Here is a 123,630-nt window from a genome sequence, read left to right as displayed (position 1 = left end):
GCACCGCTGCAGTGCCTTCTCCTACCAAGTTAAAGACTCGGGACCACGGGCAGCCTTTCCCCCCATCCCTCTTTGCCCCAAGCCGTGGCCGGACGCGCTCTCCTCCTCCCGGCCCTGCCCGCTCCGCTCCGGGCACCCCCCGCACCCGCACCCCTTCTCACGGGGGGCGGGAGAGGCACAAAACAAAGGAACCCGCTGTCCGGCTACTGTTTATCTGTCACTGCCTGCGTAAGGCAAATAGAGCAGTGTTTACATTTCTTCAGCCAGTTTGACCCTTTGCTGCAATCCCGCGTCCTTTGTGTTATACAAGGGGGTGACTGACCAGCTTTCGTCATACTGATAGAGCGTTTGAGTCGTTCGTGAGGATTTTAGAGATACTGCCTTGGCCGGGGCAGGGAAACACCTCTGAAACCCCCAACAGGTGAGATGGACCCGGCTGTCCCGGGCACTGCTCCGCAGCCTCATCCAGCACTGCCCTGGGCTGCTCAGAGCCGAGCAGCTGAAGGAAGGGTTTTTGAGAGCACCGACACTGTGCTCCGCTTTTTTTAATTGCAGAAGTTGAGGTGCTTGAGGACAAGCCTTCGGAGCACAAACACTCAGTGGCACTGCCCGAAGTTTTAGGTGGTTGGTGCTGTTAGGAGGATTGGAAAATAAAGCAAGATACAAGATACTCTTAAGGGTCTGGGCCAAAATGTACTAAATAAGGCATCCAAATCAGTCAGTGCTTACGTTTTGTTCTTTGTATTTTTTTTTCATATTTCTTAAAACTTAGTATTTGAGAAAAAAAAAAACAACAAAAAACCTTAGTAATACAGACATGGCTTTTTGCTTCTACTGTTCAAACCACAGCTTCCCCTCCCAGCACAAGGACTCATTTTTGTTTTGAATAAAGCATCTGACAGTGTTACTTTTCTTTAATTTCAAATATTTTTCCCTGCCTTCACTACTTTAGAAAGTCTTGCTAATATGTTATTACAGGTACTGCAAGACTGTTTTGATCAGTACACGTAAAGTGCTTTGACAAAAAGGTGCCACAGGAATTCTAATTGTAAGAGATTATTTTAATTCTCTGGTCTTTGTGTTTTAAAACCCTTGTTTAAAAAGGCAAAACATATTTTTAGCTCACTGTAGTATATGCATCAATTATTTACATCTACTCAATAATTATTAAAGACAGCTTCTAAAAAAAAGGAATTTACTTAAGAACTTCAGAATGGTGATGGAGAATTAGTTTCAGAACATCTGTTTTTATTTTTCCCTTAAAACTTGTTTATAAAGGTGTCATTGTGTTTATGCAATGGGGTTTCCTAGTGGGTGCATTTTCCTGAGTATAAAATCTTCCAGTGTTCTCACCAAGTATGTTTGTTTTCAAGTTAATATCACAGGGCAGGAGGTATTACTTGACAAAACAAATATAAAATGATCTTCACAAACTCCTCCCTACTCCCCTGCTTACTCCAGTTACCAGCTGAGTCACTGACAAGAGAGACTGTGCACTTTTGAAAAAATATAGGAGTAAGTCATTGCCAATGGCTTATTAAAAGATTGTTATGTCAGTTTTGTGCCTACTTACATGGCATTTTCCATTTAAAAGTGTTTGTCTGGAACTAGTCTCATGGAATAGTGTTAGCCATTGACAGTGGCTACCAGCATTCCCAGGGGTGACTGTGCTCTAAGATGACTAAAGCAAACAAACCTCCCAGTTGGCAGGGAAAGAGGACAGAATTACTGCAAAAGTTGAGCCAGTGTATCTGCAGAAAACATTAATCAACTTAAGGAAGCAGCTGAAAGACTTTACTTCTTTCCAGACTTTTCAAGTTATTTATTCCTCTTTGCCCTTCTGTTAAAAAATACTGTTATTCCTTCTATTGTTTAACCAAGCTGTCTGCTAAAGTGTACAGCGTTGAGTAGTAACGAAATATTATAGGTTACCTAATTGCCTATTTGTGTGTGTGTGTGTGTGTCTGAAATTCAATTCTGTGAGATCACAGGTCAATGGCTCTTCTTTGTTTACTTTTGATTAAAACTGGACAGCTACTTTTTTCATCCCTCTCAGTCTTAGCTCCCAGAGTTAGGCCAGCCCCTGCCAGCAGAATTAACACTGCCAGATAGAGAGGCTGACGAGGTTGTCAGAGGAAGGTGATGCCCCCCAGCATCTCTAGATCCAAAACTGCTCTTCATTGACAGCAAAAGAGTTGCCCCATAGCAACTGTACCATGTTTGATGGGGAAGGAGCTTTGCCCAGCATGACATGGAAGTCCTGCACTGGCTGGGGCATCAAGAACAGGCAGAGTGAAGCAATGACAGCAAATCTGCATTTATCCTGTTCTGCTGAGATACCTTTAGTCTGAAGTAAAAGCACCTTAAAAGCAGCCATTGTCTCATCAGATGTGATAGAGGCTCTCCCTCTTTAAACTTGGTTCAATTCAGTTACACTTCATACTTGCATAACTTATATAGCTTGTTATGTAGACTATAAAATAGCTACTTGGAGCTGTTTGCACAGTGTAAGCTTTCATCTTCTTTTAGTTTTGTCCTGCTGTCTCAGATCCTGAATAGCAGTGCCTCTGTTATTCTATCTGGCACTTGCTGCTTTTGTATATTAACTCAAATGATTACAACAGGAGCTGTAACTCCACAGCACACACAGAAATAAGGACTAAAATGTTACTTGAGAAGTCCCTGACTAGGCAACTAGTCTAGGCTAGATCTTGAAAAAGTAAATAAAAGTGAGGCATTAGTTTTAGCTCGTGTGCTTGGGACTAAGCCATTGAAAGTGGCAAGAAGAATACTCTGTTAAAGCAGAATAAGATTGATTGCTCTGGAGTACAGGTGGGGCATGTTGTACCTGGACTTCATGAGTTTTGTTGGCTTGTGACCCGTATTCATCTAGGTGGAAAATCAATGTTTTGATCTACATTAAGTCTTTCAAGATAGAAATCTTTATGCAAAGTCGTTGACTTGAATTAACTCCCTGAATTTTTTTTAATAGTTTTGAAATTGTGTCATACTTCGAAAGTGAAAACATGTTTTTTCTTCCTCTTTGCTAATGGTAATATTTAGCTGATTCTGACTTACTAAGATGACACAGAAAGAACTGACTTCAACCAATTTCCTAGGTGTTTCTGGGGAACTTTTTAAAGCAAGCTGGAGCACAGACATATTTTAATAAATCATTACACTCTCAATAGAACACAAACAAGACCTTTTTTTCTATCCCCTTTGTGTAGACTTGCTAACAGATGACCACCATATCAAGTGTTGACTTTAATTGCATTGCAGACTAGAAAATTGATCCTGAACATGAATTCAATGCAAGAATAATGTAATCTTTGGACAGAGCCCTTCTCTTTACTTAATCATAATAACAAGCTAGCTTTATCTTTACCCAGGCTGCACACATACCTGATTTATTACTTTGCATTCATGCTAATTTTAACTGACCTTGTTATGAAAGTCCCTTCATATCTGTTACTCTGACATTTTTCTTCACTTACACTCTCCTTTTTTCTCACAGTTCCTGATTGGGTTTTACATAATGTCAAGTTCTATGTCAGGTTGAGTTGGATTGCATCTACTTGCAAAGCGTGTGCATATTAAACAGCATTTCAGGATCCACAAGTCAGCTCATGAAACATTGGAAGCAGTGCCTGGCTTCCTGTAAGTCACACAACACGAGGTTCTTCTTCAGAGTTTTCAAGTTACTGAAACAGAATTGTAGGGCAGAAGGGGGTAGAGGGATGGTGTACAAGTATGTATTGGTAGCATGTAGAAAGTTCCTTCAGACCAGCACAGGTGGTTACCTTATCCCACCCCTGGGCCTGGAACTGTTGGCCTTCAATGGCAATACACGGTCTCTACACTTTGGAGCCCTTATTTTTGTGAAAAGCCACAGTAGTCTGGCTTACTTTTACAGTAACAGTGTTTTACACTCATCTCCTGTGCCCACACTTTTCTTTTGCATAACTATTGCAAATAGGTTCCTGTTGCATGTTCATTCAAGTCACTGGTTCACTCCCTATATTTCTATTTAGATAATAAAACTACCAGAATCCTTCTGCTTGTGTAGGTGTAACCTCAGGCAGCTTCTGCTGAAGTCTTTTGATTAAAAGACTGTAGAGCTTTTCTTTTTTTCTTTTCTTTTTTCTTTTTTTTTTTAACTAATTCATCAGGCTTTTAAATTGAATAGAAAAAGTCTGACTTAGAATCCAGCCTTAATTGTAAATGTGAGTTGACTGTGTCTCTGGGAGTTGCGGAAAGATAAAACACAGTTTAGGCAATGACATGCAGAAATATAATTTGACATGCCAAGAAAAAGATACAAGATTGACTGGTACACCCAGTAATGAAAGATGTTAAGCTTAAATTACCATCCTCTAATTTTCTGCTTTGAATACGTGACTGTGTGCACACTAAGAAAGTGTCTTCCAGGCAAGAGCATTTGACCTCATTAAGACAGAATGGTTGTTCCTCAGTTGTCTGTACATGTTGCATACGTAAGTGAATCTGTAGTAAACCCCCTATTTTTTAACAGGATGAAAATTGCTGCAGATGAAGATGAAAAAAAATGAGTTTTAAGAGTATGATTACCAAAATCATATGTTCAGAAGCACACAGCACGCAAGATCCAGTTATTTGAAGTCTTCTTATTGAATACAGTAGCAAAATCTATTCCAAAATAGCTGTTTTTCAATAGGTCTTCAAGTTAAGAGGGTCCTAATGTCTAATCACTTTCTAATGAGCATTATTTCAATTCTGTCATTTGCAACGCCCTTGAAATCTAGGGCTTGATTCATATAGGCAAAATTTCTGAATGCAAATGCACTTTGACCAATGTGTAGGGCAACAGTAACTTGAGGACAAGTCCTGTTCTGTAATCTCTGTATCAGATCTGCCAGTTAATGGTCAGCCTCACGGGTTTGCTCATGTGATATGAGGGGGCATGCAAGCCATCACTGCCATTTCCAGTCAAAATCCAGAATTTGCCTTCTCCTTCCTTCCAAAACCAGCTCATGTCAGCTTGAATTACACAGGCATAATACAAACTGAAAGCTTTTCTCTGTGGTAAGCAGGTCAGGTTTATTTTTCTGCTGTGAGCTGTTTTAATAAAAAGATTGGATGCTAATACAGGTCTTTGGGTCCCTATTAGTTAAGGGCCTGTGGGCAGTGCTTTCTTGTCCCTTTGAGTGGAGGAGAAAAAAAAGCAAGCAAGCAACTTGGCTACTACAGCATAGATCTCAACTGTGCTGAAATGTTTGGATTTGCCAGCTCTCCTATTGTACAGCTTGTTTGTGCAAGTCACAGCAAAACCAGACTCAAGGAAATAGTACAATGTTTCATGGTGTGATGTTAGTGCCTGATAATCATCAAGAGGAGACACAAAGAAGTGGCAATGAAAGTGAAACAATTGAGAGCAGCTGAAATTCATAAATAATCGAAATAACGTCTTGCTCTTTTGGGATTAAAAGCAGCTCACATTTTGATGGCCTCCTCGAGGGAGCTCTTTTCAGTCCTTTCCTGTTGCCATTACCAAATCCACATGTGCTTCTCTCCAGACTGAGGGGTTTCCTTTGAAATTTGCTGAAGACTTAAGCAAGGACAGCGTTAGGTCAGCTTGCACCCTTCTTCGCCCTTTCTGGCCACAGCAATTCACCAGCATTTATGATTGTCATTTATTCTTAGATGGTACTATAGTGAAGGGAACATCCAGGCGTACTAAACCTCTTGAGAGACCAAACCAGCTCATGGCAGGGCACTGCCTTCATGCTAGTTCTGTGGGATAGTGTATGTTCTGGCATCATGTTGTTTCTTTGATCAGGTAATTCTCCCAACACCTCTTGGTGTTGGTGACTCTCCTTGAGAGACAGCTCATTGTTTCACGCTGTATTCCTTGCTTGCTGGGTGTCTTGAGGCTGTGGGAATGTCCAGGGGAAGAGGAGGCTTCCCCAAACCTGATTAAATTCTTGAAGATTTGTATTGACTCTGCACCAATGAATTCTGGTTCATGTACAAAAACCCCTTCTCCCAACTTCGTGTGGTATTTAGAACACTGACACAGTCGTTAGAATAATCCTGTCTGACCTGCTTCAGGTTTCAGATGTTTTTCATCTGGACTCTTAAGACAGCATTTCCTCTGAAAAGAGAGAGCAGTGTGACAGAAGTAACTAATTTCCAAAGAGTATATTCCAAATCCTGGAAGATTCCTTTATTCCATTAAAATACTTTCATTGTCAAGAAGAGAGCAACTGAAAAATGAATGAACACATTTTTTTATTTTCTGCTTTACATCAGAGAGTGAAAGATGGCTTCTGCAGCTTTAAAAATGGCTACTACAATTAGTCTGTCTGCCAACAATGACAAAAGAATGGCAGGAGACTGGCCTTGTTCCCCAGATGAAGCTGAATCACGTTGTAAGCACAGTGTGAGGTGCCGCCAGAGGCAGAAGGCTTTAACAGTGCTTGTTTTGTAGGTTTTTCTTCTTGATTCATGTGGTTCATACCCTCTTCAGTAGACATGAGTATCAATCTGGTACTTATGGCTCCCGAGTTTGTTATTAGAGCTCTTGTTATGCAAGCTGCACTTTTCCAAAGCTCTGCCAGCTCCAGTCCAGTCAGACTGTGTCTGGAACACACCTTGAGAGCCTGCCTGCACTCAGGGAGGGGGAGAGGTGTGATGGGGGGCTGCACTCTATCCCTAGAGGAAAGCAAACCAACTCCAATAACCCAGTGTCTGCTCCCCCTGTGTGTTCCTTGGCTTGCAGGGGCATAAATTGTCTCAGCACAGGTCTGTAGGTGACATGGTCAAAGGCTGCTTACCCTTCTGCAGTGAAATAAATCTAACTAACTAGGTCCTGCTGCAGCCCTTTTCCTGCTGTTCTGCAACCTGATGTTGAGGTTATCAACATCACATTCATATTTCCTCCTTTCATACAGATCTTTTCATAGACCTTCCCAAAAATATTTAGCATTACTCTTCCCTTGGATACCCCCACACACCAGTGCCATCACCACAGGAGGAACCTTGACACAAGTAAGCAGTGACTCATGCCACGCTTTCTTAGGGATCTGTGTAGAATTCTACCTTGCTCTCATCTGCAGAGTCATAGGCACTGGCTAGACTTCCCTTGATGCCAGCTTCTGATATCCTTGCTTTGGAACTTTGACCCATTAGCATTTGGGGCTTGTTACTATTTCCAGTTCCTCCTTTCTGAAATGCTAAGGTGGGACTTTTTGTTCTAAAGAACTTCATTAGAACTTTTTTAGAACTTCTTTAAGAACCTGTTTAGAACTTCTTGTTCTAAACTAAAATTAACAAGTTCTGATATTCCTTCTTTCCCTAGAGAGATTGGAAATCAGTAGAAAAATACTAAGTAGTCGTAGCATTTTTTGTATAGATTTCACTAGGAGGCATGTAGGGAATCTCTTGAATACAGTTCTAAACAATTGGTGATTGTTTAGAACTCATTGTCAGGCAAGGAAAAGGCCCAAGTTATTTAAAAGCATCTCTCTTTTGAAAGACAACAGCTCTTGTAGCTGAGGCCAAGAAGCACAAGTTAGTCAAGAGTACCATGGGCTTTTAATGTGGGAACTGTGTGTACAGCACAGAAAACCCAATGATTCCTTCTCTAGCAAGATTTTACAGTGAGATAACTGTAAAAAAACTTGTGTGTGTTTTGCTATTTTTTCCAGATCAATCATTTGAGTAGCAAAGATAGTATGGGGTTCATGGGGTTGGTGATGATTCTACACCTGCAGTGATGCCCACAGGCAGTGATGGCATAAACGCTGAGTTTGGCACTAGTAGTGATCTGGATGGTATCAGTGCTAATAAACTACAATAAACCTGACACAGACACTTAAAAGGTGATCTATTATCTTTGTCTGGCATCCCTATTCCTAATTTTTTATTTAGAGCTGAAATGCAGCTCTTAATTTAGGGACTCAGATCAACAAGCATAAAAGCAAATGACTTGATGGAGTCACTGTGTCACTTTAAATTATGTAAAGTGAACTTTTTTTTTTTCAATTGCTGCTGAATTTAAGGCCGTATAAAATTGACCCTTTTCAATCAGGATCATGTAAGTCCAGCTGTCTTGTTTTAATGCCATTTACAACTACCTATTCAATTTTAAAAGGAAAAAAACCCTATAGGCTATCAGTCATATGATGGACTGGATCTGTGGGGATTTGAACCCCACATGGTCCCATAACCTCTCAGGCACATCATGCAGCCTTAAACCTCCAAATCCTGGCATACCTGGGAATCTGTGTCCCTGATGACTACTTGTATTTTGGTCCTTGTTAGCTTTGCACGTCTGGGTTCTGGTCTATCAATCACTGAAATTCAACACATAATCCACTGTAGAAAAGCAAAAATTAGTTCAAGCTTGCCAGCCACATATTCCACGTAACAATTCTGTCACTTTTAGGAGGCCTCTCTACTGTCTCTCAAATATACACCAGAACAATTGTAAATTTATAATTGTCATTTATTCTTCTTGTAATGTTGGCCTTTACTTTCAGTTAATCTCTTTTTATTTAAACCAGTGGTGTTTTTTTCTACCAGTCAGCTCTTTGCCTTTTTTTTTCCTTATTTTATTTTACTTTTTAAAGGCCTGTGCTTGCTAATCAACATTCATTAACTGCATTCCCTGTCTTCTCATAATGTATTCGGTTTCTCACAGGAAAAATGGCTGTCTATTCAGATTTCAGAGACTGAGAAGCTTTTAAATATTCATGGTGATTATTTAGCACTTCTGCTGTTTTTCGTACAGAGCCTCACTATGATATATTTTGTAAAACATCTCTACACAGAAAAGTGGGGTCACGATACAATGAATATTTAATCTAAATAAAAATAAATAAGCCAGTAGTATGTTTACTGCTTTTACTCTAAAAGGGCTAAAGATCTCAAGGCTTGTTTTGTTGGTGGTTTCTCAAATGACCTCAAATCCTTTTAGCTTCCTGACTGATCCATCCCTCCCTTTAGGTGTCTCTAAAGTTGTCTAATATTGACAGTTCAAAGTGCCTTTTTTTCATCTTTTCTACTTCAGTATGTAGTTTTGAAGCAAGTCAGTCCCTTACTTGCAGCAAGCAGAAAAATAAAAGCCAGCCTATCCTTTAAAAATGTGTCAGAGCAACACAATTTCTGTAAACCATTTAAGATTTTCTGGCAGTATTGAATAAGAAATGCATTGAGCTTTACATTCAACACTGTATCTGTTCTGAGATCAGGCACTGTATAGTTACAGCTATATGACAGATACCAAGAAAGAATCACCTACTTCAGTCCTAACAAAATATTCTGCATTCTCCATTTTTAGGGAATCAAAAAACCTTTTACTGAAGTAATTAAAGCCAACATTGGAGATGCACATGCAATGGGACAGAGGCCAATCACCTTCCTCCGTCAGGTAAGACTATTATAAAATATTATTATTCATTTTTTACTAGAATGCCTTAAAAGCCATCTGATACGTGTATTGGTATAAATGATTCCCTAGATGCAATTAGACTTAAAATATTCTTTTGTAAAGAATTACAAATTTTCAGTTCTGAACCAAAGGTGTAGACCTTGCTTGCTGATTGTCCTCTTTTAACACAGTAGCTTTCCTTACTTTTTGTGTCATTCTCCATCCATACTTTCTTCTGCCATTTCTCCTGTGTTATCAGTCAGAACATTCATTATCAATAATGTACTTGAAGTGGTTGTCTTCAGAGAAAAAAAGCAAATGCCTTTCTTCACCTGACAGTATACTTTTTGATCTGCAACAGTTGGGTGCAGGAGTTGTACTGTTGCTCATTTTGCACATTTTACCTGTGGACAAGCTAATTGGTGGGTTAACTTTTAGGAAAGACCACAACAGACTTCATATTTGTATATTATTCCTAAAACACAAGTAAGGTTAAAACTAGTATTACAGTATTTACTGAGCATCCTTTACACACAGATGTAAAATCCTCAGGCTATAATAATGTAAATTCAGAGAGTTCTAGGACAAACTAAAGCTGTATCAAATGGGGGGTTATATTCCTTAATATATTCTGCTGGGTCATGTTTCTACTTTTACTATGTTCTATATCACCGCTTCTTTTTTTAATTAAATATTTTACACAACTTCAAATTAGTAAGAACTGTAAGTTATTTTTGGGAGGGATTATTAGAACATGCAACTGGGACTTCAAAATTTGATCATATTTCTCAGTTCTGCTCCATATTCAGACTCTTGACTTCTTGTCAATAAGGTGGACTGGGAATACACAAAGAGTGGAGGATAGAGCTGTTTAGAGATAACATATGAATAATTAACTGTGCTTTACTGTGTTTGCACTGTCCTAGGTCCCATGGACTCCAATCTTCACTGTCTGTAATACAAATAGTTAATAGTTCTAGAATTCTGTTTATCAGCACAACTCAGAACCTGATAAGATTTCTTCACTTCTGTAAGCCCTACCTTTAAAAAAAACAACTACAAACTCTTCATCAATAACCTGTGTTTTAAATTAGCCAGTATTTGTGACCTTCATTTCCAAGGAAAGTTAACAGTGATATTACCAACTTAAAATAACCATTGATAAAACGGCGAATTTACATTTTCTTGGCACTCTAGGTGGTGGCCCTGTGTACATACCCAAACCTGCTGGACAGCCCAAGTTTTCCAGAAGATGCCAAAAAGCGAGCCAGACGGATCTTGCAGGGCTGTGGAGGAAACAGCTTAGGTAAGACTCAGTTTGAGTTGCTCCTGTTGGTATTAGAAACAAAACAGGTCATTTCAATATCTGCAACAGTGAAATTTCTTTGTCACATTTTATATTATTGCAAGTCAAATGGGGAGGGCCTGGGACAGCCTGGTGGGGGAGGTTGGATAATCAGTGACAGAGAGTACTTGTGAGGCTTTATACTGTTGTTATGGCATCTGTAAATCCCAGGCTCTGACAGCTGGTCTCCTGCTAAGACTAGGTGGAGTTTTTTATAGTTCTCTCTTCTCTAGATGTTTCTCTGCCAAGGAATCTACCACTGTAGACATATACAGACACATACAGTGTGTGTCCACCCCAGCTGATCCAGTTCACAGTCCTGTATCTTTATTTTGAACCATCAGTCCAAGCGTGTTTGTCAGGTTATGAACTGGAGTATCAGCAGTTCAGGTACCTGGGTGATAATCCTCTGCAAAGGGAAAGCTACAGCACTGAAAGGTGGTGATTTTTTACCCAGCTGAGATAGTTTTAACTGAATATATCAGAGCACTATTTCTCCAGGGTAAAATAACTCTTGAAAGAACTACAGAGCTCTGTTCTTCAGCCATTGGTCCTACAAGACTACACCTGTAGTACCATATAACTAAGTACAAACTTTGCATATTCAGTAGAGAGGAAATTGAAGAGAATTTCTTTCTCCTCTGGCAGCTGTACTGCCTACTTGTACCTGGCAAACACCACTAGAATTTCTACTCTGCAGATACTGTTACCGCTGCTGGGTACAGCAAAGAGTCTGGCACACTTAATTACCTTATGTCAAGTAGGCAAACACTGACATTTCAGACCACATATTACAGTAATTGGCATATTTCTTAATCTTTGTAATTGCACTGCCTATTTGCACTGGCATATTTTGAGATTAGGTGCTTTGAAACTTAATAAAATAAACAAGACCTAACCAGTGGTTACATTAGCAGTATTTCAGCCTTGGACTATTCCTGACAACATAGGCTAGTACAGAATGTATTTTATCTTCACTTCTTTGTATCAGTTTTGTCTGTTAATGTAGAACATTAAAAATACTTTTATCAAAACTGAGAAGTTCCTCTAGCTCAGTGAATTCCTTTCCTGTCTTACTTTGGCAAAATAAATCCACATAGTACTGTTGTAAGAGTTAGTGGGGATACATTTGAGTTTTGACTCAATCTTTCTTTGTAGTAATTCTCAAATTCAGGGATGTGATGGGGTTTGAATTGTCAAAATGCTAAGTCTTGTCCCCTTGAGTGCTCCCTTCCCCTTAAGGGTGAGACCCCACAGCCTCATGCTGGAGTAAAATGAAAGGAATTCATCCTTGCATAATACTTCAGAAATAAGTTCCATTTTCAGCAGATCACGTATTTCCAACAATTTGTGTTAGCTCAGTAGATTCTGAGGAAGTAGACCTGGAACAGTTGCAATATTCAAATAAGATGATAATTCTGAACAAATCCTGTTAATTTCAGTGGATAAACTGAAATTCTGTAACTGGAGTCTAAATGTTTTTTTTTTTCATTAAACGATACGTGCCAAGAACAACTGTACCTCTGAATTCCTGAAAACTAAAACCACTGTGTACCTTACTGATCTGCTGTACTGTTTTCTGCCTCCTCTCCACTCTCCCTCGTCTCCAGTATCGTGTATCAGTCCCTCCTCCTGGCCCCTGTAGCTCACCAGCCTCTGCACAGCACTCCATAAGCACACAGTCTGAGGCAAGTGGACCTGCAGCTGAAAGGAAGTCACTGTGTTGGTAGTCTGACTACACACTGCTGTTGTCTTCTTGGCTGAGAAGAAGAGATTGGCTTTTTTGGGGAAAAATCAAAGGTCAAAACCTCATCCTTCTGTGTAGCTTTAAGTGCTGTGTTGTGTTCTAACAAAACCTTATTTTCAACGGATTTGTGAATCCAACACAAAAGTGGCTTCACTACATATGGTCATTTGAAGCCTTGCACCCACATCTAAACCAGCATTAATTGTAAAGTTAACATGAATGTCTTGACCTCTGGATATGAACTAGAATAACCTCACATCCAATGAATGTTCATTTGGCAAAACCCTGCTCTTGATATTGAGTCTTGCTACTCCCAGGCCATGTATGAAGGCTCAGTTATGTCCTCAACTTCTGTTGTGTCCAAACACTCTGGGATTCTATGGACATCACTTTGCATGTGGGTTAACTGGCATGTCTTCCCAGGCATTTGAGAAATTTACCCCTCTCCTCTGTACAAAAATACCTGTTATATGCATATGCAGCTTTTTGGGTTGGGTTTGTTTATTTGCATCCCACAGTGCAAACACACAGGTTCTAGTCAAAGCTATTAACTGAGCACAGCTAAGTGTAGAAGTACAGGACAATTAAGTGTTATATCCTCAGAGTCACTGCACTCAATAGGGCACAAGACAGAAGGACAGCTTGGCTTTGCTCTCCTGCTTTACCAGCAGCTTCTGAGCTGTGATCAAAGACCCATGTACAGAGCCAATAGAACTTTTAACCCTGTAAAAGTAAATGTTTAGGACATCAGGGAACTTTGTGCCCTGAGTTGCCACTTTGCCCCATGCAATTGTGCAGTACTTGCAAAGCTTCTTTGTCTTTATAAATCATGGTTTCACAGAAGTGTTACCAGGCAGACTACTAGCATATAACTGAGAGATGAGAGTTGAGTCAGGCACAATTATTCCACTCCACCCAACAAGCAAAGAAGATCCTGCAGCTTCCTGACAGTGTTCTAAAATAGATGTACACTTGTCACTTCATTGTCCATCAGTTTTAGGCTCCGTAGCTTGGATCCATTCCTCACCTTGGCCTAGGCTTATTTTTACTCTTTCCTTCTTGCACGTACTCAGCAATGATGCACACAGGTATCTAACATCTCATTTTATTTAAAATTATTAGCGGTGCTCTGTAAACTGCATGGTTTTGGGCTGATCCTAGGCATTTCTGCTCCAAGTGACTGAAAAGTGGTTGTGGGAGATGCTGTGGGGGAAGGAGAGAAGCAGTGCAGGATTTTTGGGGTTTCAGTTGTGGGAGATAATGGTATGATATTATTTTCATATTGCAAATAAGCCCCTTATATTTGTCATGGAATTGAAGAAGTCACTTTCCTTTCTGCTGCGCATACTACCTCTCTTCCTTGTTCCTGTTAGTTAAATAGGTGTTGGTTTATGTTCAGAAGTGATTTCAACATAAAAAAAGCAACTGAAAGACAGTAAACATGGGATTGCTGTCCCAATTTGCAAAGTAGCCTTTAAGTCATACTTTATACCAATTTTATTTTTGTATTTTAGTGATACTGTATTTGTCAAATTCCAAATTTGTTCTTTTGCTCTAAGAGCAAACCAATTCCCTTTCCTACTCCTTTGGAAAAAAAAGGGAAAATCAAACCCATCTTGGGGATCCAAAGTGCTGATATTTACAAACTATACCTTACAATACTAGCTCAGGAGTTTTGTTAGCAAGCAGAAAATGTGATGTACATTGTACTCAGTTCTCATGTCATTCTCTTTTTCTCACAGGATCCTACACTGCCAGTCAAGGTATAAATTGTATCCGTGAAGATGTTGCTTCATATATTGAAAGAAGAGATGGAGGGGTTCCTGCAGACCCAGATAACATTTATCTCACCACTGGAGCAAGTGATGGGATTTCTGTAAGTGTTAAAATTAAACCTGTCCCTTCTTGGTACAAACTATAATTTATCAGTTACCTTTGGAAATACAGGTCTCTGTTGAACATCAGGTCTCACAAGCTCCTGTGAGTTTGATCTGACAGATGCTGAAGTCACATTCAATGGACATCCACTATGTGGATGTCAGATGCCAGCTAAGAAGCAGGTGCAAAGTCTCTCAATATACATTAACTTGTTCCTTTTTGTAAAGGTACTACGAACTACACAGGTGCCTAAATATAAATTTAGAACATTCAGACCATTCACACTAAATAATGATTGTCTTCAGTGGTTAAGGTACATAAGCACTGGAGACTAGAGGGTATCAGTCAGTGGCAGAGAGAAGAGGGAATGACCTCAGATGTGAGAAGTCTCAGCAGCTCATTTTCCTGGTAAACTCTGCTAGTTCAGATCAATGCCAATGAAAATCCAAAGATCTATTTCTGTAATCAGCTTGTTTGGGAAAAAATTCAGGTCTTGGCTTCAACCAGGGTTCAAAGTTGGTCCTTGGTTAAGACAGGCATAAGTGTGTCTATTAGATTCTTCCTTTACGTGGACACATTTACTGATACCAGCAGTACCACCAGCAGTACCAGCAGCAGTTCTTTGCTTTTATTAAGGCAGCCTTTCTTTGCCTGTTGGTAAAAGTGTTTTTTTAAACGACATCTAGTGGCAGAGCTCAGAATGGCAATGTTCTGACGGGAACAGCTCTCCAGATGTTGGGAGCGACTTGGCTTTCCAGAGTTTATGATATTGGCAGCTTGTCAGGAATGGCAGCACAGCTCAACAAGTCTGTACCATGCTGATTTGATTTCACCAGTGATGAAAAATCAGCAGTAATATGAGTCTCGTTATTTGTCCCTTTCAAAAATAAAACAATTATTGTCTCATAGCCTGGGGGACAGAGGGTGTCCAGCAATTTTAAAATATGCATTTGGTCCTGATTGTATATTTTGAATGCTTGATATTTTTAAGCTAGTGGTGGGTAGAAAATTATGCTGATTATAAACCATTAGCCTGGCAGCTGAGCTAGTATGTGATGAGAGGTACAGAACAGCAGGTTTTGTACTAGAATCACTGAGAAACTAAAGGATATGCTGCTGTATCTGAAGAGATATTTTTGGGTTTACACTGTTGGTTACATGCTGATAAGGATGCTTGCTCTGATTGCACCTGCACTTCAGAGTTCTCCCTTGGTTATAAAAGCAAGAAATCTCTCTATTTCCTGCACCAAATGCACTCTTTTATTTAATTCACGTGTAAAAAGCCTCCACATAGACACACACGGGTAAATCCTCTGGACTTATCTTAGCACAAACACTACATTTCTGTCTGTATCTTCCAGGCATAAACTACATATGGTTATATTTCCATCCCAAGACATGCAGATTTTTGGTCTCTTCTGTTATTTGAAAATGGAAACATAATGTGACTGCAGTTTTGTTCCCAGCTAGCCACAATTCCTCCTAATCTAAAACAGGTCTCTGTTCCAGTGGAGAATCTGCACAGTACCCCAGTTCTAATTTCTGATTTTTTTATTGGTCTCTTGTGGTTAGTGAGATAAAATAAATGGAAGGCAACAAGCAAGAACTAGCTGAGGCTTCTTTGCTTACAACTGGGCACAGCAGAAAAATCATCATCTTGATATTCCTGTTTACAACTTTCCCTCTAGCACTGTGCTCAGAATGTTTTCCCTAAATTTTGCAATTGATCAGGCATGATCTTTGGAAGCCATGACATGCAGAGGAATTCCATTTAACTGAGACAGACTGTTCTCACTCAACCAGTAACAACCTGAAATAAATAAATGCCCTTTGATATGAGAAGATGACTGTATGCTTCTAGAACAGAAATCCCCCTTAACTCTGGCCTTTTTAGGAAGGAAGATCAGTAACTTTTTCCAGAGTATACTATTAACTCTGGTGTGTAATTTTTTTTTTATTATTTTTTCCTTTTTCCCCAGGCAATTTTAAAGATCCTGGTCTCAGGAGGTGGAAAATCTCGAACAGGAGTGATGATTCCTATACCACAGTATCCCTTATATTCAGCAGCCATATCTGAGCTAGATGCTATCCAGGTGAACTACTATTTGGATGAAGAAAATTGCTGGGCTCTAGATGTGAATGAACTTCGCCGTGCCTTGAATGAAGCCAAGGCATATTGCAACCCAAAAGTCCTCTGCATCATCAACCCTGGAAATCCCACAGGTCTGGGAATTTTGTTTGATGGATGGGTTTTAAGACCATTTTTTTTTTAATTTTTCATTCATTTGACATTGCAGGCAAATCCTAAATACACATCAAGTATGTAAAGCTGAATTTTAGAGTCAGTGCTCTAAGTTGGACAGTATGTCGTATTTTCAGAAATATTTTTTCAGTATCATGGAACTCCAGAGAGGAGGGAGCAGGTTCACTTCACTGGATCCCATTTGAGGCCACTGCTTCCACTGAACTTTTGCAGACTTATAGGATTACTTTCAGTCACTTCTGGTCTTTATGAAGGATCCTGTCTCTGGCATGGCCTGTAGCCTTTTGCTTCTGAGAGGCAATGACTGTAGATACTCTCTGAACTCCATGGCAACCACTGCCTCCCTCAGAATTTAGGTTTTTGAGTAGTTGAGGTTGATTAGTGAGAAACTAGATCCCACTTAACCCACATGTCTGTGAACATTTGAAATCATAAGTTATACACAGAGTACTCTTAATAAGCCATTGATTGATTACTGTATCTCACAATTCCTTTGCTCGAGATGGACTAAGTTACCTTAAACCATAATTCCTCCAAAAATACTCCTTAATTTCATACTTGGTGAACTGAATTCTGAAGTTCAATATCACTTTTCTGAGAAAGAGGGATATCTTGTTGAAAAGCTAGTAGACTTACCAGGTCTTACTATATATATATGCTCCACTAACTTTCCTCTTGCTCTAAAAATCAAACTACAGGACAGGTGCAAAACAGAAAGTGCATTGAAGATGTGATACACTTTGCCTGGGAAGAGAAACTTTTTCTTCTGGCTGATGAGGTAATGGAATATTCTGTTCTCTCAAAAGCACAGCTGAGAGTATGAGGTATAATTTTGTTCCATGAGTGGTTGTTGGTATTTTTTAAGTACAAGGAACAGATTTTCTGTTATCATACCATATCATAAGACATGAACAAACATGCAAGATTCTTGATATCAAAGGATCAATATAACAGGTGGTTTGATCTGGATTTGAACTAGAGAGAAAGTGTAGGGGACACAAGGAAGAACTTTGCTGGAACTGACCTAAAAACCTGTGTGAAGCTGAGACCACTTCAAATGAAAGAAATAGAAGGAAAATCAATTTAAACATGCAAGTAAAGGTTAAATTGTGTACAAAGAAGCTCAGTGTTCTTCCAAAGACGGAACCTTTAACTATAGTCACATGATATAAAATATATCATGGCAGTAACTATTACTTAACAAAGAACCTTGTGTCTTCTAACAGCTTTTAAGTTCTGAGTGTTACCACTGTTTCTTCAGTTCAGATCTGTCTCTCTAAAAGGCCATGTTTTATCCTTAGTTGGGGGAACAGAGCACATTAATGTCTTCTGACTGTTCAGGTTTACCAGGACAATGTGTACTCTGAAGGATGCCAGTTCCATTCTTTCAAAAAGATTCTGTATGAGATGGGACCCGAGTACTATAACAATGTTGAGCTGGCCTCTTTTCACTCCACCTCTAAGGGATACATGGGCGAGTAAGTCTGATTTAGTTTTTTTTTATTTCATCTTCCTCATTAATCTGGTTGGACAGCCCTTTCATGTTACTGACCTGAAGGTAATCCACCATCTTCTATTAATTTTAACTAAAAACTATCAAGAAAGGGGACAAAAAGCATTTAAAGCACAGAGTAATGGATTAGCTCTGTGGTTTTCAAAGTATGAAATAATAAGCACATTTATTTCAGACACTTAATGCCTCATTTCCACAGAGGTGAAATCCTACAGTCCCAATCTGGACCTGTGATAATGGAAAACTGGTCTCCAGCATTCAAGGAAACAGCTCAATAATTGCTGGGATGTTTGATATTGTAAATGTTTGGGTTTGGTTGTTTTGGGGAGGAAGAGATGAAAGAAAAAAGGACACATCATTTGTGATGAAATGTGTGCTGCTACAGCCATATGCTCCTGTTCTGGAGATTAAACAATCCGTGTTAATTGTTAACTTGCCTGACAGGGAAGCTCCATGTGCACCTTTAACTTTGTGTGGGATACTGGGAACTAATGACATCCCATGGAGTTCCATCTTAAACCAGTACCAGTATAGCAGCTGTTTCAACAGCCTTATGTTACATATTGTAAGATTCTCATTAATTGTCTTTCCTCTTCTGCAGACACTTTCATTGCTTTCCCAGTGTTTATCCACTTGAGGTTGACCAATCTTTTCTGTTCACTTTGTCACAGATGTGGCTACAGAGGAGGTTACATGGAGGTCATTAACTTGCACCCAGAAATCAAAGGACAGCTTGTTAAGCTGCTTTCTGTTCGCCTTTGTCCCCCAGTCTCAGGACAAGCAGCAATGGATATTGTAGTGAATCCTCCAGTACCTGGAGAAGAATCTTATGCACAGTTCATAAAGGTCAGCAGTAATGTTCTTTTGTGCATTTCCTAAACCTATCCTAAGTATTGGGAATTCAAAATATGCACAGGGACATATTTTCTTTCCTTTCTGCTCAGACAGTCCTGTAATAGAACCAATTTACAGAACCATGCAGTGTATTTAAAATTAACTCAATATGACTACCTTGAAAAATACTAAGAAGACATTATCAAATCAGCTTTCTTTCTGATAAATTCAACTTTTCTCCTGTGTTTAGTTTGACTAAATAAGATTTTTACTAAAATCCAAGTAGGAATGTAAGTTCAAACACAGTTATAAAATCAGCCTCGTTCTTCAGTGCATGCAGTGCCTTTGTATACTGAGCAACATGGTAATCTGTGTTAAAGTATACACAAAGTTTCTCACTTGTAAAAATGAAATGGTGTCTGTCTTAAGAAATTACATTATTGAGTCAGATCAAAAGTTCAGCTGATATGGTCTCTAAAAACAGCCAAGAGTGGATGCTCAGAAGGAAGAATGGAAGAAGGCACACAGATAGACTCCTGTAGGTTACTGTGTGTCTACAACACTTGGTAGTTGAATCCTGCCAATGCCTTTTTGTATTGCTGTTTTTAAGAGGAGGACTGGAATTTGGAACATTGTTTGCTCTAATAGCTCAGCAAAGCCCTAAAAGTGTTTAATTTGGGGAAGGCCTCTTGAAGCATCACAGTTTCCTCTGGAGTTTTTGTTGCCACTTCAAATATGTTCAACTGAACACCTTTCTTTTAAACAGGAGAAAGAGTCTGTTTTGAACAATCTTGCCAAAAAAGCCAAACTAACAGAAGATATGTTTAACAAGATACCAGGCATTCACTGCAATCCTCTTCAGGGAGCTATGTATGCTTTCCCACGGATCTTTATTCCTTCCAAAGCCATTGAGGAAGCAAAGGTCAGTCAGTTGCTTCTACCTCAATTAATTTTAACCTTCACTGGCCTGTGCCTGGCAGGATGGATTTTTATTCCAGAGACAGAGTAAGCTCACATAGTTACAAAAGCAGTACTTCATAGACTATGTATGATCTTAAATATAACATGACCTTTATTTTAAGAGAAGAAAACAAAGCAGAGCATTTCATCTCAGTGGTGAGGCTTTCAGGGTGAGAGTGTTCCCAAGGATGTTGGTGTTCAAGGCATACAAGTAGCTGGACCTGTGCAATTCCACTGCCTGGGTTAGGGAGGCAGTGGATTGGGAATGGCAGTGTGCTACTGAGCCTGCAAAAGAAGCCCCATTCAGCAAGTCTGGGAAAGAGGAAGGTTTCCTTACAAATTTTACCTTTTTGCATTTGGGTCAGTAACCTCTATTACTGAAGGGCAAGTCTTTCTGTTCCTGACTAGAGCTCTGATACCTGATGTGTAATACTTGTTTTTTAAAGGGAATTTTATCAGCACAGCTGAGAACAAAAATAGGGCTGTTTTTCAGCTGCTTATTTGATTAGGTTTATAACTTGCATGAATTTAAGAACTTTCTAATCAGCAGATAATTTGGGGGAAGGGGAAATAGTAGCTGCCAACGGAACTGGAACACGCAGTTCTCAAATTAATTTAATCTTATCAAATGTCAGTGCCTTAGATTTTTCTAAGTACAATTCTGAGACTTGTGACGAAAAGTTATAAGCAAGTCAAGGAGAATAACAAAATTACCTAAAATCTTTCTTTTGAAGTGAGTGTTTTGTGTAGGTTCCTCAGCCCTATTCCTCCATGAAGTATTGTTATTTAATTCACAGTGTGAATTTGTGAACTGTCCCTTTAGCAAATGTTCCTCACCTTCTTTAGTGAGCAGAATAAGAAACTAATAATGTAAGATAAGGTTTCAGGAAAAAAAAGGAATCGTGAAATTCTATATATTTTATATCTATATATTCTATAATAATTCCAAAGCATCCATTCCCTTAGGCTCATAAAATGGCACCTGATATGTTCTATTGCATGAAACTTTTGGAAGAGACTGGAATATGTGTTGTACCTGGAAGTGGATTTGGCCAAAGAGAAGGAACCCACCATTTCAGGTACAGTTTCTGTTTGTTTAAAATCAAATTAACAGTAATAAGCAAAATACCATCCCAGTACTTTCTCTTCTGATTAAATATAAGGATTTTTATTTCAATTTCTGTTATCTCACTTTAAACCGGACAGTTTCAGTGGACTGACAGCTAGGCCAGAGACCTGGTCTGCTAGATGAGCTGTCCAGGTTTTTGTGGTGTTTTCACAGCTTGCTGACATAATTTTATTCTATTTTTATGTGCTGGCATTTGAAATGCCTTCTCCAGGAATACAAACAATAATAATATCTTAGACTTTAATCTTAAAGTTGGCTACAGAATTACAAAAATTGCCCTGCATTCTTCTGGGATGAGGGGGCATTTAACAGTGTTTCTCTATGGAGAAACTGCATGAAAAATGCAATATGTCCCCTATAAATCTCCTCCTTTAGCATGCTGAATAACTCTTCACTTTACCAAAACAAGATGTTGAGCTAAATAATCTGACACCAGAACTGTGAACATAAACTCTGTTGCTTTTGCTTCCAATAAATAGCACTTTACTCCACCCAAGCCACTGATACTAGAATTTATCATGGAATTTAGTCTTATTCGGTCTGAAACAACATAACAGGGTATCTTTAGCTTTGGTAGTTCTGCAACACAGCTGGGTGAGGTATCTGGGTACATACAGCTCCAGGAAAAAGCCATTCCAGCACTGGTGTGGGAAAAACACTCTTGCTCACAGTCTGCCATAAATACTCCATGGGATTTTCATATTATGAAGAAGAAGGAAAAAAGGGACCAAAAACTGCAGAGTAGGATGTTACATTATTCTAATGTTTCTGAATTCTGTTTTCAGTTAAAGAAGAAATGTATATTTACTCATAACTGCCCGCTCCTAAAGCTCAAAAAGCTGGGTACAATTTGGCACTATTGTGCCAACTGTGGAAACCAAGTTGCTGTTGTTTCTTACTGATGACCTTCTTTAGGTTAACTCAGCAGAAAATAACAATTCTTGAATTCCTATGAACTAACCAATTGAAACAAATGGCTCTAGTTTAATAGTATAGTTCAATTAAAGTATAAATGCATAAAACAAGAGAATCACATCAAAACTGGTATTAACATGTTACTGTGCCCTGAGATGAATCAAGATCTGTGCAAAGATCACAGTTTAGTTTGTTCTGAAGATAATGTGGGTTGTTTTTTTTCTTTCTTTAAATATTATTTTTCAGAATGACCATTCTTCCTCCAGTAGAGAAGCTGAAGATCCTACTGGAGAAAGTGAAAGACTTCCACATAAAGTTTCTTGAAAAATATGCATGAAACTACTGTGGCTTTTTCCCCCTCATCCCCTCCCCTTCAAGGCAAATGAAGACTGAACAAAGATGTGCTGAGAATGTGCTGTTCATCTAATTTAACTAAGTTCAAAATAGATAGAACCAGTCTCAGATACTGCTGCAACTTATTGGACTATTAAAAAGTTAATGTCTGGTATAGAAGGCATTGTTACACCAACTTGTTTTTTAAGGGGAAGGGGAAGAATGTGAAGGAAGTGGTGAGAAGAAAGAGTCAGTAAATGTTTTTGTGCCTTGATTGGAAGTTACATTGTGAACTTTTGACTCAATAGGTTGGGAAAGGGAATTGCTCACTAAAATTATTACTGTTATGTGGGGTTTTTTACAGAACAGAAATGCAAAGATCAATTGTTTAGCTAGGAAAATGTCTCATCCTAAAATTCTACTAAACAAAAATTCAAACCCCAACATTTATAGGTATTGTTTGGTTTAATTTTTGTTGTTATTATTAAGTATGAAATGTCCTCCAGATCTGATTAAGCATGTAGGTACATCATGCTTATTAAAAAATCTTTGGCACATGTGTGCATATACCTTTGAAATTCTGCTAAAAAGAAATCTTGCCATCACAGCATAATTGGAATGGAATATACAGTTTTGATCAGAGGAGTGAATACAGTGTCTGCTTGGACCCTATTTTTGTGAAACTGAAAGATAATGAGGAATATTTTCTTCTTCTTCATGTGCTGTTCAACACAAAATCCCAGCACAGGAGTGCTGAACATTTCCTCTCATACCAACTCCACGAGTCTCCTGTTAATCTCATCTTTTGTACACATGGAACATAGTAAGGTACTGTTTCAAAGCAGATGTGAGCACAGTCAGTCCTTTCAAGTAGGGTAAGACACAACACACTTCCAGAACCACTCTGTCTATGGAGAACATTTGTTTGGAATCACATGACAGAGACCCACAATGTGGCCAAAATCCAGCTTGAACTGGCAAAGACTAACACATGTTGTTACCAGGGGAAATGCTGGGGGGGATTTCTAATGAAGGAAAAGGTATTTAAAGGAAAATGTCTTGCACCAAGCATAAAGAGAATGATAGTACAGCTGACACTTAAATCTTCCACTGGCTGAATGACCCTGAGTGCTTATTAAAGCCTGGCTCAACAAGGTTGCTATCCAGTACAGCTGTATGACTCCACTAATCTATGCCAGTTTTCCTGCAAAACAAAGGACAGCTTCTGTTTCTCTAGAGCTGGAAGCTGGACACCTCCTACTAGCTCTGACAAAGGGCTAAAGGAACAGAGCTTCCAGTATTCAGGCGTGAAAGCATTAACATTTGTCAGGCTTCGCCTCAGCATTTACAGAGTTTATTCATTAAGAATATCACATTTAATCCAGTCATTAATTTTAAGTTACTATATAGAAGTAAACTCATTTTCATGTCTATTAGCACTTTTTTAGTCTGCCTTTGTAGCTGGTTCAACATCCTCTGCTGATCCAAGTTACTAAAGCCAAGGGCTACAGAATCACTGTATGGATAAACCTGTGCCAATTTAGTATGTGTGGAGGACGAGAGGTGTTGCCAATAACTGTCCTTGCAACAGCAACCACCAGTCTAGGACACAGCATTAGCTGTACTCCTCACAGTCCCTTGCTGAAGTCTGTGAGAGGAATTTAGTCCTTCTCAATCACCTGCCAGTGGTCCCAGGTCCATGAATGAAAATGTCACGCTGCTACAGAGTCACTGTGGAGGCTTGGAGAGAAAAAAATCATACTATGAGAAATGCACTTGTGGGAGGACAGCAGACTGAGAATACTTATGCTGCTACTATCCATTGATAAATACAACCTTTTATCTGTTGGCATCCTTAATATGCACTAATAAAACAAATCCAGAAAGGAAAACTGTAGTAGGAGATCAGAATATTGATGTGAAAGTAAGACAAACAGCACTTTCCTATTCTGGGAATGTGCCCAAGTGAGATCTGGCTTTGGACTCGTAATGCAGTGTAGATTGAAGCTAAGATCTAACAATGGGAGTTAGAATATTTTTTTATATTTTTGTAACTACAGCTTTTTCATGGGGTAGTATTTGTAATCTAATAAGTCAATAGATTTTATATTTGCCTTGCATTTGCACCTGTTACTTCTGGAAAAAAATGTAAAGGTTTACAAGTTTCTAATGATAATTTACAGGTGTGAAAGGCTTTTTCTTTTCAGTCAGGACAGCAATTCTTACACTTTTAAATCAAAATATAATGACATAAACTGAGTTTTTTCTAAACATTCTATTATGGTGCCTTTTATGTTTGTGACATTATAAGGGATAACAATTTGTTCTTGATGCATCTCATGTGGAAATGTGGTGATTTCTATTGTCCATCCACAATATTTGTATGTATTGTGATAAGGTTAATGTGCATTTTTGTGGAACAATGCTGTAAAGCTAAGAAAAGAGGCTTATTTTCCATGTCTTTGAAATCTTTCATCAGTAACAGACAATCCTTACTTTCAAATGCATGCTTCTAGGTTTGATCTTCCTACAGGTGCTCCTTATAGCAGTACTTCAGATGTATGAGACTTCCAAATAATAAAGCACATATTAAAAAAAGGGTAATAATTCTCCGTTTCCTATGTCACTGAAACCACACCAGCTGGAATGCACTATGACACATTAACCCCCTGTTCAAACCAGTATTTACTAGTATTTAGTATGCATGTACCAGATCATTAATCTCTGCACCACTTCAATTTATGGACTTGAAATTTGTCCAACTTGTTACTGCAGAACTAATTCCTACCATTGCAGAACTGTAAACAGAGACAGTCTTGGGCAAGTTTATGCTCATAATTAATCATACAGTGTAAAGAGTTGTAACCAGGAGTTTGGCAAGCCAGACTTTTTTCTTCTAAGAGAGGATCAACCAGTCAGTTGAGGCTGATCAACTGTGTCATGAAAGCTTCTGTGAGGGGTTTGTTTGTCAGTGTTGGTTGCTCCCGTTTAAAAAAAACTTCTTACATGGTTTATATGAGATTAAACTTAATAATCTTTTTTTTCAGTGACACCACAGAATTACTTTATTGTGTTTTTTTTGGTTATTCCAAATAAAATGGCATTTAGGGAAAGGGAAGTTATTTCTGCTTCCCTAAACATACATGCTCCCAAAGCAGAATCTTCTCTTCTTTTTATCAGGTATTTGAGTGTTTTCTGGAACAGAAACTTTTCCTCCTTTTTTTGGTGGGAGGCTGGTGGAGGTATGTTATTTATTTTACAAACAAGATGGTCTGATATGAAATGCTTATATTATGAATTGTCAGATTTTTTTCAGCTTTTTTTTTCAGTGACATAGGCTGTCCCATCTGGCTCAGGAGATAAGGGTGCTGTACCAGATGCATATGATACAGAAAAAGCTACTACAGAGAGCTTACAGCATGAACTGTATACACTGTATGAAAACCACTAGCATTTTAAAATATTGTCTAAATTCCTTTTTATAATTTCCTTGGTCAAATTTGTACAAAACCCAAGAGACTCATACCTCAGGTATGATTTTTTATTTGGATGCATGTAAGATAATAAGTTTCTTCAAGGAATTCCACTTTTAAGGATACGGATTTGAATATTCAATATTAGTTGTAGTCATGCCTTTCTAATGTTCCACTTTATTACATGTTTATTAAATCCTGTGTTCATGTGATTAGAATTTACACAACCTGTAACAATTTGCATGAGGCAGAACAGGTTATTCACTTTGCTAGCTTGGAAGCTTTGAAGCTTTGAAGCCCTGCATATCTGCACGCTGAACAGCAGTAAAGTAGCTAACCCCAAACCTCAGCTCTTAAATAGGACAGAAAGGTTTCCCTATGGGGCAGAAAGGTTTCCCAGTACCTGTCCAAGCCCTGGAAGTGTTCACTCCTTGTGTGCTCAGTTTTGCAGTGGCTGCTCCAAACAAGTAATGAAACAGCACAATTAATTTGTTCAGGACCAAGTTGTGTGTGTGTGTGTGTGTGTGTGTGTGGTGTGAGCCTGCCCAGCTCCTGTCAGGGCACGAGGGTCATAAAATCATAGAAAACTGCTGAGGGGTTAGAAGGGACCTTGAAGACCATCTAGTCTCAGCCCCCAGCTGTGGGCAGGACACCTTCCACTAGATCCAGCTTGGCCTTGAGCAGTGTCAGGATTGGGGCATCCACAGCCTCCCTGGGCAACCTCTGCCAGCACCTCACCACCTTCACAGTGAAAAATTTCTTTGTAATATCTAACCTAAATTTCAAATTGTACCCATTACTCTTTGTCCTATCGCTACAGGATGGGATAGGGTAGGGTAGGGTAGGGTAGGGTAGGATAGGCTAGGCTAGGCTAGGCTAGGCTGGGCTTTGAGTCTCATTGCCCATCCCTCGGGCACCCCCGAGACGAGGCACCCGCAGATCCCCACCCTTCTCTGCCCTCCCTTCTGACAGGAGCCGGGGAAACCCCAGGGTACCCTCGGCCCCCGCCCCGGCGCTTCCCAGGCCGCCCCATCCCCTCCCCGAGGTGTGTCCGCCCGTCCTCCCCGAGGTGTGTCCGCCCGGCCCGCGGGCGGGGCGGAGGGAGGGAATATCCCCCGCTTTCCCGCGGTCCCGGGGCTCGGTTCCCGGCGGGACGGTCGCCAAGCCCTTGCCGAAGCCCCCGGGCAAGCGGCAGAGCTCGGACTCGGGCGTGGAGCCGGACCGCGGGGCGCTGCCCCAGGAGCGGGACCAGCGCCCCGGGCTGCCCCAGGAGAAGAAGGATCAGCACATCGCGCTCTTCCTCAGCGACTGCGACCAGCAGGGTATGGCGGGGGGCGGCGGGGTGCCCGGGGCGAGGCGGTGGTGCCCGCCCGCCGGCACTTCCCTGCCGGATTGGGTGGAGGGAGCAGCGGCTCCCGGCGGGAAGAGCCCCCGGGCCGGGAACGCGCCCTCGGGCAGCGCCGCCGGCACCGCGGGCTTCGCCCCGAAGGAGAGGCTGGTAGCAGGCGCTCCGGCTGCCAAGCGGGATTTCTCCGGATAAAGCGTTGTTTTAATTTCCTTTTATAATGCGATCTTCCGACGTTTATACTTGGAAACACGTAACACGCATGGCAATAAAACCTGTTTTGTTTTAAAGACAAGGAGCGCGTCCAGGAGACGAAGGAAGAGCTCGATTCGCCCTTGCAAACAGCTGAGAAGGCGTTTGCAGTGGAGCTGCTGACGATGCCGGCTGCCAGCAGGAAAATGAAAAGGAAAGACCTGCTCAGTAAGTGTGCGTGGCCCTGTCCTTGCGAGGGGTGCGGACAGGGTTAGGGCAGGATGTGTCTGGGAGAAAATCTGTAAACTGGGGGACTTTTATGAACAAGTTTGCTTTGTCTGGTGTGTATTTTAAGCTAATCAGCAGAGCTGTTACCCTGCAGATGGTCAGTAAGCACTCTTGTTCAGGTAGGCTGGTCTGTGTAATTAAGGGTAGAGAATTAGTAGGTAAAAATGTATAGTCTGGAGCTTTTTCTATGTATGCTCTAAAGTCTTATTTAAAGTCTGAAAATACAAAGAATAATTACAAACCTAGTGCTTTCTCTGCATAGAAACATAAGCACTTCTGTCCATCTGAATCTCTTCATCCCAGCCATAGAGATTTTTTTTAGTTTTTGTCAATTTGAAGCCTTTTACTTCTGAGCCTTTCTCAATTAGTCGTTTACCTGTGATGATGAGCAAATAAGTTTAATTTTAACTCACATGTGTGCAGCAGTTTAAGATGTGGTGTATGCTCAGCCTCAGATGTACATTTGGGTGAGAACTGATGTTTTTGGAAGCTACCTTGCAGCTGGAAATTGCAGGGGCCACACAAATATCAGACCTAAGACTTGTGAAGAACTTACGTTTACTGTAAGCCTGAGTATGTATTTTGGTGTTTTTGTTGAGAAACTTCTACCTAAAAGATTTCTGCAATAAAATGTATCTGTGTGATTCTTCTTTGAATTTAAGTTATATACTGTGTGACTACACTCAGTATCCTTTCAAAGATTAAACATACTGAAATTTCATTGTTTTGTAGGATGACTACAAAAAAATGCAACATATATGCTAGCTAAGGTTAACTATTTAAGCCACTGTAATCCTGAATTACTTGGTCAGCTTCAAGGCCTTAAGATAAGAACTTGAACATAAAAATTATGCAAGTAATAGTATCTAAACAAGTTACACTTTCTTGAACTACAGATTTGCAAGGAGGGGAGGAAGTGGCTCTTACTGCTGCAGTGGTGTGTTTTCAAATTTTATCACAGTTTACAGAACAGAATTCTCCTCTCCTTGCTGTAAATATTTCAGACAAAATATTTTGTTTGGCTGCGTGTTTACATAGAAGATGATATTAAAAGACTAGAGAGCCAGCCAGTGCAGTTATGAACATTACCTAAACTTTTAGGGTCATCTGCTGGCAGAAATCCAGATGTTCATGCCAAAATAAACTGGTGTTTAGCCAATCCCACTTCTGTCACTTGCTTCCACCTGCTTTTGTGACATAATATTTATTTACTGGGCAAAATCTGTTGACCTCCCCTTGTTGGATAAACACTATCTTTTAGACTGGAAGGTGTATATATGAGACAGGTGGTTGGTTGCACAGAACTTCATTATGAACATGTTTTGACAGCATGAAACTCCTTTTAGAATGCATATTTGCCATTTTAGATATATGTAGAACTGTATGTGTGTGTGTATGTATATATACACACACACACACGTATATATATAGTAGGGCTTAACTGCTCTTTTTCAACTGGGAATTCTTACAGTATTGTTTCCTGCAAATACCTATCATTTTGCTTTCAAATGCCACTTCTTTTAACTGCAGTCTTGCATATACATTTTCAGATTTCCAAAACCAAGCCATTGGTTTCACTGGCCTCTGGTTTAAATGGCAAATGGAACACTCTTTCCAGGTAAGACTGACCTTTGATAGCTTATTTAACTCACCTGAACTTGTGAATGCTGAAGAAAATTATTTTCAAATAAAGTAGCTGAGATTTGAGCCCAGCAGGAATACATCTGATAAGGATGTCCTCCCTGACTGAGTGAGATGCACTGTGGTTATGTGAAACCTGGGCTAAAAAGCACCTCTAGATGATGAAGGTATGGAGTTGTATTTCTCAGTGAATGGTGCATAGTTCTGAACTTAGGGAATCAGTATAGATTTCCAAACAATACTTAAGGGAAGAGAATACATAAGGGAAGCATCTTTGCTCTGTTAGGACTAGTAAATTGTTCTGTAATAAACACTCAATTTGGTTATTACAGCCCTCTCTTACCTACTAACATGAATTAATTCTTTTGTTCCTGTATGTTGTTAGGTCCCAGGATATCATGTTTACCTCAGGAGGGCTTTTTCATGTGTGTATACAGTAGATGTCTGTCCTGGAGCACTCCCTAATCCATTCTCTAATCCACTGTCTGTCTATCTTCATCTCAGCTAAAACTCCACATTAGAAGTAGAGGAGGAGGAATAAATAAAAATAATAATAAAACAAGAACAAACAAAAAAATCCCAAACAAAAAACCTGATAAGTATTTTTTTTTTTTGAGCAATTTAAAATCCTTCTGCAAGTCACACTCACAGAAGAGTAAAGTCTCTTACTTCTTATTGCAGTGCCACAAATCTCAGAGCCACTCCAAAGATACCTAACAGGTAAGGGGTTATAATGGGCTAATTAAAAGATAGAGTCTGCTTCACCATTGCCTCGAGCATGGAGCTAAAAAGCTTGATGTGCCAGCTGAGCTGCTTGCAAAACCACCTAGCAAGTGCCCAGGTAGCTGAGCCATTCTTAGGAAAAAGGAAGGTCCTGGGATAAGAAGTGTCACAATCAAGAACACAGCAGAGACTTACTCTCCCAAATAAGGTATACCAGGCAGATCTTGCTTGGATACTGGGGCACCAGCCAATGGACGCTCAGGCCCATCTTGGTCCCAGGCAAACTTTGCTTGGATACTGGTGAGCTGGCCAGTGGGCACTCAGGGTCTGCCACAGGGAGGGTATTTAAGTTGGTGTGTCAGTGGCCTTTGTGGTGGTTGTAAACTCCTGTCCTGTGCTTTTAACAGTCACCCCCAGCTTTTCCTGCTTTTCTGTCCCACTTCTTTCTCTCTTCTCTTTTGTGTAACAAAATAAAGTTGAGTTATCCTTTTTGGAATCAAGCATCTGGCCTCATTTGTGCCTTAATCCCGCTTATGGGAAGTTTTTAGAACCTGGTTCCCCTCCTTGTCTAAGCAGATCAGAACAGCGGTTTTTGGCTTGTTCTTAATAAATAATTTTGTTAAATACCACATGATTTCATGGAATATTCTGAGTTGGAAGGGACCCACAGGGATCATTGAGTCCAACTCTTAAGTGTGAGTCAAAGGAGCAACATCTCTACCTCAATTAGCTTAGGAATTCAGTGGTCTCTGACTTAGAAGAGGAGCTGTACCTTAATCAACAAAAATGCATGTTTTCCTGAACTTTGCCATTTTGGCTGTTTTTCTCTTAAACCTATAATCAGTTTAGCATCATAAAATAAGGGTAAAGGAAGCTGAGATAATTGAAAACAGCTGACTAGTCCACCTGAAGGACATTAACCAAATGCATCATATACTTCAAAAGGCACAATCAATAGACGTTGTTTTACTGGGAATTGAATTCAAATAAAGGATTGTTGAAGTAGAAAAATAACACGAGGCTATCTTTTAACTAGTGATAGGTGTGTCTTGTAGTGGGTAAAGACAATCAGATGAGATTGTCCACAGCCCCAAATTCCTGCCACGAAAGAGACACTAGATGGCAGAGTTGCTCCACGAAAGAGAAGTCAGGTGAGATTTGGGTATAGTCTCATGCCGTAATGAGGTGGGTAGTTTTCTGGGAAGCAACTTTGAATGTTACAATGTATACACAGCCGAAGGAACTGTACTTCGGAGAGGATGTGTGGCGAATGATTCCCCCGTGCTCCCGTCCCGACGAATTAAAGGAATGTTTCATCCCAACGACACCGTGTCCGTGTCGGTTGGTGCTGTAACTCAGATCCCTCTGTTCCTGTGAGACCCCTTGGTGAGACAGACGCTTTCAGGGCGCCCCTGGAGATTTCTCCGGCAAAGCCTCCCTCAGCCACGGGATCATTGCAGGAGCAGACAAGGTCCTGGCCACAGGTAAGGACATTCCTTTTCTGGTATGGTTAAAAGACCAGACTCTGGGTTATTGCCCATAAGTTGTTACATATAAAGTGTTGGACGAAGTGTATTGGGCTGTGCCTTATAGATACTCATGGGGCACTTTATATACGGTTCTGTCTGTCATCTGGTCTCCTGATTCGGGGTTGATATTTGTCAGCTTACACACTTGGTTTTGGACTTGGTATTGTGTGTATTGTAATTTCTGTTTGGGTATATTGCTATCCTGTCCCTTGATTCCCTTTGTAGAAGGTGCCAGCCAGTTACAATTGCTCAGTGCCAATGGGAAGGTTGTCTGGACCTTGTCCAGACAGGTTGTCAGGACAGACTAAAGCTGAGGGTCCGAGTGGCAGTGTAATCTCACTATTTGCAAGCACCTTCAGACTTGGGGCTGGGGGGACAATACAGTAAAGCCCAAATTCACCCTTGTAAGTGGTACAGCGAGTTAGTAAAGCTCTGGGGATAGATTGGCAGTTGCATTGCATAGTCCCTACTGTCCCCAGGCCAGTGGGCAGGTGGAAAAGATGAATCATTTGATCAAACAGCAGTTGGCAAAGATTGGTCAAGAGGCTAATTTGGGGTCAGATCAGGCATTATCACTTGCCCTGCTTAGGATCAGAATTGAACCACAATTAAGTAAGGCCTAAGCCTGTTAGAAATATTATGTGGAAGGCCTTATCAAATCCAGTGCAAGGGAATAGACATGAGTTAATTAGGAAAAAACTGTTTGAGGTAATATGTAGTAGCTCTAGGGAAACAGTTGAAGGAAATAATAAAGTGTTCTTGGGACTAGAGCTAGAGGAGTAGACCATGCAGTTCATTGTTTTAAACCTGGAGATTGAGTGTATGTTAAAGCTTTTTCAGGTCAACCTCTGGAGGGGAAGTGGAACAGACCGTACCAAGTGCTGCTCACAGCCTTCACTGCAATCAAGATCAAAGAGCATGGATTCACTATTTATGAGTGAAGAAAGCACCTGAGAAGGCTTGGACATCAGAACCAGGCAGACCCACTACTGTCAAGTTTTCCCAGCACTGATCTTTGATAAGTGTAACAACTCTGACTGAGACTTTTGCATTAGACTGACCATGGTCTCAAGCATATTGTGGGTTCTCTGGTCTAGAGACCATGTATACAGATGATCATCAACAAATGGCTACATATAATACCTCTGCTGTGGTCTTACAAAGAGACACAACAATCTCAAAAGGCTGGCAGAATCAACACTATGGTGCAAACATTTTGGCTGAAGTTGTTGGAAAGGAAGTACTAGTAGGATGTAAAATACTTAATCCACCCCTACAAGAAAACTAAAAATTGCAACCTCAAATTTTTATGAGAGATTCTTTTGTTCTTGGGAGTCCATCCTGTTCACCTTTTCTTAAAACTTCATATGCAGGATGGGCAGTGTGGCTGCACAAATGTACATTCACCTTCAAGAATTGGACTAGAAGAGATATAGTTGGGGCATTAGAATCAGGATTAGGAATTTTGAACAGCATGGATTCTGAAATATTAATAAATAGATTGGAAAGAGTGACCAGCAATTTGAATCAACTGCAAAGTCCCCTAAAATCTTCCCTTTCAGCCCTAGGAGCTAGTCAACAACTCATGTTAGAAGCATTACTCCCGTGGGAAGAAACTAATGAAAATATCATCTGTTAATTGCAAAAGCTCCTGGGACAGCTCAGACCAATGTTTGTTTGGCTCTGAGTTGTATTCAGGCTCAAGCTTGGACACAAACAGTGATAGTGGCAATCATTAGGGAAGGTGAAGGTGGCATCTTATGAACTGAAATTTGTGCAGTTATTTGGCAAAATGTGACACAATTTGAATAAGAATTGCAATTGTGGTGGTAATGAGTTAATTTGACCTACTGATCCTACTACTGGTATTGCCAGAGCCTTTGTAGTAACTGTACAAAAAGCTGAAATTAATGGGATCTACCCAATTATCACCTTAAGGGCAAGTCATGACAGAACTATACTGGAACCTGAGACATTGTTTGGGCCCTAAGAAAAGGAGATAAGTGGCAAACAATTGATGTAGAGGCATGCACTGTACAGGAACAACAAGGATTCATCTGTGAGAGCAACAGTATGAGAGCACAGGACATCTGTCTAGATACTGAACAAAGCATTTGTCATTATGAGATGCACCCATTTGAAAATCCAAGACCTGTGATTGTTTACATAAGGTGAGGGCTGTGCTTGCTTGAGGACCCCATGCATGTTGCATGTAGATAAACATTCTTTAATGACCAGTAATCAGTCCAATTTCTCTGTTTGCAATTTTGTTAATGTTGAAGGGTGTGATTTGAATTATGCAGCTCCAGTTGTTTTGTACTCCTTGTTACGATGTGACTGTGTGTTATTTTGAGAGGTCCAGCCCGCCCCCACTAGAATGGACTATGCCTTGCTTGCAGAATTATTGCACCATGAAGACCTGCAGAAACTATTGAAGCAAATCCAAGAAAATGGATGAAAGACTCTAATTATGGTCCAGCATGATGTAGAAAAGATTCACCACATACTCGAACGAGTGAAAGAAGACAGAAAGAACTATTGATGGGATACTTTCATGAGAAAATCTCCCTCAGCAACTCAAGTTTTGAATGTATTGATTTTGTTGTTTATAATAGTAATACTTTCAGTGGTCCATTTTGTATTCCAGTATAAGTTAAGAACCTTAGCATCTCAGGTAATGAAGAATTAAAAAATAAAATACAATAAAAATATAAATAAAAAATAAAAATAAAAAAAATAAAAATAAAGTAAGAAAAATTAAAAAGTAAAAGAATAAAATTATTTTATGGGCCAGGCAATTAGTTACTCTCACCAGGAGTATATTTTACTGCCATCTATTTTATATATAGCAAAATTCAAATGTTTTTTTCAAATTGGTGATAGACTTGGATTGCAGACTTGGGCTGCAGACTGAAGTGTAGCTGCTCTGAAAATTCCAGGAAAAGGTGTAAAATGATGAGTGAAAAATGTCAAGGGTAATATTTGTTTAATGTGATTTCACTCATACGTTTATATCCAAAAATGTCTTTCTAGACCACCTGGGAGTTCTACTGTTGAGTCAGGTTAGCCCTTTCCTTCTTCACATTTACTCCATTTTGTTTGTACTTCCCAAGTCTATTTTATTTTTCTCATTTTCTTTTACCCTGCTGGTTTGTTCTTTCTTGGCTTTATTTTTAATTAGTTAAACATAAGTGGCCTTTGACATAGCAAAGATTATGAAAACAGTGGGACGTTGGTTACTGCTTTGAAAGAGTAAGGCAAATATTTTTGTGTTTGTTCTCCTTTCTCTGTTACCTCTCTCCTGGGGTTGTATTGTCAGTAAGTGAAGTAAAAGACCCACTTGAAGGGGGGAAAGAGAGTTTATTTGGAATCTTTCTTAGTTTTCTGTGTATTATTAGGGCTAAAAGCCCTAATAAATCTTAGTTCCATTGTGCTATACAAAGCTACAAATGTGTAATGAGAACATCTGAAGTTTTACAACATTAAGCACTATGCCAGACCAGACCTGGCAGGGAGATGGTACTTAGATTTATGCATGCAGATCAACCACCAGAGATTTTGAGCTGGCATCTAATCATGTTCAACATCTCTTGAAAATCTGTCCTCTCACAATGGAAGCTCCTATGTGGAAACTGGCCTACTGGAAAGCTCTCCTTTTATAGTCATTTGAAGGCCATGGGGGAGATGGTGATGTGAAATCTGAAAGTGTTTCCCAGCTCTGGTGCCTGTCCAGCAGTGTAAGCTTGAGAATATAACCTTTCACTTGTTTTAGACCTTGTCATATCCAGTAACAAATGTGGCCAGACTGTGCATGTTTGGTCTCCTTTTGAGACTTGTGTTGTATTTCATTTGGAACTGCAGCATTTTGTGATGACCAGAGGTGGTGGCTGTTGAGATGGTTGATCCTGTTGCACATGGGCAGTGTGGCTCCCTGAAAAATGAACACATACAAACTGTTCCCTTGCTTGACTTCAACCAAAAGTTGTTAACGAGATTCTGCTAGTTAAGTAAAGCTCAAATTTTGGCTACAAGAACTTTCAAAATAGTCCCAGAACCCTGCATTTGTCTCTGTATTTCTCTGTAATGGGCACCAGTTGACCTTAAAGAGGTTCAGTGATAATTCCTTAGAGATTTAGCAGAAGGTATAAGGTCTATACTTGTGTTGCCTTCCTAGAGAAAGCTCTTTGGGAATCAACCATTGCTACCTGTCACAGGAGAGAAGTATTAAGTGCCTCCTGACTTGCATGAAGGGTCTTAACAGATTGTTCAGGCAGGTTGTAGCTGGAAAAATTTAAGGTCCAGTTGGATGGGGCTCTGAACAACCTGATCTAGTTGAAGGTGTTCCTGTTCATTGCAGGGGGCTTGGAACTAGATGAGCTTTAAAGGTCCCCTCCAAACCAAACCACTGTGTGATCTTTGGAATTCTGTCTGAAGCAGAACAGGTCTATTTCTGGCCTTACACAGTTTGAATACAATCCAGCATGATTTACAAAACACTGGAAATGAGCACATGCCACAGAAAATAACAAGATTCACAGGCTGTGTTTGTGAAATATACACTGGATTGCTAAAACTGGAGGGTTTTTATTCATGGTGATGAATATATACTAATCTGTTTTGTACTCAGTCACAATAGCCCACATGTTAATGTGGACTCTGCTCTCTGGGCCTCAAAAATCAAGGATGGAATAGGAATTCTACTTTTGGTAAGGCCTTAACATATCAATGGAGCAATAAATCCTCAGTTTCCTACAGCTAGGCAGTATCTTGAATTTGGAAAGCGGCCAACAGTCACTTGTCCTGCTTCTGCAGGTAAAAGCCAGGTGGTGGTGTACAGAAGTTGAGCACTTCACGTTCATCTCCATGGAAATATTTATATTCTGATAGAGCATCCTCCATGAAAGAAGGCTGATAACAGAAACACCAGTTCAGCTGTAATGAAGCCGCTACAGTTTTCCCTGTTGCAGTAGCAGAGTTCTTAAGAAATCCAAACTTTAGGCTGTTTAAATAATTTTAGAATATAAACTCCATACTTGGAAGATAACAGAGATGGCAGTTAAAATCAAAGGAAGCAATCTGATTTTTTTTAGCAGTGACCAGCTGTAGTCACTGACACACTTTTCAGTATTCTAAGGTACTTGAAAATGTGGGCTATGAAGACTGTAAACAAGGATACAGAGTTAAGAAGCTTCTTTACCAGCCCTATTCATTCCAGAGCCTTTATTTTAAGTAGTATAGTAAAGCTACTGTGACTTGGTTTGAGCAGTCTTCTCCTTGGAGACCTATGATCTCCCTTCTATTCTATGGAATGTATACAAGGAAAGCTGCTTGTGCAGAACAGTTCTCAGCATTGGAGCCTCTAGGACCATAAGAAATAATTTGTGTACTATTCCCAAGAGCTCTGTGTTGGTATTTTCCAAATCTCTTTCTTTAGAGTAGTGCAGTTTTCAAGCATATTCAGCATTGCCCTGTCCCTCCCATTAAAATGATCTCAGGGAAAACAGGCTGAGTTTGGAATGAATCCTTTTGGAAACACCACTACACCAGGAGCTGATGGTGAGACTATTACCAGCTTGGCATTAGTCATGCACAACTGGAATTCTGCACATTAGCAATGATGTGTTCTAGACAGAAATAAGGTAAATGATGACACTGTAAGAAAAGGTACCAAGAAGGCTTAGCCTTGATTTGTTCTGGCTACCATAAAAGGCAAAATGAAGTAATCTATGTTTGGGACATACATGCTGGAATTAAATTGGACATAATGTTGTCTTGAATGAACTGATGAAAACTAAAAAGAAATTCCACAAATAAGAAGTTTAAAAAAATGGACAGTGCCTTTTAAATGATAAAGGGCTTCTGCTATAGTGCAGAAATATGAAATAGTTGACATTTAAAATGTCAACAGTTTCAGAGTTTACCAGAGGAGTTCTGACATTTTAATAGTGACCATTTGAGCTTTTATTTGTTTTAAATGCCTCACTTAAATTCTTTTAGCAAATTATGAGCAATCTGGTCATCTTTGAAAAGTGGCATCCTCTTTTGGGACGACAACTGCTGGGGGAGCAGAGCTCTTAATTTTCATGGTTACAGTCTGTGAAATAAGGTCAGCCAAAGATGGGCACTTATTTCCTATGCTTGCATTTGCATTTTGCTCTGGGCGGGATGAAAAACTGAGCAAGGGGTAATTATTTCTTTTATTTTTTAATTTTTTTCCTATGAAAATATGATGTGGATGAAAACCTTTGTTTAATGGTCAAAAGTAGTAGGCTGAGCCTTGGGAGATCTCATTCCTTCCTGAATTTGGCTGGCTGGCTGCCTTTTGCGAAGTCCTTCCCTCCCTGTGCCTTGGTTTTCAAGGTTTAAGAAGTTAAGTAACAGTCCTTTTCTTTCCAAAAAGCATTTCAAAGTCAGTTTTAGGAAGAAATTAATTTTTCTGACATTTGTAGAGACTGCAGAGGCTTCTCAAACTATTTAGAAGATGACAGTTGTGGTTTCACTACTGAGAACCTGATCTGTGCTCAGCTATTCAGTGTCTTATGACTACTAATGAAAGGCTTATATTGAAAAGTTTTTGCATTATAATTTTTAATGTAAACAACACTGAATTAACACTTCTGTTAGGAAGACACTAAAACAAACAAATAATTAATTTGGTGCCATTCTCACTTCCAGTGCATATATATGCTTGTTTTGCTTATACTTCTAATACAGTTTCTGCAGTATTTTATTGGCACCTGAGTGCTCATTTTAACTCAACAAAGGAAAATGACTGGTGTAAGGATCCATTCCACAAGGTTTCATGTCTATACCATATGCACAGTAAAAGGAATCCCCATCCCCAGTTTCATATGAGGAAGTGAAGCAAAGTACATGTGAAAGCCTTTTGGCTGAAGAAAACTGCCAAAGGATGGCTTGCCAAAGGATGCTTATTCTCCATGAAACTTCACTTGGTTGCAGCTTTTTCTGTAGAATAAGGAATTTCTGTGAATGCACAGTATATTTTGGTTGTAGCTATTCTTGGCTTTCTTCATAAAAGAAACAGCATAAGCTATTACTGCTATTTATAAAAGTACTTTGTGACCCTATGCCATAGTGTTGAATGGATTTCATGACAGTTTTTTAATCCAGAAATTTATCATTGGAGCTTGACAAAAGCTGGTAATGGCAATTCTGCCTCTATTTTAAAAATACCTATTAAAGTTCATTGGTGTAGAACTAGTCTAAGAAAATAATTAGATTCCTCTCATAACTTCCAAAATGTTTGTGTTTTTTCTTAAATGGGCTTTTTTTAAAACCAAGCCAACCAAACAAAAAAAAAAAAATCCAAACCCAAAAAACACGTGTTCTGGAGATTTTCTCTCTTTTGTTATAATTTAGAGTTTATTCAGAGCCTGCTAAGACATTGGGAGTCCTGACTGAGACACTGCCAAAATAACTCATTTACTTCCTTTAAATAGAATATGTGGTGGGAATTTTCTGGCTTCTGTTCCTACAGAGATGAGTAAGATCCTTCAACTGTGCTCAACTGATGGGTTTATATTGGATCTTACAATATTTCAATCCTCAGAAGGAAATCCCCCATGAAATTTAAGATGATGTTCTTTACCCTTTGAGATGAACACTATTCAATAAGGGGCCTGTGTCAACCACATCTAATTCCATGAACAGAAGAATTTATAATGGTTTCTATTTCATGGCATATCAGTTCATTGCATATCTTAAATATTGCACCAACACCTTGAATTAAAAGGTGTGTGAATGATGGAAATAAACATGATATTTTAATTTTACTACTTAGATGCTGTTAGCAAATGGAAGGAAACATTGAAGGCCAACTGTTTGCTTTCTTACTCAGACCCAAAAGAAGCACTTGTAACCCAAAATGTCTAACCTGGATTCCAGGAAACCTAAGTTTATTCAGTGCCATGGAAGATTCATTCAGTCTCCTCACTTCTGCCACTTCCACACAGAACAGCTGCTAAGGAAAATGGAGGAAATGTACTTCTGAAGACTGGGTTAGTCTGAGCAATACCATCCATTTGTTTGGAGGTCTTTGTTTCTTTTCTGTTCTGTCATCGGGGCCAAACATTCTACTGAACACAAATACAGGGTCTGTGGCAGAATGTTTAATAAAATTAATAATTTCTGAGGATTTTTCCCCTGCAAAATATCAACTGCAGTCATGTGTGTGAGGATTGCATATGAAAAGGGCAAGAAATGGTTTGGCTTACTTTGCTGTGGTCTTATCCTGACATAGAGAGCTGTTATCTACAATGAGAGACCTTACCAAAACCTACTTTGGTATTTTCTTTCTATCTTTCCTGTTATGCTAAAGTAAGTGCATTAAGATTTTCTTTTTAATGAGTTTATTAAATATATTATTTTTAATTTTGTTTCAAGATTAAAGATTCAAGTGTCTGTTCTGTATTCCACAAGTATGCTTTCAGTTGGCATTAATAAGACATATGTGCACATTTATGGGCATAGTGCTTCAAATAATCTTTTATGAGTTAAGAGACACCACATGAAAGGCTATTATCTCTTACTCAGCTGTGAGAGTATTTTTAAAGCAGCATTTACCAAACTTTGATCCACAGATGTATATCTGTGTTTTGAAGACTTCTTGGTTTTGTCTGCTAAGTTACAAGATAAGAGTTTAAAATCTTTGGCTTGGCATAATTTCTTTGCTATTGTTGGGATAGGAAGCTGCACTGTTACAAATGGGCATGTAGCTGGTTCCCAGTGCTAACTACACAAAAAAGATTTGCAAGTCCCTGCTGTACAAAGTTCAATATGAAATGTCTTCCCTTGGTGACCAAAAGCCCGTGTTCAACAATATGAAGCTTGCTGTGGATGTAACTGGGATCAAAACTAGGTATGTCCTACAGATCCTGCTGAATGATCTCACTGGGAAAGTACTCCCTTGCCAGAATTGCTGTCTAGAGACAGAGGGAATACAGGGTGGATGAATCTATGAAGTTGTGATAAAAAGTCCTGGAATATTCAAGTGTACTAAAAGAGATTGACAAAACAGAAGTGTCTATGCGAGGTAGAATGTGGTAGATGAAAAGGAAAATGTAATGGAGAGATCTGAATGGGAAAACAAAATTAGAATAGCAGTAGGCAAATAGCTGGTATTCATGCACACATCTTGAAGAGACTGAGGAAAATGAGGTGAGAACTGAAGTGAGGCACCAGTGTCCCAGTTTCCTCAGCAGAGACTGTGGGAAATATCTGTGTGTTAGATAAGAACAACAGATCTGGATGTGCAGGGTAAAATAAACACTGAAGGTGAGCCACCTCTCTGAGAGGAATCAATGGAAGGCATCAGAAACGAATCTTGACATCCATCCTCTAATTTCTTTGGAAGAGAAGGGAAGCTGGATTTGCACCTTCCCTCCCCTTCCATGCAACAACAAACACTATAGCCTCTGGCTCTGAAATAACCTTCAAAGCCTGTAGATACATTCTCGTGCCATGTCATAATTCTAGTTCTGTTTGAAATTGTATGTGACTGGCCACAGCATCCCTGAAGTGAAAGCTGAGTAACTTCTGTGTGTCTTTGTGGCAAACCCAATTAGTCTGCCTCTTTCTTAAAGGAGAAGCAGAGCTCATAGCTCTGCCTTCTGCACAGCCCGCAGGGAGCAGAGGAGCTGGCAGGGACACTCATGCATGAGCGAGGGGCCGTCCCTGGGTGTGCAATGTCATGAGAGGAGGAAGGTCATTCGGCCCCATTTCTCAAAGAAAAAACTGAGTCTGTTCATACTGCTTCTCCCATGATGATCCCACTTCCAAATCGCTGGGAAATGCAGCTGTGCTGCCCTGTAGGTGTGAGTCCCCGGTGGTTATGAGGGGAACAGACAGAGATGGAGTTGAATAACTTGTATGGAACACACACAGAGCACATGCTGATTAACTGTGCTGTGTCAGTGGCCTTGAAATGCTGCTGGAGACGCTGTGGTGCCTGCAGGTTTTCCCAGCAGCTTCAGTCTCTGTCATGGAAAGATTAATGCTGTGAGACACGGGACACAAGGGTATAAACTGACCTCATATGCCCCATGATGACTTTTGGAATTGGTAGATAAGCTTGCTCTCCAGCTTTCTTGCTTTTAATGAGCTATTATCTTCCTGCAGGATCCTGCAAATAGTGCAATGACTTCTCAGTAATGCACAGGGGCTAAAATGGTGTCCTTTTATGGTAATCTCTTAGATGTGACACAGTTTTCAGTAAGGAGTTAATGCTGAAAGATTATTGCTACTGCTAGAGTGGATCACACAGGCAAATTTCCTTTTTTGTCTTTGGTTATAAAATCTAGAAGGAGAGGAAAAAACCCCCTTGAAGCAAAGTTTCTGATGACATTAACACCTACACGACCTACTGATGACAGGGAAAAGGGAGAGTCAGCCTGTTCCCCCAGCCAGAAAGACATGAATACAGCAGCTGTAATGGATCCTTCTTACTCATATTTTCAAAAAGCCTGACCTAGACCAAACCCTCTAGAGCCAAAACTGCACTTACAATGACTCCTAAAACTGAGGAGTATGAGGGGACTGATTGTTGAAAAAGAGTTTTCATTTCTGAGCACACTTTTATCTTGTTTAAATACATATCTTCTTGTGTTATTTGTTCTTTTGACTTCAGTTTGAACAAAATTAGCCTGATATAGGAGGGCTTTTGCTTAGTTTTATGTGCATTTTTATAGCCACCATATTCCTTTGGTGCAAAAGTGCTTATGTCCCTACTGAAATTAGGATTTAAGAACAAATAAGACTTTCTTAAATAAAAAAGAAATCACAAAATATTTTAAGGATATCCATTTAAAATGTCATGTGTTAGGATATCACTTGATTAGATTTTGCCTGCCTTTATGGATATAACGTTAAAAGTTCTTTTCAAAACTAAATATTATATTTGTGTGACTGGTGCTGTGAGTTCTTTTCCTGCTAACAACAACTTATGAGAATGTGTCTGATACATAAAATATGTATTTTAGTTGTGGAGACTTCAAAATGTTGAGGATGGGGGAAAACACCTGTAGCAGTGTCTCTGAAATCTGAAAAGATTTCCTTGCTTGCTGATGTCCTCTCACAACTATCTTCTGCAAAGTGTGCAGATGGGTGTCTGCAGATAGGTTGTCTTAACACTGTTTTCCCTGGTAGTGAACAGATGTATAGAGAAGAATAGGAAGGATACAATTCTTAGCAATCCAGCCTTTGATTCACCCTTGCTTTCCAGGCTCAGCTGGTGTGGATCTTTCTAACATTGGAGGAAAAAAGTCAGAGGAGGTGGATAATGGCTGTTAGTTTAGTTCTCTCACCCATTTAATCTGTTGTGTCTATTGTTTCCTCACCTGTATGTAAGTCCTGTGTCCTTCCATCCTGTTATAAAAGGGTCTTATTAGTTGAGTGAACAAGCAGTGAAGCTGTGATTAGTCTGGTAGTAAGTAGAGCTTTTTTTCGAAATCACATGTTTTTTGAGTAATCATTTTATCCAGAGCCCTGCAGGAATATCTACTGTTTCTGCTTTGGCTCAAATGTACATTTTGCTCTAATAGTTTTAAAATAGACTAGACTGGAAGCTTTCCTGTTTGACTGATGTCTTGACTTGGATGTCAGTGCATCCCTTCCTTAAATAAGAGGACCTTAACTGGTTTGAATCAAAGCCCATTAAACTTTTGAGGTGATGGTAAAATGGCTTCTGGGTGCTTTCAGCTTTTGCATCTTGCTTGCATTATTAGGGGGGTCAGGTTTAGCTTTGAATACAATGATCTTGATCTAGTCTTATTTTCCTGAAGATGCTCTGTTTCCAGCTTATTCAGGATGTCAGAAATTCTGGGCAGAGAAGGGTTTTTGCATAATCCACCAGGAGAAAGGCACTGATAAGATATGAGAATAACCATATGTGTAAACTGCTGGGTAGGTGACCATCAGAGCTGGCAGAGAAGGCGTAGTGAAGAATTGGAAGTTCAGAGTTAAAACTTCTAAAAGGCTTTGTGTGTGTATGTGTATATATACAAAATTATCTCTGAATTGCAGGGGGCATTTAAAATGTCAGGACACTTTTTTTTTTTTTAGAAGCGCTGACAATGAAGTTTGTGGGGACATATTCTGAGGCCCTGTTTAGGCCAGGAGAGTTGTTCCCACAGTTTCAGTCAGGAAATATTGACCCAGTCCTCCCATTCAGCTCCACACTGGCAGATAAGCTTTGTCAGGGATTGAGAGCCTCAATAAAACTGAGAGGCAAACCCATCCATGAGGTGACTTCATTGAAGTCAGTGAGTTACAACAGCCCACAGGAACATTCAGCACAGAATTAATTTCTATGTAACTAACTAGTTTTATTAAAGAGGTAGATTAATGTGACTTAGTTTTTAAATCTCATGGTCTATTATCTTCTTCTCAGCTCTGTTTACTTCAACAGGAGCTGCCATTCTGGTCAACACTAAGTAGTGTGTCTCTATGGCAACTTTCAACAAAAGAATTATTTATTTGTATACACACACACATTTTGTACCTCTTGTATACCTTCAGAGACATGGTTGAATCACTGCAAAGAACAATTTATAGTTCTATCTTTTAAATAAATCACACTCTACCCTGTTTCAGGCTCACCAAGGGACAATACTAAACAGCTGAGACTTGTGCACAGAAGAAGAAACTATGTTGTGATGCAGGAATGTTAGATGTGGATGGGGTGATACACACTGATTCTTTACTGAACACGTCTAAGTTCAGAGACATCAAGCTGTGTACATTCTCATCCTTTTTATTCTTTGGAATTTGAATGAGCTTAACAAACTTATTATAGGCTAATACATTTGCAAATGTATGGAAAATACTAGTGTATCACCTTCAACTGTATGTGAGAGAAAAGTGGTATTATCCAAGTAGGCTGCAACTGAAATGAATCAAGAATAGCAGCTGTGTATAGTGTATTAATCAGAAAAGCTAAGAAACTGTATTAAATTCACTGTTTTTTCTTTGGAGGTTTCATAGAATTTCTATGAATAAGCTGATTTCTGTGAAGGAACAAAATACCACAGTATTTGCTTTATAGGGGAAGAATAAGACATGGCAGGATTACCTAAACCTATACCATGAGTCTAAATGTACTTTCAGGTAACATTTTTGACAGGGTGATGTGGATTAAACTGTGCATAGTACTTGTTCCACGTAAAGAAAAGAAAAATCTTCATACTGTTAGGTACTTCAGAGCCTTATCTAACCCCAGATTTTGGTATGGGTGGGATATGCTAGAAAGAAGTGCTTCCTGAGGCTAAAAGTGCTTATTTTTTTATTGCTCAACAGCTCTCCTCTGTCTGTAGATATTGTTGTCTAAATAGTTTTGTAATAAAGAGCCCCAGTAGGTCATGTCAGGCTTGTTTATTATCATCACTCCTAAAATTTTTTTGGTGTTATTTTTGTGAAAGCCAGGCAGTGTCACTAAAAGCCCTATGGTGCTTAGAATCCCTGAAAATGAGTCAGCCTTAAATAATTTGTAACAGACAACCACCGCTCTATTTTCCAAATATGTGAAAACTATTAGCAGTTGCTACCCAAGTTAATTTGACTTTTAATTGCATGGTGTTTGTCTGTGAGCCAGAAAATATATAGAGTAGGCTTTGTTTATTGTCACATTATGCACCAAAAGCATGTGCCTGTCAGCTTACCCTGAGGATAAACACCAACTTCTCCAGCAATGATTCTTCTTTTGGGAATCCTACTCTGTGGTGGAGCTGCAACTTTTTTAGAATTTTGCTGCATCAGAAACGACATGTGGGCTGGCTTACATATAGGTAGCAAAACATGGAGAAAAGGATGTATGAGTTGCAGTAAAATTGCCTCTTGTGTAATTGCTGCCATTTTGTGAATGTTTCCCAGGCTTCTGTGGTGCTGTGTCTTAGGAGGCAAAGTCACCATGTTTGTGCACATTGCACACCAACATAAAGCAATATATATGTGTTGTGAGACTGGTTTTGGTAGCAGTCCTGAAGTTATTGCTTCTCTTCCTTCTAGCCAGTTAGTCATGCCCCACAGGAGCTTGTGAGATGTCTGATTTCAAAGACAGGATTACTGCCAGGGCTCCTTTTTGGGGCAGTAAAATCGTTCTGCAGCTCAACGTAGCCCTTGGTAGTTCAGTTGTCTTCATGTCTGTGTACAAGTTTTATTTATCCAGAAGACAGTGGTCATTTTGTTTTACAGGTTATTGTTGTTCCTGTGCTTCAGATTTTCTTACCAGATCAGAGGCTTGAAATTCTTTGCCCATGTATAGCAGGAGTGCATTTTCTTTCTGTGTTTCTAAACCCTTTAAACATTTTAATCTGTTGACTTGGGAACAATTAATAATGTCTTGGTAATAAATTTTGAGAGATATTTGACAAGAAAAGTGCTATTTATAGAAAATATATTGCATAGTCCATAATAAACCTTATTTATAAATGGCTGGGGCTTTTTTCTTACAGAATGCAGTCTAATATTGCTAAGATGGGGGAAGGAAAGTTTCCTTTTAGAATTCTAATAATTAAAAAAAAAAAAGAAAAGAACCCCACATAAAAATCACTCTAGCAACTACTAATGAAAAACTTTAATCTACTCCTTAACACAATTATATGTCAATAATCTGATGCTTGTATAGACCTGAAGATGTTTTTCTGGGGGTCTATATGTGCTTTTTCTTTGGTTCAAGTGAGATCATGAGAGGAGTCCCTTTGTTTTCTTGCAGTGTCATACTTCTTTCCAGAAAAGTAAGGTAGGGTAGGGGATTCCTTAAAAAATTTTGGAAAACATTTTCACATATTTTTGACCAGGGTCTGTACTGTAGTTGACAGAAGCATAAACTAGAGATGCTGTTCTACTGCCTCAACTCTCAGGCTAACACTACAAGTTTGTTTACTATTTTAGGATAAAACAGAATGCAAAATATAGCCACACTGAATGTGAAATTACACCAGTAACTAGGGTTTCAGATTAAAAGTTCAGAAAGTCATTTGCTGTGTTCTTGAATTGATGCCTTTTTCAAGTATTTGTGTAAAATATAAATTTTATAATTCATAAGATTTAAACAAAACAGCTAATCAGAACAATGTCTAAAGTTCTTCAGAGTTAATAGAAAAATCATCATAAATTGTTGGAAGCTCTGCTCATCAGCTTCATTTATTAGGCTGTAAAACACAGCTGTCAAGCTATTAGTGGCTCACGAAACAACTTCTCCACCCCTCCTTTTATTCCTGGTACGAAATTTCAGCTAAACAGATAAAACCCTTGAATCCAAATACTGTTTGAAGTCCTTCCTCATTAAGTTTTCCTGTAGATTTTTTTTTTTATTCTTTGAAATGCTTATGGTAAATGTATGTTTATTTATCTGTGTCACTCAGGAGTACTTGGGTTTTCAGTGTCCATATCAGAAGATAGGTCTGCAATTAGTGCTTGTCACCACATCCTGCTTTTTCAAGAGACTTGATGCTGAAGAAAGTAAAATTTGGTGGGTCAGTTGGGATGTTATTTCATATAAAATGTGAACTTATCATTCTGTAACTGAGACACAGAATTAAAGGATCTAGTTGATGAAGAGCAAAGGCAAAGATTCCAGAAAGCAATTAAACCTATTCAGGTTCTGAATCTTTAGTGCTGTCTGGTGATGCCTTTTTCTACTGACTACAGATAAAGTCCAAATGTGTTCACGTTCATATTTAAATGCTGAGCAGGATTGTGCTTTTAGCACATCTCCTATTTGTGTCTCCTCATATGTCTGGGCAAGCATGGAGTGATCTTGGAGCACTGTTCCATGCTCCTCTCCTGCAGAAGGTTGTGATCACACTGTTTTCAGTAATGTTTTCAGTAATTTGCTTTTTCTGTGACTTAAAATAATATATGACACAAAACCCAATGAAGGGAATGTTGTCTATGCTTGTGAGTTCACTTTTACAAAGGTGTGCAATTGCACAGCTTCATGGTCCTAAATTATTCCATAGTAGTTTAACACATGCTATTGATAGAATAGAACTTTGCCCCTCAAGAGCTTCTTCCAGTCTTTGAGCCAAAAAAAAAAGAAAAACAACTATCATGTTTGTAGAGGCTTGTAAGTTCAAAATTTCGTGTTGAATTCCAATGGATATTCATGCAACATGTTTCCCTGCATTTCCTCTATTCTCATTTTATTTGGCTTTGGGACAACTTCAGAATGGCCAAGCCTGAGAATTTTCTGAAAATCTTCTGAATGCCTCTACTAGACCAATCTGGGTGTGCTCCCACAGCTGAATTGGGGCATATTTCTGGGTTGATAGTATTATTTTCGTGGAAACTTTTGGAAACCACGAAAGAGCCCTCCCTAGGGATTGTACTAACTAGGGTCAGTGGATTTGAGTTTGTATTAATTATAGTCAGGTTTAATATAAGAATTTTCTCTTGGCATAAACATGTATCAGTCTAATTGCCACTGATTGGGCACAGAAAGTGCATAAACAAGAATTAATGAGGAATTTATAACTCTATATACTTGAATCACAATAGGGATGGGATTGGAATAAAGTGTTTCCTGAGAGCTGGAACAGCAGTTCAGATCTATTTACAAAGTTCCTTTTTTATGGAAGTCCTCTTATAAAGAAGCTTTCTATAAATCAGCACATTGCATTGGTTGACATCAGGCTACTCTTGTTTTTTGTATGTTGTATGCATGTGTATAATCTGTATTAATAATTATATATAGAAAAAACACTGCAGCAACTTCAGCATCGGAAATTACTTTTCTTTCTTGAATATTTATTAAATACCTTAAATTTGGTATGGTATTTAATGTATAATATTAAATCATGGGAATGACTTTTACGAGGGTCAAAATACTGCAATTGCACATACTTTTTTCCTGCTGGAAGATGTTTGACATGTTTTTATACATCTTGAAAACATTCAAATAAGATCAGATACAAGTTTTTGAAAATGGTAGCTTTTAGATCAGGAACCAGACAGATTAATGTTTTGTGAATTCGATTAGAGTCCAAATTGTCTGAATGAGTTTGATACCAGACAGCTAACCAAAGTTCTTTTTTTCCTCTTGAATTGGATTAAACTGTCGTAGTCACAGCAATTATGCTGTGGTTTCTGGGCAGTTTACTGACTTTTATTATATAAATAAATTTTAAGGAATTTTGTGAGTTTGACCTTTTGTCACATCAGATAGCATCAGGTGTTTGGAATGAAATCAGCTGGCTAAAGAACTGTTGAAAAGCCAGATTTGCTCAAGCATATGATCATTATTGAAGATGGATTATACTAACACTGCAGAAGATCTTTGAAACCTCTTGAATAATTCTAAGGGATATTTTTCTAATTTTTAGTGTTTAGTTCACATCAGGTTTTTTATTTCTGTGTTGGAAATGAAGCCTTGAAAATTAGGAAATATTGGATGGTAATTACATTTCAAATAATTTGATACCATCCTGATGCATTTGTTCTAGCTAGGTAATAACTACTTATTCTGCTTGCATACAAAAAGTATTAAGTACCAGAAATATTTAGCTCATAAGCCATTTTTGTTAGATTGAAGTCTTCATTTAGTCAAATCTAATCTTATGGAGACTGAGGTTGTTAACTAAACAGTCAAAAAAGTCCGTTCTGGTGTAGCTATAGTACATGTAGCTGGGCTGAAATTATTCCTGGAAATTGAGCTGGAATTGCTGATAGGGGTAATGATAGCTAATGAAAAATCACAGTGATAACTCATTTGTCACAGACTGAAACAAAACTTTGGGGAAAATGAAATATTTCTCTTTAAAGTAGGAAACTGAAATGTCTTGGAAGTCTTTGGGCCAGGCTCTATGTAATGCCTAAAAAGAACTTTCAAAGGCTATTACTTAGCCCAAAACATCCAGAAGAGGTGGTAAGGTGTCTTTGAGGTTTGATCATACAAGGTACTCTTATGTCTGGAAAAAAGAAAAAAACAACAACCCAAAATAAAAATCCAACCCACAGTATGAAGCCTGAACTGAACTCTTTCTGACCTGATCTTGCCCGCTACCTTCATTTGTATTGTGAGGAATGTCAGAGCTGATGTATCTCCAACTGGGCTCTGCATGAAAAAGGTGAATGGAAGCAGAAATGGTTGATCATTATTCTCTTTTTTTCTTTTTTAGTTGCTTAATTGTATCTTAGCTTTGTACACAGTGACTTTTCTGCGTTACCTCTTTCTTGATGTCAACAGCCTCATGTACTTAAAGGGTAATGTCATTTGGGCTTCAGAAAGCATTGAAAAGTCAATGGAAAATGTGAACTACTGAACTGGCATATTGCAAGGACAAAAACATCAAATCAGATGAGCAGAAAACAGTTCATTTTGTTCTTGAATAACAAAGGATAGTCTATATGCCTAGGAGGGGGATTAATATTTCAGGTTTAATTTTTAAATAAAGTAGATTTAAAAACAAAGAATAAAATAGTTCAGGGGACTCAGGGTCAGTTCAGTAGGTGCATGTAACACACCTAACAAAAGAGCAAAAACAGTGATTTAAAGATAGTTTGAAATTCCTGGGCTGCTTAAGTGCTTCAAATTAGAGCAAGGCTGATGTGGGCTTCTGTCCCTTCATAGAATCATAGAATATACTGAGTTGGAAGGGAGCCACAAGGATCATTGAGTCCAGTTCCTAAGTGAATGGCCCATATAGGGATCAAACCCACGACCTTGGTGTTATTAGGACCATCCTCTCACCAGCTGAGCTGATCTCGGGGGCATCTAGGGGGTTACACTGACACTCAATCAGCACTTAGGCTTTTCTTGCCATTGTTTTGGATGAGACAACCAGAAATTAAATAACAGTTTTTTCTTTTCCAAAACTGGGAAACCAGAGTTCTTACACAGTCAATTCTCAGTCTTATTTATTATCCCAATAGGAATGGGGTAACCGAGGCCCAGAGAAACAAGAAGACAAATGTAGTATTTATATAATAAATTAAATAAAATCATCTCTATCCAACATTCAAATATCATAGTCTTCAAATGCACACCTTTATCTATGTTTTCTTAGATTATGGAATGTTCTAGAAAAAACTTAATGCTTCCCTCTCTTTCAAAGGTATTGCAGGTTCCCTTTCTCTTGTGCTCTCTCTGGCTGTTACTTGACCTAGACCAAACGAGCTACAGCTGGTTTAAATGCCACAGCTGACTTGAATTGTTTTGAGTAAAGAGGATTAAAAAGCCCCTTCCCAGGTTGCATTGCTGGCAAACCTGAGGTGTCTGGGGAGGTGAAGCAGTGCCCTGGTGCAGTGCAGCAGGGGACAGTGGTGGAGTTGCCTGGCAGAGCTGAAGACGGCCAAGGTATGTCATGGCCTTACTTCATTAACGCTGTGTGTTTGTTTAGAGGGCTCTCATTTTGCTTTGTGGAACTCCTGGTGGTCTGTGTGTCTCACCATGCAGCCCTACAATGCCTTTGTCCCCTTCAGATTTGTCATTACTGATGGTGCAAGCTTAGTGATGGTAGAACTAAAAATGAACTGTGAAGTTCAATCAATTTACTCTTTACAATCGGGTTTAATTAACTTCAAGGATTAAAAGCAGAAGCTTAAGGGAAGCTGCCAGTGACCTCTTAGCAAAACATGGAAGACTGAATGTTGTTGAATTCTCAGGACCAGAGTTCTAATGAAGACAGTAGGTGGCAGAAAAATCACTCAGTTCTAGGAACTAAACCAGGGACAAGATCCATTATCCTGCAGTCAGTGTCTGCTTCACCTCAGGCTCAAAATTCTGCTCTGTGGCTTCTTTAATGCATGTTCTGGAAAGAAGTCAGAATGTAGTTTAGATACATGTCTATTTGATTACAAGCAAATCACCCCGATTTACCTGAAGCCTTGGTTTAGGATAAGCTTCCCTCCTTGGGGAGGGAGGAATCAGCCTTAGTTAAGTGTACCTTAGGAGGTGACTGAGAGGAGACCTCAGCAGTGTCTGTCACTCTCTGAAGGGAGGTGGCAGAGGATGGACCAGGCTCCTCTGGGGGATGCCAAGCAACAGGATGACAGGCAATGGGCAGAAAGGGAGGCACAGGAATAAGTCTGGATCCACCTGGATAAGGCTGCACAACCCACTGTGGTCCCTTCCAGCCTGAGCCCTTCCGAGCCAGTACTACCAGAGAATTCCTCTGTTGCAGGGATAGAGAGACTAGGAACACCCTGCTTGTTTTGATAAGCTTTTCCTGTCTGTGAGGTTTTTTTTCACTTTTCCCAGTTAAAGCAACAGGTGTGAATATGCAGTATTGGTGATGATGTTTTCAATTTTGCAATTGAGTAGCTGTAACTGTGATAATTTCTGGTCATATTCAATGTCAAAATATCAAATTTCTTGAAAGATTTGCCTTCATGGCCACCACAGAATGAAGCATCACATATTTCTTTTTTGAGAGGTGAGAGCATTTTTTTTCTCTGACAGAAATTACAACTTTTTTGCCATTTCTAAGTTCTTTATTTCTGCTGTTTAGCTGTCTGGGAAGGTTTATGTAAAAGGTAATGAGTGAATAACCACTTAGACCGAAATGGTAGTTTTGTTCTCTGTTTGTAAACTGTCATGTTCACATTGGTTAATATTGTTGCAAATAGTTGCTTGCAGAAATATATGTAGAAGCAATAATTACCATGTTGATATTTGTGGAAAGCAAGTGCTTTTTTGGTAAAACTGAAAACCTAATTCCAAGATTAATCTCACAAATTTAGTAGAAATGATAGAATGCATCAGTTAGTTAAGACTTGAACTTCAAATGTTTCCCGGGCCTGTCTATGGAAGATTTTTGATCAGATAGTTAGGAAAACAGTATTGAACACCAATATTCCCTGCTTGATTGTTTTCTGGCTTCGGCAGAAAGAAAGGAAATTAAAAAATGGATTTTCATTTCAAAATGTTTCAGTGTTATGTAAATATCTTAAATTATGTTGGTTTTTTTTCTGAGTCTCAGTGACCAGAAGTAATAAAACCCCAACACTGGTGCCTTCTGCAAATGTGTGCAGTGTCATATATTTTGGCTAAAGTCGATTTCTGCCTGGGTAACCTGAGAACTAAATCTTTCCTGAAGTTGGAATCAATGGCTTGACCAGACATTTTTTGCCTGAAATGACAGTAAACGTGACAATTTGGTTTTAACAGGACACTGAAGAAAGAAAATTAATGGGTGGCTGAACTTTTAGTCTGCTTCTATGGATAAAAAATTCATAGACAGGGAAAATTAGGACCAGCAGATGCTGGTGTTTCGCTTTCCAGTTTGGTTTACATAATGTGAAACAACTGTTCATTAAAATGTGTAAATGTTTCCACAGACACTGTGTAGACATCTAGGAAGGAAATTATTGCCTTATTTTGATTCTCTATTGCAAACCATGAACAGTGAAGCTGTATGTATGGCTAGGGTTTGATTTAATTCTCTGTACTAGGAAAAAAGAGTTGTGAATAGTAGATTCCACTCGTTCGCCTAGAAAATCTGGCTCTTAGAGGATTGAAGTTGAACATTGAAGCATTGAGCTTTTCTGTACTCTAGTGGGTAATGCAGCTGTGTATCTGTAAATTTCATCTAGCTCCAAATATATTAAAAAAAATACTGTTTTATTAAGAATTCTAACTAGAACTTTGAATATTTTTCTTCCATAACAATAAAAAAGGGCAAAGAAATAGTATAGTTTATCTTCAAAGAATTTCAAATATCACTGATATTTGTCAAAAAAAAAAAAGAAAAAGCAGGAATTCTTGAAGGCTTAAGGGGTTTATAATTTGCCTTTTAATTTTTCTTTGGCCAATAATTTTTCCTGCTATTGGCTAGCTCATTTTTGAATGTCAAGTGGTCTTTGGCTGAATTTCTGCCCAAGTCACTGTGAATTAGCATTGTGTGAGATGTAACGATCTGAAAAAGATCAACCAGTATTATGAAAATCTAAACATGTACAGTAAGGATAATACCTTGAAATAAAACCATCCACTGATTTTTTTTAAATACTTTACAAGAGACCAACTCCCTTAACATGATTAGCCATTGTGTTGAAACATGAGTTGATTAAGCATATGGCAACAAAAAAAATATTTTGCTACTTGTGACTCCTTGTGTTATTCTTTCAGTTCTTTGGATGTTTGAAAACACACTCAGTGTTTCTTTAATTTGCAAGATACATCAAGCTTCTGAATTGCTGAAATACTTGATAAGGAGCTGTCCTTCCTTAGCCACTTATGTTTTTGCTTCCAAAAAATTCAGGGTTTCAGGCTGGTTTAGGAGCTGTTAGGTATAAAGTCCTGCTGTTTGAAAATTGTAGCAACCTGTAGTTATTTCAGTTCTGCAAGAAACTTTACGATGTCTCTATATGTTCTGGAACATCTCAGTTGTTACCTGTTGTTCTGATTTCATAAGAAGCTGTGCCTTTCGAGTGTTTCACTGCCCAAAATTAGGTGAGGGCAGAGCAGGATTTGTCTTCAGTCTTGTAAGAGCTGAAAGAGCAGTTTCCAAGGGGGCCAACACCTGCAGACTGATCTAAAATTGTTTGGTGGTTAAAATTCAAACCTGGTTTATTTTTGCCTTTGATTTGTTTTTAATCTGATTGAATAAAAGGAAAACCCTTTTAATTCTTAAAGGTCGACTATTTTGGTTTTGTTCTTTTTACCTCTGCTTGTGGTGCAAGGTAACCAAGCTGGAAATTCTATTTGTTTATCTTATTGTGCATTTATTTTTTGTTTTGAAAGAAAAAAAGGTGTTAAATTTTGCTATGGAAATGTCTGGGCTTACCTTCCATTTTCTGTATTTTTTTACTTTGTCTTCAGCTGTATGAATACACAAATCTGGCCCCCCAGGATGGAGCACTTCCATGTATAAAACCTCAGCTTTTCTTTCCTTATGTGTTTCAAGTCTTTGGAATGGCAATGCCATGAGAATATGAGAATACGAGAATTTCTCAGTATTTTAAAGACATGTAAAACTTAGTGTTTAAGTCAGAAGAAAATAAATTGTCTAGCAAGATTGCCCTGCAAAAATAATTCTGAATATAATCTAGCACAGTAATTTATTTAGTTATGACACCTGCTGGGTACATTTCTGTAACATTTCATCACATTCTGTTTGTACCTCTACCCACGACTGATGCTTTTCAGTCCAAAGCAAAAGGAGCTGTGCAGACTGTGCTTGAATTAGGCATAAGTTTTATTTTTTTTTTTTGTAAATATTAACTTTATGCAGCTCTAGACTGTGTCAATTTATTTTAAATGTGTATGTGGAAGATAAAATGCCTGTTCCCTTCAGCAATTTACTAGTGTATGTTCATGCAAATGATATTACTCCTTTACCTGGATCCATGCTGGCTCCAGATTTCTGTTGTTGGCTGAGGTGGATAGTTAAATCTTATGAGCTTCTTATAAGACCAGAAGATCGGTTCTTTGACCTGTTACTTTGAAATTTGAGAACTGTGCTAAACATACTCTGCTATTGAGGATAATATGGTGGAAAATACTGAGTATTTGGATGTATGTGCTGCCTGGGCCTATAAATGTATGATATGCTGATATTCCTGTATATTCTGAAGGAGCATAGTGGGCACTAACTGTTCTGCTGTGCCAAAGAATCATTAATCTTGTAGTAAGAGTATGAAGATGATTTTATGGGAAATGGTGAGACTTGTGATAGCATAGGGAAAGCTTATATTGATGTAAGGGGAAAATTGAAATGGCCAGTGTCCTTTTTTAAATTCAGCTTCATCTTTTACAGTCACTGCACTTTACAAAGGTGGATACCTGATCTAATTTTTCCTGTCTCAGCTTGCATCTAGAAGCATAATGAGAAATAACAGAATATAATTTGACAGCTGTAGTGATGCACTGGCTGAAGGGCTGTGACTGCCCTTTCTCTCCTCAGTCTGTGTTACACAGTGGTTTTCCAGGTGTGTCACCAGCCTCATGAGAGAAATTCCCTCTTTTGCAACTTTGACCAAATTTGAGGGCAGGACCTGTGAGGGGGCTTGGCTTTCCAAGGCAAAGTTCTTCAGTTCTTGACTCTCAGACTGGAATCCACAGTCCTGAGTTAGGCAGCAACCTTCCTGAAAGTGTCTATGTGTGTGTGTAGAACCTTCTCAGAGAGGACTTGTGGATTGTGGGCCAAGGCATCTCCAAAATATATCTTATGGGTCTGGGCCTTTGTCTGCCAGGGTCTTCTGTAAATGCCACTAATAACACGCCTTTAGGAGGATGTTGGGAAGATAAAGGCACTTGGTTGCTTTCAGGAGGGTACTAAAACCCCCACAAAATTCATAGGTAGCCTTGAAAGTAGTACTGAAGAAAATAGAAGTGAGAGAAGTGGGGAGGGCTGCAGTGGGAGACGTGGAAGCAGGCAGCAGCATAAAGTTTTGGCAGAAAAGATTGCTCAAGTTACTCTCAGAGCCACGTAAAATACAAACCCTTTCAAAGGCAAAGGGCTTCTGCCACTTGAATAACTGAAAATAAGTCTTCAATGCAGAAGTCAAAGAAAATTGAGGTACATTTCTTTCCAAACTATAGGAGAGAGTGCAACATTCTGTTTGTTTGTTTGTTTTTCTTGTGGGGGTTGGTTTTGTGCTTTAAAAAGTTTAACAGCTGTAGGATTGAAGTGTTCTAATACTTGGCTTGTGTAATGCCATTGCTCTGGTCTGTCCAAGGTCTTTCAAAACTTTATGGAGATAAAGTTTTATTATCACTGTTTTTACAGCTGAGGAAGTGGAGGGCCTTTCTGTTCTCTAGGAATTGCTTTTGATTTATTGCTGGAATTACATGTTGGTGGATTATGCAAGTAGGCATTTCTGGATCTCTTTCAATTATAACAGTGCACTGTTTTAAAAAGGCTAAACTGATTTCTCTGAACTTTTTTAAAGAAGTTTGTTACTTTAGTTGCTACTTTTAAACACATCGTTTAATTTCCCTCTTTGTTCTCTTCGCATTTAGAAGAGCATTATATTTAAACTTTTTGGCAGCATTGTTGATTTGTTTTATAATAAGAAACAATCAGTTGTGTTTTGACTTTTCCTAGCCTTCAAATTTCTTTTCAAAGATTATTTTTTGTTACGCTTCTGCATTTTAAACTAACTTAGGTTATAAATATTAGCTTAGGTAAGAGGGCAAATTGAAATTTCATGTTTACTTGTATGAATCTGAGATGCTGAAGAATCAGGGATGCTGACACTGTTGTTGGTACCACTAACAGCACCCAGTACCTAATCTGCTTCTTCTGTTTTGGGTTTTGAAAGAAGTTGTTACTTACATTCCTGATTTTGGGGTAAATTAGGGGAATATCAGATGCGATGATGTAGGTATCCAAAATCAGATAGGAAACTTGGTTTCTCCTCTTTCCAGGAGGACAAAACTATTCTGGTATTTTAGGTAATCCCTGCCTAGTTTTACTTCCATAATAGTGTCCTAATGCTGAGTCTCAAAGACTTACCAGTTGACTGAAGCTTGGTGAAAATGGTTGATAGGAGAATGTCGTGGTAAAATTTTGTAAACAGATTTTTGCTGAACAGCAAATTGATTGAATGTTTCACAGAAGTTTCTTTTAAAGCATTTTGAAATGAATTAACTTTTAATTTTTTTAAAACTAATTTGTGGGTTCAGGTGTTTGACATTATTAAAAACTGACATCCAAAAATTTTGTTATTCAGTTTTTAGATGTATTAAAATAATTTAAACTGTGTTTTTCCTTGCTTGAGGAATATAAACAAGTGATGCTGTACCTTAATAATATTGAGATCTGCTTAAAAAAAAAGCACTGAGGAAAGTTCAATTATCTTCTGTACATGCCAAGGATCAAATTTGTATGTAGATAAGAGAGATTGCCTAACAAAATGCACCTTTGGAAATAGTGCTTCTCATAATTTTGTGATGTTCCATGTGGAAATATAAGAAGGTGGTGTAAGTTATAGTGTAAAAATATAAAATAATCAGTTACCTATTCTTCCTTCATGTTGGATATGAACCTTTTCCTGGCTGATTCATAAATTAAGAATGATGTGCTTATGACTACTACTACTTAGGGCAAAATTAATGGGGCAAAAGGCATTGCTTGTAAAAAGGAAAACAATGTAGCCTTGGGGAATTATATCTGCTGGGCTATGCATTTTGACTCGTGTTCCTAACAGGTCTTGATTATTTCCTTTCAATCTGTGGTTCCCACTGCATTCCTGTAGTTACATTCCTGAGGGCAGTTCAGATGTAGAAATTCATCTGCCCACTGGACACCAAAAGATGTCAATGAGCTCCTGAGGGTTGAGCTACGTGGGTTTCCTCCCTTTGGGGTTTTTGCTTTTAGCTCTCTGCCAGTGTTTAGAGTCAGCTCCAGACTGGCTCCTGGAGGCCCTTTCCCTGCTGCTCTCAGATCCTGCCCCAGAGGTGCCTGTCCCTGGGAGTCAAGCACTCCAGCTCTGGGCAGAGATCAATGCTGAGCCAAGGACCAGCTGCCCCTGCGAAGCTTTAGCTGGGAATAGGATTGACAACAAGCAGAACTTTCATTTCACCTTTTAATTGACTGTCATGAGTAAATTTTTGGTACATGAGACTTTTCTTGATACTCTATGTGCATATTTGTCAGATTTTATTTAAATAATTTTATACACAATATTGGGATAATCTGTTACATTAATGCACAGCTTAAAACAGTTCTTATTTACACTGATCACAGAAAGACAGAGGTATGAGGACAAATACTTTACATTCACCATCTTTATCAGCATTTTAAGTATAGTTAACCAGCACACATCACACACATCCATATCCATATTTATAAGAAATGTACTTGTTTCTAATTACACACATGGGCATGTAGGTGTCCCCCTTTGGAAAAAAAAAAAAAAACAAACAAAAAAAAAGAGGAAAAAAAATTGTGGAATGCCATTTCCCCAGATAACCAAAGACTTAAAAAAAAAAAAATAAAAGGCAAAAAAAAAGTAAAGGTAAATGGCCCTGCAGATTCAGATTGCACAATTCATGTAATCAGGCATGGACATATCATGTCTATGTTTGGACACTTTTGGTCACTGGGGCACTCTGGAGAGTATTTATACTACTGGCAAATTTTGAGCTCCTATGAAAACTTATTCCTGAAAACTGCGATGTGTTCTCTTGCTTTGGAAGTAGATCTACTGGACACTAACACATTTGGTTTGATGTTAAGTCATCTAACAACACAAAACTGCAGCCAAAGGATAATCTGGATTTTTTGGTTTTTTTTTTGGAATAGAAATTAAAAACACATGAGTTCATTTTATGAGATTAAGGCAGCAATGGAGAATATTGTGCTACAATGTGCATTAGCTGTAGGTAATATTCTATTCTCCTTTATCACATTTTTACATTTATAATCAAAGGCCAACATGTTATTGAACTAGACTGGCTGACTACAAAATCTTATAATGGAGAGATAGGTCTTGTGTGATACCCTTGTTACATCAAAGTTGAATTTCTCGCCTTACAATATACACATATTCTATGAAAATTAAAAAAACCTGGTAAAAATATTAAAATAGTTCCTATACAGAGGAACTCTTATCTAAGGTAAATTCTAGTCACTGCTATAAAAAGGCATTAAAAATTAAGTAAAACACTGGTGTAAACCAAGTAAATGCTCACTATAAAGCTTTTATTTGTAAGGCAAATCTTCATCACACCTATTAGAATTTATTTTCCAAATGTACTATTTGGAGGTTCTCCCTTTTTAACTGGTATTGCCCATTGCAAATGAGAGTTAAGTCTTGCAGACAGGTTCACAGAATGCAAGGTAAATTACAGATGTAGCTCACCTGCAAGTTTGAGGCCTCTTGGCAGTGACCAAGAAACAACATGACACCTTTAAAAGAGAGCCAGCTTAAGGCTTAGTAATTCTCTTAGTTCACTGCATTTGTTCTATTTCCTTATTAAAGAAATTAAGCAACTTATGTTTAGTATGGCAGCTAAAGAAACACCGAAAGAAAGGAGGAAAGCAAAGCACAGGTGGCTCAATCTTGCTGTCTGTGCTTGGGCAGAAAAGGCCCACAATTCTTCTGGAAACTAATTCAGTGTTAATGGACACGAATGCTGAGCTGCTGGACTGAGACTTAAACCTCTCAGTTTCTCCCTTTCTCTGCCAAACTACTCGGATCTGGACACCCACAGGTCCTTCTGAGCAGGACATTTTCACTGACCACAGCCACGATACCTGTCACTCATATTCTTCTGGTAGTCTTCTTTTTCTCTGCTTATTTCTGCTCCATCAGTCATACAGTGATTGCAGTTTGTCTAAGCAAATTTTCTTTTAAATGCAACTCTAATTACCCTGCTGTGTATTCCTAATGGTTGAAATGTTTGTATTGGCCTCCTAGTTAGTTCTCTATTGTAGTCTCTGATGCATGTAGATGCATCTGAATTCAGTCTTGGGCAGTGAAGAGTACCACTGTGCAAATTAATCACCAGCTGAGGATCCTGGTCCTATATTGAATTAATTTTTATTAGGAACAATGTGCAAAAATCTGGAATTTTTTGGTCTAGGAAAAGTTTCTCTGTGCATGGCATGGCTTACAAATCTTATCATTCCACAGTTAAACTTAATCAGGCAGAACAAATAGGAACACGTGTTCCTGCTTGGTCAGTCTGAGTGCTCTTGGATGGTTGTCAGCAAAAACTGTTCTTTGAGAATATGGATTAGAGAGGGGCAAGTGCTTGGTGAAGTGTTCCAGTTGAGGTCTGAGTTACAACAGACTGAAATGGCTGAACAAAAAACTATTTTCCACGGCACAGAAACACTCAAACATGGATGTTTGACATAGAATAATTCCCTGCATATGATCCCTTCTGAAACTCAGTGATGGAAGGTCACAGATGTAACAGAGCTTAACTGCGTGCATAAATTAAGTTCTAAATTTTTTTTTCAGACTGTTTTGCAGTGTCATGTACTTGTGTACCTTTCTTCAAAAGGAAGCCAGCACATGGCTGGCCTTCTCATGTACCAGAGTAATATTAGTGTAGTAAATGAAGATCTGTAATAGCTCAGGTGTCCAAGCAGCTCAGAGATTCAGTCCTTTATGGTGATTTCTGGCCAGCTTTGCATAAAATAGTCCATATGCTCCTTTCTGCTTGTATATAGATATGAACCTGGTATGGTCACTCCAAGGTCTGGTTTCTTACTTCAATAAACAGTTTAGCATCATCCTTTAACAGTTTGACTTTCCTCTGGTTAGTGGGGTGAGCCCACAGTCACCAGTAGGAACACTGTGTGAGTCAGAGGAAGGTAGACTGGAAAAGTCTCCCAGGTGATTCAAGGGTCTAATCTCAAATATCAACTTTGCCTTTACATTAAGAAAATTGAGTTCTTACACAAGGTGATCTGTGGACCATAAATATTTGTAGTACTGAGAAAATAAAGTGTGTTAGAACAAAATTATCCTATTTTACTGCTCTGAGAGGCTCAGAGTTCACACATAACTTTTGCAGATAGGCTATACACTGCCGTGCATTGAACTGTGATAACTTGCTAATGTCTGAGTCCTTCAGATTCATTTTAAAATGTTTTAACAGGGCACTGCAAATAAAACATCTTTATGTCTTATCTCTTTTGAAATTGCTGATCTATGGTTTTAATTTGGTTCTTTGGAAAGAAATTCTTAAGCATTTGCCAATGCCTCATGGAGCTTAATGAAGCAGCCTAGGATATGAATGAAAGCTATCTCCTCCCATAAAAACAAGTATCTGCTATTTAATGCTGTATGAATTGGAAGAACTGCAAAAGAGACATTAACAGTGAAAGAACTTTTGATGTGGCCTCCTACAACCTAACAGTACAAAATGAACTTAATTCATGTCAAAACAATAGCATAAAAAGTTGGATGTATATACAAAATGTTTGGGTTTGACCTTTTTAAATAATAACACTCAAATGGTATTTTGCTGAGAAGAAATGACCAAGTATAGGAAATTTCCTCTGGGAAAATGACATACGACACACATTGCACGTGCAGTCAGGGAACACACACAATAGTAACACCCAAGCACTTCTCCTACATTCTATATTTAAAATATCGCGTTTGATCCTGGATATCCTGCATTATCCCTCACTGGGGTAAGATGTCTTTCAAGTGTTGCCAGGGTGTGTGTCTCAGGACGTGATGGAACAACGAGAAGGACTGACAAAAAAGATATGTGTCCAACAGAGGCCAGACACTAAATAGCACTAGTGCTTTTTGAACTATTGTGCATGAAAGACCCGCTGTTTCTTCCAGAAATCTAAAACTCTGGAGTTTTAGTAATGTAGCTTTGGAACAGTACCAAGGACAAGAAGAATTGTCTTGCTGAATGAGAGCAGGGAGGGGTACAAAGAGAGAGCGGAGGATCTCTTTCCTTGGTGCTAACGAAGTTTCTGTGGGTTGGTGGAACACTGTGGTCACAGGCAGGTCCTTTTCACTCTTTGAAAGAAAGGTCAGAAGGGAGATGCTAATGTATGACAGCTGCTTCCTTTATCAGATTAAGAAAAGGCTTTTAAGGAAATATTTTCTAGAACTGCCAAATGAGTTATTTAATTGCTTCACTGAATTTTTCCCACTGGCTTGTTACCAAAACAACAAACACAATTAACAAGCAGATGATGTTGTGTCTTGAATAAGTTTGTACCAAACGTTTTCTTCTTCTGGAAGCAGGCTGCATACTCAACCAGCATTCACTTGCCATCCCACAGGGATATCTGGGAGAGCACCGTTCTCCAGTGGGTCTGTCCCTGTAATAAGTACAGCTGAGGGAGAAGGAGTGAGCTGCTGGGCCGAAAATTCAAGACACAGTTAGAGGAAGACTTGCAGTTAAACCACAAGGGTGATAAGAACCTGACTGGGTGGTGTGTTTTTTGGTTTTGTTTTGTTTTTTTTAAACTACAAACATGTGAACTGAAGGGAGATGAATAACTTAGTGGCATTTGATATTTTCCTACTGACAATGTATTTGGGAGCTCAAAGCAGGTCCCTAAGAGGAGGTGGGTGCCAGTGCTATGGCTTCTTTTTTGGACTGTCTGTACCATATCATTGAGTGGAGTAAAGAAAATACTTCACAAAAGTATTTGTCATTTGAATGGATGATAGTCTGTGTCTATTGGCATCATTTATCATCCAAGAGGCATGAGGTAGTTCATCATCTTATCCTGTGGAGAACTGAAGACATTGTTCTTTTGTCTCTGGGATAGAAGTTGCATTATTTTGGGGGAGGCTTTCCTTGGGCAACATCCTGAACTTAAAGTCTAGGTATGCAGTCGTGCCCTGTGTATTGTCTTTTTCATTCAGGCCAATTGTGGCAGCAAGATTCCTGCTTTGTCTGATATGACTTCTGTGTTCTGTATAGATTGCAAGTTCTTTACCAACAAAACTTCAGAACAAGGTGGCAATAGTGCAATGGAGTCCTGAGCTATAAATACTACACTAAACCTAAGAGGTTACACAGTAACAGAAACAAAAATAATGTAGTAGCTAATTGCCTTGGGAGTTGGTATTAAAAATACAATCAAACCTGAACATGCTGGGTAAGGCTGACTTCCCTCCCATGCTAAGAGAGCTTTGCTCCTCTTTCAGAGCAGAGTGGTGATGAAATGTACCTTTTCCTACATGGGTTTTGCTGTATGGATGGGGGTGATTGGGTGTGTCACAAGTGAACATTAATGCAGGCTTTCAGCATTTCCAATCATGAACGAAGCAAGCAATGTGTGATATGACATACTATTAAAGCTCCAGGTTAAGCAGCCCTCAAGAGTTTCAGAATTTAGTAATCACATCTATGCTAAGAAGCTTTTGAGCCATGCCAAGCCAGTGACTGAAGCAGCTGTATTGTTGAAAAGTAAATTTATAACAATGAAAAGATTCTCATGTAGTTCAGCAAACAATAAAAATGGGATTAACTGTGAAATTGGTGGGATGACTTTTTTGAAGCCCTCAACATATTTTCACTGTTTAGCCTGTTGTGTACTTACAGCCTTAGAACCGTAACATTTGGAATTCCTTAATTATTGAAATATATTTAATAACAGGGTTTAAGCAGCCTTTGGCCAGCAGCTGGGCCAGCAAATATGACTTTCTTTATAATTAGAAGAAAACATTCTTTGAATTTAAAACCCTTTTTAAATAAAACTACTATTTGTCATGGAGACTCTTTAAGAAAAGGACAGTATTTGATACATTCTGAGTATTGAACATGTTGGAGGAAAAGGATCAATAAGGAGAGAAATTTCCCTTTCATTATTTGAACAGAAATCAATATTAGACAGGAAAAGCTAAAATCACTTGGGACTCTTAAACTGGTCTATTTTAAAAAAGAAAAAAACTCAATAAAAACGTTTTATAAATAAAAAAGGCCCATCCTTTTAAAATATCTCTTTAAAAAGAGGAAGCACTACATACATTTAAAAGACAAGCTGAATTGAATGTATAGAGACAAAAAAAATTCAGAGGTGATGTCCAGAGGTAAATGCTGGGTTGGATCCAGCTGAGAAGCTACGGCCTCTGAAAATTACTGTAGATCTAGTGGTAAATAATTACAAGAAGTAACTCAGAGCTACTGAATGTAGTGATCACTGGAAAGGTACAACAGTAACAAGTGACCACAGAATAAGAACAGCACCCAAATGCAGAGTTTGTTCTGTATCTTCTACTTTGCATAATACTACTAGAAAGAAGAGCTGGAATAGGATTAGAGAGCTGAGTGTGCCTAAAATATCCTTTTAAATTATTCAACGCAATCTTACTATTATTTGGTAGGTGAATTCAGGTTAAATTATAATAACAGCATGTTCATAGCAGGAGAATAAAGCCAGAGTCTGGTATTTTTGTGCCACTGGGTAATTATATAGTTCTAAAAATTATTATCTCTATATATTTTACATTCTTTATTTGGAACAAAATATAAAAAAAGATGAAAGTCTACTTGGATGTAACTTTCCTACTTAGCTGGAAAAGTCTGCGGAGTATGGATCATATGATAAAGCCATTTCATATGACAGAAGGGAATATATTTTTCATGAAGTACAGTGTGGTATTAAGCTGTGTTCTGTACTAGTAGCTGTAACAGGAACTCTGTTCCTGCTACTCTTCAGCTTGTGGAATTAAACTGGGCAGAAAATGGCATGGACATACACAGCAAGGACAAGGTTCTTCACTGAGAATAGAAACTAATAACAAACCACTGAAAATGAAGCACTGAGTCTTCACTTCAGTGGGATGCAAACTCATATCCCAAAGGATAGTATGGCAAGAAAGCTAATGACAGGAGTACATAGTTAAAGTTGCTCTTTCCTCATAATTGAGATGTACTCTTTCCTTAGGCCTAAGAATGTCCAGGTGGTGTTTGTTTACAATAGGTTGTGGCATGAGTGTCTGAAGTAATTATTACTGTCAGAAAAGTTTAATTCACTTCTTCACAATAAGAAAAGCATTTAACTTATGCTGATTGCTTTTTTTTTTTTTTCTCTGCTCCCCCCTCCTCCACTTCTGCCAATAGCAAAACTCACAAGTTTTGGTCATGTAGGGATTTCATGGCACCAAAGGATGCAAGAAAAATTAAACGGAGTCTTTAAAGATCATTTGAAGCCAAGTAATAGAAGGGAGGCATTGACAACAGAGAGCAGGTGTCTTCCCTCAAAGAGTCAGTAGATAAGCTCTGAGCCAGCCTGGGCCAAGCATGATGGAGGGAGCTTTGAACTTGACTTTTCCATATTTTCAGCTTAGCTTAACACGTGAGCTTTTTCCTTGACCTGTTGTCTGTCATATTGTTAGCCAGTGTTGGAGCTGTAAGGAAACAGAAATAGTGGTTAAATAACTTTCTTGACTCAGATGATGATAGTGAGAGATGCATTGGTTGACAAATCTAGAGCTACAAAGAGGTTTCAAAATAAAGGATAGGGTATCCATTATGTAACTAAATTTCTGTGCATTCCACTTTGCAGTGAAAAATATGCTGAATATAAAAGCTGCTTAGTCAGCTCTCAGCTCAGTTTTAGAATTTGGAACTGCTGAACATGTATGGTAATAAAATGTTTGTTCAGTTATGGGTAGGCAATGTTTTGTTTACAAAATGTTTTAAACACTGAACAAAACATTAACTATGCTTTAGCACTAGCAAACCCATTCTTAGCTGTTAATTGAAGATGGCAACAAATTAAAATGCCCTTGTGTTTGGCATGGTTTGAGGTATAATTAGGAGTTTACTTCTGAGGGCAACCTCTTCAAATTTATGTGAAATTAATTTGCTTCCTCTTTGCCATTATAGATTTGGGTTCAGATGACCAGTGCTGTGTAGGAAAGGCTGTTTATAGCCCTCTCACACAGGAACATCTGCCTCTGGAAAAAACGAGTTATGTACAGCTGGAACTGTAAATCATCTGGCAGAAAAAGGAGAAGGAGAAGGCAGGAAGAGGTGCTGTGCTATTACATATTCTTGGCCACATCAAATAAATTGTGGTCATGGAACAGGAAACCTTTTCTTCCTGCTTTCATTCTGCATCCCATAAATCCACACTTGGATTATTTCCTTTAAAATTACACTTCAAACAGTATTTTTCAGAATAAGCAAAAGGCAGATTTATTTTTTCAATATCAACATACAAACCAGCACTACAAAATCTGGGTCACATTTTGCGGAGGTGTGCATAATTCTGGTTGCTTTCAACTTTGAAGACAGAAAGTGGTCCAGCATGAATGCTGATAAGTGTAACAAGCTTCATATTTGCATCCTTTTTATCTTCTACAAAAAAGAGTTTATTTCAATAAGCTCATTTCATTTGCTAAAAGGAAAGCAGTATTTGGAAACCTATAGTGTATTTGTCACAGTTTAAGAAGTCTCCAGCAGTGTTTTCAATCAGCTGCAGGCCTGTGGGGAAAGCCTGTTCCACATAACCTAGCACGTTTTTTCATCATGGCCATTATATGTAAGCTCTGACATTGGATACTTGTTTTGGTGTTTACCATGTGCTGTGGGATGTAACTGCAGTTTTGGAAACATGACTTAAGATTGCTTTGCAGTAACTGAGTGAGAGGCCATGACCTGTTCAAATGCATATGATAGCTTGGAAATACATTTGTCTCTTTGTGAGATCTCTGTATATTCAAATACAGCCCAAAATGATGCATGTGGTACTGAGCCTCAGTAACACAGACTAGTAGACTGTAAGAATACAGACCTGCAAAGGCAGTCACTATGAGGACACTGGTGCAAACCTGCAGTTGTTGCTAAAGACAGGAGAGGGTTGGTATCGGGAGAGGAGGTATGTGAAAGGAGTACAAACCTTAAATTGCCTGACATTTCCTTGGGCCACGAGTTGGTGCTCATTTTCAGGTGTGATGCAGTAAGCTAGTCTCTAAAGGAAGAAAAGGAAAAAGTCAGCCATATGAAGTGGGATTATGTATGTAATCCTCAATCTATAGTGGCAAAGTAGCATGAACTTTATTTAAAATAGTAACTTAAATCTTTAATATCACTGCATCCTGTGCCTTTACCTTAGTCACTGAGAGAATGAGCTTATTATAAGCCCTTGGGTGTTAGCCTTTAATATAAGAAACAACAGTAGAAAGTTTATGCAAATACTAAGTCCAAATATTTAGCAAGTGCATATGGAAAAGAACATCAGGAACAAATTGGTATCACAGGCCTTACATCTCCTAAATTCATGCTTTTCTGTTGGTGCTGTAACAGGGTTGACCAGTCCCAGAGAGGGAGAGGAAGGAGGTACTGGCTCTTTCCCAGCTCATTCCCTTTTCTACCCCATGCTGTGCCCTTTGAGATCATTAGTATTTGGTTTATCAGGGAGTTTTGACCAACTCAGGGAGTTCCCACTAGAATAAGAGCATACCTTTCCCCATACTTCTAAGTGCCACAATTTAGGGCATCATATCTTTTGATAGTTACTTGGCTGTGATATACTAGACTTTTGCTGCAGTTCTCATGGGAAAACTGGAGCTTGCTGTTTACAGGAGCAGTAATAGACAAACTCAAACAATACAAAATGATAGAATGGTTTTGGCCAAAGACTTCTGCATCCCCCTACCAGTAAACTTGAGCAATCAGGGAAAACCCTGATGGGTCAGTACAAATTATTCTTTGAGACTTAGATACTTCTAGAAAATAAGTTTGTAAACCCCCCAGAATGGAACAAAACAAAGGGCTTATAGAATTGCTGGAAATGAGATCCAGAAACTGTGTACAACACTGAGATGGTAGAGGCGATGAAAGCAGGGCAGCTGAAAAGGGGTTCCCACTTTGGGCTCCCTTTCTGAGGTGAACACTAAATGAGGTGACTGTAATGTTTCAGAAACAAGACCTTTGATCCTTTGGGTCTGCCAGGTCAATGTGAGGGGGTTGTGACCTATTTCTGTAAAGGCTGAGATCCTATTTTATGCTTAATTATCTGTATGGTGATGGTTCAGTGATTTGCCTGAGTGTCAGTATCTTGCTACACCACTGTGTAACTCCAGCTGTAGGAAAGGAAAGCAATGCAATTAGGTGTAAAACAGGGAGTCTAGGTTAGGTTATAAAATTATGATGTGATGGGGAAAAAAAATGATGCTGTCTAACAGTGAGGAGTCTTCTGAGCACTATTTAAGACTGTAGGTAATCTACTATGATTATTTATGATGGTAAAATAATTATGATGGTAAAAATGATATGGTTAGTGAACCTTAATCCTGTGCCTTTTTGAACAGATAAAGAAAAGTACAGGGGGGTGAACTTTAAGGAAATATGGATGCATTTTTCCTATAGAAAGAGGTTCTTTTCAATAGAATTAATACATTAATATTACACATAAGCATATAAATGAAATTAAAAGGACACTATTTAGGTTTTCTATCCTCTTGCTGCTAGGCAAATCAATAGAATGAGATGGTCATATTTTTTTCCCTCTATTTCTGCTTTATTCAGTGCACAGAGTAGGCACATTATGCTTGAAGTGGGTTCATGTAGTGTAAGGTGCTTCTGTCTGGTACCCTGGCTCTTCTACTGAAGTAGGTAAGAAGCAACAGGCTAGATGAGAACATAAGTGGTGCCTATATCAGAATTTTCTTGATTTCCAGATCTATTTCAGCACCTTGGTCTATACTGAATATTAAGTTTCTTCAAGCATTCTGATATTCAGAATCTTGAAATAATTCCAGTAAAACAGATGATAAGGATAAATATTTGCCAGAGAAAGTAAAATATGATGTGGTTGCTGTTAAAGAGAAAATACTGGGCTAAATGGATCTGTTGCTGTGACCCAGTAAGGCATTTTTTCTGGTTGTGCTGGATGCTCATTAACTGAAAAATGGCCAACCTGAACACAAAGCTACCTCATGGGCACTCTCCCAGCACGTGGATATATGTTTAGAGATTCTTACAGTGCTAAAATAGGAGAATTCTAAATTAACTTTGAACACATAACAGTTTACATTCCAGTACAGAGTGATAAATCATACCTTGGACTGAACTCTGTTCAGGTAGAAGTGTGTGAAGACCATACCTCAGAGATGAATATGAAGATACCATAATTTGTACGTTTTTTGCTAATAAGCAAAATTTAATCTCACCAATTGGATTAATTACAGGCATCAAAAATAATTTATCAAACTTATAATGGTGCTGTCTGGAAAGCCAATTTCTATCTAGACACTCAGCCAGCACGCAGTAATCCTACCCCAAAACTCTGATCCGCCTGATGGACGGATTCAAAAGGTCACTCATAAGTAATAAGTTTGGGGAGTAAGAGAAATAAACTGCCAACTTAGATCCGGCCATTTCATTTCCCAGCAACGTTTCCTGACATTTGATTAGTGCTCCACTTACTTCTTTAAAGGTCCCACGCACATTCATAAATTTATAGATGATGTAGGCAGGCACAAGCACCATGGAAGATAATGCTATTCCCCAGCCAATGCGGTTTGCCCAGAGAGGGAAGGTGTAGTCGTCGTAGGTCAGAGGTTTGAAATTTATTATGCTGACTATCACGACAAACTGGGGGGAGAAACAATAACACAGGCCACAGTTTTAAGATGAAGAAAGTTGCTGGAAAACTGATTCCATGTGTTCTATTAGGTATATTTCAAACCAGCCCTGCTATTTACCTTCAGCCTATTTACTTCGTGCCTCTTACTGCTCAAGTTCTTGATGCACTTACTAGTGTTAACAGTTCACTTTAGTTACCTTAGACACAGACTATTTGAAGTTTTGATGGGAAGATCAGCTGATTGTCTGCTACTGCCTCATTTAAACCAGTGTTACAGACATAAAAAAGGGATTCTGTGGTCAAGAAAAATCTCTGCAGGATGTACTGTTTTCCCCTTCTCTGTTTTCCAGGGACATTAGGCTTCATTTAGAAGCTTTGTACCTATTTTTCAATGAGAGGCATAATGCAAATTCCAGGGTGATGCATTTACTGAGGAAAAGCCAAGCAGCCTCAAGGCCTGGAAAACAAAGTTGTTGTTTAATTCCTGTGCTATCCTGTTCAGTGCTAGGTGCAAGAAGGAAAGAGTGGGGTGCCACCCTACTTCTCTCCTGTTAAATCCATATGTAACATGCAGAGTACCTTGATTTGGTTCTCTGGGTCTATACATTCTGCTCCATATATGCAATTTCAAATCAGAGTAATTCGAGCCTAGGGTTTCAAAGACTGCACAAGGAGACCAATGGTGTGGGTTAAAGGAAGCTGATAGTGTGAAATCTGCTTAGAAAAATACTAATTCCATTCAGAAATTTTTTCTTGGGTTTATGTACATAGCTGCAGACAGTATGGGGAAAGAGCTTTGAGCACTTACACTGGCAAAAAACAAGTGTACATTGTGATGGCTGAAAGATGCATTATCTACTGCAGATAATGCAGTACCTTTATAGGCTTTGCTAGGAAGGTGTTTAGGCCATTTCACCAAGAAATCTTAAGCTACCTGAAGGTTAGGCTGACAGACATCCCAACATTCTCCAGATAAATTGCTACAACTCTCTTCATAAAATTCAAATTTTTAAGTGTATCCTTGTGTGCAAAACCCAAGAATGCTTGCTGCAGCATTTTTCCTTTCTACTTAAGTCAGCCTTCTTGAAGTGCTGCAGGATAATATAGTTCCATACAAGTTTCTTTGTACAGCTGTCTTTAAAAGGATAATTAATATATGCTGGGGAGGTGCTTACGGATGAATTGGGGTCATAAGCTTTAATATTTAAAAAAAAGGCAGACCTGGCATAAAAGCCTGCCCAGTGTATGTTTTCAATACCAGTACTGCTTTAAGAATGCACAGCTTTAATGCAATTAATAGTTTCCCAAAATCATACTGAGGTCAAATTTCCATGTTATTATCCTGACCTTTCATTTAAAAATATGCATAGGAAAAGATTCCAATATAAAACTGTAGTTTAGTGCTGAATCTAACCCTTACACAAAGCAACCAAATTCACACTTTGGGATTTATTTTTTTTTTCCCAAATGAAATTAAGAACTTGTGATTCACAACAGATAGCTTACAAGGTATATTTAATATGTCTCTTCAGTGTTTCACAGAGCTAATTACTGGGTGCAGTCACATATTAGTTTTTCTAAGGTGCCATTCCACAATTTGGGGATCTTCGTATTCTCCAAAGAAAAATACATTCTTGCTAACACAATCTCTTATCCCTGGCTAGTTTATTTTCCCAGTAGAATGGTTTGTGTTTAATATGTGTAGGAATTTGGGGGACAGGGATGTGTCTGCATAAGCGTTCCATGTTCCCTAAGAAAAGCTACTTTCTTAAAATCACGTTAAAATGAAGGAGCAGAAGAAGACCATAGCCACAATTAGCTTCTCTTTCATAACTGAAATGTATTATACAAAATATGACCAATGCAACTGAAAAGAATTAAATTGGAGTGTCTTCTGTTCCTCCCGACAATATCTGGCACAGCAATGGGTATCCTGCTCTTGGTATCTATTGTATATTCTGGGAAGCAAACCATTAGTATTCTTTCCATGATGAAATAATTCTCAACACTTACCAATAAAAAAGCAGGGCTAACAAATTTCCAGCACAATCTCCAGTAGAGGCCTGGTTTGAAGCCCATCATTTGTTGGATATCTTCACTGAATCTGTCCACACCTAGAATGGATGTGAACATGGGACTGATGTAAATCTAAACTGACGAGATGCTGGCACACCCAAAACATATTCTTTTTCAGAAAGCAGACAAGTATGACTTCCAAATTAGAAGATATATGAAATTCATGTCCTTTCAGTGACTAGATGAGTCTTTGACATCACTGTGTCCAAGACTTAAATGCCTTTAAAGGCACTTCAGGCCTGTTGCAGACAAGCATTACCATCGAAAAGAGGCATTTGACAAATATCTAGAATTTAAACTGTAAATGGGACAAAATTTTTTTAATAGTTGTGGACTATTGTAACCTAATTACTCCATGCTATTATGAGTACACTGAAGGAAAATCTAGACCCTCACTCACACAAACTGCTTACTGATAATGAGGTAGATCCATATGATTCTTAATTTATCAAAGGAGATGTTCCACTTAATGGCATACTAACTTTTTGGTGTTTCACTGAATATCACAGAACTTTCATTATATCTATTACAAATAGAGTTTCATACTTTATCACTTTTCCAAGGAACTAGGGCAATGTTTCTTCTGTTCAGTGTAACTATGCACAAAACTACATCATTTTAGAATGGGATGATTATCACTGATATAAAATGGAGAAGAAAGTATCCTTCTCTGTTTTCTTTAAGAACAAAACAATCTCTGATTTTACACCTCAGAGATGCTGGCTCACAGAGATCTCTAGTGCATTCTGTCATGTCAGACTACTTGTTTATAATTTATTATACTTTATGTGTTTGAGAAGTTTACTTTCAACCCTGAACCCCATTAGGTAAACAGTAGAAATGCAGCTTTTTGCCATGAATATTTCCTTTTTAGAGAGGATGTATAATTTTCCATAATGATTGTTTCTCTTCATGTGGATTAGTTCAGTACAATTTATTTAATGTAAATAACTGGGACAGCTCGAGTTAATCCTTTACATGCAACAAGGATGCAAAATATTTACAGGGTCTGGACATCTGAGTGTAAATGTCTCTTTGATTTTCCAGCCCAAATATTACGTACAGGTGAAGAGAAGTAGCCAAGAGGATCTGCAAATGCTCTTTAAATTTAATCTGATTCTATTTGCAGTGCCTTTTTGTGAACTTTAAAGTGACTGAATTTCTATTGCTATGAATACTGACTGAAATTTATCACTGTGTAGAAGGTCAAAGACAAGGACTAGATATCTAAAAAAACTTTATTCGTGTGTTTCCAGACAGATGCAAGCAGAGCTCAAACAGTGCTTGGTGTTTGATTTCTGCTGAAAATGGGGGACAGGGAGGTCATGCTCTCAGACTGCCCTGTCCAACACCAGGATTTTCAGTACTACAGGTCTTCAAATAACTGTTCTAAGAATCAGTAAAGCAGAGCATAGTTATAGCTACAGATGATGGTACCTGTAGGGTTTGTTTTTTTACACTTCTTGAAAGTATTTACTCGGGTTATTTTGTGATTCTATGTGATAAACAAAAACTGTGGGTGATGTTTAGTTACAGGAACAAACTGATGTGACCACAAACAACACTCCAGATTACTTGCTGGAGACCTGGTGGGGAATATGGAAATAATCTCCTTTCTTTTCCAAGGAAAACTAAGTAAAAGATACTTAAAATTTATTGGGAGGTCCTGGTTAAACACACTGAACCCAAAGAGACTTTCAGTGTAATTTATGAACTAATAAACACTGCAGCTGCCTGAGAATTGTCACCATTCTGTTATGTCGTGGTCTATTAAATGGCACAGAAAATTTGTACATAATATTTTGTTGTCAAGGGAATTAAATCAACATACAAAAAAGCAACAGATTAGGAAGAGAATGAAAAGTAGATTTCTATGGCTATAAAGGCAAGTTAGCCTCCTCACATTGGGACAATCTTTTACCTGATGCAGAGATCAGAGCTCAGATAGAATGAAAGCCTACATGTTACCAGTAAGTCCTGCACCTGCTGCCAGGTAGAACTTGGTAAGTTATTCTGCCATACAGGCTCAGCCAGTGGCTTCAGAACCACTCACTTGCACAGAAGCCCTTGAGCAGGTCCTGGCCCTGAGGTGAAAGTGCTTAGTGTCTGTAGCTGAAATAATTTGTGGGCATGTTTCCAAGAATTAGGGCATAGCTCCAACAGTTGTTTGGATCTCTGCAAGCAATCTTTGTATGGGTTGTTTTCCCCTCCTGTCTTGTTTAGCTATGTCATATATAGTATTCTTTTATGTGTTTGGAATTATTTATTTTTTTTAATTTGGAAAGTAAAAAATTAGTAATACTGCCTTTAATGCTATACATATGATTTACCTGGTCTGGTGGCAGGAAGGAAGTAAGCCATACCAGTGCCATTCCCAAAGAATGTGCTAGTGTAAAAGCCAACTGTGCTGATGTAAAAGCAAGCAGAACTGTAGCAAACATATCCCCCCGAGGCAGTGCAGTAAGCTTTCTAAGTTGGTTTGCCCCATCTGTTTTTTCATTTTGTGGAAATGTGCATGTTCATACTCTCTCATGCCAGCCACCCATCCACACAAAACAATCTGTGGGCAGAGGTGAGTATCAGCAGCCAGAGCATGGTTAAGTTCTTTCCTTTCTGCAAAACCAAACAGCTGACCTTCAGCTGGGGTGGTTGCTTTGTTTGTTGGTTGGGTTTTTTCTGGGTTTTGGTGTTTTGGTTATTTTTTTCCAAATAAATTCAGCTTTTGGTCTGAAATTTCAGTCTGAGGGAAATTTTTTTTTTTTTAAAACATTTAAGTAACTGAAAACAATGAGGTTGCAGATGAGGATGAATATCATTGAGAGCTCATACTGAGCTTGTTCTCATTGTTCAGGGGGGTGTGGGTGTTCACAGTAAGGTCTGATTGAGTAAAGATTTTCCTGCAACTGAAACCAAAGAGCAGTTTTGTTCCAGTGGGAGAGGTGTCTGGCTTTTTTTTTTTTTTTGTTAGGATATTCATTAGAAAAATAGTATCAGGGTTGCACATGAGGAAAATTGGGAACAAGCTCGCAGACATAACTAAAGTACATCTGCATAGCAGAACAAACTAGTTCTCCCTTCTCTTACAGTCACAGTTGGCCTTTGCAAGGAGAAACTTCATAGTAAGTAGTCATAGGTAAAATTTGAACTAAATTTCCATGTTTTTAGTCTGTGCCAAAATGTCAATGCTTGCCTTCAGGCTGGCTTAATATTCAGCTGGGTCATTAAGGCAACTGGGGTCTATCAGAAAAAAGAGGTGGACAAGATCATGCCAGATTTAATCAGTTTAAATAGCACTTGGGGCTGTAATAAGTTCTTTATAAAGCAACAGGTCATGCTGTGTCAGTAAAAACATCTGTCAGTGCCTAAGAAAAACGAATAGATATTTTCCTCATCACAGGGAGGCAAGAGGGAGAAAGGAAAGAATGATAGACAGAGGGTGTAAAATAAAATTTGACTAACCTTGGTTTAGTTTGTGAACCACATACAAAGCTTAGCTATTGTAAAGTGCAGTAAATCCTGTTTTAATAGTAGCAGAAAATAATTTGCCCTTCATAACTGAGGAAGCCTCTGCTTCCAAGCTAAGCTATGAACACCCTTCTGCATTCAGCTCTTTTATGGGGATTAAAGACAGTTGTCTGTGAAATACAGTGCCTCTACTATTCTGAGAGACAACAGCATGTGTACTGCTAGCTCCATGCTGATGTTGGGTGACACAATTAGTACATTAAAGCTAGAAACTCTTTCTTTAGTAGATAGAACAGTTTTATACATTAATGCCATTCTTTCACCTCATTCACTCTTCAATAATTTTTAGCTGCAAGATAAAGTTTGTTTGATTAGAAGAACATGGTGAGGCAAAATGGATGGATAAATAAGTGACTGAGGGAGGCAAATGGCAGTGAGAATCATGAGGTCTAAGAACCTTCTGAATCATACATTCATTATAAACACTACGTCTGAATAGAAATGAAGATGACTTTCAGGGGAAGAACAATCTTGCTGGGAATCAGGGCAGCAAGTTCCATACAGACTTGAAGGCAAGAAGAAAAGGGGGAACAGGTGATTCTGTCTTTGGGTTAATCTACTTGTTTTGAAAGTACCAGGAATAAACCTGCTACTGCAAGTCATCAGCAATATTAAGAGCTGTTAAATACTGTCAGAAGTAGTAACTTCTCCATCCCATCACAATCTCTTTCACAAGACAAATTTCTTTGGCTCTGTGCAGAGTTTCAAAGCTTGTCCCACTCAAAGTCTGCATTCCTACTGTTCATGAATCAGGTGAAAATCACTCCATGAAACCTGACTTGTCTTGGTTTCAAGTGTACAAGGCTATGCTGTTTTCCCTTAAAACAATGTGTAAGTCTGTCACGAGCACTTGGAATTTTAGAAGAGGTTTATTTAGCACATGCAAAATGGAGTGCTTACCATAAAACCAGGAAACTCCGATTGCCTCCATAAGAACAGCAAACAATATTGAAGTCCCAGCTGCAAATGTGTCCAGAAGTGTGAGAACATAAATTCCACCCTGGCATGGGGGAGTTCAGAGATGCAACAAAACGAAGTTACAGATAGAATAATCCTGGTAGTTTAGTATCAACTTAATAGAAATCTGCTTTACTTGAAACATTATCTTAACCCAAGTATTTTAATATGGATCTGTTGCTGCAGACAGGAGTTCATATTTGCATGCAAAATAGTGGAATCAGACTTGCAACTCTCCTAAAGAGGCTTCTTTTCATCCATGTCCTCACTTAATTGGGAAACAGAAGCCTTAGCTTAGCCTGATTAATGAGTTCTCTTGGCACTACTGTTCAGTGGGAGCTGAAGGCACTGGCTGTTTGGGGAAATATTCAGCAGCTTGTTGGGCAGGGCTTGTCTAGAGCAGTTAATGTAGAACTTCCTAAATTTATGGCAGGAATGGACCCCTACAAGTTTCCACAAGCCATTATCAGTCAGTTTGTTCCTGGTCATTTGTTCTGTAGTCCAGTGAATCTGCAGTCTTAGACCACTTTTTGCCTTCTTTTACAATGTGCTGTGTATTTGTGTCATTGATGTATTTTGCTCTTTTTTCTGAGTTTGGGCTAACAAGGAATGGAAGACCATGCTATGTTTACTTGTTTTGAAATGAACCTGGGTAAAGTGTTTCAGGATGTTCTTTGTCACTTGGAAACAACTGAAATGTTTGTAGTTGCAGTAAATTTTTGTTAAAATCTTCTTTTATAACCCAACTTAATCTGACTATGTCTGTTCAGAAGGGGAGGAACAAAGGAATCATTTTACGTGTTTTTACCCTAATGGTATAATTAACACTTGCACTATTTAGATTTGTAGGTGATTTTAATCTTTGCAATCACTTTCCTTTTTTTTTTTTTTCTTATAAAAAGATGTTTTTCTGAAGCAGCTGTGCATATTTACAAAAAAAGAGAGACCAGTACTTAGGCCTTGTCTAGGTTTTTAATTCTGTGGGGACTTGTCCGGAAGCTGAATGAACTCTGGTTGTTGTGTTAGAAAGAAAATGTTGCTCATTGAATGACATTTGAGTTTGACCTCTTGTTTTTGCTCTACACCTGCTCCAAATGAATGTCTTTGCTATCAAACTTGGTAAAGTGAATGACAAATATGACTTTGTAAGAAGCATATTTGTTTCAGAAACAGCTGCTTTTGAATATACAGCCTTAACATTTCAGAGGGCAAAATCAAACGTGAATTTCATGTGATGGTCTCACACCGGTTATTCTTTTTATTTTGTACTCTTTAGAAATGCTGTTCCTCAGTTATGTGTACTAATACATTTGGACAAGTCTGGGCAGTTTTGTGAATTCCAGCTGGAGGGATGAACTTAAATCTTAACAGCTTAAAAGCTGGAGCTAGGTTGTTATCTTGAACTGCTTTAGTTCACTTGAAGGCAGAGGAATTGCACCCACTGGCACCTGGTCAGGCTTTTAACACTGAATTTCTTCTGATCTCATACTTCAGGAAATTTTATTTCAGTTGAAACTTAGATAAAGAAGGAGCATGTTCAGTTTTTAGGTATTAATAGAGGTAGCTTGGTATTAAAAGGATAGGTATTTTGCATGATATATCTACTTTTAGTGTCTTAAATGTTTTTCAGTTTGAGGAAACTAGAGTAAAAATATTGGGGTATTCTTTTAGTGTGAGAAGAACTTTGATATTTATGAACTTATACCATTTGAGTAGTCTTAGTAATAGATTTGGAAACCACTTCTAGGGATGGAGAGAGGTTCAGCACATCTGCTTTCACAGAGGCTACCTCAAGTTTTAGTTGTTTTCTAACACTTTTGGCATCTTTGCTTACAGGTCTTTCTTTTTTTGCTCAAATAAAGGAAAGTTCTCTCCAACCTAGAATGCTGTGATTCTCATTCCTTAATTAGTTGTCAAAAGCCAGATGAGGCAAATCATTCAGGGTGATGGCAGTGATAAACACAGTTACTAGATGTTCAGGATAAGTTATCTGCATGGTTTTTTTTATGGTGTTTAGAGTAAGAGATAAGATCTAGGTACATGAAGGAACATTAAGAAACATGTGGGTGAGAGAAGATCATTATTCTACACTCCTTTAACAAGGAGTGCTTCTTACTTGCTTCAAGAAGACAGCAGCCAGATGATGAAGGGTAGGGTCACTTGAAATTCTTAGTTCAAAGCAAAACCAAACCAAACAAAAAACCCCAAACAAACACAAAACAAACCACACAGAATCAAACCAAACCAATCGTAGCACAGTCAACTCTTTGAAACAAAGAGTTGGTTTGGTTGATAGCTAGTGATCTTGTGCCAAAAACCAGAGAAGCTTCATATATATATATATACACGAGATTAAAAGTGCTGTTCTGACCTTAAGTTAAAGAACTAACATTTATAACAAAAATAGTCACCTGAACCTATCCATAATTCTACCTGATAGGGTTAATTGCATTTTTAAGGTAGGATGTTGATGGCAACTTTTGTTGTACTTACATTGGTGATGCAAAAAAGGGCAAGTAGGAAAGTGCCAAAAGAAACACCAAAGGTGAAGAGCTTCCTGTGCTGCTTCAGAATGTGGAAATCATCTGCCAAGCCAGTGATGACAGCTTCCATTCCCCCCATCTGAGGGAGGGAAGGCAAGAGCTCTGGTTAAACCCTGCTGACTGTTGTAAATACAGACAAAGAATGTAAAGCAGCTGGTATCATTAATACCCAACCCCTCTATGCTTTCTGACATTTCAGCTGCAAATCACTGCTGTTATGAGGCCTAATTTTCTAACTCTCTTCTTCACACAGGAGAGTGTCAGGGCACTCAAGTGTGATGGTTGTTGCCTCCACAGACATATCCTGTGCAGACTCTTTGCTGACTCAGGACAATAAGTACTTTGGGAAAAATAATATACATTTCAATATACATTGGAGAAAAAGCTGGTAGATTAAGTAACTAAACTCCTTAAGATATTTCTTATAAAAAGACAAGCACAAGAAGCATCTAGAGGAAGTGTGCTGAAGAAAGATTCACTTTAGCCATTTAACCAATTCCAGTTTGATGAAAATCTTTACACACTTGGAGGAATTACTACATAGGAAACTTGATGTAATGTTTTTTTGTTGACAACGTGAAAGAATTTGACTTTGTTTTCTAGAAGTTAATGGTGAACATTAGCCCTTGTTTTGCAACATAGGAAAAGTACTTTCCAAATTTTCACTGAAATTGCTGGGTTATGTATGTGGTTATGAATTTTAATTTCTTTCCATTAATGAAAACATTCTGCCCCCACTCACCAAGAAGCTATGAAAATTAATTTCAGTCTTTTGTCATAATAAATAAATTCATTTAATATTTTGGAGAGGCTGAATTCCATTACTTTTGTGATACTAGAAGACCATGGCAAGACCTGGAGTGCTTGGTGCAATACAATAGCTGGTTAGTAGGTGCTGACATAGCCTGTCCCTTTCCTGTAAGAATTTGATGAAACCAGCAGCTCTGGTTGAAATCAGCAGCAGAGAATTGTTTGTTTAGAATCTGAATAATTCCTACCTAGAGCCATGGAGCTGGGGGCAGTGGACCCAATTTTTCTTTAAAGGTAACTAATGTTTACAAGTAAAATGCCCCAAAACATTGTGTAGGTTTTTATTTCCTAGTGTCTTAGGGGGCATCAGTGGGTGACCTGCAGTTAAGATGGGTTAATGTTTGATCTCTTCAGAAGTTGCTACTGTGTTGGCACTTAATTGGTCTTGGAGAAGTTGAGAATGGAAAGAGACAGCTTGAACTATTTTGGCAAAGGGCCATTTCTTAATGTATCACTATTTACTCCCCTTGTTAATTCCCTATAACAAGCTAGATGCCTACTTCAAAAAATGTTTGCAAATATATGTTCTGCTTTCTGCCCTTTTCACTGCTGCTTGTTTAAATTTGCATGGTCAGATTTCTCTTTCTTTTGCATTTTGACAGTTCCATTTTTGTACAGACCATTCAATTTTTTTGTATTTCTGTGCCAGTGGAGGCTTATGTGCATGAATAAAAGTAGTCATGTATAATTATTCTTCCCTAGCTTTGGGGTTATTTGATTTTTAGCTTTAAAAATTTTAATTTTCCCTTCAGGGACTTCATCAGTCAGATGTGGGGGGAGAGTTGAGAAGATCACCATAAATAGTATGGCATGACCTGAGTTTTCCTTGGGAAATGATGACAAATCCCTCCTCTTTTAGAAAGAAAGAGATAAACTTGGCCACAGTTCATTAGTTCACAGTATTTAATTAGCTCCACAAGAAAGACCTTTCTCCACTTGTAGGAAAAGCGTGTTCTGCAATTTCAAGCTGTGTCTTTGCCACTCAAATGTTTCTTTACATTGTCTTAAATTTACTGCTGTTGCAACATTAACAGTTTTGGATCTAAACACTTCTGAGCATTTTTTTTCTCCTTAATTCTGTCCTTTTCCTACTGGTCATTCTTGCTCTTTCACTGTGCTAAACTCTTCATTTCCATCCTCCATTTTTGCTTACAGTGGAAAAATGGCCAAGCTACAAACCCAGATATAATCTTCCCTCTAACTTTTGTATAAGGATTCAGATCTTAGTCTATAAAGTTCAAACTTCATTGAACCTGAGCTGGAATCCAAAAATCCAAACATTTTGGAAACATTTAGACTTGAATCTGACCTTTAGAGCTCAGCCCTCACTCCACAAGATCTCATGCAGCTATTTGGTAATGAATATCAAAGTTTCCTGCTCCAACCTCATTTTTCTCAGTTTTGCTCTTCTCCTTGTCAACTCATTCTTTCCCTTTCTTGTCCTTGAAAATGAATGAATTTTCCTGAGGTTGTAAGCAATGGGAACACTCTGTTTTGCCATTTCCAGTAAGAAATTCCCAGATCAACTCTGTACATTCAGAACTACAAAAGAGACTTCTATGCTTTGGAATAGTAAGAAACCCCTACCCTACTAAAGAGGATGAATGTTTGTTCATGGTTCACTATTCCTTAAAGACCCTATTTGGTATTCCCAGAAATTAATCAACCTTTAAGATAAATATAACAGGATGTCTTGATGCCTCTTTAGCAAGAACAAAGCAGAACAACAGTTGTTTGGGGGCTTCGAATATTTTGTGGGACGAAGTCTCTATGATCCTGGATATCATGGTGTAGTAAAACTTAGCACATTATGGAAAGAGCAAATACACTTGTTTGACTGGACATTTTACAGCAAGACTGTAGTAAAATGAAATCACTATGAAATATTTTGGTGGGATTTTTAAATTGTGGTTATATTTACAGGAAATTCTGTATCATTGTTTGTAGAAAAAAATGGGACTACCTTCAGACATTGTGTGTCTTGAGCAGATGGATGGACTTCAGCACATATAAAAATCCCTTCTAGAAACCACTTTACTCAATGTCTTACTGTGTTTTGCAAGCAGGGTTCCAAAACCTTATTGCAGGTTCATAGCAGTAATAGTTCATAGTAGTGTTGTTGGGTTATACCTTTAAACAGTAATAATTGTTGATGAACAGCCCCACTGTAAAAAAAGTAGCAGTGAGTAAATATTTTCTGGCTTGTAAAAGATGAGATATTTTCCTAAATCTCTTAATGATTGTGAGTCTTTAAATATAATACTGGGAGCAATGCTATTGCTATGTTGCCTGTGACTGTGAAAACAGATTCAGGGAATGTACAGAATGTTTATTTGAAATGTAATCCCCTGCTTAAGGTTGATACCTCTCCACTTAAGGAATATAACAGTAAAAGAAAAATGCCAAGGCTAGAAGGAAAAATTACTCACAGAACTGTCGATGCCAAGAGTAAGGAGCATTATGAAGAACACCACAGCCCAAAATGTAGATCCTGAAAGAGTTGAAATTGCCTCTGGGTAAAGGATGAAAACTAAACCAGCTCCTGGAATAGAAAACAGGAAAAAAAAAAGTATTATTAAATGATGTTTCTTATTGTAACAAAAGTGCTCATTTTAGTAAGATAAATTATGAGTAAGTTGACTTTTATTTCACTTCCCCTTATACTCTGAGTAGGTGTTAAAACAAAATTTGCATTTCACCAAAAATATATCCAAAATACTTTAATTATTTACTCATGACAGTTTGGTAATAATAAAAAAAAAAATGCCATTCTTTCTACTTCAAACAACCTTGTATGGGATTCGCAACCTTACTGGCTATTTTTCAGCAATGTGGGGGAGAAGGAACCACGTGGTGTGGACTCCACTGTCTGGCAGGAGAACTGTTGGGTGTGATGAGAGTTACCAGTGAAAGGACAAGAGAGCTGAGCTTACCAGAACCACCAAAACCAGTCAAAGGCCTGTTTGTTGGACAGGCAACACTTGTGGGGGGCCAAGATTTTGGGGAACCTCAGTTCAGTAGTGGTGAGATAAATCAAAGCCATTTAGAGTTTACATTTCAACAAGGCATTTAAAGACAGAGTTGTAGTTCCAAGCAAGTTAATTTGAACTAATATTAATATAAACACACTTGTGAAAAAAATGGTGGGAAAATAAAGGGGTAAAATTAGTATGAAATTAACTTCCTACCTTCAGTAGCTACATCCTCAATTTTAACTTTGTGCTCATGAGCCATGTACCCCAATATGGAGAAAATTGCGAATCCCGAGATGAAGCTTGTGACACAGTTAATGGTACTAGTCAGCAAAGCATCCCTAATTGTGGAAAGAGGAACAGCCCAGTGAGGAAAAAAAAAAACAAAAACACTTTAAGGACTAGATAGGGATTGTCTTTAACTTTTCTTTTTCCTTTCCATCCTTCAGTTCACAATGTATTTATAATACGTGTACTTCTTGAATTTATGTTTCACAGGAAAATTTTAAGTGATGCTTGTTTTCATTCCAAAATGGAATGTTAGCAAAACGTCTAAATGTTGGAATTTCTCAGAAGGTGCAGAGCAGTTCTGTTTGAATTTCCATGGCGGTGATTCAGCAAAGCACTTACCAACTGTCTTGATTTTAAAGTGCATTCCTAAATTGGAACTCAACATGAAATATCAGAAATATAATCCCAAAGCACAGAAACACTTCTGGAAACTGGAATCTTTCTGCTATTAGTTCCTGGACCAATGAGGTTTCACCCTGTGCTCACTGTTGTACTTAATGGTACTTTTGAAAGGCAAACACCAGCACAGTTTACACAGCTGTCTAAAGTCCAGACCTAATCCCATTCTGTTTTTGCAGTGCAGCAGATATCTTGGCAGGTCCCTGTTACTAAAATTTCAGTAAGGAAGACAGTGTTACAAGATTTGGGTTGGTTGCTATGCCTATGCAAAACTCACTGTCATTAACAAATGACTGAAGATAAAGATAGCTCAGTACTTATTCCAGCTGCAGTCAGAATAAAACAGTATAATTTTGCAGTTGTAATGAAAGAATAGGCTCTTACCTGTAGCAGTTGTTGTCAAACTTATTGTAACTGGCAAATGCAATTAAAACACCAAACCCAGCTCCTAAGGAGTAAAATATCTGAGTAGCTGCATCAATCCACACCTGCATAACAACACCAACATGGTCAGTGTCAGTTCAGTCCACAGGGATACATCAGGAGAAAAGCAAGAGGAGTACAGAGCAACTGGCTTTTGGAAAACAATTGGCATTCATGCTTGTGGGAGTGTAAGAGCCTCCAGCCCCAGTGAGGTGCCACATGGAGCATGGTCATAGTCTGGAATGGCTTAACCTCTGGCAAGTTCTTGCTCTGTGCACCCTGCTACCTGTGGGGTGGACAGTGGTACCTCTGAGATTTTACTGACTACTGAAATGATTACATGTTTTTTCTCCTGGGTGACAGAAATACACTTCCAATAGTCCTTGTTCCAAGTTAGTTTGGAATGTACAGTCAGAAAACTAAAAATAGTTGATGGGTCAAGAGTTACAGGACATTTTCTTTCCCATAGTAGAGGTTTCTTTGTGTGACTTTATATGATGCTTTCTTGAATCAGACACTGAAGCACAGTTGATGTGCTGTGAACAGAACCAGGCAGGTTATCTGTCAGCTTTTTCACTTAGCTGGAGGAGTTGCAGAAGAAATTGCAGTTCATACAGGACTTCTAGGTATCATGGATTTCTTTCAATAATAGCAAGACAGTCCTGTAACACCAATTCCTTGCTCATTCTTTTTATATACCTGTTACATCTTAATATCCTATTTTTGCACAAAGGTTGATGTCTAATAGGGTTGTGGTCTCTTAAAAGTGTTTCTGTGGATAAGAATGCAGAAGGAGGGGTGCAAAACCTTTATATTTTTTCTTGTTTTTTAAAAACTTCAGATAACCCTTGTTGTTAACGAAATTCCTGAACAATTTTAACATGGATTTTGTTTAAACCATAACTAGGTCTGCATGGTGCCACCATAAAGCTCTTGTTTTTGTGGTTCTCTAGCTCTTTTGTGTCTTGCCAGTGCAATTGCATTCATTGTGCTTCCCCTTTCTTATTATTCAAGCACCCTTAAGCATGTGCTTAAGTCCTATCGATTGAAGTAAGACATGAGCACTTGCTGCCTCCCAAAGGACTTATGCACTGTGTCTGTTGAGTAAGAGTCTTGGCTCTTAGTAGCTGATTAGGAAACAAATTGAGAAGATCAAGGTGAAGGTTACAAAGAGCAGAAACCATAAATTCCTTTACAACTAAGATTAAATGCAAAACCTTCCTTTTGTTCTACCGAAGCAGGATGTGAAGCAGACAGTGGGGCTGGTTCTGCTGTTGATGCTCATGTTCTCTTTCACTGCAGCTGAATCTGATTGATGCATAGTCTAATATATTTTATGGTAGGATATTGCTTTTATACGCATGAAAAATGAAAAAAAAAAAGGCATTTTACAGGAGGCAGCCATCAGTCTTTCCAGCTTTCTTCAGTGTTTGTCATTTAACTTTTGTGCGTATTCTTTCTTGTGCATGTGGATTTAAAAAGTTACTGTACTGTGAGGAGAGGAAACATTGTGTGCAGCACCAGGTGTTTATATAATCTTCAGGATATTTGCTAAGGTGAATGAAAGAGTGAGTGTCACCTCCACGTCTGACTTAAGTCCCTAATTAACACTGATGCCTTTAGCAGAACACAGGTTTTGTTTTACACAGATATTTAACATATCCATTTGTGCAGTGCAGATGAGCATTGTGACTTCGTAGCTCTTGGGCTTTCAGCAAGGAATATATGTAGTCATTGGTCTAGTTAAAAGATCCTCAGCTGAATTTCTTTCTCCTTTTTATAGAGACCCAATTGTGGACTCAATATCCCTGAGAACTGAGGTGTCTTGGGGCTTGCTCAGTGCTGTGCAGGATGTGGCTCCCTAAAATGAGGCACACCTGGACATTGATCTGGGTGCTCTAAGGTCTTCTAGAAGAGCATTGGCAGAGGCCTCTGTATGTCATTACTCTTTGTGACTTACAATGTTTCTTTGTTTTCATTTGGAAGAAAAAAAAATCATAAATCAGATCCAGGGATGCACTGACATAGAACTGAAATGGGATTCTATTCTTTGGAGCCTGAGAACTAAGATTAAACAAACAGGACTATTGCAGCAGCAGGTATCCCAGTCTCCAAGAGGGGAAAGGCTGACATGGCAAAGCAATTAGTGAAACTTCTCTGTATAACTGCTCTTTAGTCTTTCACTATTCTAGAGCAATTTTTTGTTGTTGTTGTCTGAAAAATTTCGTCTTAGCAACAAGTAACTTTAGGGTCACTTAAATAGCAGCTGCAGAAATAATAAGCTATGAAAGAGCAGTGGACAGAATATCCTTCCAGAAGCAGAGGGCAGCTATGGTCATGGGGGCCTAGATCCTGAGCTGGTGCAAGCAGGCACAGCCCCATAGACATCTAGTTGAACTTGTGATGCTTTTTTCCAAACAGCACTTAAAATATGTAAGAAAAATTTAATCACCTCCTTTGTTCATCCTTGCATCTTCGTATTTAAATGCATGAACTACTGGGGTGGCTACTGCCTTGTGATGAAAGTCCCATATTTGAAGTTTGGTTTCACTATTCCAAAATAGAGTGAGATGGGGTCTGGGTTCTGGTGAAAACTTCTGTTATTGAAGAAATGTCAGTTTTCAAATTTAGTATTAAAAAGCCAGGGAAGTATTGTTCTGCTAAAAGTATTTAAAATAGCTCTGTGTTCTTAACTCTCAAGGTCTTTTTTAATTATTCTGGAAAAATCAAGATAGGATTCACAGGAAAGGTACAGTGCAACTATGGACAGACTGCAGACCCTTCTGCAAATTTTCAAGATGATGCATTTACTTCTAGGAGAATGATGTCATTGCTTTTCAGTTTTATAACCATTTGAATGGTCTTGTGACCCATCCATCGAGATATCACTGTCTTATAAATGATTTATGATCTTTTTAGAATAGTACAGGTAAAATCTCTCTGTAATCACCAGATCTTTGTTTTTTGTAGGTCTGAAATGCCAGTAAATTCATGAGTTAGTGACTATACTTGTAGATCTTGTCTTAAAATGTACGAAATAAGTCTTAGTTCCAAGTTACTCCACAAAGTAAATTGGTATGGATATATTTATGTTGTTAAGTGATACAGTGAAATGTAGATTACTTTCAATAACAGGATAAGAACACCATACTATTGCAAATCTCCTTTGTATGAAGGACCATGGTTTAACAGGTGAGTTAGTCCTGACTTTATATGTTTAGCAAGATTTGCGTAGGCCAGAATTTTTGTTTACCAGGTTAATATTAAGCTAGTGATTAAAATAGCAAGGTTTTCTTCTTGAGGGAATTCTTAGCCTTTTGAGAAATAAGTTTTTGCATGACTCCATTTTCTTGTATAAAGAACACTGTAATTTACTGGGTGCACAGTCAAAACATGGACTTTTTAAAGGGTTTGCCACACCTATAACTGCCTTCAGACAAGTGTTTTGTGACCTGAACTGTTTGGGTTTAGTGTGAGATAGTGCTGTTATGGAGAGAGTGGGAAAGTTAGACTGTCAGAGACAGTGGACTAATGCTTATGCAGAAGCAGAAGTGTGGCTATACAAGTTCAGAAGTTAGCTGTAATATTTTCAGTTTTAATAACAAGGCAGCAGGTTTAATAATAAAGGAATGAGAGCAGAAAAGTACACTTACTGTGGCTTCTTTTAATCTTCTGAAATCTATGTGCAGGTATGCATTTATTCCATTGTATGCACCAGGGAGGGTTATTCCATGTATTAGTAAGACAAATAATACAACATAAGGCAAAGTGGCTGTTATCCAAACAACCTGCAGACAACAGAAATCCCAAAGACTGATGAGCTCTTACAGAAGATTTAAGAATGTGTGATAAGCACAGCTGGCATTTTCTTGGTTTGGCCATTCAGTTTGATGGAGAAGCTCTTTACAGGACATCTTGGGGGAAAATGCTGTTATGTATCATGAGTCTTTTCAGATATAAGTTTACAGATGCCAGTAGGAGGCAGTTTTGACAAACAGAAAACATTACCAACACGTGTTAGACTGCCAATGAGCTGCTCAGCTCTGTATCATTTACTAAAAAAGTGCAGTCATCATATTAGGTGATACTGTCATGAAAATGTACAAAAAGCTCTCAGATGTATCCAACCCTAGAATTTCTCTTGAGGTGGTTTTTGAGGGATGTCAAAAAGCAACTTCAAGTGACTTTGACCAAGTCTTTCTCTTGACATGGCATTTTATATAATAAAACCAAAGCATTCAATGCCATTGAAGTATTAGTACATTTGGCTAAGAATAGGATGCACATTTAAGACAATTTTGAGTATTTAAAAATATTTTCTGGATGTGACCACTTTTCACAGTTCAGAGATTTTTGTTGAATTGAAAATAATATGCTAATAAAATCTCCACTTGTAACATCACACAAGCAAAGCTTGCAAATAAAATAAAGGCTGAATTGGGATTGTGTATTTTCATTGTACATATGTGAAGGTCTCTCACATGGTTTGGTCCCTGAGGATCCCTCAGAATCAGTCATTTACTTTCTTGCTTTCTAAAATTAGGGGACTTTTTAAAGGAGACAAAGAATGTAGCTGAGATAGAAGGACAATATTAGCTCTACCTTTCCCGAAGTCTTCACGCCTTTCCACAGACTAAAGAAAAGAATGATTACCACCACCAAGAGGCAGAGGGAAAGCTGCCAGCGAGGCAAGCCAAGGTCATGGATCCCACGGCTTTCGTGCAGGTGCAGAACTCCTCGCCTACACCAGATACACAGAAACAAAGCCAAGTCACTGCAGGAAAAAGGATTTTACATATCTCATGCTGTGGGCAGCAGGAATGGATGCTGCACTGCAGCAGGACTTGCCCTGCTGGCATCACTAGCAGTGAAAGCTGTTTTGTGAAGCCATGTACTGGCTTCTCCCCACAATGCCTTTATGGTCTCATGGCCCCATCACTGTCTGTTTAGCCCCACAGTGCCATAATGATACCATGCTCTCCTTCACTGGAAGGAAGTATACTTGGAAGTATCATTGGCTTGTTCTTACTTGAACACTGAACAATGTCCAGAGAGGGTGCAGAATCTCTGTCCTTGGAGATTTTAAAACTTGACCAATGAAGACCTTGGGCAGACTGATTTACTTTTGAAGTTAGCCTTGTTTTTAGGTAGGGAGTTATATTAGATGACCTTCAGAGATGTCTTTCAATCTAAATTGTTTTGTGATTCTAGATAAGCAAACAGCTGGCTTCCTGCAACTTTAGCAGTTCCAACTTTATTTTCGATTTCTTTTTGAAGAGGTTATCTTGAGGGTGCAAAAAAAGTGGTTGGATAGGAAAAGCAACAGTTGGTGAATTTAAATTGGATGTAGTGATCTGTGTTATTCACTGAGACAGTGGAGTCATAGCAGAGGAAATTCTGTTTCTTACCAGGGCAGGCTAACTCTTTTGAGACCTACACAGAGAAATGGAGTGTTGAAAAGAGCCTTTGTCCTGGAGACTGGTGATACCTAGTGAAGTTGTCAAACACATTGTGTGCAACAGGCACTGGGATATAGAAGAGATGTTACAGTGGATCTCTCTTCCTGTAACTCAGCTCTATGCTATAAAGTGTCTCTTGCTGCTTTTACAGATCTAAGAAATCCAGGAATATTTTGCTTCACAGAAAGCTGTATTTGCCAGGAGGAATGGCATTGTGGTTGGAGCCCTGCTCCAGAGGTGAACTGCAGAGTAAACTCCTGGTTCTGATATGAACCTACAGGATATGTCTCAGGGATTCAATTTGTTAGTGTTTCATTGCCCATCCAGAAAAAATGGTCATGACCTTCCTTGTCTCCTTCCTTTCTCTGTCACCCTTTGTTTGCTATGGACTGTTTGGGCAAAATAGAAAGTTCATCTCTGTTGTCTTCTCTTAGGTCCATAACAGTACAAACAAATCAAATCAAAGAAGTCCTTTTCCCTGGAGGACCCTGACATGTTTAATGAAAATAAGTGCATTTTAAAGAAACTGCAGGACTGTGTGATCTGCCCTGCATGACTGCAGGGACTAAAGCCTGAGGAGTCTAATTCCAGGCCCATTGTTGGTCCCTGTACAATCTCTTACTAGATATTCGTCCTTCAGAATTAACTTAAGCACTTGTCTTGCCAAGTCAGAGATGGGTGAGATAGTTGCATAAGTTCCAAGACAGGACAAACCTGTGCGAACTTCAGAGAGGAAAACTGAAAAATGTTTCTGTACTACTTAAATTGTGGAAACATGCTGGGAACATCAGGCCCATCAGAACAACCCTTCTAGTAATATGAAAAAGTTGCATACAATTCCCTTTGGATCCCTGAAGCTTTATGATCAGCTAAGAACTGTAGTGGTTTGGCTTCTGTAGTTTCTCCTGTTTAATAAGAAATGCTATATTTTTGACTGTTTCTGTGATTAATTCCCAGTTGGATACAAGACAGTGGTAGAGAGCATCCTCCTAAATTAAGCAGCTGATCTCTTTCTGTTGCTTTGTGAGGCTAATAACAAGTAAGGCATTAAAAGGGTAGTGAACATGTGTTTGTGGCATATATTCAAGAATGTTCCTATTTAGAAAGTATGAGGTGAGTTTAACTCTTATTATGTATACATCAATTCAGTTAAATAACAATATAGCTGTTACCTGTGGAAGCAGTGAAACAGAGAGGCAGACTTCTTGATATCTAAAACCCTAAAATCTTTAATTAAATGTAAATAAATAGATAGGTTTCACTCCACTTTTGCTTAGAGTGTGAATAAAAGCAACTTGTATTTCTGCTAATGAAGTATAACTTGATAGAGAATCCACAGCATAAGCAAATCCTGGGCAGGGGTGCCTGATTCCAGGCACCAGCTTGGGCAGTGATAAGTACAGCCAGGAAAAGAGTCACAGGTTTCTTATCAGAACATCTGTCCAGGATCTTGGGAGGGTTTTGACAATCTGTGCTGGGTGTTATAAACAAAGTTCTTTGGAGTACAATATGTAGAGTCCACTCAGAAAAACTGATTCCGGACTTGCATTCTTTGTGCCCATTTTACTTGTGCCCAAGTATTTTTTTTTCTGCTCCCCTGTGTGCTTGCTTTCCAAGAAGCACCTAGCAATGTGTCTTACTGCTTGGAACACTTGTCAGAACTGCCATTTCAAATGTGGGATTCCCGGGATTTTCAGGAGAATCTCCATTCCAAGAGTTCCCCCTTAATCAGGGCAAGAGATCATAAAATAGGAAGAGAAAAATGCTATTGTAGCCAGTCAAAACAGCTGTGTAACTGGGCATCTAAGCAAGGAAATCTTTAGAGACAGCTGCTGTTTCTGACATCTAATTCTGGCAGGTCTTGCTTCCTTTTCCTTTTATTCTGGGGTGGGGGGGGGTTCGTTTGTTTTTTAAATTTTCTTTTTCTTTGTGACCTCTGAAGATAAGTCATAAAAGCTTTCCAAAAGATGCCCTTTTTGAGGATTGCTGGTAAGTAGTTAATGAATGTTTACCTACTAGAACCTACATTTCCATTCCAGTAGCACCATAAAGTATAAGAGACCTAGTGATTTAGGTTAAGGTGTGCTGACACCTGAAGGAAAGAAGCAGTGGCCAAAGTATTAGATGGACTAAGAATTTTTTGATTTAAAGAATAAAGCTCTGTAATGTTGTTTTAAAAACAGTGTGTTGTTTTGTTTTTTTTGAGGAGGGGCAAATGTGAAAGGAACTCTTGCATTCTTCATCTTCCTCCAAGTTAGCATACATCAACAATGCTACAGAAAATCCAGTTAGCTCAGTTATGCCACAGTTATTTCACATCAAGGAGTGTTTATTTCAGGAACAGCTGAGGCTGTTTTAAACCTGTCAGTGTTAAAGCAAGTTGAGTGATAAATCCCTGACTGGGTCTTTTAAATTATACTCAGTCACCTCCCTTATACTGGCTACAGTGAGGAAAATATGAAGTAAGACATACTGGAAGATTCCCCATTTGAGAAGCTCTGAGGTCAAAACACCTGAGTTTTCAGCCTTTTGACATTATAGCAGAATAATGCAAGGTGGCCAACATCCACTCCTGAATCGAGGTTGTCTGCACTCATTGCAGGATTGTCCCATCTCCCAGTGCTAAGAAGATATGTACAAGTCATAGACAAAATTGCATGAAGCGTTCTCTTAAATCCCCAAGCCAGGGAACCAGAGGAGGTACAGCACCAGTATCAGCCTCTGTTCTCTGTCAGCTTCTTCAGATTATGTCCAGAGCTACTGGCAATGTCCTAAACTTCTGAAAGCAATCCTTACTTCATAAGTAAAGAGATTTTTGTCCAATTCTGCTAACAAAATACACTTATAATTCAGACCTCTGAGTCAAAGAGAATGGAAAAATCATGGGTAGTAAGACAATTAGAATTAGTATTTTGTTGTGATTGATAAAATAATGAAAGTAGATGAGAAATACATGCAAAAAAGAGAAGAGAATGTTATGGGGGAAGAGTCTGAGAAAAAACATTAACAGATGAAGCTGATGGAAAGTAGAAAAGGGATCTATTATTTTATGGTGAGCAAAATACAAGAGAAACTAATAAATTAAGCTTTCTGATATTCTAGTCAGAGCTCTAGAAATATTTAGTGCTGCACAAAGAATCAAACAACATGCACTAGAGAGCAGGGATTTGTGCAAAGGAGCTTGATTTATGCTAAGACTGCATTCCACTTAAGGGAGTGTAAATTAAATTTGCAATGACTTTGAGACTGTACATGTGGGTACCAAAAATCTTTCCACCTGTCTGCAAGAGGAGCAGGAATATGAAGGGGTCTCAGATTGAAGCTGCACTCAGAGGTTCTGGTTTCTCTCTTGGGAAATTTCATTCTGTTCTCTCCTTCCTTATGCTCTCTGCTGGGAAGATTCTCCCAGTTAGCCAATAACTCCAGTTCCTGCCTTACTTCCACACTGCATTCAGCTTAAGGGAGATAGTTCACCTCCACTGAAATCTGCCAACAGCAATTCGTTTGTTAGAACCACTGATTCCTGTTCAGTCTTTGTGCAGCACTTGGGTCCCCTTTAATTTGGTGTCAGATCCTGAACACCCAACAGGAAGCCCAGCTGTTTGGTGTTTACACATAAACCCTAAAACCAAATTATTAAGGAGGCAGTGGGGCAACTGCTCAGTGGGACCCAGTAAATGAAGGACCCAGTCATAGTTCTAATAAGAGGTAATGTTGGAACCAATGAATTTTTTTTCTCTGTCTTGGTGTTCCTACCTGTAAAATAAGGATTATTATAAATGTTTGCTTTGTATCTTCTCTGAGCAATTCAGAACATGCTTGTTATGGAAATGGTGAGTGTTTGAGCATAAACAGGGAAGAAATGGGGAGGGTTGTGATCTGAAAATTACTCTGTATCTTGTTCACTCCAAAACATTTAATCTATAATCAGAAAACAGGAGGTAAGAATTTTAGGTGTAGAATACTCTGAGGCATTTTTGTCAGATCAGGAGCTTTTTGTATTATCCATTCCTAGACAGATTTATATGATTGTCTTTTAGAAATTTAGAAGGTTTTGTACTAGCAGATCGAGTTTAAGATCTTGGAGTAGCCTAGTTTTTCCAATCCCAAATTAACTATAATTTTAGTTTTCAGCCCAAATATGATTACACAGCTCTATAGGTTCGTTTTATTTAGTAAAGGCAAAAGTTACTGGCATAAATTTGACATGATCAGTAGAAGGATGTCATTTATCTAAATTTTTAGATGTCTTGTATCAGATCGGTTCCAATTTTGAAAAATGCCATCACTTGTCAGCAAATTAGTACGTTAACTAACAAATGTATTTTTTAACATATTAAGTAGTTGTAAGAATCACTAAGTTCTTAGAAAGTTAGCAGTTGTATTTATGAGATCAAACTCAAATGGCTTGCATAAACTAAGAATCAGCAAATTGGATAAGGTATAAATAGATGTAGTCCTGGCCTCCAAAGCTATATTCCCTATTCTGGTAGTTAGACCAGGTTTTTATGGTTTCAAACTTAATGCAAATTGTAGATTGAAGATGCTAAAAGGATTGTCAATGTATACAGTGTGCAATCTATAGGAATTAAATTACATACTCAATTTAGAAGGCAATTTAAAGCACAATAATTGTGCTCAATTAAAAGGCTCTCCTACATGCATCTTCTGTGTTATTCATTTGGGCAACCATAGTTCAGTCCTGAGTGCTGCCAGTTTTCTTCAGAGTATGAAATGCAGTTGGTTTTGCCTGTAAAAGGTCAGGCTGTCTGCACCAAGCATGTGTGGATAGAGTTCTTGCAGAGTTTGCCAGGCTCCAGGTACTTTTACTTCAGTTATAGCCCTGCCTAGATTCAGCTGTGCTGTGCCCATGGCAGTTTGTGTCCATACAAGTGTGTGGGACAGAGCTCATGGTACAAAGCCTGTAGAGCCGAGGTTGGACAGCAGGGTCTCCTGCCTGTAATTCTGGGGGTGGGGTGCAGTGCAGAGAGAGCAGAGTGGCTCCACATGAAGTGCAACAGGGTTGGTCTGGCTCAGACTGGCTCTGCCATACCTGCAGCTGCCATCTGAGCTGCTTGGGTGTCTCTGGGTGCTTTGCAAAGAGCTCTGAGTAAGGCAGGGTTGCAGTGCCAGAGGATACACCCAGCACAGGAGAGCAGGCTGAGCCACTGGACGTGCAGTGTGTGTGCCCTGTGTTCCCTGCTCCCACCCTGGAGCACTGGGCAAGCTCCAGGGGTGTCCGGGGGCTCTGCAGGAGCCAACTTGGTTTCAGCTGGATGTGCTGTCCCCAGCTGTAGTCCCCAGCTGTAGACACCAGCTATACCTGCTCTCTCCAGCTCTGGATACCGCACTGTCTTTTGCCAACACCTTCATTGTCTGGGTTTTTCTGTTTCTCAAGATATTTCAGCTCCCTCTTGTGTTGGAGAATGGAGGTGTGTAATGGACTGCAAACTAGATTTTGGGAATCACTTACATAAAGATAATTTGCCAGTGGCACCCCAGCTGGCATGTAATAAATTATTATTTGTATTGAGTGAAATGATGTTTCCCAACTCACTGAAATCTTTAGCCACCTTAATTCTCCCGTTAACTTAGCAATTCTGACCTCCCCTGCTATGGTGCCCCACTTGCATGCATTCAGAGCTCTCCAAAGTTTACTGATTTCAGAAGAGCTGCATGGAAAGACACGAAGTTGCCAGAAGGTCAGTCACAGGAATAGGCCCATGCACCACAACCTGACACATTTAAACAAACAAATGCCCACTTTATGGTTTGCCATTTGTTGTAATGCTGGCTCCTTTACAAAGTTGACGTTACTTTATCTTTTCATGGAATTAATGCTTAGATGTGATAGTTATGGATGAGCACTTTCCCTACAGGGAGCAACACATAAAACACTAGTGGTGATGTTATGTCACTACTGTCTTGTAGAGATGATTTGAAGAGAAACAGGTGAATACAAATAAATGGATGTTTAGTTGTGTGTGACAATTTTATTGGCTTTGCCTGGAGGGATATGCACTGGTGGAGATGCTCCACAGAGAAAGGCTCTGCTTCTGCTTGCCCGGATTTCAAATGCAAGATAATATAGGGGAGGTGCTGCAGCACTGACCTCAGCTACTGTAGTGACTGTAAATATTGGTCCTGCTGCCACACTACATAAGATTCTGTATGTAAGTTAAGCATTTAGAATTCCTCCTGCAAGTTAGCACAAAGCAAGCCAACTGCATAATGTGCAACTCCTGACATTTGCAATATCTCATAAAAACCCACTGCAAATTTAAGTTGTCAAAGTGGTCATTCAACAAGTCTTCTGGACTTGCTACATAGGGGCATGTTGTGGTTTAGGAATCATTTCCATAAAGCTGCCCAAAGCCTAAGAATGGGTGTACACATTTACAAGGATTGACTTCCACTGTACTCGCATTCAATTTCTTTTCTCTTTATATAAGTTAATGGTCAACAAATGTGAAGATGTGAACAAATACTGAAAAATACATTTCAAAACTGTGTATTTATTTTATGAACATAAATACTTGTAGCAGAAATTTCCATGCACTGAGTCAAAATGAGAAAGATTGAGTTACTTTTATGAGTCCAAAATGTCAGCAGGGTCAAAATTAAATAGACAATCTGCAGTGATGCAAATATATTAGTCTCCATCTATGGCTGTGTAAGCAATGCAGCCAGACACTTCTTTAATATGCCTGTGCAGTTAATATTGAATTGATATCTAAAACAGTTGGCTTATTGCTATTTCACCAATGTGCCCATGAATCTCTCACACAAAGTATTTAATAATGTACAAGACTCTAAACCCACTGAAATCAGAGGATGTTTTTTCTGTTACATTCAGGGTATTTTCCAGGGGTAAAGGTACAGAACTTGGCTAGAATTCTTAGTCTTGGGTTGTGTGATCTCTATGAAGGTAAACAGACGACTGCTACCCAACTTCAAACCTCTCAGAAACATCTGACAAATTTCCTTTCACTTAAGATGCAAAACACAAGTAAGCCTTAGATGTCTGGAGAGATTCTTAATTTCTCCTTGCTTACAAACTCTAATTAGTTTATATAGTATGGATGTTGAATAAAGAAAACCCTTTAAGCTTCAGATGTCTGCAGTGGAGGTTTATTGTCCAGAAAAGTGGACATTGGGAGCTGCTGATCATGTTTACCATGAACTTAGAGTCCTTTCTTACCAGGCGTGATTGGCACAATATAGGGCTATCCACTCTCATTAGTTGTTGCTGTCTGATTCAGTTTTCAGAAGCATTTATAGGCAGAATTGCTTATGCTGACTTGTGAAGTGATGTTATGTCTTCTGGGAAAAGTTGTTCCACAGTTGTTTTAAGGGGACAGGTTCCTACATCTTCCTTTGGAGCACACAGTGTTGGTCACTCCATCTGACATGATGCTGAGGTATGTGGACCCTTTGCCTGGGGTGGCATTTCTGGTGAAGAATTGCATCCAAAAGCACAAACCTACTGGTCTATAAAAGTACCCTTTACTGTATGTGGTGAGGTTTTTCTCAGGACATTCCTGGCTCACACTCCTCATAAGTTTGTTAATTAATATGATAGATGTAGACTGCTGTGACTGAATCTTGTCTTTATTCCTTCTTCTTAGGTAGGTTTTTGCAATTACTCACAGCTGGGCAGACTTGTGAATTCTGTGAATTTCCTTTACTGAATCTGGCATGAAGATTTCCCTGTAAAAGTGTTTTTTATTTTTCATGCAGAAAGAATGTATTACAGCCCTGAGAAAAAGTACTATCAGAGGGAAGTAGTTGTAGCTTAATATATTTGTTGATAATTTCACTGTTTTTTCTTAAAAATTGCCAAGATTTGTTCCTACAACAGATTGTGATTTTTTGCAGGCACAGTACCTCATGAAAAGAATAGTGGTTTTGTTCTTCCAAACTGGTATTTCTTAATTGTCAGCATAAATGAAAGCAAGGTGGTAGCAGACTTTTCCTGGACACAAGGCTGGAGAGAACAAATGTAAAATATGCCTGTGTTGAGGAAAAGTATTTAAATAGGAGTGACGTGGAGTAGGTAGGGGGACTTTTTTTTTCAGTCATATACTTCTGCTTTTCCAAAAAAAAAAAAAGGTTTATAATGAATTATTTTAACATATGTGGAAAGAATAGAAGGTTCTTTGCATTTTGTGTTTAATTCCAAACCACTGAAGAGGGAAATAATTAAAGTGATGTGTGCCTCCGAAGAAATGTGGAATTGACATTTTATTCCTAACTGGTTTCTCTTATGTCTGGCTATTACTAGCAGAAAGGCACCAGTTGTTATTAGGCTTGGCTTGCTTTGTTAAGTTTCCAGTGTACAAATACTTTATAATTGATTTTATAATTCATCTCTAATGAAGTATTGTAGAGGTTCCATTCCTTCCTGTTGTAGGAAACTGTCCCTATGACATCAATGGCACCTTGGCCTCAATTAAGCCTGAAAAAATGAAACCAGATTTAGTAAAATGAAACTCTCTAGAAGGCCTCAGTGTAGAACCAGTTCAACCTCAATTACTGTCCAGCTCTTGAGGTTTGAAAACAAAAGCCAAATATGTTTTTGGAAGTTCTCCTGTCACTGCCTTGGCATGGAATTTGCAACTTTAAGTGATTTCTTCCAAGTCTGAGGCTTAGATGATTTCCCCTGGTTTCCCTCTCTGTCAAATACTGGACAGCTGAGAGATCTGGATTGCAAGTTTTGCCTTCTCTCACTCAATGTAAGTGGTTACAACCAGCATATTTTTGTTGAATTTGAGGTACCTTTCTTGAAGTATTTGATGAACTGTGATGTGACATCACAGTACTCCCACCTCCTCCTACAGTTTATTCCTGTGCTGATGGAGATAGAGGTAGTCAGCTCTGGCAGCTACAGGGTTTTAGGAATTAATTGACTCTAAACTCACAGTCAGGCCAGCTTTGTGTGAAGGAATCATGTCCCAGAGAGAAGAAGTGCCTGTTTCGTTTAGGGGTAATCACACCATCCTTCTGCTTGCAGCCAGTTTTGGAACTACCTCTTTTCAATCACTTTCCAGCTGCAAAAGGAATATTTGGTGTTTCTGGTCACCCTACTCCCCAGTCAGCCTGCCCACCAGAGGGCAAAACTGGGTGTGTGTGTTCTGACTTAAGTACACAAACCAGAGAACCACGTTTAAGCTGTACCACTTCCCATTCCCTCATCTTGTGGCACAAAATAGGAAACTTTTACAGTCAGAAGATTCAGCTCTTCCTGTTGTAAGAAGACCATGGGCATGAGTCAGGTTATTTGATGTAAGAGAAGCAGCACTGCTTTCTGACGTGGTTTATTAGGTTGTATCTGAAAACACTAAGACTTTGCACAAGTTTGGGTCTACACCTGAGCTGTACAGCTGGACTTGATGAGCTAATCCAAATACTGGACAGGTAAACATAATGCCCCTTGTGATTCCCTGTTTTTACAGCTGAGGAAACAGATGTTATAGATGGTTTACTTAAGTGATTATTCTTCTCATTTTTGCAATATAATCTACCTACTAATAAGTACAGGGCCTAGGGACTTAAGTACAGCCCCAAAATTCAGGAATCAAAGCATAATGAAATGGCAAATTCCCTTTTTATTCTTACCTTCTGAAAACTGCACCTTGAATCTATTTTACAGTGAAGAAAGAACCAAAATATTTCAAGTTTCAGTGTACAGACAATCACAAATAGAGCTGTTCCCCAGATTAGTGGAACTAAATAAAAACATCATGAATCCACTCTGCCTCAAACTCACCCACTACACAATCATCCCCCAAGTGTGATGTGATAACAGAAGATGCACAGAACCACTTTAAATCATAAAAAGGCAAAGCCAGAATATAGGGATTGCATTTTGCTTTACAAAGGCTCAAACCCAAGAAAATGAAAGAAACTCTTTTTAAACATGTTTAAATGAAAGTTCTGTAATAATGCAGTTCTTTGTTTTAAGACTCAGAATTTATAATTTCTTATAGTTCACTTCAAAGTCAGGTTCTCTGACTACATGCATACACAGGTTTTTGCTATAAGTGATCTACTTTTACATTTGATTTGTGAACACATCATATATTGTAGGGGCAGCAGATTTCATAGCTGTCTTTATTTGCCATTGTAGTGAGTTCCTTTGACCTCAACACCCCATATTGTTTTCAGAGCACTGAATTTAGTTTACCCAAACCCCTGCCAACAGTTTGTGTATCACCACTGATCTTTTGCTGTGCTGTCTTCAGAGAAGAAACAGCAGCCACAAATGTTTCAGAGCTATAAACAGAGACCTCAAGATCCTTACTATAGCCAGCCATGGTGTAACACACATGAGGTTATTTATGGTAACAGTAATGCCCCTTTGTTTCTACAGGGTTGGACTCACTGCTCAGCAGGTGCATGCCCTGATACTCCCAACACAGAAATATTAACTGATTATTCAGATTAATTCAACAGCTGATTGAATTAGTCTGATGCTCATCCCCCTTTCTTTCTCCTAATCAAATCCCATTTTCCCCCAGAGGTCCATAATGCAAATATTTATACACAGATTGATATATTTATTTTCTAGTTCAGTTGTTACCTTTTTGGGGTTGATTCCAACTGTTTGATTTGAGTGTGCCTTTGTCTGTTTTGACTCATGTTGCCTAACACTCTCTTACTTAGGAATCAGTAAAAGCCTGTCTTTCTATAACCTGGCTCCCTCCTCCTCCTGCTCAGTGCATCTCACTTCATTGAACTATTGAAGCAGTTGAGCAAACAGAGGTCTGGTCTACTGTCTGCTCTGAAATATTTTGCAAGTAGAGAAACAGCCCTTGTGTTTCCTTGCCCTGGCAATGCTAGTGCAAGTAAAAGTGTTACAAAGAGAAGATTCGTGTCTTGTCCAACTCCATTTTGCCCAGTAGCAAGTACTGCATTAGTACAGGAGCAACCAAAGCTCACAGAGGCAAGAGAGTCACCCTGGAACACAGATCAACATTACAACTCCATTTTAACCTTACTCTTGGGATGCTCATTCTAGAGGCTAGGTGCTAACTAACCTTCAAGAGGAAACACTCTTAGACATAGAATTTTGAATAAAAGGCAAAGTCAAGTCAACACTTACTCATAAAATTCAGCTGCAGGAGTGAGCTTGTACTTCGAGTATTTAGTACCATTGCCAAGCACTGATGCATTGAAGAGTTTGGGATCTGTACAGTTTGGACTGTTCCAACTGTTGTCACAGTTTGTCCAGGGGAGCTCAAATGTGAATGACGAAAATAGATAATACAGAGACCAAGCTATGATAACGTTGTAGTAGAAACCCACGTAAAGAGCTATGAGTATCACTGCATAGCCTACACCTAAAGACAAAGGAAAACTAGATTACACATTGTGTTTGACATGCAACAGTATATGCAAACACTGTATTTGTACTCAGCCATACATATATGATTGCAAATTCATTTTAGATCTTCACAACAGTAAAAGGAGTTTTTGCCATTTACATACACACATGCAGACACCATGTCCCTGACCTTAAAACAAAAAAATTACAGCAATGAATTTGGAAAATGACTGGGTTTTATCAAATCCACTTGTTTGCCAGAAAAAGAAATCAAGCAATGTCAAAATTTGCCCTTGTACAACTCCATTGCTGATTTGCTTCCAATGCAGAAGATTGCAAGCCCATGTTAGGAGCGAAACTCACTTTATCTTCATGATGTCAGAGACCTTGGCAACTTCTCTTGGAAAAGTAAAGCTTGACACTTAAATGAAGTTTCCCTATGCCTCATGTTCCCACCCTGAACTAGTTTGGAACAGACACCAATCCCTCTCTTGTTTCTTTCCCATCATTACTCTCCAGTTTGGCTTCTATCAGCATGTAACTGTCCAAACCATGCATGAAACAGTCTGTGCTATTCCACTGCGGGTCTCCAGGTGGGTTTTGGGCATGCCAATAATCTTGGTGAATATCAAGTTGGGGTCAAACTGCGTATGGACATCCAAACCTTTTTATTATCTCCCTGGGATTACAGAATTCCCAGTGTAAACATTCTCTTTTGATTGTGAACATTTGCTTTGTATTTTTTGTGTATTGCAAAGTGTGTTTGGAGGGATCCTTGAGCAAGAAAGGCCCAGAGTGTGCCTGTTCTCCTCCACTGTCCATTGGAAAATGGACATTTTCCAATGGTTTTGCAGGAGGCTTTGGTATTAATGTTGGAGCAGAACAGAAGTTGGTTGCCAGGATTGTTCAGGAAGCTTTCTTTACCTTGACTTCAATCATTCTTCCTTTAGTATGTATTGCATATAACAGATAGAGACTACAGCCATTTTATACATCACTGTATTGTCATAGCACCCAAGTATAAACCTGCACTTCTAATTTTCTCAGTTTTGTTTTTTGGGAGTACTGCATAGGAGGCCTAGCAGTTGGAGATTATTAGGCTTTCATATTTCTTTATAAAGTAAGGAAGTAGTACACACTGTGAGTATTAATCCTTGCTTTAAAATTTGCATAAGGAGCAGATGCTGACCCTGAAGGAGCTGGCAGTTCAAAGACTGCTGTGTGTGCAAAAGTTACTCTTTGCTCTTCAGGAGGCTTTTAATCTGTAAAACAGTTTGCTCTTCCCTAACACGGGAAAAACTGTGAAAGTAAAGATGAAACTGTATTTTCAAATCCTTGATGCTTAAATGAATCTAGTACAGGAACACTAGTGATATATTATGATCAATATAATGGAGAGGAGGGGGGAATCACTCAAGGGGATAATTCTTAAGTATTAAGGTGAATGTTAAAATACAAATAATACAAAAAATATGAATACTATGAATAACATATCTTGAGCTGAAATTGGATGATTGCTGTTTAAAAAAGGTGTTCCTGACATTCCTCCAGTTCAGAAGGGCAATGAGAGATGTTTAATATCAAGATTAAAAATTACTGGATCAAATGTGTCCTAAATGGCACTTCCCTGAAATCTTGAGAATGTTCAGGAATGAATTTGCTGTCCTGTTTCTAGGTTTTCTTAAAAGTAATGCTGCTCCACCCACAGTCTAAAATAAACCCTAGAAAAATGCAGAGATGAAAACAGACTGTGTTACAAAGGTTACAGGATATATTTTTAATTGCATGTGTTATGATAGCATCTCATTAGAAGTCCTTAGAGTTCATAGCAATAATATTCACAGCTAAAATTAGTACTATAGTGCTGTTCATTTAGAGAAGCTGTTATAAATTTGTGTAGACTGTGTACTTTTCCTTTGAGTGAGAGATTTGAGTTATCCCAGAAACAACTCCAAAACATTAGCAGTAAAATGTATTTGTGTGCTATCAGAAGTTTTAGTTAAAACTTTAAAAGTACTGAGTTTATGCTGAGGTGCAGATAAAACTGAATGCTTATTGTTTTTGAGAATCATATAACTTATGCTATTCTATACCCTTGTAATAAGAACCCTTAAAAATGAACAGCAATGTATGTTTAGTCCACCCTGAAAATGTCAGCTTAAAAACACGAATGGAATGTCAACGAGACTATACATGAAATAAATTCTATTTTCTTTTCTCATAATCTTTTCAATCCTGAAGTCAACACACAGAGTACCTCTGAGCACAGTGATATTTGGCTCAAACACTTTGAGATCCTGAAGGTCTCATTTTTGCAGTTCAGTCTTGAAAATCCTCATTGTCATACAAAGGCTCTTCAGATTCCTGGGTGCTGAGATGATTTTTTTTCTCCCATGATGGGATTATATAAGGGCTAGGTAAATCTGTATGAATTAATTTTAAAATTTTGGGGCACCTATTTTATTAGCTTGCTAATTTATTTTTTGTTATGTCTCTGATTTTGCTGTGTGTTTTGTTTGACTGGTAAGAAAGAAAACCTTCACTTTTCCTATTCTGTGACACTAGATTGCTTGAAGAGGAAAGCTGTATTTTGAGAAAGAAGACTAACATTTACTCAGTGTAACCTATATCCAAGCAGCAGATCCCTCAAGTTTGGATTGCTATTGTTAAGCTCCTCAGTCACAGGAGGGACATGATCAGAATTTTAAGGTTCTAAGATCAGCTGAGCTTAACTGGTTTCATTTCAGGTAACTCTGTGTTGAAAAGGCTTTTGTATAAAATTTTAGATATAATCTGGTATAGATATAAGGAAACTTACATTTTTTTGCTGGTAAGCAATGGTTAAGAAAATTCTTGAGGCTCCTTAACAAACTTGTTTCATGTACAGAACACCTATGGCTTCTTTCACACAGGGAGATCCCTTTATCCCTGATCAATGCCAAACACCCTGATCAGCATCCAAACACCTAACTTGGCTATTTTTAACTTGCAGAGTGATTTTAGCTCAGTGCACAAACAACGCTCCACAGCCTTTTATTCAGCAACGCTGGCGAGTTAATCCTAGTGGAAAACACTCAATAGTAATGTTCAGATTTTACTGAGTGCTTTTCATTGCTAGATTTGAAAACCACTTAACAAAGTCTGTCAGAATCATTGCTCCCATTTCATAGGCAGGAAAACTGAGGCACAGAGATAGCACAGAGAATCGTGTGATGTTACAAATCTAGTGGCTGAACTACAGTCTTCACATTGTAGTGTTGTAGCCTCTGTGGTGTGCTGACTTCTGCAGAGAATTCTCCATGATCCCTGATTGGAGCAGTGGTTATATTAGTTAATGGGGAAGACAGGGCTGAACTGACCCCCAGGGGATTCGGTATTTCCAATGTTTGCATTGCCAAACCCCTCCCTCCACCCAGAGATCTTCAGTTCCTCCCACTCCCCAGTGTGCAGGGGAAAGGGAGGACAGGGCTGAACTGCTCCTGCTCATGGCTCTCTGTTGCACTCAGCCAGGTGTCACCCTGAAGATGATTTCTGTGGCTTTTCCCATTTCGTGCTTCATCTGTGATAACAAAAGGACTTCTAATTTCATGGACTGGGGAAGGGTCACCAAGTACAATGTTGTCTGTGAAAGCTGGGAGACCTTTACTTTGTTTGTGATCACAGGTGTGTGGCACCCTCACGGTGCTGAGGGACACTTACCTTTGAAAACTGGGCAGATTTTCCAGACAGTGGCAGCCCCTTCTCGGTTATATTGTCCCAGTGCTAATTCCATATAGAACAGGGGCATTCCCGCAATGATTAAGAAGAGGATATAGGGAATAAGAAAAGCACCTGGAAAGACATTAAGTAGACACTGTAATCTTTGTATTGATTACATTTTGCTTTCTCTGCTGTTTACATTTACTAGCTAAAGACAAAGCCATTGCCTTGGGGAAGTAGAAAGCAAATATTAGGAAGGAAGAACCCATATTTTCTTGTCCTTTTCCTGTATTTTTTTAAGGTCTCAGAGAAGAACCCCTAAAAGAAGCTGTGGGCCAAAGCTCCTGTTTCCCCTCTGCTTTTTGTCTTTAAAGGGGAATAAAGTGTCCCTGAGAACTAGTCCCTAACAAAAGAAAAAATGATGCTGAACACACTTGCACAGCTTAAAGGGAAAGGGATCATGAAAAATTTTTTAAGTTTTTTTAGTGTAGTAAAAAAAGTTCAAAATGGGGTATGGAGCCAGCAACAGAGGAGAAAAATGTGAGTTCCTGCAAGTGCAGCTTAAATCATACTGTGTGAGGTGTCTGCAGGAATCTCTGGCTTTAAAATTAATCACTACTAGTCAATCATATGGAATTTGGACTTCCATGGCATATTTTGGTTTTTGCTATATTAAATTCCTTTATTCTTACGAAATGGGTCAGACAACCCTCCCTGAAACTATTGTTGTGCTTTTAAAAGTCTTTATAGTTGTTCCTTTACCTTTCGTGTTTGCTTTTCACAGATATTACTGGTGTAAGCTGCCTGACATGACTGTTTAGAAAGGGAATTTTGAGTATATACTGGAGAATAAGAGTGGAAAAACAAACCGCTCTCTTAGTCATACCACCAATCTACTTCTAAAAGTAACGTGCTGTAACATAATGGTAAGGACAATGTATTCAGCATTCAGTCATAAGTTTAGTCATTTGAAAGTAAAAATCTTGCAACGAAACAGAGACAAGGTATATCACGAGGAAGATACAATAGCTTAAAGCTTTGAGAATGTGTGCTAAAATTGAAATATATTGGTTGTACCCCTTTGGGGGCAAGATTCTTTCTATTCGTGGTGTTTGTATGGAGTATAATATAAATGCAGCCTGCATTTGCATAAGCTACTACAGTAGCAGCAATACATGTTTTAATAATATTTTAGTGTTGTTTGTAAGCTGCTTTCTATGATTGTCATGTTGAACTGTTGTATGTTTGAATATTGTACAGAAAAAAACATTTGTATTCAACAAACACCTGATACCCTGCAGCTCTGAGCTCTGTGTGTTTCAGTGTTGAAACACACTCAGCAAAATCAGTCTGGGATACCACATATTGCTTTCACTATATCTAGAATCTGGAAAAGCTATTTTAGGTGCTTTTACTGTCAGATTTCCTGTAAGTGAGCCTTTGAAGTGCAGTCCTTGTCTTCCTTCGACAGTGCCACAGTGTGCGGAGCTGACTCACGAACTCAGATTGTTTTTGGGAGGTGTGGAGTTTGCACCGAGTGTTGTTTGATTAATGTCATGAGGCTGTGGAAAACACGATGCCTATTCAGGGACATCTATAATTGAGAAGATTAATCCAGGAGGTGCGTAGTGGACATACCTATTAAATGCTAGTTTAAAATACGTGGTTTTTAAGTATGACTAATAGCAAGATGAACTGTGAAGTGTACTGTACTTAGGCATACTTGCTTAAGCGTCATCTATTTGGCTGCGAGTCATTCCAGGCTTTAGTTAAAGGAGTATTCTTTCTTTTTTTTTCCTTCCCCCGCCCTACCCCCGCAAGGGATTAATAAGGTGTGGTGTAATTTTCATCAAAGAGCACTTATACAGTATGGCAGGGTTTCATAGCTGGGTTACTTTTCAGGTACTAAATGATTGAAGTATTTTGAAATTGAGATAAATACCAAAGTAAGGGTGCTTAGTCACATTAGTTTGACTTAATGTTTTGGAGCCTTCTGGAAACTTCTTGTTTAGCAGCTTCTGATTAGGTAAAAAATACGAAAAAATCAGGTATTTTTGTAAGTATCTTTATATTTGCTCTTATCTTCCTTGCCAATATCCAGGATCAAATTTCACGGTGTTCACTCGACCCTTTCAGAGATTATGGCCCCTTCAAAGAAAAATAAATGATGGTCAAAGTATCATTCAAATTTCCACAAAATAGAATGGTCTGCCAGTGCTTGTAAGCAGCATCTGTGTGAGAGCTGTCACTCTGTGACTGCACAGGGGCTCCATCCTAGGGCTGCTTTGGTACAGCGTCTTGTGAACGAAAGCTGTTGTTTGGAAGGAGACTTCCCGTCCTGGAGGTGTGAACATCTTGTGGACCAGGGAGGAGCCAAACCAGCACCCTGGGGGGGCCTCTTGCTTTAGGTCCACTTGTGTGAATTTGAGCATCCTACCAGACTTCTCTGCAGGAGCAACCTTGCTGTTAATGCCTACCCTGTCTATGAAGGCAAAACGTTAGGAAGGGAGACGTGATGTGATGTCACCTGTGTCACTCCTGCCTGTGCCACCAGCCACAGAGACTGCTGTGCTTTAATTGCATGAACCCAAAGTCAGATTTGTATAGGCCAGACAGCTGAACTCTTGGGAAGCACAGTTTGGCTAAGACATCAGACTAGCTTGCCAAGATCTACCTACCTCAGAGAGCTGAGGGAACACAGTCTGTGGGATTGCTGCTTTGGCAGTAACATGCTGATAGCACTCAAGGGGATTCCACTCCCCCACGGTGTGATGGGTTGGGGCTGAGCACACAGCTGCATCCCACCAGGCAACACTAGTTTCAGCAATCCCTAATGGTCCCTAATTTCCTTTTACGACTAAAAATCTGAAGTAATTAACATCTGTAATGCAGCCCTGGCACAAGGGCCATACTTGACTTGCTGCTGAGTCACAAGCATCTCGAAAGAGCCTTAGACTGTTGTGAACTGCTATGTTTCTCTCTTAACAGATTTCACAAGATCCATATATGTCCCTTTAAAGTACCAGTGTAAACATGGAGCTAAGACAGCCTTGTGTCTTATGCAAAACTAGGTTAGGTCAAGCCCTCAGCTTCTACAAGAACCATCTGTGTGAAACTTCAAGTGGAAACTTAGACAGAATTTTTTTTAAAAACTATTGCATTTAATTAATGAAGGACAAAATACAAGACAGGCTTTGCATTCCTGTGTTCAGTGCCAAAACAACTTCTTAATTGTGGTATACCAGAATCCACATGGAGTGTTTCCTCTCTTTGTACCTAAGCATTCCCAGCATTCTAAGGGGTGAGGAAAAAAAAGCTCAAAATGCTCCTCTGAATCCTACTAGGAGGTCTCATCTCACTTTTAAATACCAAAAAAAAAAAAAAAGAAGCATTAATTTACTAATGGTTGAAAAAAAGATAATTTAAACAGCTGTGGTTATCCTAAAAGGATTTTGGACGCACAGACAAGAAGCAGGCCAGGACAGGGGTAGTTGAAACAACTTTGAACTTTTTGTGCTCATTAGCCTTCTGCATTTGTTACCATGGTTATTTCTGGTCAAAATGTTATACTGGCAGGGTTGTCTGCTAAAACAACAAACTTGGAGCAAATATTGCAGTATATTTTCCGAAAGGAGAGTTTCCAGTATTTGTGCAGGAAAAATCTAAAAACAGAGGTCTCCCAATTGGTGAATTGGAATACAAGCTAATATCTCTATCTGATCAACAGTACTTGTTGGTTTGTGTTTTTTTTCATACAGAATAAATAGTACTTCAAACAATATCAACAAACAGTTGATAGTAGTAGTACATCGATAGCAGTTTGTTTGCTTAGACAACAAGGAAAATGGGTGGAAACTGTAATCTGTGCAGAGTCTTGTGAATGAAAAACGAAGTCCCTGAAGTAGAGATCTTAAAATTGAGGTTGTACAAGACCCCCATGGGTAGAAAACTAGGTAATTAGAAAGGAAGGCATTTCTTAGCACATGAACTTTACTCTGGCTCTTCAGCAGACAGGCCACCAAGCTTGCACAGCCCCCAAGGGCACCTCTGAGCCTGCTGCTAATGCCTGGGAAGAAGGGGTGAAACGTCTTAAGACCTTACTGACCTGAGGTTAAAAGCAGTAAGAGTTTGTGTGGTACAGCAAAGAGAAGACAGAGACACATGATGTGTAACCCCAGGTCAAAGACAAGCTGATGATGTTAACAGCAGCTCGATGATGATGTTGAGCCCAGCCAGCAATAGATTATAGTTGTCAAAAATAACATTTTTCTGCAAAACAGATTGCGTGGCATACTATAAAAATTTCAGCAGCACTTTACACATATAAAGTTCTCCAAGTATACAATAAAATCTTCCAACTTTTTTCATGGAAAGTATTTCTGAATCGTAAAACCAGTGGAGCTATACCATGGTGAGTGGCATGTTTCTTCTGAAGACTTTATATTTATCTACTCTCTCCAACAAATTGCTGCTAGATTTGAACCTATTTTTATTACTACTCTCAACTTGGGCTCAGAGCCTTCAGTTTTTTCAGAATTGCAATTTTAACAGCGTTCCTTTCACTCAAAAGAAAGTGAAAACAAATAGTTTCCAGAAATGGTTCAGTGCTGTTGTCTGAGGCCAAGTGAAGCCTGCATTTTTTGTCTTGAGCCATTAACCTGCTACTGCCTCAAAATCACTTGAAGTGACTTGAAGCTCAGTGTATTTATAAGCTGGTCACTGGGTAGTAACAGAAAGGGTTACCCAAGCCCTCCCCATGGAAACCCAGTCATCTCTTTGGCTTTTGTTACAAGAGTCATGAGCTCAAGAAACCCATTAGTAGCTATTCTGAACAAATTAATGAGAGTTAAATATACCCAGCCACTCAGAGCAGCATGATTCATTCACAAATAACACCCAAGTCATTGGCCAAGGTCCTATTTATGTAAATTAATGAAATGATCACATTTACAACAGTGTGTAGCTTAAAGATAATTGCAGGCACCTACAAGAACAGAACCCTGGCCTGTGTTGTTTGATAGGAAATTAAAGAATAAATAAAGAGACATGGTAGGTTTGAGAGAATGTGTTGGGTTGATCCCAGGTGGACAGTGTGGCAGTGGGAGCCCTGGAGCTTTGGAGGGGGTTCCTGCTGCTGACCTTCACAACAACGTTCTTACTGCAGCTAGCTTAGGAAAAGAACAATTCCCATCACCTACCATGCATGTGACCATAGAAAGTCCAGAAATTTGCTTTCCAGGTCACAGTGACAGCTTTTGTTTTAAAATCCTGCCTTTATTGCAGAGATACTATTGGAGCTGGCCCCTTTGTTTGCAAATAAATGAGTTTTATCTGTAGTTTGTTAAGTAAATAACTTGGAGTTTGTAACAATGTGACAGCCTAGCTACTAATATTCCTGCCCAAATCCATCTTCTTGATTTTGTGCCTTTTTCTTTTTTAACTGGTTTAAACCTGGCTGGTTTAAACAAGAAATGGGAGAGTAAGTGGAGTCAGCTTGTAGACTACTTCGTTATTTATGACATCCCTATTGCTAATATTCAATAAGACAGGGGTTGTAGGAGTGGTAGCATTCTTTCCTGGAACAGACAACACTGTTGGGAACAAAACAGCAACCTTTCTATTTCACAAGCTCTTCAGAAGGTCCCAGCCAGAGGAGATGAGTAGCACTGGACTGCTGGGTCAGTGTGCAGGTGCCTTGCTGGAGAATGTTCCTGCTTCACAATACACATGACTGACTGGAAGCTTAAGAGATGTTAAATTAAGAGGAAATAATACTATTCTATCATTTTATTAATAGGAATGTTCTATTAGTGGCTTTTTTCCCCCAATCTTGCAATTTTTAGGGGTGACACAAGGATATATTCACCTGCAATTGCATATCAACAAAACCACCCATGTAAGGTGTAGGCTGTACTTCAAATGTACAAAAAGCAAGTGTCTGTCAAAATGTACCCTGATTTATTGGTGGCAGAACATCCATGGCTAAAAATACTTTTCAACAAAGACATTAGAAGGTGTTTTCTGTGAGCTTGTGGATCAATATAAGCAGGTTCTTCTGCATTCCAGCACCAGATCCATAATAACATAACCTCAGGTGATAAATTTTCCTTAAATTGTATGTACTGAAAAGATAGTTTTCTGTGATACACAGAATATAGTCATGTATATGAAATGAAATATTACTTCATCTGCTTTAGCTGCCTCTTAAATGTAGGGAAGTCTGTGCCAGGGAGATTTGGCAACTACAGTTTTACTTTGGTTCAGATACAGATTGTTACTTGTAGTTTTCTCTCTCTTAGAGAACTTGTATGTTCATTTGTGCATTTGTTTTTTTTGTTTGTCTTTTTTTTCCCCTCAGTCAGCTGTAAACGAAAATGAATGCTTTCAAAATTCATGGATCAATCTGATTTTGATGCCAGATGGCTTGTTAGATACTTTGATGTAATTTCCTAATTTTCTAATATACACCAGGGTTTCAGACAGAAAAAAAATACAAACCTGACCTGAAGAGAGAAGACAAATCCTTTAGCTTTTTTTTTATTTTATTTTGTTTCATAGGTTAACGACTTTGCTGCTATAAAACATAATTTAAAAAATTCATTATTTCTAATTTGAAGATATGACATTTGATTTGTGGCAGTGATTTCCCTGATGAATTAGAATACCCTGAAATACTTTCTGTTTCCTTCCTGAGAAGATGCTTAAGTGCTGTAATCAAGTGTTTCAGCCTTTTTTTTATAATCTGTAGAGAATAAGCGAACTAAACTAATTAATTACAGTGTAGTAGTGATACCTGCTGTTCTGTCTGAAATTGCCACCTTGCAGGCAGTTCTTGGTGTAGCATGTTGATGTGTTGGCAGGTCGAAGAGCTACGTAGGCACTTTTGGTACTTACATTAAGTTGTGGTACCCACTTTCTGAGCTGCCCACTTGATGCTTTAGGAATGTTAAGTTTATATATCTGAGATGTTCCTCCACCTTATTAGGAAAGAGCCTGGGATGAATCCTCTGGATTTCAGCTCCTCATTTAGGCCAGTATTAGTCCTTGCTTTGGCCTTTCTACTCTAACATTCTCAGGACTGCCCCTGTGGGAGCTGCTCGCTGTCCTGTGTGCTTTGTACAGGTTGCACAGGGGGGATTTACCCCCCAGTTATGCCCCTTGTGTTGGGTGCCTAATTCGAGGGGATGTGACTGCCCTGGCAGAGCTAATCAGAGCCACAGGAGTAGCTCATGGACACAGCAAGGCAAGGGGTGTGAAACGTGCTTTGTTCTGTACACCTAACAGGGCAATTTCTGGTTCACAACACAACCTCAGATGGAGGGTGTTTCTCTTAAACACTGCTTTTAATTTGCAGGTTGTCAAAGTAAAAAACAGCCCCCAAGTTAAGCACCCTCTGGGGAGGATACAGTACCCATTTTAGGCAGTATGAGATTCATAACCGTGCCAGGGTAAAACAAAGTGCCCAAGACATCTTAAATCAGCTCGAGACAAGTGCCAAGCAGCTTTCAAGAGGATTAATGTGCAAAGCAATAGGAGGTAAATGCCTTGAAATTCTGCTAGAAAAGAATCAAGTATAATAATCTGTGGTACACTTAAAACTTCCTTTACCATCTAATGATTAATCCAATTTTAAATTGCAACTTCAATTTTTGGACTCAATGACTAAAGCAAAACATTCCTTTTCCTTCCAGGCCTTATTAGAGATTTATTTGTAATGGTGTAATACTTTCTGTACTATCACAAAAAGGCAAAATCCTGTATTCTTATCAAAGATTATAGTTGCTGTTGGACTGTGCTAATATTTTGGAAGGGCTGGGCAAGGGTAGCTTCCAAATGGCTGTGGCTTCTTTACTTTGTACCTTTCTATTAGCACTGAACACAAGAATTTCATGAAAACCATCACAGGAGTCCAGGATTCTTCATGGAAAACCTTTCCATTTGGAAAAAGTCTGTATTTGGCATAGGGTAGTGCTGATAATACTCTGTGTGCACTGCAGAGCCATCAGGTGGGGTCTCTGAGAATTTGGGCTTGTGAGCACAAAGTAAAACTTCTCAGTAGCATCCCTGCAGCAGGAGGATTGCAAGAACTACTTCTCTTGATATTCTTTTGCTAGAAAGGGCAAACTGAGTCTCTTCTGGACCAGTATGAAACCATAACAGTGCTGCATCAACCTACCTGTACTGGCTAGCAACACCCTTCCTTCATTTTCTGTCCTCCAATTACTCTTCCTCTTCTGTGGGAATTAATCAGACAAGAGTTTTTATTTAAGTCTGAAACTTGAGCTCTATGTTTGCTCTTAGAGGGCTATTTTCCTAATAGGCTTCAAGCAATGAAGTAAATTTTCCCCTCAGTCCAAGCTGTCCAGTACATGCTTTATCACTGCCATTCTGCACAGGGCCTCCTAGCTTGAAATGCCATGGAAGAATGTGAAAATGACCTCAGGGCCCATCACAGCTCACTGCCAAGATGAAGCAGAGCTATTAACAATTTGAAGCAAAATCCTTCTTGTTTCATCCCAGTGCAAGCTTTTGCTAGGGCAGATTGCTGGGTAACTTTGTTCACTGATTACTCAGACCTTATGATAAATCAGTGTGGCTGAGCTTGGTGTTTGCAACTTGTCACACAGTAATATTTTTTTTTGTATTTCTAAACAGCTTTAAACACATAATACATCATGTCTGTAAAACAGTATTTAGAAAGAAAAATGTAGGCGATCTTGAAGATCTCCAAATCTCTTACTTCAAAGTTAGAGACAGTGACTTTGTCATCAGCCTCCGTATGAGACCATGAAGGATTAACTGACTGTTTAGGAATAGCCTGGTAACTGTTTTCTGTCTCTTTCTTTTAGAGTAGAGTCAAGAAAGAATAACTGATGCCAGCTGTACTCCTACAACCACCAATTTCAAAAGCTCAAAACCTATGGAATAGGCCCCAGAATACTTTAAAGTGTATGATCTTCTAGTCCAATCCTTTTATTTACCTGCTGGCTTTTAGTCTTGAATTTACTTTGTATTTTCCCAGGTTTTCTCTTTAGCCTTGAAAGCTAGAAAGAGTCTTGCCTAATCATTTCTCCCTATGAAACTATGAGAGTAAAAGGCACTTCTTAAAATAGTATTTTCTTTTATTGCTTGAGCCCGACATAGGAGAATGCTGAGGTCACAGTCTAACTCTCACAGAGTAAATCCATTTTGTGTAATAATGACCATCACCTATGTAATCCTGACAGTTTGCTTATTAGGGAAAGTACTGAGCTATTGTACTGAGTGAAGACCAGTTATTCCTCAGTGAAAGTCTTCTATATCAGTTTAGTCTGAACAGTTTTTTTATTACTTTACTCTGTTTTTCTTCTCACATAATTCTTAGTCTGGAAATTCTGTCTACTTAGGAGTCCTTAAAAGAGAGACGTCTGTTATTTGGGTTTAAATCCTGGCTCTGGTGACGTCAATGGAAAAAAATCACCCATTGACTTCAGCTGGGTCAGGATTTCTCCCATGTGGTTTACAAATCTATTGATTTTAACTAAGGCTGTAGAGCCATACATAAATGAGAAACAAACTGCAGACAAGGAGCAAATGATCAAACTCTTCCCCAAAATAAAGTCCTGGACTGTCTTTGATCTCACCAACACCAGCCTCGTAATCTCATTGACACATCTGCATTTCTCTTTAGAAAGGAGACAAAGCACAGCACAGGCTATTCCTTAGTTTTGTGATAAACTGTAGAAAGAAGATGCCTGTGTACAGCTGTAATCACCCCTCAGCTGAGGGCACGAGCTCTTGAGCTTTCTTCTAGCATCAGTCTTACTGGCCACCAGTAGACAGACACAGTCCTGCATTCTGATGAACAGTCACATAGCAAAGATATTTTTGAGTAGCTTCTAAGCTATGAACTTGATGTTTTGGTAACATTTGGCATTGAACTTTCTAATATCATAGTAAGCCCAATATACTTAATTGTGAAAGTATTGTGTTGTGAAATAATGATGCCTCTGCCAAGAAGAAAAGATGCTAAGACCTGCTGGAAATGATACCACCTGTATCATTCCTTGGGGGAAGAGAACATATTGCCATTTTAATGTTGCACTCATTTTAAAAAAGGTGTGTTATCAATGGATTGTCTCCTCGCTGTCATTGTGGCCATGCTGACAAGTGAGGTCCTTCATGTGAATTAGGCACCACTAAAAGCTGCCACTCCTGTAATATCCTATTAGAAGAAATGAAGCAGGAAATGCAAGAAGGGTCTCTTTGGGAATTATCATTGCTATTAAGGGACAGCTCTGTATTTAAGAGTCATGAGCCACCCTGTCAGGTCCTCCAGAAATTCTTTTTATTTTTCTATAAATGCAGTAGGTTGCTGTGACATTAATTATCAGGTTAGGATCTCCCAAGATCTATAAGGATCTACTGCTCCACCTTGTGGTCTGAATAACGTTTTCCGTTATTGTACACGGTAGAGTGGTGTGCCAGAAAAAGTCCAGCCTCTTCCCCTTTTTTTTATTTAACTGGAGTTTGACTAGAATTAGCATCTTTCTTTTCCCCTGAGATACGGACCTTAAGGGCAAGTAACTAGCTGTCACCTTTGGTATGCTTCAGGATAGACATTGCGGGAGGTCTTTCATTACAGAAGAGAAAGGGAGAAAGAGTAATAAAAGTTAAATCACTGAAGAGTGCTCTACACACTCACACAGTTCAGGAGGTGCAGAATAAATTAAAAATAGCTAGCAAAAAATAAGACGCGCAATTCTCAGCTGCTTTTTTCAGTATGTGCACGGGGCCCAAGGAAACGGCTTGTTTGGGTGGTCAGGGAGGCAGGCAGAGAGGGTGCATCCTTCCATGCTGCCTATGGGCCAGAAAATCAGCTCATTCCCACAGTTCTGCCATCTTCAGTAAAGATGAAGTCTGTGCAATTGCCCAGCCACAATCCCTCCTCTACATCAGTGACACAAATGCTGTTTCTCAGACTAGCAAGATGTGGCACTCAGCGCTTGGAAATCATGCAATAATTTTCTCCAGCTCTGAAATAAAGGCTGTAAAGCAGTAATACCCTTCTGCTGTTGAAAATCACAACTCCTGTGTCCTTCAGAGGGGTGAGACCAAACCAGCACTGTTCTTCCAATGCTGGGTTTGTTCTAGGGAAGCAGCATTATAACAAAGCATTCCAAGAAAGGCTTTATGTTTGTGTAGTCTAACACCACTGGTCTGGGAGTGTCGGATCCTATTTTGGACACTTAAATTAACATATATTCTTAGACAATTATAAAAGCCAAACAATAGAAACAAGTTAATACCTACATTAAGAGCACAGCTTCTGCAATCACTTGTGCTTTTGGAAGTGAGTGGTTGTGTTCCTAAAGCCTTAAGGAGTAGGAGAACTAGAAAAATTACCATCTTCTATAAAAAGAGTTATTGTATAATAAGAGCAACTTGTCTTACTACATACCAGCAATCAGAACACTCGTAAAAAAACATTTATGGACTGGCAACAGACAACTGCCTGCCCAATCCTGCCTGTGTTTTGTTTAGTAATATGTTATCACAGAATTCCATGCACTGGAAAGTTGGTAGTGTGCTTTGGATGAATGTGAGTGTGAAGAAGCATGTGGCTTATGTAGCCAGACCTCCCTGCTGATAGTTTCTGCTTCTGAATGGAAGACCCTGGTTCCCACAGTGCTGTACTGTACTGTCACCTTTGTCATGCTTCAGGAGAGATTGCAAAACTTGTTTAGATATAGAATAGGGGAAAGGAGAAGGAATAAAACAAAGGATAGCTTTGACAAGTAGTTAAGGGGTTCTTTCCTATAGTTTTCTTGAAGAATATGTTGCAAGGCAAGGAACTTAACTGTTTCCCTTCCATTCCTCCCATCTCCTTTCCCCTTTTTATCGATTAAAGGTTTCAAAACCTTTAAAATTAAGTATGTGGAATCTATATAGAAGTTAAGATGCTGAATTATGCTACAGTTATGTCTCCAGAATTTCCATGAGAATGGGGATTATTCAGCAGTACTGAGGATCCAGGCACTTCTGGTGCTGATTTGCTGAAGGACTCAGATATCCATCTTTATGACATTCAAAATTTGACTTTCTAAAGTCTTCCTCTGAAACTATTCTGACTTGGCACCAGTATATCAGGTCTGCACAATCAGGATGAAATCTTGCCATCAGAGGTTCAAGACTTAACTTGAAGGCAGAGAGAAGGAAAGGGAAGATAAAGGGATTATAGTTGGAGAAAGGAATTACAGGTTGTCAAGACATGGGTAATAGGCTACTGACACGAATCCTTTGTCTTCAAATGCCCTGAGGAAGGAAAACTGAAAGTTTATAATCAGTGTGATGTTCCTGGATTCTTTACATACTCTTCACTGAGACTGGATTGGGACAGTGGACTTGTCCTGAATACAACTTATTTCTTTTACAACTTTAATGATGATAATAATAATAACAACAGCAATAATATTTTTTTTTCTTGTTGTCACATTCCAAGTCAAGAAGCTGAGATTCAGTTGTGAGATTCCAGGGACCTAGGTGCTTGGACCTAGGGACCTTCAAGGACCCTTCCAACCCAAATCATTCTATGATTCTGCATGTACATAGAGAATGGGAAGTACTAAGAGCGAGGTAGTAGTGAAAGACCTGGAAATGTTTTACAAAGACACACCATTCAAATTTGTCTCCCACCTTCTGAATTACAATATTTTAATATAAGTATGTCTCCAAGTACAGAATTTATTTTGTTATGGTTTATTATTTTGTAGTACTGCTCAGAGCAGTTAGGCACAAAATCATCTAATAACTACATCTAATAATGACAATGCATGTAAATGCTATGGAGTTTACATGGCAAATTGATATCAGACACTCATACTACAGTTCTTAACTATTTAATCAATTGGTTAACCTGGGACAAAGGCTTTACAACTGGGAGTTGCTGATTTGCTTGCCATTAGACATAGCAAAAATGAAGCCATGAGCTATTTGTTGTTGCTCCTCAGAATTGCTCAAAATTCTTTAAGTCATTCATTTCCATTTTAATTCACAGCAAGAATTTCAGTAATTTATGGAGTGGTTTTAATCATCATTTCCCTCACAGCATATCTAAACACTCACTAAAGCTGTATGTTCCCTCTGATCTTACGTGTAAATAGTTGTATTAACATTCTGTTTCATATTTCTGTTCTAACTATGGGGAGGAAGTATTGGCCTTGAAAATAACATCTTTAGACTGCTGGAGCTGCATTCACATATTCACTGAACTGACAGACAGATTTGTGGTATTTTGCCAAAAGATGAAAGGGAAATTCTGCCCCAAAACCCTATAGACCATGTCTCAGTCTCTTTAGAGATATTTTGGTTTCTTTAGTAAAGAAGAGCTGTTGGCTGCTACACTCCTAATGCGGCCTTTCTATTTTCCATGCTCCCAGCAAATTTAATAAAGAAGATGTGAGTGAGAAAGCAGACTAGAAGCACATGAAACTTAAGTGCCTGCTATTTTAGCTTGAATGAGTATCCAAAACCAGAATCCCTAGCCAAACCATAAGAAATTCCTGTATTTGTTTTAATAGGAGTTAATGTGAGCATTGAAGGCTTCCTAATGGGACTTCCAAAATTTACTTGTGCAGGAATGGCTTTCTAGGGATATTTCACTACTTCAGTTCCTCTAAAGAATTGAGAAGGGCATACAGGAGTGAAGAGGGGTTAGGGAGGGAGGAGGAGGATGGGAAGACCGTTAGCAGAGATTTTAAATTTCCAAACAACAGACTTAGGTTCACTGTTTGATGTCTTTTCTGCCTTTTAGTTTAGAATAAAGTGCTTCAAGTGGTAATTAAAATGTGCATCCACTGTACTTAGGAAGAGGTATCTTTGCTTTTGTCAGAACAGCTCATTTGGATCACATCAGCTCTTTTATTGACAGGAAAGCTGGAAAACAAGCATCCCTTAGATCAGTTCTGAATACTTGCCCTGCCTCAGTCACAGGGCGGTCATCTTAAGGTGTAACATCTTGTCTAGAACCTTTCTGTGCTGGTGTATCTCTAGAACCTTTGTAAAATTGTCAATATAAGGCTGCTAGAATTGTTCAGGGACACATAACTTCTGCTCAGCCAGGTATTTAGCTGATAGTCTTTACGGTGTGACAATTATCCACTACTTCATGGTATCATACCTCAGAGTCAGAAAGAAGAATTTCAGAATTGATGAAAGATTTGGGAGAGAAAGATTCAGTTTTTCCTTCTCAGCTACCCTTTATGTTTCATATGTAGTTGGTGTGTGACACAGTAGCTTATAAACCTGCAGACATTACTGTTTTGAAGATTTATTTGGTGGAACCAATAAGACACACAGAGCAGAACAGGGGATTTCAGAGAAGCAGCTGGCAACTGGCATGTGAACTCCAGTGCTGATGAGCCTTGGTGAGTCTGTGCTTTGTGTGCACCAGGTGATTAGTGGCTGATCAAGGAAAGGAAAGAGAATAGATGAAGTGGGAAAGGGAAGAGGGCAAGTGTGAACTGGCCACTGCATCTGGCCCTGGGGAAGGAGGTACTGCTGCCCCACACAACTGAGCACTGTCCACAATGCCACAGGATGCCTGGGAACCCAGAGCTCATGGCCACTCTGAGGAGATCAGCATAACAGTTTAACCTATCCCAGGTCACTGGTTTGATGTGCTAATGGGAATTGAAACCCCCTTATTAGGAAATCAAGATCTCTAGATTTGCATCTAAGCTTTGATTGACTGATGAGTCAAACTCTTGGCGTAGGCTTTGCAGTGAGATTACTTCAAAGTTGATTTATTATTATTATCATCATCAATGCTATTTTGGAATATAAACTCCGATATTACAAGGAAAAGGTCATCCACCTTCAAACTGCAAAGTGCCAGGTTATTTTCTTTCCCAAAATAATGGTTAAATTTGGTGGCAGACACTTGGCAAAACAGAGGAGGCAGAATGCAATAGAAAGACAAGGTGCTCTGGTCAGCACCACAGCTTTTGGTGAAGCAGTGCAGTAACCAGGGTCCCACCTCTGTGGGAGGCAATGGCTTCACTGATATTGTTCTCAGTGCATAACAGCTCTTGGCTCCTGACTTTGTGCTGGCCCTATTTGGGAATATTCAAATTTGTTTTTATGCTGCCTTTGATATCTGCTGTGGATTGATCAGTCCTGCATTACAGTTTATGAACATGGGAATAGGAAAGGGATCATCAGAATAAATTGTAAGATACTTCTGAAGCGTATTGATTGCTGGCAAACAATAGCAAACATTTTCTTCTGGAAATACCGTTGTCTAAAAACACTTAAAAATAATGCTGCAGAGGAGATTAAAAGTGTGTATTATGATAGAATACTGTTAAAATATTTATCTGTAGCTATTCTTAAATTCATTAAAAACTTAATCTGATTCTTATGATACAGTAAGTCTCCAGTGACTAATCCAACAATTACATGCTTCCTAATGAGTAGTCTGAACATCACTGACCTTGCAAATCCTTTGGCTCACAAAAAAGTACTTTATGTTGGTAAATTCTTTTTCCTCAAATTTAAGTGGGAAATATCAATTTTGCCTATGACTATGCAGGAAAAGGAAACAAAAATGAACATTAATACTGAAAGTATCTTGTACAAAAACTACAATAGCTCTGTTAACTAAGACTGAACATCATCCTCCCCCACTGTGAGCACATCAGTTAATAATAGTAGGCATTACTCAACTTCATTTGGCATCAGTAAAATTTAAGATGTAATCCAAATATCAGGTTAAATCTTTCCCTAATTTGATGAGACTATAGCTTTAATAGTAGTCCTATCCTTTAATTCACCATAGCCTCTTACATAGTCAGAGAGCAATTAAAAGGTTGGATGTGTTATAAAGCATTCTTTTTAATATACTGATGTTGATCACTTACAGAGAGAGCTATACAGCTAAGGAGTCTCTTTTTTTTAGAAAAAAAGAAAAATGTGCTTTTGCCAGAAATGAGTTATAATGAGGGTACAGCAGCTGTGAGCCTAGCCAGTAGAAATGACCATAGTTGATGATTTCTCCAGTGATGTGCCCTGCTCCTTGAAACTCTCACAAATGCACTGTACAAAAAGTATTCGATTTGCTGCCAACAAGTGCTTTTCCTTGGTGCTGTGAGAAGCAGTCCAATACATGTAAGTCATGGTGTTCGTTGATCAGCCAGACTGACAAGGTGATGCTTGAGAATTCCCTCTTTTGGAGTGTTGTCTGATCTGCTTCATGGGAGCTTGCAGATTTCTCCCATCTCTACAGAGCCTCCCTGTCACCTGATAAATACTTTAGAGCACATAGTGGACTTATCCTTCTTCCAAGAAGTTGGTGAGTGCAAGATCTCATCCAGTCTGTTCACATTAAACTGTCCTGTAAGGTTTCTGTGCCTGTTTCACATTACAATGCAGCCACTGGATCTGTCTCTGCCCTTGTAAGGCAGGCAAGTCCCATGAAAGTAGGTAAGAGAGATAAAAAATTAAATGCTTTTTAGATCTTACTAGAGATTGGGGATTTTTTTTTTTAATAACAGAAGAATGATTCCAAAAATTCCAGTTGTTCACAGAAGGGTTACATTCTGCCATCTATCCTTGTGCAGAAGTCCCATTGGGGTCTCTCAGCAGGCTACTCCCAAAACACAGATGTTTCTGGCTATTCATTCAGTGTTTTAATTCTGCTGGATGCTTCTTACTCTCCAGCTTTTTGTTACTGGAAGCTTTTTAAAATATAAATGTTTCTTTTTGTTGACAGTGCTGTCTGCAAAGTTATCTAACATAAAAGGTCTGTATAGCAGCCACTGGGGGGTGTGAAACTCACTGAAGTAAACTTTTTTGTATAAGTGGAACTTCCAGATCTAACCCAAAAGCCTCTATGTCTGGTTTTTTTTCTATGAACTTTCCCTAGAGTTTGCTAAAGAAAGAAACTCAAGGACTTGCCTAGTAAAAAAAAAAGGGTGTAAATGTATCCATGTCCTTGTAAAATTCAGCTTTGAATTAGGGAATACAGTGTGTATTTATACTTTCCTTCTGAGTTCTTGTAAGTTCTCATGCCTTACTGAGAGTCACCTATTTTTATAAGCATGGAAAGGCCCTTAATGTGTGTGCAGGCATCTTAAATTAATCACAGCCAACCTTGGGAACATAGCAGTCCATATGTCACCCACCTCACTTTTTTCATAAGTAAAGGGAGATGCCATTTTCCACCACTTCCATGTGTTTGACATTGTTTTTTGACTTCTAGGAACATCTGTAGAACCCCTGTGAGTGTAGCTTTTGGTAGGGTTACAGAATTTCTTTTGGATAGCACAACCTATGCTGACCTGGGATTTAGGGCATTGCAACACACTTCCATTTCACTGCCTATTTTGTATCAATCTGTTGAAGATATACAAGTTCATAACCCGCAATTGACTGTCTGAAGTCAGCTCTAGTTAAATCCCTGAGGCTGAGTAATTGCTGAGGCTTTCAGAATAAAAAGAAACTGAGGGAGGAAGAGGAAAGGAAACCCTTTACCTTCCACTGATTTACTTTATACATACCATCCAATTCAAGTTTAATCTGTTGTGTTGGTTTTTCCTGTATCTAGTAGTGCCTTATAAATATCAAAAGACAAACTGTAATCCTATTATGAGCATCTTGTAAATTTTTTTTTTTAAGGGTAAGTCTGGAACATGCTATACAAGTACAGAAACACCTTCTGAATTCATCCTTTTAGTTTACTCAACAGTCCAGAAAAACTACAAAGACAATGAAATTAAATTTTCTCCATGTCTATATCCATGTACCTTTATTACATCTTCAGTATGGGGATACATAGCAATTACATGGAACCCATTGTATCATCCTTTTGAGGCAGCAAAAGTTAGGCTAGTGCTAGAAAGGTTCCCTCCTGCAATAGTATTGTGGGGGAAAATAAATAAATAAATAAATGTGTGTTTATATATACATATATCTAAGAATATCAGTCATTTATGACTGGAAAGATATCAAAATAATCCAGTGATATTCCACAGCTCTGCCCATTGCCTGATGACCTATGGTCTTGAAGGAAAATTTACTCATAAAGCAAACAAGTTCCCAAACCCAGTTTGAAAGAATGAAGGGGACTGAGTTGGCTTGAAATTCAGTAAAGTACTTTTAGAGCCTGAATATCCTAAAAGAGTTCTATTAACCAAAACTGATGTGTATGTCCAACATGAGAGGCAACGGATGGAAAATTTTTAAGACACCACAGTGTTTGATCTCTGTAGCCATAAACAGTTCTCAGTCTTCTATAGACTCTGATAGCACAGGGCCTCTCTACCTTTGCTTGTAAGGGTCCAATTTTACTTTGATATTGAAGAATTGGTGCAAACTTTTCACTGAAAGGTGCCTCTTGTAGCTGTATCAGCTTTCTCTCCACTGCCCTTTGGAAGTCTTTGAATCAGAAGGTGCTAAGGAAAACTCAAGTTTCTCTAGCTGAAATGACACAGAATAATACACAGCGACCAAACAAAATGCAAGGGACTTGCAGACTGTTACTTCCTGAGCCTGAGCTGGCAATAAATTATAAAGGAAGCAGGTTAAGAAACTTAGTGACCCAAGAGACAACAGAAAAGAGGTCAGGCACTCTGGGTGTCACCTTGGGCAATGTGAGATAGGGGAATATATCTGTTTTCCTAAAAATTGCCAGATGACCTGGAGATCTGGAAATGGTGCATATATACTGAGTGGTATGAATGATGCTGCTGCCACACCTGCACCTGACACCGTGGAAGCCTGCTGGGTTCATGATGCATTGTGCTGCTACAGTGTGAGTGGCTAGAACTATTTTTGGACATAACGAAATAAGGATGGAGGTTATTTTTCTCCACTAACTACTTTCTTCAGCCTGTCTGAGTGGTGAGCAGAGAGATTTTCTGACTCCTCTCAGAAGTTTTGGAGGTTCCAAACTTGACTGAGTGTTTCAGTAGCACTAGTAACCTGTTAAGGATAATTCCATGTTATTTGATAGGGATTTTCCCATCCATCCTGCATTCCTATTTTCACAGGAAGCAAGTATTTTATGCCACAAGTGACCCATTAGCCTTTATCACCAGGCAACCACGTTATCACTATATACGTACATAACTATCTCACAGAACGTGCTTTCTATCTATCAGTTCTTCTATCTGCATCATTCACCGTTCACACAAACAGTCCTCCATCTGCCAGGCAGGGTCTGTTCTTCCTATGTGTGATTTGAAAGCACCCCAGGCACCTGCCCGGCTTGCAGATGGTGTTACTCCATCACAGTCTGGAGTCATCACTGACAACACAGCGTATTTCAGGGAGATGAAAGGGGCTGATGAGTTAAGGTCTTACTGAAGACAATCTGAGCCAACCGTAGTTGTTGCGTGTAATTTTTTTGTTGTTGTCATTGCCAAACTGTGCAGGAGGTGAGGTTTTGTTTGTAACAAGTCTCCTATCTACTTGGGAGAGGGGGAGAACACCCACGCTGCAGAACGGAGGGCAGAAATCCCGATTCCACGTTAAAACTACCCCCACAAAACCGTTCAGTGGTCCGGCGCTAGCTCTTCTAGATGCTGTTTTTCTGCTTGAGTGTTTATGGTTTGGGTTTTCTTTTTAGTTTTTTTTCTTTCCCCTTTTGGTGCTATTTTTTGCTTGCGAACGAAAAAAAAAAAGTGTTAACAGGCTGAAGAGGCACCAGAAGGGAAAT

At 38.8% G+C, this 123,630-nt stretch overlaps 2 protein-coding genes across 2 annotated transcripts; one reads left to right on the top strand and one right to left on the bottom strand.

Moving 5' to 3' along the window:
• The first annotated feature begins 9,301 nt into the window (after positions 1–9,301).
• LOC103766451 (alanine aminotransferase 2) lies at positions 9,302–24,933 on the top strand. Its single transcript, XM_029965435.1, has 10 exons — positions 9,302–9,412; positions 10,610–10,718; positions 14,247–14,380; positions 16,362–16,605; positions 17,344–17,423; positions 17,987–18,123; positions 18,830–19,004; positions 19,759–19,914; positions 20,919–21,031; positions 22,243–24,933. The coding sequence occupies exons 1-10, from the start codon at positions 9,380–9,382 to the stop codon at positions 22,331–22,333; spliced, it is 1,272 nt and encodes a 423-aa protein (XP_029821295.1). The 5' UTR covers positions 9,302–9,379; the 3' UTR covers positions 22,334–24,933.
• Positions 24,934–64,947: 40,014 nt separating this feature from the next.
• SLC6A2 (solute carrier family 6 member 2) lies at positions 64,948–114,536 on the bottom strand. The gene is made up of 14 exons (XM_029965558.1): positions 114,512–114,536; positions 103,935–104,066; positions 100,014–100,251; positions 88,053–88,191; positions 87,104–87,238; positions 83,412–83,515; positions 82,554–82,678; positions 81,795–81,907; positions 78,506–78,634; positions 75,956–76,055; positions 71,468–71,568; positions 69,295–69,462; positions 66,764–66,835; positions 64,948–65,267 (listed from the first exon to the last, which is right to left on the bottom strand). Exons 1-14 carry the CDS (start codon positions 114,534–114,536, stop codon positions 65,244–65,246), a joined length of 1,605 nt encoding a protein of 534 aa, XP_029821418.1. The 3' UTR covers positions 64,948–65,243.
• Between the last annotated feature and the right edge of the window lie 9,094 nt (positions 114,537–123,630).

The sequence above is a fragment of the Manacus vitellinus genome, unplaced genomic scaffold (assembly GCF_001715985.3).
Source record: "Manacus vitellinus isolate BGI_N305 unplaced genomic scaffold, ASM171598v3 scaffold_10_pilon, whole genome shotgun sequence".
NCBI lineage: Eukaryota > Metazoa > Chordata > Aves > Passeriformes > Pipridae > Manacus > Manacus vitellinus.
Note: the sequence above shows the minus strand (reverse complement) of the source record. Positions and strands in the feature narration are given on the sequence as shown.

Bases quoted from the DNA above. Each gene is read 5' to 3' on its own strand.
- LOC103766451 (XM_029965435.1), top strand. From the start codon at position 9,380: ATGGGACAGAGGCCAATCACCTTCCTCCGTCAG. The intron at 16,606-17,343 runs GTCTGGGAATTT...ATCAAACTACAG, and splicing joins CAACCCTGGAAATCCCACAG to GACAGGTGCAAAACAGAAAG. The intron at 21,032-22,242 runs GTACAGTTTCTG...ATTATTTTTCAG, and splicing joins GAAGGAACCCACCATTTCAG to AATGACCATTCTTCCTCCAG.
- SLC6A2 (XM_029965558.1), bottom strand. From the start codon at position 114,536: ATGTCTATCCTGAAGCATACCAAAG. The intron at 69,463-71,467 runs GTAAGTGTTGAG...TTCTCCCCCCAG, and splicing joins TTAGCCCTGCTTTTTTATTG to TTTGTCGTGATAGTCAGCAT. The intron at 65,268-66,763 runs GTTTGTACTCCT...GTTTCCTTACAG, and splicing joins GAAATGTCAGGCAATTTAAG to CTCCAACACTGGCTAACAAT.